Source organism: Misgurnus anguillicaudatus, chromosome 17 (assembly GCF_027580225.2).
Source record: "Misgurnus anguillicaudatus chromosome 17, ASM2758022v2, whole genome shotgun sequence".
NCBI lineage: Eukaryota > Metazoa > Chordata > Actinopteri > Cypriniformes > Cobitidae > Misgurnus > Misgurnus anguillicaudatus.
In genome coordinates this window covers 18,121,730-18,265,908 of record NC_073353.2, presented here as the reverse complement: position 1 = coordinate 18,265,908, position 144,179 = coordinate 18,121,730, and the positions used below count along the sequence as shown (strand labels likewise).

General features: G+C 39.3%; 4 protein-coding genes and 1 long non-coding RNA gene across 7 annotated transcripts; all 5 read right to left on the bottom strand.

Moving 5' to 3' along the window:
* Positions 1-26,850: 26,850 nt before the first annotated feature.
* Positions 26,851-27,585, bottom strand: LOC141350198 (uncharacterized). Its single transcript, XR_012358184.1, has 2 exons — positions 27,517-27,585; positions 26,851-27,442 (listed from the first exon to the last, which is right to left on the bottom strand). It is a non-coding gene; the product is annotated as an uncharacterized lncRNA (long non-coding RNA).
* A 44,995-nt stretch (positions 27,586-72,580) lies between these two features.
* Positions 72,581-87,370, bottom strand: LOC129452314 (protein mono-ADP-ribosyltransferase PARP4). 3 transcript variants are annotated; one of them, XM_073855077.1, is made up of 35 exons: positions 87,250-87,370; positions 86,616-86,760; positions 86,119-86,320; positions 85,064-85,163; positions 84,856-84,931; positions 84,569-84,667; positions 84,289-84,447; positions 82,946-83,083; positions 82,703-82,861; positions 82,414-82,565; positions 82,185-82,316; positions 81,781-81,879; positions 81,519-81,702; positions 81,292-81,433; positions 80,997-81,139; positions 80,727-80,858; positions 80,538-80,624; positions 80,264-80,428; positions 80,133-80,176; positions 79,975-80,053; positions 79,735-79,872; positions 79,025-79,220; positions 78,420-78,490; positions 77,766-77,953; positions 77,535-77,634; positions 77,217-77,387; positions 76,840-76,920; positions 76,639-76,719; positions 76,440-76,535; positions 75,304-75,414; positions 74,065-75,130; positions 73,837-73,973; positions 73,639-73,741; positions 73,244-73,376; positions 72,581-73,164 (listed from the first exon to the last, which is right to left on the bottom strand). In XM_073855077.1, the coding sequence occupies exons 2-35, from the start codon at positions 86,739-86,741 to the stop codon at positions 72,963-72,965; spliced, it is 5,292 nt and encodes a 1,763-aa protein (XP_073711178.1). In that variant the 5' UTR covers positions 86,742-86,760; positions 87,250-87,370; the 3' UTR covers positions 72,581-72,962. The 3 variants fall into 3 exon arrangements, with proteins under 3 accessions (XP_073711178.1, XP_073711179.1, XP_073711180.1); XM_073855078.1 differs by having other exon boundaries at positions 84,289-84,444; XM_073855079.1 differs by having other exon boundaries at positions 85,064-85,154.
* A 232-nt stretch (positions 87,371-87,602) lies between these two features.
* Positions 87,603-101,250, bottom strand: LOC129452088 (protein mono-ADP-ribosyltransferase PARP4-like). Its single transcript, XM_073855080.1, has 34 exons — positions 101,108-101,250; positions 100,539-100,740; positions 99,956-100,046; positions 99,749-99,824; positions 99,413-99,511; positions 99,089-99,247; positions 98,638-98,775; positions 98,393-98,551; positions 98,108-98,259; positions 97,855-97,986; positions 97,226-97,324; positions 96,940-97,123; positions 96,709-96,850; positions 96,431-96,573; positions 95,029-95,160; positions 94,838-94,924; positions 94,564-94,728; positions 94,406-94,449; positions 94,253-94,331; positions 94,014-94,151; positions 93,367-93,562; positions 93,205-93,275; positions 92,686-92,873; positions 92,446-92,545; positions 92,123-92,293; positions 91,823-91,903; positions 91,631-91,711; positions 91,431-91,526; positions 90,914-91,024; positions 89,597-90,740; positions 89,387-89,502; positions 89,194-89,296; positions 88,796-88,928; positions 87,603-88,713 (listed from the first exon to the last, which is right to left on the bottom strand). The coding sequence occupies exons 1-34, from the start codon at positions 101,231-101,233 to the stop codon at positions 88,512-88,514; spliced, it is 5,340 nt and encodes a 1,779-aa protein (XP_073711181.1). The 5' UTR covers positions 101,234-101,250; the 3' UTR covers positions 87,603-88,511.
* Positions 101,251-102,295: 1,045 nt separating this feature from the next.
* Positions 102,296-137,399, bottom strand: LOC129452316 (protein mono-ADP-ribosyltransferase PARP4). Its single transcript, XM_073854828.1, has 34 exons — positions 137,232-137,399; positions 134,240-134,441; positions 133,924-134,023; positions 118,986-119,061; positions 118,619-118,717; positions 118,384-118,542; positions 116,631-116,768; positions 116,388-116,546; positions 115,804-115,955; positions 115,575-115,709; positions 115,063-115,161; positions 114,777-114,960; positions 114,550-114,691; positions 114,255-114,397; positions 112,310-112,441; positions 112,126-112,212; positions 111,852-112,016; positions 111,700-111,743; positions 111,543-111,621; positions 111,303-111,440; positions 110,744-110,939; positions 109,940-110,010; positions 107,753-107,940; positions 107,513-107,612; positions 107,216-107,386; positions 106,891-106,971; positions 106,718-106,798; positions 106,518-106,613; positions 105,771-105,875; positions 105,127-105,670; positions 104,928-105,040; positions 104,737-104,839; positions 104,140-104,272; positions 102,296-104,059 (listed from the first exon to the last, which is right to left on the bottom strand). The coding sequence occupies exons 1-34, from the start codon at positions 137,355-137,357 to the stop codon at positions 103,849-103,851; spliced, it is 4,752 nt and encodes a 1,583-aa protein (XP_073710929.1). The 5' UTR covers positions 137,358-137,399; the 3' UTR covers positions 102,296-103,848.
* Positions 121,109-131,054, bottom strand: LOC141349093 (protein mono-ADP-ribosyltransferase PARP4-like). The gene is made up of 28 exons (XM_073854816.1): positions 130,989-131,054; positions 130,746-130,904; positions 130,456-130,607; positions 130,212-130,343; positions 129,632-129,730; positions 129,346-129,529; positions 129,115-129,256; positions 128,842-128,984; positions 128,482-128,613; positions 128,300-128,386; positions 127,945-128,109; positions 127,793-127,836; positions 127,423-127,501; positions 127,183-127,320; positions 126,568-126,763; positions 125,863-125,933; positions 125,253-125,440; positions 125,013-125,112; positions 124,692-124,862; positions 124,298-124,378; positions 124,125-124,205; positions 123,925-124,020; positions 123,136-123,240; positions 122,677-122,989; positions 122,478-122,593; positions 122,284-122,386; positions 121,901-122,033; positions 121,109-121,827 (listed from the first exon to the last, which is right to left on the bottom strand). The coding sequence occupies exons 1-28, from the start codon at positions 131,052-131,054 to the stop codon at positions 121,626-121,628; spliced, it is 3,678 nt and encodes a 1,225-aa protein (XP_073710917.1). The 3' UTR covers positions 121,109-121,625.
* Positions 137,400-144,179: the final 6,780 nt, after the last annotated feature.

Here is a 144,179-nt window from a genome sequence, read left to right as displayed (position 1 = left end):
AACATATTCACTATTGTTTTTGCCTAAATAATGGAATATACACACTAGAGATCAGTGTTGGGAGTAACGCATTACAAAATATAATATATTACAGTAATATATTTGTTTTTGCTGTAACGCAGTAATATAATGCATTACTGATAAAAAATTGGTAATATTTTACTCGTTACAGTCTTAGTAACGAGCCCGTTACAACAATGCATTTCAAAAATGTGTTATTTTTATTTTTGACCAATGCGCGCGACCAGCATCCACACAGGAAAAAGCTGCGGGTAAAATAACGTTCGTATTTCTGTTTCCGCACAGTAAAAAGTGTTTCTGTGCCTTAGTTGATTTTAAAAAAATGAATTGAGTAAACTGTATTAAAAAATTTTAATTCTTGTTTTTTTAATCAAAATATGAGTTAAAATAAAATATGGAATAAATTGATTAATTCTAAATGAACACATTATTGAGTAAATTCAACTTAATTTTATTATGTATAATCAATTTCAATTTGTAAGAAAGAAATTAACTTAATAATTTTGTGTTAAAACTACATGAATTATTTTAGTAAACACAACTAACTAGGCAGTGGACTTGCAGTTCCCAGCATGCTTTGCATGGGACTGCATTTGGAGAGGGAAATTTGAATTGAAACTTTTTTTGTTTTGTTTTTAACTAAAAAGAAAGACTTGTTAGTGTTTAATGTTCATTTATCTTCAATATTTGGAAGAGTTTCTGTTTCTTCTTTGAGTTTTGTAGTTACCATTGTTCAGAAGACTGGTGCTTGTGCATAGACTGCATACTGAAGTATGTTGCGCTTTACAGCTGCCCAAAACTAAACTGAGTGAGTGTGTTGTTTGAATAAACGTTTCTAGCCCTCATCTCACAGCATAAAAAAACAACTAACCATAGATGTTACCTGTACCAAGAAAAATAGGTTTATCTAACTGAGTAATACTAGTACAATTAGTTAACTCAACTCAATTTTATTGCATTCATATTAAGTAATGTTAGTGTGTTCAATATACTTAAAAAAGGTTGCAAGTTGACTCAACCTAAAACTTCCCATGCAGTCACTTGCCTCACTTTTTATAAGTTAGATCTAGGTATTACTTTTTACAGTGCGGGTGCTGTCTGCAGCATGTTCATTTTTACTTTAATTTTGTATTTGAACTGCGATTTGGACGCGGTGCGCGTCAGATATAGACGCGTTTCTTAAAAAAAAGCCGAATCTGGGAAGTCCGCGGCTTTATAAACATTGACTAAAGTGGTCGCAATCAGGTCCGGTAGCGCCGCCCACGCATAAGTCTACGAATGAGAGCACTAAGTAAAAGCAACAGAAAGTTTCGGTAACACTTTACAATAAGGGTGCACTATAATCATGAATTCATGCTTAACTAATGCACAGATAATACTGAATTAATGTATTACTAATGATTATCTAAGCTATTCATAGCTATTCATTAATGATTGCCTCATTAGCAACTAATGAAGAGTCAGTCTGACTAATATATTAGTTCATATATGAATTGCTATTAACCAAACATGCAATTGCTGATCAATTCCATCATCACTTCTTTTATGAACTAATAGTGTTAATTCATTTGTTAATTACCACAATGATCCAAATCCTTATAATACAGGTAAACTAATATGCATTAATACATTATTAATTACAGCATTAGTAGTGTTGTAATTACAGTTTTTTACAATCACTTTGCTACTATTTTCAGAACCTTGATGTCATTTTTCACAACTCTAGATACAAAACTCAAAACGGTAATCACTTGTAACACAGGCTGTCTAGTGTTCAAAACATTGCATTGTGCATTCACATCTTTAAAGACATCTTGCACTTGCACAATCATTGTTTCAAAACACAAATTTACTGTGAAATACCATGGAAACATAATCACCCACACACAAGCAACTGATAGTTTCACTAAGTCATTGTTTGTACAATCATGAAATATTGTAGAACAAAATTGGTGATACAGATTTCATTATGGTACATGTAGAGCAAATACATATCTGTAAAAGTACTGCAGTAGTAGAGAGAATACGACAGACACATTGGAATCATTGAACAAAGTTTGTAATGTATTGATGAAAACACTACAGTACAATCACAACATACAGTAGGTCACATCATTTCACAATCTGCACTCAATCATCAGTAACAAGTTGGCAGAATTGGACAAGCAATTACAAGGGCCTGCATCTATACAGTACAGTGATAATTGGTTCATGCTCCATGCTTATTGGTTACAATGAACCTCATTATCTTGAAACTTTCATGATTTTCAGTAAACATGGAAGATTCTTTGTCTGTTTCCATACAACTATTACGAATAATGCAACAGTTACTTATCATTTTGGGCAGTTGTATTGATTGTTAGTTAGATCATTGTAAGAAAATGAATAGACACTTATTTGAAATGTGATGTGTGAATAGCCTTTTGAAACAGTAGTACTTTGATGTTAAGTTGTGTCATATTGAACATGTGATTTTGGTTGAATGAACAAATGATCCAAGTTTTATGTGTATTGTATCCAAGCAATTGAGAAAAGAGTTAAGAGTTTTGAAAAATGTGCATTTTGATCTTTGGTTGTGAGTTTTGTGTCTAGAGTTGTGAAAAATGACATCAATGTTCTGAAAATAGTAGCAAAGTGATTGTAAAAAACTGTAATACTATTACTAAATAATGAGTTAATAATGATGTGCCTCAACAAGTAAAGTCACAACATAATGATATATTTGCAAACCATTAGCTAATGATTTATTAATAATTAATGACCATCACTAGAGTTTATAAAAGCTATTTATTAAACACTGCCAAAACATTGCCAAAAACACATTTTCATAACACACTACATTTAAACACAACATTAAAACATAAAAAATAATAAAATGAAATAATACAAAAAGAAGACTGATCAAAATGAAACAACACGTTCAGATACCTCTCAGTTATTCGTATTAATCTGGCACCCGTGCTAATACATAACACAAATGTAAATTTTTAAGTCCAACCGTTTCAGTCTGTCAGTCATACAAGTGAATGGTAACAAACTCTGATTGACAAAAAAAAAAACATGCACAGACAAATCCAAATTAAATCCTGCGGCTCGGGACGACACATCAATGTCCTAAGACAGTGGTTTTCAAACTGGGGGCCGGGGCCCCCAGGGGGGCCACGAGATGGTGCCAGGGGGGCCCCAGTTTTATGACATTTTATGAAATACATTAATTTATCATGAATTCTGTGTAGTTTAATTAAAAAAAAATAGGGCTACTAACCAAAAGCACTACTTTTTTGTATAATTTAATATATATATAGTTTTTTTATTAACATTTTGAGTTTTAGAACAGTTTTTTGTCACAAATTTCTTATTCATCTAATGTTTAATGGCGGGTTGCGAAACAACTTCATAGGTGCATACCGTCCCCTACTGTATCGGGTGCACGGCATGAGGGCGCTTATAAACTATACGGGGCTTCCGATACTGTAGGTGGCAGTATGCACCTTTATAAAACGGTTAGTTCCAATCCTTGATTCTGATTGGTCAATAGGTGTGCTTTATTCACGATAAAACACTGCTATGACCGTTTCACTCAACAGTTCTATTTAATATCACTGCGCCCTTAGCAACACCCTTAGCAACACATAAACATATAATGAGACAAAGTCTGAGAACAGTTTGTTGTTTTTATTTAAGCTTTCATGTTGTTGTTCGCAGTCAGGGACTATTTTTTCTAGCGGAAGGAATGCTTTTATTGATTTAACTTCATGAAAGTTGCACTAATATTTTTTTTTACTTTAATATTGTGTGGTAACCGTTTTATAAAAGCAATAAGGTACTCGAGGCAAGTGCTGTATCTTGAATAAGTAACGGCTGAAGGGGTTGCAGGCACTAACAACACCCTTCAGCCGTTACTTATTCACGATACAGCACAGCCTCTCGTACCTTATTGCTTACATAAAGTTGTTTTTGCAACCCGCCATTAAACATTAGATGAATAAGACGGTGATGTGAAAAATAAACAAAACGGTGATGTGAACGCACGTGTTGTTCTGGGGTTAGTGTTGTATTTGAGGTAAAAAAATTATATAAATACTGTTCGGTTTTTCACACAAACCGATCGTTTAGTGTCTTAGGACATTGATGTGTCATCACGAGCCGCAGGATTTAATTTGGATTTGTCTGTTCATGTTTTTTTTCTCTATCAGAGTTTGTTACCATCCAATTTTTACGACTGACAGACTGAAACGGTTGAACTTAAAAATGTACATTTGTGTTATGTATTAGCACGGGTGTCAGATTAACACAGATATCTGTGAGGTATCTGAACGTGTTGTCTAATTTTGATCAGTCTTCTTTTTATATTATTTCATTTTTGTATTATTTTTTATGTTTTAATGTTGTGTTTAAATGTAGTTTATTGTGGAAATGTGTTTTGGCAATGTTTTTGGAAACAGTGTTTAATAAATAGCTTTTATAAACTCTAGTGATGGTCATTAATTATTAATAAATCATTAGCTAATGGTTTGCAAATATATCATTATGTTGTGACTTTACTTGTTGAGGCACATCATTATTAACTCATTATTTAGTAATAGTATTAATTAACACACTACTAATGCTGTAATTAATAGTGTATTAATGCATATTAGTTTACCTGTATTATAAGGATTTGGATCATTGTGGTAATTAACAAATGAATTAACACTATTAGTTCATAAAAGAAGTGATGATGGAATTAATCCACAATTGCATATTTGGTTAATAGCAATTCATATATGAACTAATATATTGATCATACTCTTCATTGGTTGCTGGTGAGGCAATCGTTGATTAGTGGATGATTAATAGCTTGGATAATCATTAGTAATACATTAATTCAGTATTATCTGTGCATTAGTTAAGCATGAATTCATGATTATTAGTGCACCCTTATTGTAAAGTGTTACCAAAGTTTCTATCGGTCTCATGTGCTGCTTGAACCTCTGAGGTAAAGAGACTTTTAAAAAGCTTGCCAGTAAAATCAATATTAACAACAGCATTACAAGGTAAGCTAACGTTGCTAAGGTTACAGGCCATATACATAATAGATTGCTAGGCTATTCCTATGCTATCTACAGTTTTATTACAAACAGCAACCTAAACTACAACGTAACATTAGTGTAGACTTAAACATGGTTTTCTAAATGGTAGATTTAAACATCACTGTTTAAAGTTTTTACCAGCCTTTGTATGGGAACCTATATTCGTTGTTTGGCAAAAAGCAGTGTTCCTCTGTTTGTCTGTGTTTTATGTATAAGCAATAAGGTACGAGAGGCTGTGCTGTATCGTGAATAAGTAACGGCTGAAGGGCGTTGTTAGGCACGACGCGAAGCGGAGTGCCTGCAACCCCTTCAGCCGTTACTTATTCACGATACAGCACTTGCCTCGAGTACCTTATTGCTTTTATAAAACGGTTACCACACAATATTAAAGTAAAAAAAATATTAGTGCAACTTTCATGAAGTTAAATCAATAAAAGCATTCCTTCCGCTAGAAAAAATAGTCCCTGACTGACTGCGAACAACAACATAAGCTCAAATAAAAACAACAAAAGACTTGTCTCATTATATGTTTATGTGTTGCTAAGGGTGTTGCTAAGGGCGCAGTGATATTAAATAGTAGTGTTTTATTGTGAATAAAGCACACCTATTGACCAATCAGAATCAGGGATTGGAACTAACCGTTTTATAATAAGCAATTATATGTCAGCCTACATGGACTCTTTATATTGTACTGAAATGAGCTGTATTCCTTGAGGTCTGATCCTCCTATAGCACTTTTTGATAAGTTGTGTGAACCCAGTGCATGTCAGGTTTGTGCTGTGAATCTGAATTAAAAGTGAATTAAAGAAAATAAATCAAAAGAGGTTGCGTGTCTTGCCATGTTATTAGGCTATAGGTTGCATTATAGGGCTCTAGCTCTATTGTGTTTGGTACACTGAAAAAAATGATTCATTAAATTTAATACATTTTTTTAAGGTAAGTGGTTGCAATCAATTTATTTAAGCTACATTTAAACAAAAGTTTTATATTTCATTTTATGTTACTAATCTTTTTTGTTTAAATGTAGCTTAAATAAGTTGATTGCAACCACTTACCTTAAAAAAAAAAGATTAAATTCAATGAATCATTTTTTTCAGTGTATGTGTAGCCTACCATAATTTACCAGACTTTTACCAGATAATTTGTCTATGTTTATGATTCTGACAGATTGTTACTGTATTTTGCCATAAGTCTTCACTGTGCCAATTCAAAGCTCGAGGGCCAACACATAACTTCTAGATTTATAAGCAGCAATAAACTACATTTTAACATTTTATAATGCCAAGTCATACTTCTGTTATTTTGATGAAAATTAACTCAAAAGTAACGCAAAAGTAGTGTAACTCATTACAGTTCAGAGACAGTAATATTGTAATATAACTAATTACTTTCAAATGACAGTAATTTGTTATATATAATGTATTACACTTTGGAAGTAACTTTCCCAACACTGCTAGAGATGCACCTATAAATAAGCCAATAACAGCAATTTTTACACTATTGGCCAATTTATCCCGTCAATCAAAAGAGGAAGAGGAAATGAATTTAAGCTCTCTGTATAGAAACTGTAAATAAACATTACTAGTTAATGTTCAGTATTAATGGTCATTATATGAATAAATAACGCTTTTTAAATCGACGAGTTTTGTACAAAACTGTGCGTTTCAGGAAGAGGGGAAAATCTGAAGCTACAAAAAAGTATGGTATTTGAAAAATTATGTGTTTTTTTAACCATAAACCACGCAAACACATTGTATTACCAAATACACAAAATAATGTTGTTTTAGCAATGAAATGGGTGCCCTTTAATATATCCACCAAACTATCGGCATCGGTATTGTCAGATATCAGTCTGAATAATCAGCTAACAGTGCAAAAATTATATATCATATGCATTTCTAATACAGTATATACTGTACCTTGCAAGCAGATATGTTTCAGTGAAAAATTTCATTGACATTTTTTGTTTGCAGGCAATCGGCATATTGGTGATAGCTGTTGGTATCTTTGGATGGTGGCTGATATCAAAGATTACCAGTGCTGGCATTCACTGTGATTGTTTTGGCAAGAGATCTTTTAGAGACTACTGTTGCATGTTTTTGGACATAAAGCCATACTACAAGAAACAATATGAGATCATACTCTCTCAAGAAACAAATAAATATTTGGTCAAAAATTTGGAAAAAATAGCCAAAAACAAAGCAGAAAAGCTGTGTAAACAGCACATTGAAGATATTAAACAGCATGAACTTCATAAAGATGGAAGATCAGAAGTAGATATAGAGAAAGCTTGGACTACAGTATCTGAATCACATTTTTTTTTGTCAGAGCTTCCTAAACATGACAAATGTCTCATCCTTTAGAAGAACAAAGATTACAGCTATTTAAGTACTTATTATCACGCGTGTTATTACAAGAATTGGAAGAATAAAGAGTTGAATAAAATTACTTAAAACATCCATTAATATAGAATCACAAATGTCTGACAATCTGTGATGAATCTTCTGTCTCATAAACACACAAAGGCTATCAATTCGAACATTGTATTAAACAGATTTAAAAATAAACCTTTTGGGATAACTGTAAAATGTCCACATATATATATAATTTTCATATCCGAGTGATGCTGTACATACATTTACAGCTGTAATAAATCATAAAACTAAACTATTTGGTGTGAAAAGTCAAGCAATGTCTGTTCTTTAATAAAAAGGTCTAAAGATAAACCAAAATGATAAGTATACGTACAAATACCTGTACTTTTTATTAGATATCGGTGTGTTCTGCTCAGTATCAGATCATCACATGAGTACACTACACAAAGCCGTACACGAGTGACAGTCACTGAAGAGAGCGTGAAGCTGTGAGGGGGCCTGAACAGGAGGGGGCGCTGTGGGATTAAATTGCTGCCATTTCACTGCCACTGATCTGCAGCCGGGAGACTCCACCCGCTGAACCTGAGCACGCACCTGAAATTGACAAGCCCAGTTTAAAATTAACCTAGTTTGTCTAAGTTCATCCGACTCTATATTTTTTGCCGTCTCTAGCATTGACGTAATGTGTGTGACTTTTAGTGACGTCTGAGCCTCTCTATGCTGGAGCTCAAATTATGCTATCAGATAAGTGTGAAAAGACTATTGTGGTGACTGGGATACTCGGTAATTTTTCTTGAACAAAATGTATTTAAAGTGGCACTATGTAAGACTGACTTACATCTCCCCCGTGTGGTTTAAAAGCACAATTGTCTGTTACCAGTGTTGTAAAAACTGTTGTTGTAGCCTTGTCGTGGCCAAGACAATACACATGAGTTTTATTGACTGAACCGGAATGCAGAAAGTCATTTGGAAACCGTAGCCGTTTCTCAATATGCGTTCTTGTCTGTACTTGCGTTCTTGTGGACTTGTGAAACGTCATCAGTCGCGGCCCAAGTACTGTTCCAATTCAAAGTTCGCATCAAGCCCAAGTTCACATAAAATCCCCGGATGTGTTCTTGATCCGCCCATTTTATCGAGGATGCATCAGAGGAGACTTGTGTGGACTTATGACAGCGAAGTTTCCAAGAATGCATTTCGCGTCAGAAGTTCGTTCTTCCGAGTCTGAACTTGCAAGTTCGAACTACGAAGGACACAAGTCCGAGTTTGGCGTACTTGGTATTGAGAAACGGCTCGTGTCAACCGAGCAGGTAAGGTAGCACATGGGGCTGCAAGTAGCGGTGCACCAGTTGTAGCCGTTAGTAGGCTGCTTATGTTGCAGTAATAGGATTTATCCAGTTAAAGGGATAGTTCGGCCAAAAATGATATCAAACCCATGATTCACCCACCCCCAAGCCGTCCGAGTTGCACACGTCCATCGTTTATCAGACACACACATTTTCAGTTATTTAAAAAAATGTTTTAGATCTTTCAGTTAATTAAATGTGAAGTTACGGGGCCCACGACCCTCAAGCCCAAAAAAAGTGCGTCCATCCCTCACAAAACAAATCCAAACGGCTCCAGGATGATAAATAAAGGTCTTCTGAGGGTAATCCGCATGGTGCTGTTGTAGAAATATCCATATTTAAAACTTTATAAACCAAAATAACTATCTTCCGGCAGCGCCGCCATCCTAGACTCCTCTGTATCCAGGAGAGAGTATTAGCGTAGTGTACGCACTTTTCTTAGTGACGTATGACAAATTCGGAGGGCGGGGGCACAGAGCAACAGCAGAGTAACCTCCGTATGCTGCGTACGCTCTCATCCTGAATGCGGATAAATAACAACAGAATTCAATGATAAACTGTATCAATAAATTAAGCAAATTTCACTCAATAATGCAACCCATATGTTTCATTGTCAGGTATGCACCTTGGCTCCGTGAGTGTTTGATGTTTTTTATAGCCTAATAATTTGAAAATTGTACATATGTACATACTTGGCAAGTAAATTGTTATGTTTGGATTTATTTTGCATCACTCTGAATTATTGACTACAAGTACATTTGATGTATCCTATTGTAAGGACATTTTCCTGAATAAAGATAGCCCCTCCCCGGGGAGCACAGCATAAGTTCACCATGCAGACCCGGGAAAACAACTTTCTACGATTCATAGTGGACTCCCTACCGAGACACATTTGGTTTTCAAAGATCACACCTTTAGGGTACCATACATATGTATTCTCATTCTCTCAAAGCAAACTGTATATGAAATGCTACATGCACAAAGAATCTTAAACTGATCTTATTTGTTTTCACTCAATGCAAGTGGTTAATGGTCTCACATAATAACAGAATTCAATGTTAAAGTATAAGTAAAACTTCATTCAATGTTGATAGACACCTCCCATCCTAAACATAAACCAATCACCTACTGTATGCAAATTAAGGACAGCCCTGAGTTTTACAACAACAACCAATCAGTACCAAATTCCTACATGCTTTGTCTCTCTGGATATTTAAGGAAATGATGTAAAATGGTTCAGCGGGTCTTTCTGTACTTGAAAATTCACCCCATGATGCTGTATCTTTGATATAGCATGATGTATTTTATTTTATTTTGGGGGATTTTCGGTATTTAGAAATGAACCCCATGATGTTGTGTCTTGGCACAGCATCATGTATTTTTATTTTGTTTTTGAGGAATCTGTAATCAGATCTTCATCTTTACCATGTCACAATGAAAGAGAGGAAGCAAATGCAAGTTAAGATGTTTATTGAAAACACTGGAGAGTTAGATGTGATGGCAGCAGAATGGGTGACACAGGATCCAGAGATGGCCAGTGTGAAGAGACAGGTGAAGTTGGTCGGTGATATAATCCACATAAATAGCCAAGGAACACGAACACGAGAGCAGGAACACACCAGACTGGAACACACAGCACAAGACTCCACGAACGATCTGACAAAGGACATGAGAACTGGGTGAGTATATATAGGCAAGTAAATGAGCTGCAGCTGGAGCGAGTTAATGACAATCAGGCGGCTGGAGGTAAGTGCCAAACACGCCCACTACACACACACACATACACAACACAGCCATGTGAATCAGGAAGGAAACAATGCATTCATAAACCGTGACATACCAGGTATGCAATGGTTTTCATTTGATTGTGTTATAGTTTAATTGAACTGTGAATTGGCTTTGAATTGTGATTTCTTACCTGGTTAATAAAATGGGTCGCACTTTATTTTATGGTATCACTGTTAGAGTGTAATTATACATATAAGCTAAGTAATAATTATTAACAGCATGTTTACTATAGGGTTAGCATTAGGGTTTGGTTTAGGGTTAGTTGCATGTAATAGTGCATAGTTAACTGTTATTACTAAATAATTACATGTAGCATGTGTAACAAAGACAACGTAAAATTAATTGTTACCATAAATTGTTATGCTTGATTTTATTCTGTGTTGCTCGGTAAATGTTGACACTGCAAGGCTGACAAAGTCAATGTAGAGTAGCCTTATACATATTTGCATTGAATTAATTTTTACCATTTAATCATGTATACGTTTAATTGCAGTTTTCCCAAGTGTGGCCCTCCACTTTGCAAAAGTAACTGTGGCCCTCAGGGGTGTTGCCCACCCCTGCTCTACACTGAGGGGAGGAGTGAATTGAGAGGACGTGCCCTGTCTGTGGGTTATAAATACAAAACATTTTGAGTGATCAAATCAATTTAGGCTGCAAGTTTCTGTCAACATGCCAGAGCATCTAAACGTTGAATCCACTCTCCTGAGGAATCTCACCTCTCCTGGAAGTGCATTTGCAATTACTTTTTTATTTCTTGTTTTTCAGTACACTTTCAAACTGGACTTTCAATGTCCATGTGATTCTTTTTACAATAAGATTTTTTGTGGGATGTATTTTTTTTTCCCATTTTTAATAATTTTATTAATACTAACTTTAACCACCAAAACAGCTACAACTTTTTGTTTGGGGACTTGGAAATATAGCTGCCGTAGTTGCTGTTGTTGCTCTTGCTCTCGTTCTGGCTGCTACCTCTTTAAACACATTATGAGGAACATCATTCTTTCTTCTCTATGGATGATTACAGTTTTAATTGATGGAGACGTCTATGCTTGTTTCTTTCTAACAAAAGCTAACGCTACATCACGGCATGATCAGATTCCATGTATAGCAGAGAAACGTAATCCTGAGGAATCTATGACCTACAGAAACCATCAGACAACATCACAGGTATGTTTTTATTCATACAATGAAGTAGACAAAACGATCATTTAAACTGTAGTGAAAAGATGTTTTCCCCAAAAATAGATACATTATTTTAGCATTCACAATTTTTGTAGCAAAATGTTTTTAAAATACTGTATTGACATAAATATGACAAAAAGCATTATATTTCTATAACTTTATTATATTGCTTAAAATTTTATGTAATTCTATAGTATGTGTATTTATGAAAGTATTATTATTTAATAGATAATTGGATTGATTCTCCTCCTGTCTATACCAGTGATTTGGTTCATTAATACTATATGTCAAAGCCTTTGGAAGAACCCCTACAAGTATCAATATGAAAACCTATATGAAGATCATGCAATAATAATAGCAGAGGAGAAACTGCTAAAGAAGGCAGAAAAAAATGCTGAAAATAATTATAACAGAACTGAGGAATTCACATCTTCTGATGAATGGAATGCATACTCTAAAGGAATGATAAGTCTTGTAAACGAAACCTCCCAAACACCCTCACCCCCCTCCCCAGCACCTTCCGCAGACTCCCAAACAACCTCAGCCCCCTTCCCAGCAACTTCTGCAGCCTCCCCAACAACCTCAGCCCCTTTCCCAGCAACTTCCGCAGCCTCCCGAACAACCTCAGCCCCCTTCCCAGCAACTTCTGCAGCCTCCCCAACAAACCCCAGCCCTCTCCCCAGCAACTTCCGCAGCCTCCCTAACAACCTCAGCTCCCTCCCCAACAACTTTGGCAGCCTCCCAAACAACCTTAGCCCCCTCCCCAGCAACTTCTGCAGCCTCACAAACATCCTCAGCCCCCTTCCCAGCAACTTCTGCAGCCTCCCTAAAAACCTCAGCCTCCTCCCCAACAACTTCTGCAGCCTCCCTAAAAACCTCAGCCTCCTCCCCAACAACTTCCGCAGCCTCCCGAACAACCTCAGCCCCCTTCCCAGCAACTTCTGCAGCCTCCCTAAAAACCTCAGCCGCCTCCCCAGCAACTACTGCAGCCTCCCTAAAAACCTCAGCCTCCTCTCCAACAACTTCTGCAGCCTCTCCAAGAACCTCAGCCCCCTTCCCAGCAACTTCCGCAGCCTCCCTTAAAACCTCAGCCCCCTTCCCAGCAACTTCCGCAGCCTCCCCAACAACCTCAGCCCCCTTCCCAGCAACTTCTGCAGCCTCCCCAACAACCTCAACCCCCTCCCCAGCAACTTCTGCAGCCTCCCTTACAACCTTAGCCCCCTTCACAGCACTTTTGCAGCCTCACAAACAACCTCAGCCTCCTCCCCAGCAACTTCCGCAGCCTCCCTAAAAACCTCAGCCTCCTCCCCAACAACTTCCACAGCCTCCCCAACAACCTCAGCCCCCTTCCCAGCAACTTCCGCAGCCTCCCCAACAAACTCAGCCCCCTCCCCAGCAACTTCTGCAGCCTCTCTAACAACCTCAGCTCCCTCCCCAGCAACTTCTGCAGCCTCCCAAATAACCTTAGCCCCCTCCCCAGCAACTTCTGCAGCCTCTCTAACAACCTCAGCTCCCTCCCCAGCAACTTCCGCAGTCTCCCGAACAACTTCAGTCCTCTCCCCAGCAACTTCTGCAGCCTCCCGAACAACCTCAGCACCCTCCACAGCAACATCTGCAGCCTCCCAAACAACCACAGATCCCTCCCCAACTACTTCCGCAGCCTCCTGAACAACCTCAGCCCCCTCCCCAGCCACTTCCGCGGCGTCCCGAACCACCTCAGCCCCCTTCCCAGTAACTTCTGTAACTTCCCAGACAATCTCAGGCCCCTTCCCAGCAACTTCTGCAGCCTCCCGAACCACCACAGTCCTCTCCCCATCAACCTCCGCAGCCTCCTGAAGATCCTCAGCCCCCTCCCCAGCAACTTCTGCCGCCGCCCGAACCACCTCAACCCCCTTCCGAGCAACTTCACAAAGCCTCCCGAACAACCACAGTCCTCTGCCCATCAACTTCCGCAGCCTCCTGAAGGACCTCAGCCCCCTCCCCGGCAACTTCTGCGGTCTCCCTCACAACCTCAGCACTGGCTTCAATCACCTTAAAATTCACCATTGTCACCTCAGACAACCTTCTCAATCATCTCAGCACCCTCCATAATCACCTCAGCACCCTCCTTTACAACCTCAGCATTTGAATCAATCACCTCACAACTTGATTCAATTAATACTGAACTATCCACAGTCACATCAGCAACCTCCTAAACAACCACTGAATTGACCAAAGTTGCCTCCAAAATTTCAGGGATCACTATAAAACTCCACTTAATCAGTCAAGGCCTTCCTCAACAACCTTCTTAAGTATTGTACTCAAGAACCTCAGCCCCTTCCTTAAGAACCTCAGCAACTTTCTCAACAGTATCAGAAAGCTCCTCGACAACCTCAACGTCCTCTTCAAAAACATCAACCCCATCCTCAATCACATTAGCACCCTTGTCAACAACCTCTGGATTTACCCTTAACAACCTCAAAACTTTCATCAATCGAGGGGCCTCCCTCGATTATAATAAACTATATTTATAATAATTGCATTAACATGTACATAACATTGATACTAGCTAGAAAATGTTAAGATATTTCTTGCCAGTGGGTGTAAGCATTATTTTTGTGTTGCATAAGCGCTTGCTACCTAAGCCCAACCAAATTTGAATGGCAAGTAAATAAAATAAATGTAACAATCTCTCTAACAACAATCTGCTCAGCAGCGCATACGGAAGTAGTACATCATGATGTTGTTTCAGTTAAGCAACTCTGTGGGCTTATTAAACCTTTGTTTAAAGCATAAGAGCTTTTGTAGCCTGCCTTTAATAAAATTTTATATTTATTTAATGCAGGAACTGTGAAGTGTTTTATTTTTATTTGATTATTCTTAAAAAAAAACACACACACACAAAAAACTCTGAAACTCTTTTAACGAAACAAGTTGCAGTTTTTGTTGCCGTTTATCGGTATAAGCATTGGGTAATCCAATATTGTGTATCTAATGTTTAGTGAACTGTTTTTTTATGTGTAAATGTGTTAAATTCCAACCAAGGAGAAAGAGCGTATAGATGAGGAGAGTAAATCCCCCCCCCAAAAAAAATTTTGTAAAACAAACCAGAATTTTGGGTTGAAACAACCAAGCACATGGACCCCGTACCGGGTCCAAAATTACTTATTATGACTTAATATAAAATATTCCTTTAATTTGTAATGGTCTGTCATGGAACCCAGTACCACATATGAGATACTGTTTGAAAGCTTAGAACTCTACTAAAAATTTGCACCCACTGACTTGTAAAATCAAAGCTATAGTTTCTTCATGCAGCCATGCAAGTCTTCTTGTCTATTTTGGAGCTTCAAAGTCACAGTTATCCTTAGTGGTGCTTGCATGAATACAAAGGATCACTTAGCTGTGCCCCAAATAATACTATGTACTTAAACTATGTATTATGAATTTTAGAAGAGTAGTATAGTCCCAAATAGAAAGTTTTTTACTAACCGGAAATACAAGTGGTTTCCCTGACAAGGACAAATTACACAAAAACTGCTTGTGTCTCAAAAGAGAGCATACTGACTTCTGAGCATAATGTGTGTGATTTGCCAGCTGCAGAGTGGCAGAGAGAAATGTGCTCTAGAGGATTGTCACCACTACCTAGAAAAAAAGCAATACATGCATTAAATATTTTATAATGTGCATTACTCTACCAAATAATTCCCAATATGCAATAACACTGAACAAAAACACTGTGCTAAACAATTCACAATGTAAGATACTGCACTAAACATATTCATAATGTGAAACATTGTGCTAAATAATTATAAAAAATGAGAAGCTCTGAATTGGTCATCGGCACAAAGTTTTATATCCAAACCAGTCAAAAGACTAAATTACTAAATCTTAATATATTTTTAATATAATATAATAATATATATTTGCATTCAATGTAGGTTCAGTGTAGGCATGTTGAAGTAGACATGAGCAATAAAATACATAAATAATCAAATAGATTTTCGGTAACATAATAATTTCAGATTACAGCTATTGCATAATTACATAAAAATTTTTATAAATTATATAAAAAAACTGCTTCTTCAGTCTTTTCCCACGATCAGAATTGTGCAAAGAAATGTGTGTGTGGGTAACAGACTGAATGTTTTAAATTAAAAGTGTAATTGCAGTACGCATCATTTTTGCAGCGAGAGATCCAGAAGTGACTTTGTTGCATCAGAGGTGTTATGTAAATTATTTCTTTACAATGATCATATTGTGCTTAAGGTCAAATATCATCATTATCTGTATGAGTTTAAAATAAACAGGATGTTTGTTGAACCACAGCCCGGATGTAATATGTTTGCAAGGCGAGATAGAAATGGGCAGATGTTCACTGATATTCAACTGTACCCTCTGCTAAAACCTGAGAATAAATGATCTGTGACTGATAGGTAACTGTTGATTTATATCCAACAATTAACTGTCATGGTTTACAAATGCATTGTTTCCTTCTCGTCTAGTGTTTGTGTTGTGACATGTGCGTGTGTGTTTGTGGGCGTGTGTGTCAGCCACGCTGTCATCAGCTTACCAGCCACAGCTGATTCCACTCATCATCACCACCTGCAGCCGATCAACTCTTCCTTCATGAGCTCACTAATTTTTCATCTCTATTGTCAGATCGTTGTGTTGGTGTCTCCGTGGGTGAGCTGAGGCTGTGTTTCCCGTTCGGTGTTGGATTCCTTTGTGTCGTGTTCCGGCTCATTGTTCTGTGGATATTTCACCGTCTGGCTGTTTTCATCTCTTCACTGCTGACCATTGAAGCCCCTGCACCATCAGCCTGATTATTGACTTTCATTTTCATTCATTTTGTGTTAAAACAACTATCATTACTCGCACTTGCTTCCGCTTGTGTTTTCATGACAGAACGATCTGACCGTGTCATGGAAGCAGCGAGTAATCAACCGTCTTCATTGGAGGAATTCCTTCGCAGCAATATTCAACGTATGGACTCTCAGGAGAGAAATCTCAGCGAGACGGGTCGCGCTGTGCAGGCTTTGGTGGTGCAGGTGTCTGAGCTCACCCAGCAATTACAACTTCTGCTAACTCCCGCTGCGCCGCCCGCGCCCACGGTTCCTCCCACACCACCGGAAGTCATTTCCCAGTTCGGACCTCGTCTGCCTGTGGCCGAGTCATATTCTGGTGAGCAAAATTTCTGCAGAGCTTTCCTGACGCGATGTTCTATGCATTTCTCTTTGCAGCCCAGGACATTCAACACGGATCAGTCCAAAGTGGCTTTTGTATTGACTCTGTTAACTGGGAAAGCGGCACTCTGGGGAACAGCGGTGTGGGAGAACCAGGATCCATGCTGCGCGTCGTTCCAGACACTCTCCACCGAGATGAGATGTGTGTTCGATCGTGCCGCGGCGGGTAGAGAAGCGGCTCGACTACTGGCCGAACTAAAGCAAGGAGACGGATCTGTGTCGGACTACTCTATTCAGTTTCGGACCCTGGGGGCAGAGTGTCAGTGGAACGAGGAGGCACAATGGGACATGTTCCTGCATGGGTTGGCTGACCGTGTTCATCAGGAAATCTACGCCATGGATCTTCCGACTTCTCTGAATGGGCTGATCGAACTGGCACTACACGTTGATGCACGATTGGCCCGAGTGGAGAGACGAGTCATGTCCGCTCACGCGGTGGTGGGAGTGGAGGGTCCACGCACCAACGGTGGAGACACGGTAAGCCCCACTCACGACCACGAACCCATGCAGCTCAGCTTTCCCGGGAGGAGAAGGAGAGGCTGAGATCCCAGGGCCTTTGCCTGTACTGTGGGAAGGCTGGCCACTTCGCTTACAACTGCCCGGTAAAAGGCCAAGCCGATAATAAGCATGAGGCTACTATCGGGTTAGTCTCAGCCTCAGACGTCACGCCCACAAACTGTTGGCTGAACGTCTGATGTTTTTTGTACACTTTTCTGGAAACCCTGTGAAAATGTTAAAGTCGTCTTTGATTGGTTGGAAAAAAACGGATTTCCAGGAGACGCGAGTGTCGCGATTAGTTTCAGTCCCTGGAAAACAAAGCTCTGACGTTCCATTGAGGAAGAGAATCAGTCGTGTTCACGTGGATAATAATGAGCAGTTATCATGATCAGCTAAACATTGGATTCTCAAAAATATGCACAGTTCGCGGCATCGACTCTCTAAAAGGCGTCCAAGAGTTTTCTTTAAGGCAGTTAGCGGAGTTTAAAAGTTTGGTTCTCCTGAATTGCTTGTATGTGTTAAAAAGTGGAGAGATATGCTTCAAACAGATGTTTAACAGGATCGTCTCATTGGTGTGGCTGTTGATGAAGTGCTCAACGTTGTCCTATGGTGAGTAATGTTGTTTAGATACTATTTGGTTGCGGCTGGTTATTTCAATAACTGACTTGTTGCCAGCCGGCTCGTTATTGTGGGGAGTCCGAAACGTGACGCTAGATGAAACAAACTGTGATTGGTTGTTTGACATGTCGGTCAAACAGCTCGTGGGCGGGCTTTGTCCAGAAAAAGCAGCGAAAAACACCAGACCTTCAGTATTGAAGGTCTGGCTACGCGAGACTACTATCGGGTGGGATTTCCGCCGAAAAGACCTCATCCAATGCTACGCTCCTTCCGGTAAGGCTGAAATGGTCAGTTCACAACCATGACTGCAAAGCACTGTTGGACTCCGGGGCCGAAGGTAACTTCATGGATCAGTCACTAGCCCACAGACTTCAGATTTCCCTCAGACCACTCACACATAAGATCGCAGTGCATGCACTTAATGGCCAGGAACTACCCAACATCTCACTCAACACTGAAAAGATCACACTCGTCACATCTGGCAACCACTCCGAGAACATCTCATTCTACATCATGGACTCACCCCTCACACCCATAGTTCTCGGACACCCTTGGTTTACCCATAACAACCCTGAAGTGGACTGGCGCCATAAGACTGTTCTGTCATGGAGTGATGAATGTTATAAGTCTTGTCTTGTGTCTGCCTGTTCTTCTGTGTCTCAGTCTGTGTTTCAGGAGGGGGCAGTGGATTTGTCTAACGTGCCTGGGGTGTATCACGACCTGAAGGAAGCGTTCAGTAAGTCTCGTGCTGCTCCTCTCCCTCCGATCGTCCCTATGACTGTGCAATAGAGTTAATGTCAGGTAAGACTCCACCTAAAGGCAAGTTATATTCGCTTTCTGCTCCAGAAAGGGAGGCTATGGAGAAATATATTTCTGATTCTCTAGCAACGGGGTTCATCCGTCCTTCCTCTTCTCCAGCGGGGGCAGGGTTCTTTTTTGTAGGGAAGAAGGACGGATCGCTGGGACCTTGTATTGACTACCGGGGACTGAACAGCATCACGGTAAAGAATACTTATCCTTTGCCGTTGATGCCTTCAGCCTTCGACAGGTTGCAGGGACCGTCCGTCTTCACCAAATTGGATTTACGTAATGCTTATCCAGTGTTGGCAACGTTACTTTAAAAAAGTAATTAGTTATAGTTACTAGTTACTTCTCAAAAATAGTAACTGAGTTAGTAACTGCGTTACATTATTATAAAAGTAACTAATTACCAGGCAAAGTAACTATTGCGTTACTTTAAAAAAGTTCAAATATTTCAAATAACTTGGATGCCCCCAATATAACATTTGTTAAATGAATGAATTAGACACTAAAGAGAAACCACTAATTTTGTCCCTTACGAAAATTAACCATTGTTTTGCTACAGTTAAAACCAAAAAACATGGTTACTGCAGTAAAACCATGGTTACTCCAAAATAACCATGGTTTTGACAACAAACCATAATTCACCATGGTTACTGTAGTAAAACCATGGTTTTACTGATAGCAATCAATACGCCAAAAAAAAAGGTTACTGCACTTTTACCACAAAAACCCCTGGTTAATTTTCGCAAGGGGTGGCAGAATGTGATGTGGGGTGCTTTATTAGATCAGAATTACAGACGTGAAGAGGCTCTTTCTTACTCTGCATAAGTTGCACATTACATAACCATTCTTGCGTTTCACCTCAACGATGGAAAAGTAGTGCTTATTATACTTTGTGTTGGCAACTGCTACCTTTGAGTTTGTTGTACTTGTCATCGTGCTGGCGGGTGTGAGGAACTCGGACAGACTGCAGCGCAGCACGAGGACCAGGCTGCCGGTGAGTGTCTAGCAGCATCAGCCGCTGCTCGTTGAGAAGAGAGAGCGATACATGCTCTCGCGTCAGTCTCCGACCAACATGATCTCACAAAGTTCCGTGGGATAGTCACGGAATTTTTTGCTCATTTTTCCGTGACATTCTCACGGATCTCCGCATATTTCCGTGGCCCTGCCATGGACTTTCTTTTCCATGGCATTCTCACGGATTGGTTACTCAACTGCTTTTTCCTATTTTCAAACCATTGTCGCTTCGGTTTAGGGTTAGATTTGGTGCTTGCGTTACTTTGTCACTGTAAGTATTGGTTTATACAATTTTTTCTGATGTATACTTTTATATTTTCTAAACTTTAATCAATTGTCACCTGGCATTGGGGTTAGAGTTGGGTTTGGGTAGGGATGTCATTTTATGTAAATCTAACCCTAAACCGAAGCGACAATGGTAAGAAAATAGGACAAAACAGTTGAGTAACCAATCCGTGAGAATGCCACGGAAAAGAAAGTCCGTGGCAGGGCCACGGAAATATGCGGAGATCCGTGAGAATGTCACGGAAAAATTAGCAAAAAATTCTGTGACTATGCCACGGAAATTCGTGAGATCAGGTTGCTCCGACCACGCCAGAAAAGATCACTCAATTTGTCCTAGTCGCTTTTAGTAAATAAAGTCGCTAAAGGGGTTTATAAAGTTGCTAAACCTAGTAACAAAGTCACCAAGTTGGCAACACTGCAGTGAACTTCTCGGACTGCGCAGGTGTTTGTGTATGATCTCTGCCTGCCTCTGGTTGGCTAGCGATGGAAATTAAGCCAATCATCACCGCTTATGTGGTTGTCCCACCCCCTCTAACACACACACACCAATCGGCATCAGTTATGTGTCTCTCAGCCCCCAACACACCTACACACTAGAGACAAACATTGCCTGTCTGCATGAGAGAACCTACTCTGGTGAAAATCGCATTAGTGAGATTATTTATAGTAACGCGCAGCATTTATTGTCAATAACGGTAACGGCGTTATAACGGGGGAAACAGTAATTTATTTGATTACTCGTTACTGAAAAAAATAACGCTGTTAGTAACGCCGTTTATTTATAACGCCGTTAGTACCATCACTGTGCTTATCATTTGGTCTACATCAGGGAGGGGGTGCATGGAAAACTGCTTTTAACACCCCTAGAGGCCATTTTGAGTACTGCGTCATGCCTTCCGGATTATCTAACTCGCCGGCAGTTTTCCAAGCACTCGTCAATGATGTGCTGCGAGATATGGTTGACCAGTTCATATATGTCTACCTGGATGATTTTTTCTTCATCTCTCCAGGAACATGTGCAGCATGTCAGACGAGTGCATCAGAGGTTGCTAGAGAATGGGCTTTTTGTCAAGGTGGAGCAATGCGGTTTTCACACACAGTCGATCCCTTTTTGGGGTACATCATTTCGACTGAGGGGGTGCGTATGGATCCTGAAAGGGTTAAGGCTGTGGTAGATCGGCCAAGTCCAGATTCTCGTAAGTCCCTACAGAGGTTTCTGGGATTTGCCAATTTTACCGACCTTTAATTCGTAATTTCAGCCAACTAGCCGCGCCTCTGACCGCCTTGACCTCTCCCAAGACTGCGTTCAGGTTGTCAGACACAGCTGAGGCTGTGTTTACCAAACTGACAGGCTGCTTTGTTTCAGCCCCCATCCTAATCGCCCCTTATCTTTCATGTCAGTTCGTGGTGGAGGTCGACGCTGTAAGTTTAAAAATATAGGAATGTATTACTTGGTCACAACCCCCAAAGACTATTGTCACAGCTGTTTATCCAATACAGTGGGGGTTAAAGATGGTCTTCTGATTGGTCAGTTTGAATGTATTATGTTGGGTTTGGTCAAGTAAAGTGGGGGTTAAAGGTGATCTTCTGATTGGTCAATTTGAATGTATCAAGTTAGGGTTAGTCACATGGTCAAGAGATAGAGGATGAAGGTCAATGTTTTTATGAGCTCTGGGCTTTTGCATGTTGGCTTTTGCCTTTGCATTTGACTTTTCCCTTTCCTTTCTTTCTTCACCTAAGTTCTGGGGTTCGGGCCATTAGGCCTAGATTTCAGTTCTCAAGTGTGAATCTCTTTCTTCTAAACTTTCTTTTCTCTGTTCTCTATCTTATCAGGTAATATCTCACATACATTGGAAACAGTCAATTGTTTGTATTATTTACCATTTCATGCATTTATAGTGTAACCATTTCAACTGTAACTTTAAGTCAGTACTGTAATTAAACCTTTTCATTTACAAGTCTGTTGTTTAGTTTTGATTTAGTGTTAATACTTAAACGCTCCATATTGCAATACAATATATTCGTACTCTAGCAACGCTCTCAGACATATTGTGTCTGAAACCGGGGAACGATTGCAGTTTTGTTTTCCTTCCGAAACCTGAGATCCCTTACAGTTTGGTGGCCCGTACGGGGATCCCTTGCGGTGAGTTTTCTGAGTTTTACTTTGATTGATCAACTGAATAAGGACTTTATCACGGTTAATCCTGTGAATGTGTTAAAGGCCTTCTGACCACACAGTGGGTAAGTCTGTTTTCATTGTTTCATGGCATGGTTAGTTAAATCTCCATTTGCATGAATTGTATGAAACAGAAATTAGAAGGACCTTAAATAGTCCTAACATTGTTGTACAGTTAGCGATTATTTCAGATTATCTCCTCGGGGATGGAAGGGAATAACTCCAGTAATGATATATTGTTTGATTTATGGAGCGAGAAAGTTGAACCTACACTTTCTAAATTATATAGAAAGGGTCTTGATTACTACGCTACCACTGATGATATTCTCACATGGTGGCACATGGTTGGTAGTGAACAAAGAAAATCCAAACATGCTGAAATCATTGAGGCTTTGAATTACACGAAGTGCTTGGAGCTACATAAAATGGCTGGACAGGTTAAAGGTATAGCGGAAGATTTCCGTTTTCCGGGTGGATCATCAAGACTATTGGTCATCCCAGATGTCAATCATTCTGATTATATGTTGACGTATAACCGTCCTAGGTGCTCGCCTCTAGGTTCGCTTGCTGCACATGTGCACTTTCACATGTATGTGTGTTGTGCTACGGTTTCAACCATTCATTGAAGCTCACGTTCTCGCTGTGTTTTTTTTCTAAATGTCTGAGGGTCGCAAGAGAAAAAGTGTCAACGAATTGTATGACAAGAAGAGAAAGGACTATAAAGAAAGAAACAAGACCAGAATATTTATGGGAGACTATTTCACACGCTGGCGTGAGCTAATAGGACAGGTTGGGCTTCCCACGCGAAGTTTCTACTGGAAAGGTACATTTTGTCATGCTTGGAGAATCCATTTAAAATCACTGCTAAAAGTTGATGTAAGCTATGATTAGCGATGCTAGCCCTGGCACAAGTCACGAACCGCACAGACACGGTAAACATGCCGACAGAAACTTGTAAACAGAGCGAAGAGAAGAACTGAGCTCCTGCATGCTCTCTCTCTCGCTCTCTCGCTCTCTCTCTCTCTCTCTCTCTCTCTCTCTCTCTCTCTCTCTCTCTCTCTCTCTGTCTCTCTGTCTCTGTCTCGTGCACGCGTTTAACAGGCGTTCCCTCTCGGGAGGAGGGAGGGAGAGTGATGCGTGTATATCGAGGGGCGGTTCTTTTAAATAATTCGGGAAAATCTTCCGCTATACCTTTAAGTCTATCCTGAATTCTAAGTGTATTGAATTGAATATCAAAAATTCTGAATTACAAAAGTCAGAGGCAAAGATCCAAAATCTTCAAACTCAGATAGATCAACAATCATCTGAGCAGTTAGCCCTGGCTAAACAGTGTGAGAAGTATAAAGACATTATTGCAGATGTAAGGGCTAAACTAATTGTGCGAGACACTAGGTCTCCCCAAACGCTTAACAGCGATGGGACTAAAAAAGACGCTACTTGTACTAAAGAGAATGTTTATTCCAGAACCCAGAAAAGTGTTCCTATCTGATTGGGGTGATGCATCAACATGCTGGAACAGAACCGCATGATGTGAAAGAAGCATTAGAGAGTCACAGACCTCCTGAAGCTCCAGTAGAACCAAGCTACAGACCCGGTGGCAAAATGAACAGGCTTTGTAGTTCCTGTCATAAAATAGGCCATACAGAGGAGAAATGCTGGTCACTGGGCAGGGGTAGACCTCCACCTTATTATTTGAAATGTAGGAAATCACTTTCTAATGACAGATGTAAGCAATCTGGTTTTGCAGGTAAAACTCTTACTGAGTTGACTGCATTGTTCATGCAAGGACTCCAGCTGTTAACCTCGCTTGCTAGTGGCTTAGCAGCCAGTTAGCATCTGTTTAACATTCTCATAGATGATCCTGTTTGCATTTCCTGATTTGTAATTGTTCGTAATCTATTGTTGTTTCTATAGAACACAAATTCTAGTTGTTTGTTGTACTACATGTACACATAGGCTAATGAAGTTAATTTCTTGTAACACTTGACTGTTTCCACTGTAAGTGTTAGACAAAACATTTAAGTGAGAGGTTGTTGAAGCTACATGTATTCTAGACCAGTTGTCTTGTGTTAAGGGAATAACTTTTGCTCTTGAAATTCTCTACCAGTTTCAAGTTGTATGTGTTTCTATGTTGAAAGATTTGTCTCCTAAGTGGTAAACTCTGCTATTCCTTGTATAGCTGCAGTAAGACCCTAAAGAGGAGCACAAAAATGCCATGTGGCTACATTGTGTTATATAATTGCATTAATGAAAATGTTTTACCTCACAACAGGATCCAGTAGCACTTTTACCATGCTTAACTAAAAACATGGGTGTGAGAAGATTTACAGAGCCAGATTACAATCTCATAATTATAATATCAAAATGGCTCCCTGTTTAACAACAGGACCAAATTTGCATCACAATCTTAACTTCCTCACCTTTGTTGCAGCATGGTATTCACACATAGCCTCAGTTAAATTCAATCACATAGCAAACACAATTTGCCTCACTTTAGTCATTATTTCAAACGGTCTGATTTTAAGCATCTGTTTTGGTTTCTTTTCAAAAAGTTTGATTAGTTTTATGTCTCAAATACTAAAATCTTGATAAATAGTTATTTTCTATGTGTAATAATTTCATTAATTTTGCTATTATGTTTTACACTTCATTTGCTCTTTATGCAAGACATTTAAAACTATCATGTTCTTTGTTTTCATTTTGTTCATTTAATTTATAATGGTTATATTGGAAAATTAAGATTTTTAAATACCATACATTTGGTTACACTATATTGTTGTTGTTGCTCCTACTGACAAACTGGGTTGTTAAAACTAACATTTGCTAAGTTTTAAAAGAAGCATTTCATTTACATACTTCCAAAACCACTGTGAGAGCTTTTATTTTTTATTTTTTTATTCTCACCTTGACCATGTTTTAATGTATTTGACAGGGATTTAAGGCTGAAGACCAATCTGACCATTTAAAACTTCAGTGACAAATGCCATATGCTTTGCTGTTTGTTGTGCCATTTGCTTGAATCACAGGATTCCTGCTGTTTCACATCTTGGGTGTTGCCTCAAAGAGAAGGACAAACGTGAAACTCCCTTCAGGGCCTGTTCTTGTGAAAGTGTGAAGTATCGATGGAAATCTGCATGACTATGAAAGGTGCAATTCCATTCGATGAAGCCTTTCATGCAGGGCTGCAAGGAGAAGGACGTCTTCAAATCTCATCAGCAACCAGTTTGGACAATAAGTCTGAAGATGACCACTGCACACAACTGAAAGCATAATCTTATGAACTGTGTCACCATGGGTCTTCTTACGTGTGGCCCACGCTGCCAAAGGACGGATTTGTAGGAGTAAAAATATAGGAATTTATTACTTCGTCACAACCCCCATTTCCATACTCTACCATCTGCATTCCTGTGCTTACTGATAGTGATCAAAGACTATTGTCACAGCTGTTTATTCAATACAGTGGGGATTAAAGGTGTGGTCTTCTGATTGGTCAGGTTGAATGTATGATGTTATGTTTATGTAGCGGAGCGGTGCGCTGCCAAACACAATGTAAACACTCCACTGCGGCCGGCCTAAACCCAAAAGGGTAATAGAGCGGTCGAGTGGGCAGCGAATACGTCTATCAAAAGGTTAACGATGTAAATAGCCAGACCCCGAAGGGCCAAATTGTGACTACGCCACCCCTGACTGTCAGGGGAACAATCCAAAGGACACAGGTTCGTTACCGAGAGGGGAGCAAGGAACGAAGGCACCAGAATAATAGCAAAATATATACTTTTATTTATAATTAAAATCTTTGGCACAACACAGAGTAAAAGGTCGCTATTAAAGTGGCCACATTAACACTCACTGGAAATGGATCAATATTCAAATGGAACGGGAGATAACCCCTCGCTGCACACATACAATTTGTAAACCCAAGGTCATGCACACGGCACACAGGTGAAAATCATCAAGTAAGCAAAGCACACAGTGTCAGAAACCCACACAAAGAAAATAATAAGTTGTTACCTCCCTCCAAAATGGATGACCCACCCCACACAAAATAACCCGAAACAAAATAACAATAACACTGAAGACACTCAACCTTTAAAGAAAAGTACACTCTTAAATGACAAACCTCAAATGAAAAAATAACAAAACCCTTGAATCAAAAGAACTCAAAAGAAGTCCCGTTACCACGGGGATGAACCCAATGCTTAAAGCGGAAGTACAGGTATTTGTGTTCTCGTAAAGAGACAATACACTCACTACTGCTCATGGACACAATACCCCATTAATAAGGGTCTTACGGGGCCAACACTCTGCCTCCGTACACTCGTAGCAATGTTAGTTTGTAGCAAAAATAACTAAGCAGAAGTGTGTTTACATAGTTGGTCAACCCACCATCATATACGGATATACAATGGTGGTTCACAATAGACAAGGGCTATACGAGAGGTACGGTTCAGATCGTAGGTAAACTCAGAATGATGGCTATACAAAAAGGTGCGGTTCAAGCAGTAGTTAGAATGAACTAATACTGGTCATAACAGTAACAATCACCGGTGGTAAGAGAATAAATAAAAATAACGAAAACAAACCAAAAACAAAGAAATAAATCAGAAACGAAAATACATAACACACATAAAACACAGCATCACGGGACTCAATGTAATACACAAAATCAGGGACAATTCACGTCGACAACATTAGTAAAATGAAACCCGATACCTCGAGCTGAAGTCACGGTGGCCCAAAGGGCTTTCCCCTGAGGCGGGTAACGGTAAATTTGTCCGTAAACGAGCAGCACGTAAAGTCTTCATTAATAAAAGCTCACACTGACAAGAGTTGTAGAAGCTAACCTGCCGTAGGCAAAGCGGCAATTAAATCGCCCTTGGCAATACGGTAAACAGCTTGCCGTCGACGACCGAACTGGCAAGTGGTGGTGAGCAAAACACTCATAAAATTTCCCCACAGGCAAAACAGCAGCGCCATCACACACTCGGGCCAAATACCCTCTCTGTTCCTGGACGGTAATCAGAAAGGCCAGATCAACCTGTCGAGCACATAGCAGCGTATTAATAAAATAAATAAGAAACTGACGCATGACGCAACTAAAACAATACGTACCGAAAGCTTGCGGGAATGACCCCTAACAAGAACGTCCTCGCAGTGGCTCGTTCAGTTCAAACGAACGCCCTCTCCTGGCTCTGCTACATTAAGTCACATGGTCAAGGGATAGAGAATAAAGGTCTTGATTTTCATGAGCTCTGGGCTTTTTGCCTTTTGGCATTGGCCTTTTGCTTTCTGCTCTCTGCTTTTCTTCTTTACCTGAGTTCTTGGGTTTAGGCCTTTAGGCCTAGATTCCAGTTCTTAATGGTGATTCTCTTTCTTCTAAACTTTCTTTCTTTCTTTCTTTCTTTCTTTCTTTCTCTATCTTATCAGGTAATATCTCACATACATTGGAAACAGTTAAATTATTGTATTAAGTACCATTTTATGCATTTATAGTGTAACCATTTCAATTGTAACTTTAAGTCAGTGCTGTTATTAAACCTTTTCATTTACCAATCTGTTGTTTAGTTTTGATTTAGTGTTAATACTTAAACGCCACATATTGCAATTCAATATATTTATATTCTAGCAATGCTCTCCCACATATTTTGCTATTATAACTGCACTTATTTCTGTCGTTGGTATAGGTTGCAGAAGGGTGATAATTGACCATTTTGCTGTTAACATTTCTCAGTCATTTCGGCGTTCCTACAGACTGAACCACTGTAGTGAATCCACCCTTACAACAACGACAATTGGTGAGGAATAAGGGGACACAGATTCTTGTATGACTCCTGCATCGAGCAACTCCTGTAGATGTTTCTTTACAGCTTCCATATCCTCTGGATGTATAGGCCTGGCCCGATGTTTAAAAGGGGTCTCGTCCGTAAGGTTGATTTTATGTTTAACTTTGTCAGTGCACCCCGAAATCTTGAGAATGTAAATGTCACCACCAGGGGCTGGCTGTGCTTTAACTAAAGCCACGCCCCTTCTCAACTTCCACCTCGAGGAGGTCCCCAAAGCCAACCCAATGACCAGACAACAACGAGGACAGGTAAGTATTAAAACAATCTTTATTTAAATATTTAAAATATACTGGGGAAATGGGGAAAGGGGATTAAAACTAATATCGGGCTCTGCCCTCCAGGGGGCCATGGCCAAGTGAGTGACCAGGGGGGGGTAACGTCGAGGAACAGGCTCCCGACTCTGGTTCCTTCTGCCCGTGGCGCCCTCCTCTTCCTTCCTGGAGGCAGAACAAAAGTACAATGAGTGTTGGTATTGATTTTTTTCCTGTCTGCGTACCTGTATTGTACTCGCGGCACTCCACCGCTTGAATTCGCACAACTCCTTGTCGTCGACCCACTCTCCTTTCCTTCTCTCTCCACAGGCAGTGACTGGGACACCGAGGACCCGCTTAATCTGACTGGATGGCTCTCACCTCTTTACTGGCTACAACCCCTGTTGAATGCAGTTTCTCTCACGACTCGTTCTCTTAATGCTCACTCCTGTTCTCTCTCTCTCCACAAACGACAGCTGGGACACAAGGACACAGTGAATCTGACTCAAAAGGCTCTCTCACCTCTTCGCTGGCTACAGCTCTTGGTAAGTGCAGGTTTTCTTCACAGCTCGTTCTCTTAGCGCTCACGCTGGTTTTCTCCCTCTCCACAGACGGCAGCTGGGACACAAGGACACAGTGAATCGATCTCAAATGGCTCTCTCACCTCTTCGCTGGCTACAGCTCTTGGTAAGTGTAGGTTCCTCCACAGCTCGTTTCCTTAGCGCTCACGCTTGGTTTCTCTCTCTCCACAGACGGCAGCTGGGACACAAAGGACACAGTGAATCGATCTCAATTGGCTCTCTCACCTCTTCGCTGGCTACAGCTCTTGGTAAGTGTAGGTTCCTCCACAGCTCGTTTCCTTTGCGCTCACGCTTGTTTTCTCTCTCTCCACAGACGACAGCTGGGACACAAGGACACAGTGAATCGATCTCAAATGGCTCTCTCACCTCTTCGCTGGCTACAGCTCTTGGTAAGTGTAGGTTTCCTTCACAGCTCGTTTCCTTAGAGCTCACGCTTGTTATTGTCACGGCAAGGGGCTGGCTGTTAATGGCTAAAGCCACGCCCCTTCTCAACTTCCACCTCGAGGAGGTCCCCAAAGCCAAACCCAATGACCAGACAACACGAGAACAGGTAAGTATTAAAACAAACTTTATTTAAATATTTAAAATAACTTGGGAAATGGGGAAGGGGCAATTAAAACTAAGCTTCCTCTCGGCCTTCCAGGCAGACCACGACACAGAGAGGTGGCAAGAAGGGGAAGAGGGCAACGGGGGCTCCAGGGGGACTGGTGACCAAAGGTAATGGGGGGGGAGACGGGAACACAAGCTCCGTCCTTTTTCGCCTCTCCTGGCATTCACTCTTGTTCTCTTTTCCTCCGCAGGCAGCAGCTGGGACACAAAGACACGGTTTAATTTGGACTTGGGTGGTGCTCACCTCTCCGCTGCTTACAGCTCTGGGTATGTATGACTGTCCACAGTTCGTTCTCCTGACGTTCACTCTCGTTCTCTCTTTCTCCACAGGCAGCTTGGGCACAACAACACGGTTAATTCAACTTGAATGCTTCTCACCTCTCCGCTGTTTACAGCTCTGGGTACGTATGACTGTCCGCAGTTCGATCTCCTGACGTTCACTCTTGTTCTCTCTTTCTCCACAGGAAGCTTGGGCACAACAACAAGGTTAATTCAACTTGAATGCTTCTCACCTCTCCGCTGTATACAGCTCCTAGTAAGTGCAGCTTTCCCTTAGCTCGCTGTACGGCGTTCGGATCGACAATGTACGGGGGCGGGCTTACAACGGCTGGCCTACACAGAAGGTCGAACGGGCGATGATTTCCCCAGAAGGCGCCGGGGGCAAAACCCTCTCGGCGAGTTCGCTGGTCAGCAGGGGGGTGGGATGTCACACCGTCTCGCCGGGCCGAGCGCTGCCCTATCCCCAATGCCCGTAGGGCGATCGAAGACCAGACAGGGGCGCCCTTTTGTAGAGACCACGGGGCGGTGGAACTCCTTCGCCTCTCACTCTGCAACAAGGGAAAACACACGGTAAAATAGCAATGCAAAGGCCCGTAGTTGTACTCACACACCGCCAGCTTCCGAGTCTTCACCGCCGCGCTCCGAAACCTGTCGACCTACAGACGGGGGCGGCTTCCGGAGGCCCACACCGTCACTTCTCACTCAAACCGCACACAGCGTATAATAGATGATATTCCTTGCGACCGTTAGCCTCTCCGTCTCTTCCTCAGTAAAATGGATGATGCGGGGACGTCTGACAAGACACACAGCACTTGCACAGCAACCCACAGCAAATACACAGCACCACTTCAACGTGAAAGGTTTTCAAAATACATGGACTCACCCACCACACTACAGGTGTACACAAGAGACACCCGACGTCCTCCACTTCGCTGAGGTCGGATGGGGGCGATGACAATACGGCCGGGATGTTTAATTATGCTGCTGTGGCTGCTGAGTCCAAATATTCCCGCGGCTCACCTACCGCGCTGTATCAGGGGTAGGGCCGCCCTCCTCTTCCTGGAGGTATTCGGTAAATGCACAGGTTAGTTGTTAAACTTCGTTTTAATCCAGAAGCTAATACTCACAGCGGTCCTCTTGGTTAACGTTTTGCAAAACCGTTACGTTTCCTTCTTCCTTTGTTCCTCTAAATGTGTCACTTATACCGATGTTTCTTCCACCCACAGGGTTTTCTCTTACTCCAGCATCCACTGCGAACTACGACAGAGAGAGAGAGAGAAAGTATAGCCAGCCACCAATGCGTACCGGATGAGCACAGCTCCGCACCTCAACACACACACTAAGCACCAAAAGCACCCTCGTGGTGCAGTGCTCCTTTAACTCACAGCCCCGTCCTTTTTGCCTCTCTTAGCTGCCGCACTCTTTCCTCTCGCTATAAGCGCTCCGTGGATCAGCGGCGCCCTCCGGCTCTTCCAAGGACGAGGCATGTGCTTTAGTCTGCCCTAGGCGGTAAAAGGAGCTCGTGCCCGAAACAACTCTTTTGTTTGTGCTTTCCTTGGACCTTTTATGGGTCGTGTGTCTCTTCTCTCCTCCAATCACGAGTTGCCAGCTTAATCTGGAACACCTGTGGCTCATCTGCCCGTGATCTGTGTTGCCAGGGAGACCAGGAAGTAAAATGTGCAGTTAAAAATCGGGCCCGGGCGGAAACCATCCTCAGGCGGAACCTTTCTCCGCCACTTTCGGTTCCGCCCCATCACAGTCACCCGGTGACATTCTCTCTCTCTCTCCACAGACGGCAGCTGGGACACAAGGACTATCTCAAAGGGCTCTCTCACCTCTTCGCGTCGTACTGTAAGCACGTGGTCTTCAATGGTGGCTCCTCTCAGGTCGATATACACGGCACACTCTTCGTCTCTGTTGATCGACAGACTTAGCAGGTTAGTATACACTTTACAGGGTCCACAGTGTGTCAGCTGGACAATGGTTCCTATATGACGCCGGGGACAAACCCTCTCGGCGAGCTCGTTGGTCTGCAGAGGGGCGAGAACGTCACACCGTCACACCGGGTCGAGCGCTGTCCTTTCCTCGGTACCCGTTGGGCGATCGAACACTGGACAGGGGCGCCCTTTTGTAGAGACCTCGGGGCGGCGGATCTCCTTCGCCTCCAGCTCTGCGACGATGAAATCACACAGGTAAGGTAGCAATATTATTGGTAATACTCACACACCGCCAACTCTACAGTTCTTCACCGCCACTCCAAAAAAAGTCCGCCAAGCGTTCGGCTGCGAAATCACTCCAAGATGCCACTCTGTTTATTCAAAACTGAAGCACACTCACAGCATAATTATTTACAAGTTTGCTCTAGGACCGCTTGCCTCTTCGTCTTCCCTTAACGAATGAGTGGAGGCGGGGATACGTCTGACAAGACACAGCAATTTCACTGCAATACACAGCATTACACGGCACCACTTCAAAGTGAAAATTTCTACATCCAAAGACTCACCCACCACGCTCAGTGCACACAAATAAGACGCCCGTCTTCCTCCACTTCGCTCTGGGCGGAATACGGCGATGATAACACGGCCTAGTGTTTGTTTCGTCACTGTAGCTGCTTCATAAAAGGATCCTTCGGCTCACCCACCACGCTGACCAAGGGTAGGGCCACCCTCCCTCTCTTGGAGGCACTCGAAAGATTTACAAGTCAGGCATATACAATTTGTTCCAATAAAAATGAGTTTGGTTACTCACGGCTGCCGTACTTCCCTCGTCCCACGCTCCTCTAAGTTAATCCACGCCGTAAACATTTCAGATACGCTGGCAGGGCGGTTTTCAGTCGCCAAAAACACACTTTTCCACGGGTGTTTACTCACAGCAATACGTGTCTTCTTCCTTTGTTTCTCTTCTCCAGATGTCAGCGTTCGTTCGTTCTTCAACCTACAAGGTTTTCCATATCTCCATCAACATACATCCATACACAAGACGAGAGAGAGACAAGTACAGCGATCGATCAGCGTATTAGGCGAGCACAACTCACCACTTCAATACACACCAACAACGAACAAAAGCTTCAACTGCTCGGGGTGCTCCTTAAAAGATCCACAGCTTGCCTTCCTTTCGCCTCCTGTGGCTCTGTCCTCTTTCCGCTCGCTTCAGCGATCCCCGGATCAACAGAGCCTTCGGGCTCTTCAAAAGGTGCGTGTCTTTGTTCTGCCTTTGGCAAAGGAGCCTTCCCCGTGTCAATCGCTCTCGTGTCAGTCGTTTTTTTTTTACTTGTGTTCCTGTAGAGCTATTTATGTGTCTCATCAACCCCCAGCCTCCAATCACAGTTTGCTTCATTGATGCTTCACACCTGTGGCTCGTAAAGCCCTGATAGCGTTGCCCTGGAAACCAGGAAGTAAACTGGTGCATTAAAAAAAATGTCTGGGCGGAACCTCTCCACTCCATTTTTGGTTCCGCCCGAAGTCACCCTGTGACATAAAGAAAAGACTTCTGGCATTTCCCTTAACCGACTGGTAAGCCTGTCTTTCCATTCTGGCGGAATGGACGAATCTCCAAAATTGAATTCAAGAGAAGACTTCAGAGTGGGTTCTGTATCAACCTCACTGGCCGACTGTTTACTAGGATTCACAGACTGAACAGCCTTTAGTTTAGCCACAATACATCTGGAAGGAATGGTGATGTCATGAGTGGTGGGATTGGAAATCACCACAGGTTGGGTGTTCAACAACTACCCATTTGTCAGGGTACACTCTTTGAACAGAGGCTGCACCGCAAAGAACTGTGCTTTGACCAGCTGGAATTACTTGGGGTTGCTTCTCAGGTAAACGCACAAGCCAGACATTTCCTTCCACAGCCTGGTTTTGGCGCAACTCCAGGATTTTAAGAACTTGCTTGTACCCATAAGAGGGTGAAAAGTAACTAGGTTTTTGATGTGAAAAGTCCTTATATAGCTCATCCAAGGTATTTGTGCCAATCAATACAGATGGCTGAAAGGCAGATGGAAGATCAGGGATAACAAGAGAGCTAAGGTAGGTACATCCATGTTGACTCCAACAAGTTCTCTAGGAAAGGTGATGGTGAGTTCGACGTAACCAAGGAAGGGGACATTTTGACCGTTGGCACTCTCAACCTCAAGTAAATTACCTAAAGAATGAATTTGTTGGTCACTTTTGGTTTCTATTGTAGAAAGACTGCGTGATGGTGGTAACTTGTAAACCAGTATCGAGCAAACAGTCACACGTTACTCCTGATATGTTCACTTGGGTGGTGCATCTGGCTCCAATTAATCCTCTGGGTAACATTGGTTGTCGTAAATTCATCTGTGCTCGAGCTATCAACACTTTTTTTGATTTGGTTCCAGTTCCTGTTTGTCCCGCAGCAGGAACTGCTTTTAATTTGACTGCGGCTTAAGGTTGCCATACTGCAAATCCCAATTGCTTTGCCGCTTTTTGAGTTGTTCTCTTTTTTCTGCTACAAACATGGGATTAGGATCATTTGAGCAGGAGCTGGCAATATGCCCCTCCTCTCCACACCTAAAGCAGTAACCTGGCTTAGGCCTAGCTTGCTGTGATTTGTCTGAAATTTTGTCTTTTCTCTTAGAACTACAAGTGTCCTGACTACTCTCAGGTTTGACAGCACACATCTTTGGGTTTTGCTTCACTTTGGACTGTTTTGAAGTTAGCACTGCGAGCTGCTTTTGGAGCTGTGTTATTTGGCTTGCTAACTGAGCAGTAACGGAATGTAACTGGGTCACATCATCACTAATGGCTGTTTGAGAATTTACTACAACACGCGGCTTAGAATTACCTAAGTGTTGTTTCATCCGTACATTTTTTGAAGCTTGTTTGCTCTCCTCAGTACGTAACATTGTCATCAGCTCAGCAAAGGACGGAGGTGACGACTTTTTCTGCTCTAATTGCAACTCTAGAAGCAAAGAGCTTAACCAACATCCCCTGCAAAACTGTTTAAGTAGATGCTTGTCGACCTCTGAACTAAGTACTCCACCACGTCGCATGGTGGTCTGCAATGCCACATGCAGTCGTTGTAAGTACGCAGATGGCTTTTCACCTGGGTTCTGGAATGTATTTAGGAATTTGGCGAATAATTAATCACCATCCTCAATAGGAGCAAAAGCAGAGTCAAGTAGCTGAATGTAAGCTGAAGGCGTCGCTGTGGGACTAAGAGATTTCACAATGTCCGATGCTGGGCACAAAAGACTTTCACAGATTCTACGAACTCTGTGGAAATCAGATACTGTTGGGTCTTGAAAGAGAAGTTCAACACTGGTGCGCCAAGTTTCATAATCAACCTCATTGGGTGGGTGGGGAACTCGCCCGGAGAAAGCACGGAGCCGCAATGGTGAATTCCCAGACATTGCAAAGTCACTTGTGCGTACAAGGTGCTCCACTACAACTTTTTGCACTGCAGGTGGGTTTAAGTCACTTACAGTGAATGATGGGGACCTTGGGCTTGCAGCTGCAGATGCTGGTGGAACAGTGTGATGTTGTGCAGCATCTGTTGGCACTTGAGACTGCTTAAAGGTGAACTCAGTTTGGGGCGGATCTGCTGAATAAACAGGTAATATCTTGTCAGCTCCCACAAGGGTAGGTTCAAGACATGGCTTTTGGATAATTGTCTCCTGAATTTGATCTAGCATGCCCTTCAGAACATCCTCAAAGCTTTCCCCACTACGACTCGCTAATTCTTTCAGATCATTGAGATAACTTTGGGTTGTGGTTTTTCCCAGCTTCTGAATATAAGTGTCTGATAGAGCTGTTACATGAAAAGAGATGTCAGGATTATCTTCTGCTTGCCAAACATAGGGAAGCATTTCCTGGAGGGTTTGAACTGCTAGTCCAGAGCTGAATTCAAATATTAAAGACTTCTTTGACTCTAAGCTAGGATCAATCACCGGGATGGATCTATCAATTCTATTTTGTCTATTTTGGCCCCGCCTTGCTCGCGCAGCGGCGAGCTCGTCGCTTGTCGCTGGCAAATGGCCACTTCCATTGAAAATGAATGGGAGCCTGTCGCTCTGTCTCTGTCGCTTGTAGCTAATGTGACTGGGGGGTTATGCCGCTAATTAAAACAGCATTTGGAACTTTCACGCCCTCTTTCTCTACAACCTCCATTTGTTTTTTTGTTTTTTCACTACTTCTACAACTGTTTTCAAAATGGTTAACTCCCTCCCAAAAATGGGAACTTTAAACAATCATTAGTAAGTGTGTGTGTGTTTTCCTTTGCCTCCTGGCTGGCTCGCCACGAATATGTAGCCCCTACTAGGCTTCTTAGGGATGACTACTCACTGAAATGTAACAATGTATTAGGCCAGATAGATCAGAAGACAATATGGTTCGTAGGAGGCAATGGCACACGCACACACACACGCACACGCACACACACACACACACACACACACACACACACACACACAAATATATATATGTGGCATGTAAGAGTACTTAACCAATACCAAATATGGCAGTAAATTGACTACGCCACCCCGGAAGTACCAAAAGCACACAAATACGCAGTGGCTGAGACAGATATCAGACAACAGGAAATATTTGAAACAATTTATTCAAAACACATGGAAAATACATAATTCATTTAAATATGCAAAAAGTTAAGAGTACAATAAGTCACGACATCATTCATCCATGCACACTTGTTTTACCACTTCAGAACTGGGGGAGTTTGTACTGCCTTTTAGTTAAACACAGCAAGCACTCGTGTTCTCTCACAACACCACACACCAAATTGTGATCACTGCAAGTTGACAGCTGTCCCACCACCACACACCGCAGACACTGGCTCGCACTGGTACCCCAATTCTGAAGGGAGAAGAACAAAATTAGACAAACACACAACCAACACGCATAAGAGCAATACACTATGATTTATAAAAGAACCCCGCTGCCAAATAGGAGCTTCAAAACCACAACAAAATTAAAGAAAAGAAAATCAAACAAAAGAATAACACACAGGTGACAATACAGAGACATACGATTTAAATACCCCACCTTAGTCAAACCCTTAAGTAATCAACACGGCTAAATTTAGCTGCGCTCTCACTGGCCGGGAACGCTATCAGTCCAGCCACAAAGGCAATTCTCCCTTCGTGGAGATATGATATTCGGTTAATTCATCTTACATGCATCCGTTAAGAGGCAGTGAAGAGCGGGTCAAGCCTGGACCAACAGGAAGAAATAAACGCCAAAATCTTTATAATAGTGCTGCTTTTCATGCGTTCATTACTGCAGCTACTCAGTAGTCAGTATTGATTGTCCAGAAAGGACGCAAGGCTCAAGAGCGCCCGAAAAGCCTGCTGCAACACCTCCGTGACACTAATAAAGTCTACAAGATTTTAGATTGAAAATAAGGGATGCGCCTCGCTACACATAAGTGAAACTGATCACATACCTGCCAAATAGGGCTCACACCGCTCCGCACAGTTGACGTGTATCAGTGAAAAGCTGACAAAGTGTCACTCGACACATCCACAATATTCCTCAGCCACACACGGCAAATTTAAACGAATCACAAATTACCCTGTTTGACAGAAAAAGTTCAGAATGCAGCTACTGGTGATAGCGCTTACCTCGTAGACATAAACACGACCCACAGGAAGTTACATCACTTCCGAAACCCCAGATGACGCGTTTGGTGACGTGCGCTTGGTTGCCTGTCAATCTCATCCCCTTTTATACCCGTGGAACATACCATTTGCACACAAATAATCAACTGGTCGATCGCATTACCACATATATATATATATAGTTTGAATGTAATTATTTATGTATGTTGTGTTTATAATTGTTACCAAAGAAAAGCAAATTTGAGTATGCCAATATCACAACATAAAACAAACTATAACAAAAGGAATAGAAAATAATGTAAACCAACTCTAAAAATAGAGTAACAATTTGTATGATTAACAAAATGAACTCAAGTACCAAGAAACTCCTTAGAGTGTATAGTTCAACAAGGCACAAAATTCAAGTATATCAGTATATCAATGAGTCTTATAATTCTCTTTCTTCAGTTCCTTAGAATGAATGTTCCAGTGCTTCAATAATCAAACCTTCAATAATCCAGTGAAACGATTTGTAGAAATTGCAACGCAGATATCAACAGAAGAAAAGTAGGTGTCTCATGGTGGCTCGCCATCTCACACTATGCACATTTGAAGTTCCAGATTAATGCAGTCCACAGTAAAGAGATCCAGAATCTGATTTCTCAGATAACAAAACTGGCCTGTGCACAACACACAGGATACACACTTAATCAATGTATACATCACATGCATCTCTCATTATACATACACTTTAAACTTTTATACATATCTACTTCAATATAATACACACATTTATTCAATATAACCTCTTAAACCCTGCAGACCCTGTCCCGGGGCCAAAATTTCGTATTTTGACTTAATATAAAATATTCTTTTAATCTTTAATGGTCAGTCATGGACCCCAGTAACACATATGAGATACTGTTTAAAAGCTTAGAGTCTCTACTTTATGCATCACTTTGACATATCTTTTACTGTAAGAAAGTTATTTACACTTAATTTACACTATCACCCCCCCCCCACAATTTTTTTATATGATTTAATATTCACATATTTCATATTTTTCAAATATGACAAACATGGGCGAGTCTTATATCAAATGAAAGCTCTCACTCTCAGGAATAAGGGGGCGTGCACACCAACGCTTTTACGCCCGCAGCCGGCGCATGTTTTCAATTGTTTTCAATGGAAACTCAGCGTTTTTCAAATAAGCCAGCAGCGGTTTTCTTCCGCGCCGAAAACCAGCGCCCGGCGGTTTTTCCGCGCTCAGCGCTGAGCACCGAGAGGTGAGAAATGTTCAACTTTGGAAGAAAAGCTCCGCTCGTCAATGTCAGGAGGGGCGGGACATTACCACAGCAACCAACCGGCTCGCAGCTGAAGTATCACAGCTACCAACGCGCTCAGCTGAAGGAAGCTGGCACTCAGCTGAGAAACAGCTGGCATTCGGCGTCCTCAAGGCGTTTTCAGCCGCGTTTAAAAGTTTTGGTGTGTCCAGCCCCTAAGGCTACATCGTTATTTTTGTTCTATTATCATACACCTATCCAACAATCGTTGAATGAATGATAAGGTAAAAAGTGGTCTTTTGTAAATTTATGTGAAACTTGAGCGTGAGCTGCCTCAGATAGCACAGATACCCACAAATGATACACCATCTTTTATTTTATGTCCTACTCTAAAAAATGAGTCCATTCACAGCATTTTCTTTGGTTGTGTGCATGAATAATCCCTTGCTATTTATTATATGTGCAAAACAAAAAAAATTATATTTATATGAAAAATGTATTTTCGGACCCTTCAGTAAAATAAGAATAACTTTTGAATGCGACATGCTAAAGAGTTCTTTCTTTTTTTGGGTGTTCACTGTCTGCAGTCTGCTAGAGCACACAGAACCAGAGCAATTCACTTTCAAAGACAGTGTTTACAACATAAAAAAGACAATTTGGTGTTTCATCATATGAAAAACAACATAAGAAACAATATTTGTCACAAACAGCAGCTTTTTCTGTAACTTCAAAGGGTTTTCTGTAAAATGATATAAAGAAATTGCATTTATTCCACTGTATGTGGTAATGGGGACACTTCAAATGTTTTTAGGCAGACATTGTATACAAAAAGGGTATTATTCCTCCCTTCAGTTGGAGTAAAATAACTTTTGATTAGATTTTGATAGAGAAAAAATTCCCTTTTCCTCTGTAAGCTGGCAATTGCTGGAATAAAACAAAACGTTAGGTAGCTGAGGCACTCAGGGCCAGAGTTATACACTTTCAAATAAAAACTTTAGAAAAAAAAAACATCAAAAAGCGCCTATTTATTTTTGTGTTTATTAGAGGACTGACATCACATACAACCATGTTTAGCACTTCAACAGTGTTTTATGTAATTTCAAAGGGTTACCTGTAAAATGATATCAAACTTTTGTATGTAAACCTCTGCATGTGGGTATGGGAAGCTTTTAAAATTGGGTAGGCCAATTCAAGGCGAAAATCCCCAAAATAGCTTCACGGTGTAAGAATATAAACAGAACATTTATCCTTTAACCCATGAACGTCTCGGTTACGTATGTAACCCTCGTTCCCTGAAGGAAGGGAACGGAGACGTCAAGTCGTGACCGACGAATTGGGAACCGCTTCGCGGGTGACCTATCTACTTCGAGAACGATCAGAAACGCCAATGAACTTGGCATGCAGGTATTTGCATAATGCCGGCGCCGCCCCGCCAGGTGCGTATATAAGCCGCAGGTGCATAATACCAAATCAGCTATATTATTGCTGAGAAGCCGAGCAACAGTGCCCGGCCTTAAAACAGCAATGGAACAGCAAACTGTGGCGACGGGACGTGACGTCTCCGTTCCCTTCCTTCAGGAAACGAGGGTTACATACGTAACCGAGACGTTCCCTTTCAGTCGGTCACTACGCAGTCACGTCGTGACCAACAAATTGGGAATCCCTACCAAAACGCCACTGCAGCTGAACCCTTCCAGTGCCTGCAAAAGCCCTCCGCCCTCCACATAAAGGGGCGGAACCTAAGGCGAAATGCAGAAGGCCGGTCACTACCTGTTCCTTAACCCACGATAGTGAAGCAGCGAACTGGGGAAGCGTCTAAACTGAGCGGAGCTAGAACACTGCGGAAGCCATCCCCTAAGAAGGTTAATGGATGACATAAAAATATATGAAACAACCGACAGGTTGCTCAAAAAAGTCTCTGAACAATACATGGTATGTCGAGAGATGCAGAGCAGGCTCTGCTAAGGAAAAACGTGGAGGATTAGAACCCCACGGACTATACACACAAATGAACCCCACGTAGGGGACAAATGTGGACGCCTAGCCTACACAGGTTTACAGAGAATACATCAGTGATAGGTTGACAGCGGATGCTCCGCAACACCAGCTATCAGGGCGGTGGAGGAGAAGCAAAAACAGTTTTTGTGACGTTTTTGCCCCGATGGCCTTCCATATTGGTGCAAATGTACAGCACCAAAATAGAGGCTCCAAGCCGACACACGAGCCGACCCTCGGCATTCTTAACTAATTAGTAGAAAGAACCCGAGTGGAAATCGGTTCGACACGAATCTTGTGAACGTATTAGGTGTCGCCCAGCCTGCAGCTCTACAAATATCTGTTAGCGAGGAATCGCGAGCCAGTGCCCAAGATGATGCCACACTGCGTGTAGAGTGAGCACGTAAATTAAATGGACAAGGCACATTCTGCTTTTGATATGCAAGGGCTATAGTATCCACAATCCAATGGGACATCCTCTGCTTGGTGACAGCTTTTCCTTTCTGCTGACCACCGTAACAAACAGAGAGCTGATCTGAGGTCCTAAAACTTTGCGTCCTGTCTATATACACACGTAGTGCACGAAGAGGGCATAACAAAGCCATGGCTGGGTCTGCTTCCTCCAAAGGCAGCGCTTGCAGATTCACCACTTGATCTCTGAAAGGAGTGGTGGGAACTTTGGGCACAGAGGGCGCTGCTCAGCAGGCGACCTGGGCAACAGGTAACAGGTACAGGTAGCTGCTCAATTGAGTTGAAAGGAGTTTTTTTTTGCGACTTTTCGAATTATTGGAACTGTTTAATTTGAGGATTGGAAGATGACTGCAACCATGCGTGTCCTTTTGATGGGAATTGTTTTGGTTTCCCTTGTTACGGGTACAATGTTGGCGCCACATGGACATGAAGAGGACGCCATCTCCTATACCAGAGAGGCGCTTATGGCATTGCGCTTCACTGGTACGAATTTTGAATCTCCCGCAAATCTGCCAAACTTACCCGAAGAGCTGCGGAGACGACCGCAACAGCGGCTACTTGCTTCGCCGCGAGCTAGAGGCATTGTTAGGCGCAGAGGTAAACGGGGAGGTGTACGACAGCGTTTGAGGAGGAGAGGAAACCGTCCAGCCCTGCCTTCAATAATCTTGCTTAATGCCCGATCTTTACGAAATAAAATGGATGAACTTCGGATTAATTCTATTTTTCGTCATGAGTACCGAGACGCATGCATCTGGGCTGTGACTGAGACGTGGCTTCAACCTGACGTCCCTGATGCCTATGTTCAGGTGGATGGCTTCACACTGGTGCGTGCGGACAGAGACCTGGGCAGCTCAGGTAAATCCTGCGGAGGTGGGGTTTGTGTTTATATAAATGATCGGTGGTGTAGCTGCATTACTACAAGGGAGATAATCAGTGACAGAGACTTGGAACTGCTGTGCATTAGTTTACGACCTTTTTATTTGCCACGTGAGTTTGGTAATGTTGTCATCTGCGTTATTTATGTGCCACCGGATGGAAACGCAGCAAAAGCTGCGACGCAGGTTTCTGAGTGCGTGCAACAGCAGCTCCAACGTACACCAAATGCCCCTCTGTTTGTTTTGGGAGATATGAATCATTGTCATCTTGACAGATTTCTTCCTGGTTTTCAACAATATGTTACATCAAATACAAGGGGTGTTAATATTTTGGACAAGTGTTATGGGAATATATCAAATGCATATACTGTGAAAATTAATCCACCGTTAGCAAACTCGGACCATAATGCTGTGTATCTTATTCCTGTTTACCGTACATTGTTGAAGTCAAATAAGCCTAGCAACAGGGTGGTGAGACTTTGGTCTCCGGAAAGAGTGGAGATATTGAAAGGCTGCTTTTTAGGAACCAACTGGGAGGTGCTGTATGATCCAGATATCGACAGGCATAATGAAATCAGGTCTGCATATGTTAAATTCTGCATAGACTCTGTGATTCCAGTCAAACAAGTTAGACATTTTTCAAATAACAAGCCTTACATCACCAAGGAGGTCAAAGAGTGTATAAATCTGAAACATTTGGCTTTTAAACAATGTGACCCTCAGCTTTTAAGATTGGCACAGAAAAAGCTTAATCATAAAATAAGAGAAACTCGTAGGACTTATAGAGATTCAATTGAAAGTGATCTGAGTAATAATCCAAGGAAGATGTGGTCTAAGTTAAGGTGTATGACTAATATAATACCTAATAGGATAAGCAGGCAGGGTGAAAATGATGAGATACTGGCAAATGAATTAAATGATTTTTTTTGTAGGTTCAATGTTGATTCTTATGATTGTAGTGATGTACTGGTGGATATAGGGATTGAGGATTCTGTATCTAAACCTCAAATGAGATTGATGGATGTGGTCAAGGTTTTTAAAGGTCTTGACAATAAGAAGGCAACGGGGCCGGATGGTCTTTCTGCATTTATCTTGAAAACCTTTGCAGAGGAACTAGCACCTGCATGGCTGGACATTTTTCAGAGGTCTATTGATTTACATATCATCCCAGATATTTGGAAGAAATCAATTATTATTCCAGTCCCAAAAAAACCCAGTCCTCAAGAGCACAATGACTATCGCCCGGTTGCTTTAACCTGTGTTGTGATGAAATGTTTGGAGAGGATGATGGTGTGGAAGCTTAAGGAAGAGGTTAAGGACCTTCTTGATCCTTATCAGTTCGCCTATCAAACAAATAGAGGCACTGACGATGCTATCCTTACTGTGGTGCATCATGTTTTAAAACATCTGGAGGATCCTAAGGCGTATGCCAGGTTGTTCTTTCTTGATCTAAGTTCTGCTTTTAATACTGTGCAGCCACACCTCATGCTTTCCAAACTAAGTAGTATGGCTGTAAACCCATATAGTATTAAATGGTTTCATGCATTTCTTACTGGTAGGACTCAGCAAGTTAAAATCAAGCAGACCCTCTCTGAGTGTAGGTCCATCAGTATTGGTTTACCCCAGGGATGTGTATGTTCACCACTCTTATTTACATTGTATACTAATGATTACAGGAGTCACCATCCTAGGAATATTGTTGTAAAATTTTCAGATGATACTGTCATTCTTGGTCTTCTGTATGAAAATGAGGACATTTACCATTATACTACTGAGATAGCGAAGTTTGTTGTATGGGGTACAGAACACAGTCTTGTAATTAATGTGGGAAAAACACAAGAAATGATTATTGATTTCAGATCAGTTGGCAATCACTCACCTATTATGATTAACAATGAGCCTATTAGACATGTTGCTTCATACAAATACTTAGGCTTGCTTATCGATGATAAACTTTCATGGGATGTGCATGTGGATAATCTGTGTCGAAGGGTGCAACAAAAAATGTACTTTCTACGGAGACTCAGACTCTTTGGTGTCACTCAAAGGGTTCTGGTGTTGTTTTATCATGCCTGCATTGAATCCATCTTACTGTATGGCATAACCGCCTGGTTTGGTAATCTGACAGTTACCTTGAGAGCACAGTTGACTCGGCTGGTGCGTATGGCAATGAAGGTGGTTGGTTTGGGGGTTTACCCCAATCTTCAAACTTATTCGATAGAACTGCTTTTAAACAGGCAAGGAAAATGACTCTGGATCCATCTCATGTTCTTCATCCTGAATTTGAATTATTACCATCTGGTCGACGGTTCCGCACGGCAAGGTTCAGATACAACCGCTATAGGAATTCTTTTGTTCCTCTGGCTATAAGGCTGTTAAATTCAAATTCAAAGGACATTACTGTATAATTGTGAAAGCGATGTTGATGAAGGTGTTTTTCTGTTGTGCAGCCCTACTTTACCTTTACCTGTACTGCCCAAGACAAATTTCCCTTAACAGGGACAAATAAAGTAATAAGTAAGTATAAGTAAGTAAAGCCGGGCCGGGGTCTCAGTGTTACGCTGGATGCAGCCGGCCCGAACTGAAGGCACGAATCATCGACCGAAAATGCATGAATATCCCCTATCCTCTTAACAGAAGCCAAAGCAAGGAGAGTTAATGCTTCATAGTAAGAAATTTAACACTCACACTATGCAGAGGCTCAAATGGGGCTTCCTGGAGTGATTTCAGCACCAAGGACAGGTCCCAAGGAGGAATAGAGGGAGGACGCGAAGGATTCAGTCTTCGAGCGCCTCTGAGAAATCTAATGACCAGGTCGTGCTGACCCACTGTCCTACCGTTTACGGGTGAATGGTGAGTTGATATCGCAGCGATATCGACCTTAATAGTGGATGGTGACAGCCTATTCTCCAAACAACGCTGGAGATATAAAAGCACAACACTAATCGGGCATTCTCGGGGGTTTTCACTTTGGGAAGAACACCATTCGACAAACAGGTTCCATTTAAGCGCGTAAGCCTGTCTCGTAGACGGCGCTCGCGCAGCAGCAATAGTGTTAGATACCTCTTGCGGTAAATCACTCACATCCTCTGTGCCCCGTCCAGAGACCACACATGGAGGTTCCACAGGTCGGGGCGCGGGTGCCATAATGTGCCCTCTTGTTGAGAAAGAAGGTCCTTCCTCAGGGGAATCTTCCACGGAGGTGCTGTCGCGAGGAGAGAGAGTTCTGGAAACCAACTCCTGGTTGTCCAATACGGTGCCACCAACAGCACGCTCTCCTCATCCTCCCGGATTTTGCATAAGGTTTGCGCAATGAGGCTGACCGGAGGGAACGCGTATTTGCGCATGTTTCGCGGCCAGCTGTGTGCCAATGCATCCACGCCGAGCGAGTCGTCGGCTAGTGAATAGAACAGGCGACAATGGGTCGTCTCTGGGGAAGCAAACAGATCTATCTGCGCTTTGCCGAAACGTCTCCAAATCTGCTGAACCACAATGGGGTGGAGCCGCCATTCGCCGGGACGCGCAGCCCGAGAGAGCGCATCCGCCTCTACATTGAGCGAGCCCGGAATGTAAATGGCACGAAGAGACCTCAAATTTTTTCTGACTCCAAATAAGGAGGTGACGGGCGAGATGCGACAGGTGACGCGAGCGTAAACCGCCTTGCCGATTGATGTACGCCACGGTCGCATTGTTGTCTGTTCGAACTAATACATCTTTGCCCCGTAACTCGTTGCTGAAACGGACGAGCGCAAGATATACAGCCCACATTTCCCGGCAGTTTATGTGCCAATGCAGCTGGAGTGTCGTCCAGACCCCCGAAGCCGCAAGCCCATCGTACGTGGCCCCCCACCCCGTGTCTGAAGCATCTGTGCATACTATCGCATGCCTGGAGACCTGTCTCAGAGGCACACCGGCTTGGAGAAACGCAAAAAAGTGCGACGACACGCAGGTGTAATGATAACACGGTGAATGCCGTGCAGCCACGCTCTCCTCGGGACTCGATCGTAAAGCCAATGCTGAAGCGGTCGCATATGAAGCAGTCCGAGCGGAGTTACAGCTGCAGCTGCTGCCATATGCCCCAGGAGCTTCTGAAATTGTTTCAGCGGGACCGCGCTCTTGCTCTTGAATGTATTCAGGCAAGTCAGAATCGACTGTACACGCGCTTCTGTTAGACGAGCTGTCAAATCGATCGAGTCCAGTTCCATCCCGAGAAAAAAGATTCTCTGCACGGGGCAAAGCTTGCTCTTTTCCCAGTTGACCCGAAGACCCAAACGAGCGAGGTGTTTTAAAATTAAATCTCTGTGATCGCACAGCGTCTGACGTGTTTGAGCTATTATTAGCCAATTGTCCAGATACGCGAGAATGCGCACACCTTTCTCTCTCAGGGGTTTTAAAGCCCCCTCCACTACTTTGGTGAATACACGGGGCGACAGAGAGAGCCCGAATGGGAGGACTTTGTACTGGTATGCTCGCCCCTCGAACGCAAAGCGGAGAAACGGCCTGTGCCGGGGGAGAATCGATACGTGGAAGTACGCGTCCTTCAGGTCGATAGATGCGAACCAATCGTTTGGACGAATGCATGGAAATATGCGTTTGGGCGTCAGCATTTTGAACGGCATTCTGTGAAGTGCACGGTTCAGCGAACGCAGGTCCAGGATCGGTCGCAAGCCGCCGCTTTTCTTGGGTACAATAAAGTAAGGGCTGTAAAACCCCGACCTCATCTCGGCTGGAGGGACCGGCTCAATCGCGTCCTTCGCTAATAAGACAGCGCTCTCCGCACGGAGGACATGCGCATCAGCAGCTCTCACTGCAGTGAAGCGAACGCCGGAGAATTTGGGTGGACGCCGGGCAAATTGGATCGCATAGCCGAGACGAATCGTGCGTAAAAGCCAACGTGACGGGCTGGGAAGCTGTTCCCACGCCCCCAGATACCGTGCAAGGGGGACTAAAGGCACGATCGGTGTACCCGCGGCGGGCGTAACGGAGGTGATCACCGGTGTGTGCGTAATGGCCGCACCGACAGCAGTGTTGTGTGTGATAACACTCACCTGAGTCCGTTGCTGGGTGTGTGAGTAAAGGAGGCTCTGCTGAAGACACCTCACACCACTCGATGCACCCTCTGGCGAAGGAGGAGGAAGACGATGGGTTATGAGCCCGAAACTGTCTCCTACCACCTGAGAAGTTGGAGAGCGCGGAAGGGTTATGAGCCCGTGCGTCGCTCTCGTACTCCTCTGATGAATCGGAGAACGAGGGGGGGTTATGAGCCCGCTCGTGTCTCCGGTGCTCATCTGAAGACCTAGAGATGAAAGTGGAATTCGCTCTTTCTGTGAATTTGTGGGTGCCGACTGAAAAGTCGGCAGAACAGAAAAATGAAACAAAAGATTCCCCCATTCTCCGGTGGTGGGAGTGGTGCCTTCACCATCTCCCGAAGAGCGATCCCCTCCATCTCTAGGTCGCCCGTCTCAGGGCCGCTTTGATCTTCTTTTTCCACCCTTTGAAGCGGGCTGAGCGGGCGGGGCGGGCTGCTGACGACCGGTTCCTCGCTTCTTAGAAGAGCCCCGGGGAGGAACAGAGGAGGCCGCCGCAGGACGCCCTCGGCGAGGAGCAGGCTGAGGCGCCGACGTGGACGGGGCAGGCGCAGGACGCTTCCGACGCGGCATGATTTGAGCGATGGCCTCAGTCTGCTTCTTGGCCGCGGAGAATTGCTGCGCAAACTCCTCGACCGTCTCGCCGAACAGGCCGGTCTGGGAAACCGGAACATTCAGGAGCCGGGTCTTATCAGCATCCTTCATGTCCGTCAGACACAGCCAGAGATGGCGTTCCTGGACTACCAGGGTAGACATCGCACAACCGATGGCGCGTGCGGTGACCTTGGTCGCACGAAGCGCCAGATCCGTAGCCGCACGCAGTTCAGAGAACTCCGCCGAGTCGTTACCTCCCGCGTAAACGGGGTTTTCCACGACCGCATCAGCTCTTCATGCACCTCGGGGAAGAAAGGCACCGGGGGCGAGGACTGAGAAGCCCTGGCACCCCCGAAAAACCAATCATCGAGGCGGGACGGTTCGGGTGGGGGAGGTTTAGTCCACTCCAAGCCGACCGCCTCCGCCGCCCGAGCGAGCATGGCTGCCATCTCGGGGTCGAACGCAGAACCCGCAACCTGGCCCGAAGGCGGGAGCGAATCCGGATCGACGTCCGAGGCTGACAACCCCCCCTCCGACGTTACGGTGGACATCGCGTCAAGTGGAGGCTCGACAGAGCGCGAGGACACCGTAGAACACGGGCCGCTCGTCTCCATCGGGACCTCCGCTGGCAACGGATCAGGGCGCTGGGAGCTACTGGATGAACCAGCAGACCGACCCAGCGAAAGACAACGCTCGTGGCCATCCCGGAGGGCGATGAACACACCGCATCCAGAAACAGCGCACGGACGGAAATCCATCTTTAAAAAGACGACCCCGACCGTGACACGAATGAGTGGCTGTCTTTAAAAAGACACAAGGCTCAAACGTGCTGCTCTTTTAGGGAAATCACTCTTTTGTGCGAGCTTGTGAAACACACAGGGAGAGGCAAACGCACTCACTCGAACTCAAGTCCTAAAAAAAGAGACAGAGAGAGAGAGAGAGAAAAGGTTGGAGAAAACACTGCGAGCCTCCGCTGAGGTGTCTTTGCCCAACCAACTTCAGCAAGCTGAGATTTTTTCTTTTCCCTCTTTAGAGACAGGATCTACGAAGATCAGTTTAAACAGCTTCTCGAGAGCAGATGTCTGCCGGCTTCGAAGCAATAAAGCTGATTTGGTATTATGCACCTGCGGCTTTTATACGCACGACTGAAAGGGAACATAGTATTAAATCATACATTTTCACATATATACTCAAAATAATCACACAAAACTCACCGATTCCCTCATTTAACAACAATATCTTTTTATACTCTTTCAGATTTTCCCCGGATGATGACCGGATGGCCTACATCATAGGATTTCAACACGAAAACAGCACGTGGATACAAAAACAAAAGGTAAGTTCTACTAAGATCTGTTACATTTTATTTCTCAACAAAATAATGACAAAATAACTTATAGTTTTATCTTCCAAGTGTATTTCTCAAATAAACCTTTCAAAAACTCCAAACTTTATCTAAGATTTGAGCAACATGTGGCTCATGCTTCAGTTCTGATGCTCTCTATCTTTCCCCTTTCCAGCAGCTTCTGCCTAGGGCGGAGTCAGCGTGACCTACTTGCACGCAACTGGCTGCCCAGTTGTGTAGTGCAGATCAATAGCTCAAATCAGAATAAAGTTTACTGCAAAAACTTTTTCTTTAGTTTTTTTCCCTTTAGTGCTATATATTTTATGTTTTATTTATTTATATTGTAAATAAATCATCTTTGATAGAAAATGTTATCTTCATTTTTTCATTTAGAAATGTCTTCATGTTCATTTATTGTTTTGTAAAATTGCATTTATTTTATCACTACCTCAGACTACGAATGTTTTTGAGTCTGGGTTACAGATTTCTAAATGTCTAGTGACATATCAGGGCCATTTTATGATTAATTGATATAATTTTTTTACATACTGTTCCTTTAAGGACACTTATGTTTTTAGACATCATCAGACAATATCACAGCTAGGTATGTTTTAAAATGAATAATAAAAAATAGTGCAGTATGATAAATGTATTCTAAAATATTGTATTGAAAAAATCTTTCTAAAAATAGTAGATAATAATATTACCATTACATACATGGTTTTGTAACAAAAATGTTTTAATTATGTATTTTTAATAATGTATAATTTTGGCATGGGGGACGTTTTAATAAATCAGTGCTGTCCATTAGGCTAGCTGCTTACATTGCATTCAATTCTCGACAGTAAAAACAGTATGCTCGATCATTGCGTATATGTATCTGCTGTATCTGTCATGTTTGTGATGTCATATGGATATGTAGTTTGACCAAGGATGTACCGCAGAGCTCACAGTTCTTTTTATTTCTCTACTTTTATTCTTTACATATATGAATGGCCCTTATGTGGAGCTTTCTGTCAATTTTAAAGTTCACAGCCCCAGTTACCATTTATCTAAATATGCTAAATGTATAACACATCAGAATCAGAAGAGCTTTTATTGCCAGGTATGTTTGCACATAAGAGGAATTTGTTTTGGTGACAGAAGCTGCACAGCACAAACAGAATGACAGTGATAAGGCGCAGATAATACGGAAAAAATTAGGATATAAAAAACAAAAGTTGTAAAAATAAAAAAATACACAATAGACAGTATATGTACAAGCATTTTATATACAATGGAAAAAATGTAAGAATGCATGTCACATGCAGAATCTCTTAATGTGTTTTGATTCCAGATTCTTTACAAGCTCAAGCGTGTGCGACAGAGAATAAATATTTTGTGTTTTTTACAGTTTCTTGTTCCCTGTATCTTTGACATAATGTTTTTTTTGGACTTATCTATTTATTCTTTGGGGATGTTTGTTTGTCTGTTTAGACTGAAACATGTTTGTAATCTTTTTATCAGCCATTCTCTGTGTGGTTGTAATTGTTTCCTCTAACATTATATTTTCCATTCCTCAAGACCTTGCAAAACATACCTAAGAAGGTTCAATAGTCCTTCAGTTCTTTGATTCTTTTGATTAGGTGTCAGATAAAATTACCTAAATTACCGAACTGAGCAAAAAATTTAAATTATTAAAGTACCCTCTAATAGTGGTAAAATAATCTCTTCATACATGCTCCCATACCCACCATTTTCCCAATATTTAATTTACAAAATTTGCTTTTACATTTATGCATTTGACAGATGCTTAAGCGGCTTAAAGTGCATTTAAAGCATACTTTCCATCCCTGGGGTGAAACCTGTGCCCTGCGAATGTGAAACTTTACCAACTGAAGTACTGTATGTTCTGAGTTCTGACTTCCATTCAGATGAAACACACAGCATCAAGGTATACAGTACATTTCTGTGGCATCGCCCGCTGCTGGACTGTTTGCTGTTCTGCTAGAGCCTGCCATTGTCTCTTTTCCCCATTGGAGTTGTTGTAGGTTTGTCATTGTTTATGTAAAATTGTAAGTGTAAAACAAATGTACATGAGAAGTAAATTTTGAGATGTAAAACAAGTAAAACAACAGAGATAACATGCAAAAAGTGAAAGCACAGCTCAGTTATGACATCCAGGTGTTGGCCCTGCCATAAACTAATAAAAGAAACGTATGTAAACCAGCACCAAACCTGACAGAAAAGTGGTCAAAATACACTGAATAAAATGTCATTCAATTTATTTAAGCTACATTTAAACAAAAAAATTAGAAAAACAAAACAAAAAACGTTTATTTAAATGTAGCTTAAATAAATTGATTGCAAACACTTACCTTAAAAAAAATTAGTAAATTGAATGAATCATTTTTTCAGTGTAATTACATGCACACACACACACACACACACACACACACACACACACACACACACACACACACACACACACATTCTGGTTTCCATGTTTTGTGGGGACATTCCATAGACGTAATGCATTTTATACCATAGAAACTGTATATTCACAGAAAACGTTCTTGTACCTTAGATTTTTAATAAACATCATTCTGTTTGATTTATAAGCTTGTTTCCTCATGAGGACATCAAAATGTCCCCACAAGGTCACAAAAATACTGGTATTCCTATCTTTGTGGGGACAATTGGTCCCCACAACGTGATAATTACCAGGTGCACATGCACACACACGCACACACACACACACAGAGACACTTTAAACAGACTGTACAGAATTAAATGTCTTGATATACTCTACACTGAGGGGAGGAGTGAATTGAGAGGAAGTGCCCTGTCTGTGGGTTATAAATACAGAACATTTCCAGTGATCAAATGAATCTGGGCTGCAAGTTTCTGTCAACATGCCAGAGCATCTAAACATTGAATCCACTTTCCTGAGGAATCTCACCTCTCCTGGAAGTGCATTTGCACTTACTTTTTTATTTCTTGTTTTTCAGTATGCATTTAAACTGGACTTCCAATGTCCATGTGATCCTTTATACAATACGATTTTTTGTATTATGTATTTTGTTTTCCCATTTTTAATAATTTTGTTAATACTAACCTTAACCACTTATACAGCTACAACTTTTTGTTGTGGGACTTGGAAATATAGCTGCCTTAGAAGTAACTGTTGTTGTTGCTCTCGCTCCCGTTCTGGCTGCTACATCTTCAAACATATTATGAGAAACACAATTCTTTCTTCTCTATGGATGATTACAGTTTTAATTGATGGAGACGTCTTGGCTTGTTTTCTTCTAACAGAAGCTAACGCTACATCACGGCATGATCAGATTCCATGTACAGAAAAGCAGAAACTTACTTGTGAGGAATCTATTACCTATAGACACTATCAGACAATATCACAGGTAAGTTTTTATTTATTCAATAAAATAAACAAAATGATAATTTAAACTGTAGTAAAAAGGTGTTTTCCAAAAAAAAGATACATTATTTTAGCATTCACAGTTTTTGCAAAGTTTTTCAAAATACTGTATTGACATGAATATGATTAATTTTCACATAAGACATGAACAACAAAATAGCATTTTATTTCTAAAACTTCTAATTTTATATTTCTTATAATTTAATGTAATTCTGTGTGTATTTATGGAAGTATTGTTATTTGACAGATAATTGGATTGGCATTCCTCTTCGCTATACCAGTGATTTTGGGCTTTTATACTCTTTATCAATGCTTTGGAAATGATAAGAATCCCTACAAGTATCAATATTAAAACCTATATGAAGATCATGCAATATCCATAGCAGAGAAGGGACTGCGAGAGAAGGCAGAAAAAATTGCTGAAAATAATTATAACATAATGAAAGAATCCAGATATTCTAATGACTGGAATGCATACTCTAATGGAATGATAAGACTTGTAAACGAAACAACATCAATCTCACCATTTTGTTTAATCAACTCAGAACTTTACTTAATCACCTTAAATCTCTCCTCAATCACCTCAGAACTTTCTGCCTCAACAAATGTATCACTCACTTTAAATTTTGACTCACTTAACCCAAAACTTACCCAAATCAACTTAGCTCTCTCTTCAATCACCTCAGCACACTCCCCTGCAACTTCAACAGTCCCTTTAGAACCACCACTGGCCTCAATCACCTTGAGACTCACCCTTGTCACCTCAGCACTCTTCTCAATCACCTCAGCACCCTCCTTAATCACCTCAGCAACCTCCTGCACAACCTCAGCATTCGAATCAATCACCTCAGAACTTGATTCAATAAATACTAATCTATCCAGTCTCACATCAGCAACCTCCTCAACAACCATGGAATTGAAATTAGCTGCCTCCAAAATTTCCTCATTTATCTCAGAACTTTTAAAGATCACTATAAAACTCCACTCAATCAGCTGTCCTCAACAACCTTCTTAAGTATTGTACTCAAGAACCTCAGCACCCTCCTATGGACCTCAGCAACTTCCTCGACAAGATCAATAACAATTATCATGTGCCTTCTTACTTGTCTGAAATTATAAATATTGCCTTATAATAAACTACATTTATAATACACATAACACTAACACTAGAAAATGTTAAGGTATTACTTGCCAGTGATTTTTTTTTTGGTTGCATGAGCGCTTACTACCTATAAATCATCTACACTCTAAAAATGCTGGGTTATTTTCAACCCAGCGATGGGTCCAAAAAGGTTGAGCCTAGCTGTTGGGTAAATTAACCCAGTAAATGCTCATATATGACCCAACAACATGTTAAAACAACCCAGCATTTTGGATTGAAACAACCCAGCTTAAGCTAAAGTCCCGTTAAAGTCAGATATTACAGTTTTTCTGTTGCTTGGTACATTTCTCAAATCAGAATTAAAAGTCTTAAAACTACATATTCAATCTTCACATCATTGTGTCACTTGTGCAGTTTCTCATTTTTTTGAAGCAGTTGCAAATGCTTTGGTACCTCCATGCAAATGATTATGTACAATTCTCTGCTTTTTCCTACATTATCAATTGCTTATGTCATGTTAATTAAAATCTATTATTACACGGCTCTCTGGAATGCTTGATTCTGATTGGTCAGTTGAGACATTTGCAGGTTCGTTCTTTTCAAATAATAACCGCTCCAAATTAATAACGCATAGCCGGACTACTTGCACGAGTGAAATCGCTCCGCGCCAATAAAGATCAATAAAGATTACTGTCTGTTTGGCGTCATCTTGTGACAAACACTCGACAACCACGACAAGAGACAGACAGCTTACTGAGACTGAACTTGACAAAATAGAGCATGACAGCTACGAAGCCAACACACACAAAAATACAGAATGGGGATTAAAACTTCTCAAAGACTGGCTAAAAGAGAAGAAATGGAGACAGACAAGTATGAAGCAGAGGATCTTAATAAGGTATTACGATCATTTTATGCTGTGCAAAGTTTCGCGGAAGGATAACAATGTTAATTTAAAACAAATATGCCAATAAAATGTTTCAAATTCATATTCATGTCCAGTTTTTTTTCTTATGTGGCAAGTAGCCGTGTAATAAGCGGGATAATGTAGAGGCAGCCGGTAGTTATTGGGAAATAAGCCCCTTCAGTGTGATACAAGACCCTCCGCTTCGCGTCGGGTCCTGATCACACTGTCGGGGCTTATTTCCCAATAACTACCGGCTGCCTCTACATTATCCCTTACTTATAATGGGTCTCTGTTGAATAGTCTCACCCCCCACAACATTTAGGCATTAGTTCAGAGCATAAGTCTTTACATGCAAAACAGTTGAACAAGTTGTCATAATACAGGGTTTGGTCAAACTTATTTTTTCTATACATTTCCATTAGACTTTTTTTCTAAATCTGTCCTGAATTGGTAAATTGCTCCCAGGTGAATCTTGACTTTCTTTAACAGACAGAAGTGTTGGAAGACTGCACTGTAATTCCTAAAGCAATGCATGTTTTCCCTAAGGAAATTGTCCTATGTTCACATTTCTACTTTTGTTTTTCTTTCTGTATGGCAGTGACATTGTCTGTCAACAATTTACAATACAAACAGTAAAAGCCTAAATGTAAATCTTGTCTGGTCTCTTGCAATCTAACTCGCACATAACTTACACTAAGGTGTAACCTACAATTTACAATACAGTTTTTCTCAATTGCTTTGGCTCTTTTTTGAAACAGAAATACACATTTAAAACAATAACGACATTCCTCGAAACCACTTGGCAATTGTTCACAACAAAATTGAATTTCTCATTCATTTCATCAAATTGCAAATGTCTAAGTACAGGTAGCCTACATTTAGTAATTTTCAAGTGAATAGATCTTGTTGATCTAAACTGATTGTTGATTCTAAGTCGAATGGTTGTTCGCTCCAAAACGTGTCAGAGTCATTTCATTGTATAAGTCATCAGGTGCACAAAAGTCTGTTCAATTGTCAAAATTAGTCAAGAACATAATACCATGAATACCATATATGAATCATTTGATACATCTATTATAGCAATTGACAGTCAGGTAGAACTAGAACTTGACTAACGAAGGACTAACTCGTTATTTGTGGATGAAGCTGGCTTCAACCTGGCCAAGGGCCGAAGACGTGGCCATAATATTATTGGCCACCGGGCCACGGTGGATGTCCCAGTATATAACTATGTGTGCTGCCATATCTGAGAATGATGTGGCCACTCACATCCCAGTCTTACACAGAAGCTCCTCATCTTCTAGAAGCGCCTTCATTTTGATTTGATCCCTAAAAATGAGAAAGGTCTCGTAGGGCCTCACCTACCACAAAAAGTCAATGAATGGGACAATGTGAATTCCCACTGTGGCCCGCTCATCAGGGCCTGGTTCACTACTCATCCAAAGATGGTCATGGTGTTCCTACCACCTTACTCTCCTTTCCTTATTCCTATCGGAGTGTTTTTCTCCCCATGGAGGTGATGAGTGTATGAGCATCAGGCTCAAGATCAGAGGTCCCTGCTACATGCAATGAACGCTGTGTGTGAGGATATTACAGGAGATCATAGGGGATGGTTGCAACATGCATGGAGTTTCTTCCCTCGCTGCATCACAAGGTAAAATAAATGCTGTGATGTGGACAACAATCTGTGGCCAGATAGACAGCAGCGTGTGGATGGCCAGTAGGGTGAGGACGGTGGCCAGGAGAGGGAGGGTGAGGACAGCGACCAGTGAAGACCCTTACGAAAAAGAAGTACACTTAGAAGTTATTTTTTAATTTTATTAAGTATACTTAAGTAATGTCGGAGTATAGTTTTAAGTATACTTTATAGTAATTATACTCACATTTATGTTCTAGTAATATAAGTGTACTGCTTGAATACCACTTGGGACTAAATTGTCCCACTTTTAGTATATAAAAGTATACTTCTAAGTGTACTATAAGTGTAATAGTCAACTTTAAGTGTACAACTAGTGCACAATTAGTTCTTCATTTGTACTGCAAGTGAACTCATGAGTATACTAGTAGTTTTCTAGACTTATACTTCAAGTGTACATGCAAATGTTCTGTTAGATTACTCTTAGTAAACTAGAAGGTTACTAATTTTGTGCTGCAGATAGACTTCCAAATGTTCTTTTAATATACTTTTAGTTAACTAGTAGTTTACTAGTCATATACTGAAAGTGTACATGCAAGTGTTCTGTTAATGTACTCTTACTAAACTAGAAGGTTACTTATTGTGTGCTGCAGGTATACTTCCAAGTGTTCTTTTAATATACTTTTAGTTAACTAGTAGTTTACTAGTCATATACTGAAAGTGTCCAGGCAAGTGTTCTGTTAGTGTACTCTTAGTAAACTAGTAGGTTACTTATTGTATACTGCTTGTGTAACAAAGCACTTTGACACTGAGGATCCATCTGCAGGTTTTTATTAAACACACTCATATTCCAACAGGCAAGGTCAAACAACAGCAAACACAACAATGTAGGGCAGGCAAATCTCGTAGTCATGAAACAGGCAAAAGGGTCAGGGCAGTCAACAAACATACTCATAAACCGGGTAAAACAGATAAAGATCAATAAATACAGATAGATATGCAGGCAGGCAAACCGCTCATCAATGACAGCCGGTACAAATCAAGACTTTGCACTGCCTGAATGTTTCCAGAGAGTTTATATAGGCTGTCCAATGAGTTTCAGGTGGCAGGATTATGGGAAATGGAGTCCAGAATGAAAGTTAATATTCAGGGGATTCAGCCATATATATAGATATATATACAACCTCAAATCAGAAAAAGTTGGGACACTGCAGAAATTGTGAGTAAAAAAGGAATGGAATAATTTACAAATCTTATAAACTTATGTTTTATTCATAGTAGAATATACACTGAAAAAAATGATTAATTGAATTTAATCAATTTTTTTAAGGTAAGTGGTTGCAATCAGAGCCGGATTAACCCAAAGGCAAACTAGGCACGTGCCTAGCGCCCGATTGGCGGGATGGGGCCCAGACAGAGGGGGAATTTTTTTTTTTTTTTACAAATGTCCCATCTACAATTTCGCCGCTGTCGGGCGGGATCCCCGTATCTCCAAAACCATTATTTTTCAGGAAATTAAAAAAACGCCGTATTTTTTAAGTTATTAAACATTATTTCAATTAAAGACGAGCTTTATGGCTCGGGAGCAGAGAGATACGAACTTTTATGCTCTCATTGATAAAAGGGTACGGACAGACGTCGCCGCTGCCAGCAGTGTTCAACAAATACTGCGGTCACATTGAGCCTTAAAGACGATGCTTCAACAATAGTTAACCAAAGCTGACTGTAGTAAACATCTTACTAAACTCGATTTTAAAGGTTTACGATCTTTAAGTGATGCAATACAAAACACGATGAGCGGACTGCTGTCTAATAAGTGGAAATGAATCTGCTCGCAAACTTACCTTCGTGGCTAACGGGCTTCCTTCTGCACAGAAGCATTACAGCTATCGAGTTTTAATAAATGTACTTAAACCTAACTATTTTCACTTGTTAGTGCCTAACAAACAGAAGTATTATATTAATTAAACAGCCATTTTATCTCCAATAAATAAAACATTTACTTGTGTTTAACATTCACAAAATAATTTAATGGTGGTATGCAAAACATTCAATTTAATTCAAAATTGAATTCAATAAAAACGTTGCTACTTGTGTTTTACATGCACAAAATAATTTAATGGTGGTATCCAAAACATTCAATTTAATTACAGTATATATTAGATACATTTTAAAACTTCAATGCATGTATGAGCCTAGTAATACGTAAATATTTAAAATACATCAATAACTGATATCATAGGTTAACACAGATAAAATCATAGTTAAGTCTTTCTTTATTAAGCCCATTACTGAGTGTATTTGTGTTTGTGAGTTTATGACTGTTGTTGTCTGAGGACTGAGGTGGTGACTCGGATGGGGACGCCAGTCATCAGAATGGTTGATTTTCAAGTTCATAGTTCTAATCTGTAAGGACACAGACATGGTTGCTGCAAAAAATAAATAAATAAAGGACAAACGATCATTTCCCTACGTTATATAAGGCATGTTTGCGTATAATAACGAGGCAAAAAAAAACAGTTCCTTGCATAATAATTCATGACTGCAATGGCAGAACTAGCGGGGTCAAGATTTTTTTTCTTTAAGCCCCACAAAAATCACGTTAGATACCAAACATGATAACAAAACCAATGGATAATGGCTAACTAAGTCAAATGCAAGCAATATGTGCTTTAAATTCACTTCACAAACGTGAATAGCGTAAAGAAAAATCTAGCAGCCTCAGAAACGATACATTAGAGTTTAGCACTACCATTACTTCGAGATAAAACTGTTATACATAATATAAAAACTGTTATTATATAATTCATATAACTGAAACATAAATAACCAGTGTTTTGAGGACATTTACCTCAGTGGACGTGTTCGACGAGGATTTCGTTGCGATTCTCAATCTTGAAGAGAAATATGCAGCGAAGCTCTCCCGCGGATTACTGACACCTATTGGTTATTTACTGGTACTACTGCCTTAATAATGACACTCCCAATGGATAAGGTGAGGATAATTTAATAGCATGTAATAGAGCCGTGTAATGACGTATAAATAATAAATTTAGCAAAAAATTGTCTGATAGACTGGTTAATATACAACACATGACTTAATTTGGTATACAAACAACCAATTTGTAAGCAAAGACTAGGCTATGTAAAATGTGAATTCACTTTTATTAGTAACTTAAGTTTCAGATTTCAATTCATAAATAACCTAGATGGGGGGGCCCAAAAAATGCAGCCTGCCTAGTGTAGTCCATTTATTTAATCCGGCTCTGGTTGCAATCAATTTATTTAAGCTACATTTACAGTTTTTTTCAATCGCTAACAAGCGCTTACCCATACTTTTTCTAAACACGTAACACAGACTCACACCTACAAAACACAATTGGCCAAATGGTAAATTTTCTTCTCAAAAACACATTTAGTTAAATATATACTAACTCTTCATTTCAAAACAGAACACATCTTTCTCTGCACATAATAACTTTACCAAAACACTGGAAATCTGACTCAAAATGAAATTATTCTTTCAAAGAATAACACTTATTTTCACGTCACAAGGTACATGCAATCAATTAAAGTTCACCAGGTTTCAAAATACTGGCTATTGTTGACATTACAAAACTGCATAGACTTTTATGTTTCAGTTTTACAGGTATTGGCTTGCAAAACATTCAATCCACCGTTTTTACACTAAATGTCTTAGTTGGGAACTGTATGTCCACATGTACAGCAATGTTCACATTCAAAAGCATTTCAGTAAAACACAGTTTTTCCCTGACTACAGGAGGTAACGTTTCTATGTTCTATATGATAGAACAGAAAAAGTTTACAGTATTGATCTTGATCATTTTTGTGGAGCTTTTCTCTTCCCCCAGACGGTGGAAGACGTTGCAATCTTTAGAGGGACAAAAAAATTCTACATATGCATATACTGTATGAACTTAAAGTATTGACAGGTCAAGTGAGAATAGAAACAATTCATGTAAAAAGCAACCAGTTGGTTTGTTGAAAGATGCGTATAATGGAGGCAACTGTTGACCACCTCCAATTGAGCTGCACTCTTTCACCAGCCTCTCTTAGTGAAATCAGTCAATTTCATCACTGACTACTGTTCTTGCAGCCCTTGGAGTGCCACCACCATGCATTCTCTACATTGCCCTCTCCTTGGGCCTGCTCTTCTCCCTGGCCCTCCTCCCCTCACTGCTCCTGCACCTCTCACTGTACCTCTCACTGTCATGCACCTCTCACTGTACCTCTCACTGTCATGCATCTCTCACTGCATCTCTCACTGCTCCAGCACCTCTCACTGTACCTCTCACTGTCATGCACCTCTCACTGCACCTCTCACTGTATTTCTCACTGTCCTGCACCTCTCACTGCATCTCTCACTGCATCTCTCACTATCATGCACCTCTCACTGTACCTCTCACTGTCATGCATCTCTCACTGCATCTCTCACTGCTCCTGCACCTCTCACTGCTCCTGCAGTCCTTAAAGTCCTCCTTTTAGTGTCAATGTAATAGGAATAACCCCTGCCACTGAGTCTAAGCCAGACTGGAATCAGCTGTGGTTGGCCCAATTTACCCAACGTAAATCAGTTGTGTGACAATTATACAATTTTCTGTTTATTATCAGCTACACTGAAAAAAATGATTCATTGAATTTAATCATTTTTTTTACAGTTTTTTCCAATTGCTAACACACTAAAATGACATGAACAGCACAACTATTTAAACTGACACACAGGGAGCAACACCTCTTCTCAAGTCTCCAAAAGTCTAAACACATTTTCTGCTTTACACACATTTTGCAATTCATAATGGCACTTTTTAAATGCACTGAACACGGTTCTCTGCACAAGACACAACAATCTGACATAAAGTCACATGTTTGCCTTTTCAAAACACTACCATTCAAAATGACACTACGCGAGCTAAATGGCCAATATATGTGCCACCTGCCCAACCACCTGAGTGGTTAATTGTTAACACTTCAATCAGGATGTAAGCACTAAAAAAAGCCAACGGGAACGTCATTGGCCACAGAGCCATTATAGATGTTCCTGGCTAACGTGGTGGGAACATCACAATGGCCCTCATTTATCATTCTTGCGTAGAAACGGGCGTATATGTTGGCGTAAGATTATGCTTACACTCCTCTCACCGCCTGATTTATGAAACTGTGCGTACCGTTGATATTTAGGTGTACGCAATATCTGCCCTTCATAAATGCCGCGGCTGAAAACGATCGTCATTAGAATAACACGCCCATATAAATTCAAGTCTCCACCTCCCCCACGCCCTCATTTTACGACATTAACACATGGAAGATGGCAAAGAAGACAAACCAGGGAAGTGGAAAGAAACTAAATTGTTTTATTTGGGAGTTTAAAGAGCGGGATTAAAGACATTAATAATTGCATTACATTTTGTAATATTTGTATTATTATTTTTTATTATTAATGACGCTTAATTGATATTTAGAAGAATAATTATTTATTATTATTATTATTATCATTATTATTTACTGTTGCCTACATCTAAATTATATGTCTGCTTAATGGTTCGGTTAAGTTTTTTTTAATAATATTTTAAAATGATGTAGTAACTTTTGTAGTGTGTTTTTCTGTATTTACATACAGTTGTTTGTTAGCTAAGATCCAGTTTGATACGGAGCTCCGGATATAATTCAAATTAACAATTTGTTTCAACGACATCCACATGTTTTACTAGGCTAATTCATAATTTGAAGTAATAATACTTGTAATAGTAATTGCAAAATATTATAGTAATTAATTCCAAGGAACAAACTGTTGAATATTGGGAACATATTTTATATTATAAATAAGAAAAGGAAGTGTCCATAATGTAGCATAAAAGATAATTCGTGGCCATGATTTTGTCCGCATGTCATCATGATCGGATTTATGGCTTCAACACAAGCATTTCACATTACCTATTCATGTGTAGCTATTTATTTATCATCGAATGGTATGTAACTAGCTTACCTTTTGATGCATTATTGTTTTCGTAGCAGATCCTTGTGCTTTCTTGCAATGTGCCGCTTCAGATTCCAGGATTGCTAAACTTTTACAGTCTCTCCGCAGTCCCTTTCAATGTTTTCTTCCTGTTCAATCTTAACTTTGATTTTTATTTACATTTATGTATAAGGCTTGAATTCCATAACTTATTGCTAGACGTTTCTACAGATTCTCGAACTAGCAAATTATCAAAGGGCGTTCTGGGTTCAACGAGCGGTCCTGAGCGAGCGGAGTTTTCGGAAAAAGGCGCTCTGATGGTATTACCGCACCGCTCAACGCTCCAATCCGCTCACGTGCTCTGCCCTGAAACGGCTCGCAACTTAAGGAATACATATGCATACAAATCGAATGCTTTGGTGAAGTCACACAAATTAAACATTGAAGTTCATGTTGCATAAAAATAAACACTGAAGTTTATAAGTACTATGTTTTAGTTTTTTTACAGTGGGTCATAATATATTCATATATTTATTTTATATTTTGCGTTTTGTGGTGTTAGGAAGTGTTTGCGCATTTCTGCACTAACTCAAAATGTGCGTACACCACATCCTGAGCTGGCGTAGGATTTGAGCGTGCCATACGCCAACGTCCATATTGATTAATCTCAAAGTCACCGTGGTTTTGGGTGTACGCCAGGTGTAAGCTGGAAATTTGGTGTACGCACTTTTGATAAATGAGGGCCATTGTGTGCTGCCATCTCCAATATGGATGGTGTCCTCCACCGTCATGCCAACCTTGGACCATACAACACAGCCCATATTCTCACATTTCTAGAAAGACTCCACAACATTCTCATACCATCAGAGTGTATGAATGATGCAGACCAAAGAAACTGGTATGTTGTAGTATGGCACAACGTGAGCTTTCATCGTGCAGCCCCAGTCCAAAACTGGTTTGCTGACTACCAAACATTTATCGTGCAATACCTCCCACCATACTCGCCATTTTTGAACCCCATAGAAGAGTTATATGAAAGGTATATGACCAGCAGCCCTTTGTGCGCATGCCTCTTTTGCAGGCTATGGAAGAGGCATGTGATGGGATTGATGTTGGTGCAATTTAGGGATGGATAAGGCGCTCAAGTTGCTTCTTCGCTCAATGTCTGGCAAGGGAATATATTGCCTGTGATGTGGCGTTGTGACTTGTTTGGTGAAAAAAAAAATCAACAGCATGTGTGTGTATCTGCAAATATTTTTGTGCATGTGAACAATCTAATACATATTTTAGTATTATGGCAAAGCATACAAAAGAAAAGTGCACTTTTCATTATGCCCAACTGTGTGTAGTTGGTTAGACAAAAATCTGGTAATATGAATGAAGTGTGTTCCAATTTGTGTCAAAGTTTGATTTTGATAATGTTATATGTAGTTTAGGTTGGAGTGCTTCATTTTGCAGGATATATGTGGTATTTTGCTATTTGGGTGTGTGGTTTTGTAAATTGTGTTAAGTTTTTTGATAAAACCACACTAGTTTGCAAAATTGTGTGTTAGCAATTGGAAAAAACTGTAAGGTAAGTGGTTGCAATCAATTTATTTAAGCTACATTTAAACAAAAGTTTTATATTTAATTTTACGTTACTAATCTTTTTTGTTTAAATGTAGCTTAAATAAATTGATTGCAACCGCTTACCTTAAAAAAATTAATTAAATTCAATGAATAATTTTTTTCAGTGTAAGTAAATGTGTTCACTGACTCCATATTGTGTGAAAACGACATGAAATGTGTGAATGGTATGGCCACAAAAAAACGATGCTGTGCTAATGGTGTTTAGAGTTTTGAAAATGTGACAACTGTTTGGACAAACGCTTGTTAGCGACTGAAAAAAAAACTGTAAACAAAAAAGATTAGTAAAGTAAAATAAAATATAAAACTTTTGTTTAAATGTAGCTTAAATAAATTGATTGCAACCACTTACCTTAAAAAAATTGATTAAATTCAATGAATCATTTTTTTCATAACCTATCAAATGTTGAAAGTGAGTATATAATATATGAAGAGTTTTGTTGCAAAACGAGATAACCACCATTTTTTAAATTGTTCAGAAATCGCGTTTTTTGGTTGTGCATTCCAATTAATTTTAATGCAACTGCAGTTGGTTTGTTTTGATTTAAAACCTTCATAACTTAAAGGAACAGTATGTAAGAAAATTATATCAATTAATCATAAAATGGCCCTGATATGTCACTAGACATTAAGAAATCATTTTCTTTTCAAATACTTATATCACTGACAACAGTGGTATGGCCAGGATATTGTCATTTAAAAAGTGGAGTTGCAGCCCTCAACTGATGTTTATGTTTTCATTTTGTGTATTGGCCACCAGGGGGGTATTGCACAAAAGTAGAATTAAGAAAGCCAGGATAACAGAAAAGACCCAGCTTGACCTACCGTGTGTCTCAATTCGTTCCCTAGCTCCCGAGGTCGTGAATCAGTATATCGTGTACACAGGTTCGGGCACTTGTAAGGACCCTAGCTCACTTCACATTGGGACGATGTTCACTTATTTTTCTGTCACGGCTGCTTAAGCGCGTTGTAATCACTCACAGCTGTTACTCATCAACAACCGGCAAAACCAACATCTCTCTGACTTAATTTTAAAAACAGTACATTGTGAAAAATGCTGTCATTATTCTCTTACATATCTGTGCATAAAATTGGAGGCATATAATTACATTTTACATGTAATAAATATATTTACAATTTTAAATAAATATTATTCTTTTAAATATTGAGTAGATTGTGGTCCCTTACTGTGTAGCAATGTGTGTTTATATTTACAACTAAAACAAACGTTTGTCTTTATAAAGGTTCTGTAACATTTCATAAAGTTTATTGAGTTGGATCACGTGATGTTCGGTTGGCGAGCGTCAGAAAAGGTCACGTGATTTCCGGTTAGGGAACATAGGGAACATCGATGCTCACTGGTTTTTGCGTTGCATTGTGGGAATTTTTAGGGAACGAACGTTCCAGTGCACTGAACGGATTTTGCGATTGAGACAGCCCTTAAAATGGCCGACTCCCTGATCAGTGCCCTGACTACTGAACAAGGGAGCTGATTGAGACACACGGCTAGTTTAATCAGCCCATCCTGGCTAAGTCTGTTGCACGATTGCTAAGCCAGGATGAGAACGTGCAGCTATGTCAAGCCAGGTGTAGCTAGCTAGGATAAGTGCACGTTCACGGAATTCTTAAACAGACCACGAGATCAATCACAGAATCACTGATGCAAAAATTGATAAAACTCATAAAAATTCATCATGAAACTGCAAACACTTAACTACTACTATGTGTATCTGTTGTGGCAAAAAGTCTTAGCTTGAATCTTCATAAGAAAAATACTCAGGAGACAAAGGTTCCAGGTGCCAAACAAAAATTACTTTATTCGCTCGAGCCAACAAAGTGAGACAATCAATACCCCTCATAGAGGTGCTCAAAGATCATCTGCCCTCCCAACATCTGACTCCATTTTTATACAGTAAGATCAAACACTTCTTATCTGAGATGGCGTATATTCTTCTCATTGGTCTCGGTCTGCCACAATTAATTTTATTTGTTTTGATGTAGCAAAAGGCAGCTGCATCCTGCCTCATATCTAAAATGATATATTCTGTTTATTGGTTTTCATGGCCTTGGCCTAGCTTGCACAGATACCTTATTGTTAATGTAGCGAAGTACAGCTGGACGAAATCTCTAATCTAAAATGACGTACTCTTGTTTATCAATTGTTTCGACCTTGCTTCTCAAGATAATCGTGGCGAGAACAATCGGGGTATAGTCGCAGGATCGCACTCTTTTAATTAGGACTCTTTTAATTAGGAAACGAAAGTTAACTGAGAAAACGAAAGTTTAACTGGGTGTCTTATAGCCTTGTGTAGAAAGAACAGGCCTTAGGCCTAATATAATATTAATACAGCATATGATCAGTAATTTACCCAACAAAAACTACTATATATCTACAGTATTTGATGCAAAAAAGTGTGCATTATCTTAAAAAAGCCATTTATTTCCTATAACAATTTATATTTGGTGGAACTAAACAGAAATCATTTAATTATTATAAGATTTATGTACAGGATTTGACCATATGAAGAATTTTTTAAGGAAAATATTAGGAAAAGGCAACAATAAAAATGCCACTGCTAAAAAGGAAACATGCTGGTGTCTCTGTAATACCAAGAAGCCCTCAATATGGGATCCTTCAGTGCATACAAGTGGATTTCAACCCCACCCCCAAACTAAAGCTTCCAAAAATATTACATTTACTGTGAGCTTCATAAAGTTTTCAAACAGTTGTATTCATTGACATGCTATAAAACACTCAATAGTATATTCTGGATTGTTGGTGAATAGCCACCATGTTCAAACAAGGCTGGTTTGGACTGGAATATTGGGAAGTAAGATAGTAGGTCCCTTGAGGGGGCCAAAAGGACATCTGGAAGATATGTAGAGTACCTTAAAGATGGGCATGGGAAAAAATGAATCATGTCTTCTGATATTAATTTACTTTCATGCAGAATAATACAGCATGCTGCAAAAAAGCAACACTGACTATTTTAATATGGCCATGAAATAAGAAAAAAATTAAGGTACAGTATGAATACTATCTGCTGACCTCTTTATGGAGAATCATTATATGAAAGATCTGTGAGGTGGACAGCACTATAATTCATATTCAAACATCAACTCTGGGATGCAATACTAGCATCTTCAAGTGAAGTAAAGACAGAAACTGTAGACTTACAAGTTTAATAAATTCATAAAAAATCTGTCTATGCAGCACATTTGACAGATATCTGTTTTGTGGATTATTTTAACACACTGAATTTTAATTAAAGTGCATTTTGCATAATAATTTGGAAAAGCATAATTGGCATATTTTTTAAGTAATAAAGTATCTTTTGAGATTTTAAATACGTCAAATTATGTATTTAAATAGAATAACATGCACAATGTCATATAACTATTGAGATTAAAATACAATTTGTAAAATTACTGACTTTATTTTAAAAAACAAACAAAAATAGCATGTGCATAATAATTTGGACCATCCATCACTTTCAGAAAATCAAGAACAAGAACATTCTGTATGCTGATGACTTGATTGCAGAAATACATCTACACATAAGGTAGTCTCTGCTGACATATTTTATTGTCTGTACTAAGTTTAACATAAAAAAGTCTCATATTTCTGGCACAGGGGTGGGTGCAGTCCACTGCATCCATTGACAATAGGGAAAGCTGTTTCACAAAATAATGCCTGTTCTACTGTGACTGCCCTGTAAAACTTTATGGAGTAATCTGTTCCTGTTACTTGCAATCTTGTAGAAGTGATTTCAGTGCTAGACTGACATTTCTTACATCACATGAGAATCTGTATCTCTCAGTCAGATATTTCTCATGCCTTAATGCTAATCTACATACTTCATTTCAACCGCCTTTCAACTTCATCAGCCATTTCTTACAACTGCGTTAATAAATGTATTCATCAAACCCCTGACAGAAGTCTTAATAATAAGACTAAATAAATTACAGTATATCTAGTATTTTTATGCAAGACCATGAAGTGACTAAAACACATGAATATCTAGGATTCAGAGAAACTAGCCGATTAATCTGAAATGGTATAGTCTGCTATACCATGCTGTGGATGTTTTATGAGTCTGTGGTGTCTGTGGGTCTGTTGGGTGAGGTATGAAAGTGGCGGACAGAAATAAACTGGACAAATTCATTAGAGGCGCTGGCTCTGTACTTGGTATGGAGCTGAACTCTGTTCACTCTGTTCTGTTGTGGCTGAGAAAAGAATACTGTCAAAACTATATTCAATACTGAGCAATCCCTTTCACCCACTACATAGGGTGCTGGCCGAACAGAAAAGTACATTTAGTCAGAGACTGATCACTGCTAAGTGTTCTACTGAGCGTTTTAGCAGATCCTTTATACCTGTGGTCATTAGGCTGTTTAACTCCACTTTGTAATTCCTGGGACAATGCACTATTGAAGTAAATTACCTTTTTTTTATATGGGAAAAGTTATAGTTTTTTTATTTATTTCTTATCTATTAATGTTTAAATCATGGATGGGCAGTTATGTTTTTATTTCTTTTTTCTTTAATTTCTTTATTTTCTATAATTGTAACATTAATTCCCCCTGGGATTAATAAAGTTCTTTGAATTAAATTAATCACTAGGATTAATCTTAGCCTGGTTGTTAGCCTGCTCTGGAGCAGGCTAGCTGCAAAGAGTAAATCTCCATAGTAACTTCATCTAGATTAATTTAGCCTCCCTTCATGCAACCGAGTCAGGGCTAAATTCAGCCAGGATAACTGGAAAATCCCAGCTTAATCCCTTATCTTGCTTTTGTGCAATACCCCTCAGTTGTGTGACTGCAGTACCAGTTTTAGCCACAAGTTTTGTGATTGCAATACCAGTTTTGGCCACAATCCCACATACTGTTCCTTTAAAAAATACAGCTAAGTAGCACCATAAAACAAAATAATAAACATGTTTTGACAAAATTGTTAAAAATGGATTTATCTCGTTTTGCAACAAAACTCTTCATATATAATTTTTTTATTTATTATTTTTTTTGATTAGCTCACTGATTTAGCTTCAAATTGAAAGTACAATTAAAAGGTATATGTCAAGTATAAAAATTAATACACAGGAACATGTATTGTACTTTAAGTGCAATATATATGTCAGGACTCTGCCTTGAAGTCTTATGTTATATTTGTATTTTGTCATGTGGCAGAGTTCTGGCAGTCCCATGCCTTATGTGGAGGTTCATGCCTTGTTTTTTGTGTGGCATGTGCCTCCGGTGTCTTGTGACCCCCCCCCCCCTCGTTCTCCTGCTTATTAGTAATCATTGGTTTTCTTCCATCACCTGTTCCCGCTCGTTATCTTGTTTGGTTTCTTCTATTTAATGTCAGTGTATCTTTAGTTCTGTGCGGGTTCATTGTGTGCTGTTTCTCGTGTTGCGTGTACATTTATAGTCTAGTTACCAAGTCAAGTATTAGTGTTATCTGTGAGAGTTATATGTTTCATGTTGTGTACCCCCTCGTGGGTGGTTTGTTTCTTGTCAGTTAATAAAGTGTTTTGTGTTTTTCCCCCGACATCGTTTGCATCTGGGTTCATTCGTACTCTAATCCTGACAATATATATATTTATAGTATGATGTTAAGTTCACTTAAAGTAAAGTTGAGTAGTAAACTACTAGTTAACTAAAAGTATAGTAAAAGAATACTTACAAGTATACCTGCAGCACACAATTAGTAACTTACTAGTTTACTAAGAGTACACTAACAGAACACTTGCATGTACACTTTCAGTATGAGTACACTAGTTAACTTAAAGAATACTTGCAAGTATACCTGCAGCACAAAATTAATAACCTACTAGTTTACTAACACTAAAGATTCTCCATAAAGACAATATACATTTGTACACTACATATAGTTTCAAAATTTACTAAAAATATACTGTTTCTAAAGGGTGCTAAATCATGTATTTTATAAATATGCTGTCAGTGCATTATTATAATGATAACTTTAACAGATAAAGTATAGTTAAAAAAAACTTTAAAATAAGTTCAATTAGTATACTTTAAAAATTGCACAGAACTTTTACTCCAAGTATATATTTTTTTAAAGAATATTTTTTGAAAATATACTAAATTATAATTATTTTGAAATATGTTAAAAGTTTACTTGTAAGCAAATATGTTGTAAGCATACTTTCAATATATTCAAAGATGGTACATTTCTTTCTAAGTATATTTGTAATGTACTATTGCAAAGTTAAATATACTTGAAATACAATAAAGTATATTTATTTTTCACCAGGGCTTATCATATGGCTTTTTGCAGCTTTCTTGATGTAGCTTTCATTGTTGCATTTTTACTTTATACTTTTAAGTATATGTCAGTAAACAAGTATAGGCCAAATATACTTAGACATTTCGGTCAGTATAGGTCAAGTATACTTTAGTACAATTTAAGTATATTTCTGAGAAGTACCTAAAGTACATTTAAGAGAAGTACATAAAAAGTTAACTGAAAGTATACTTTATTATTTTAAGTTTAAAAGAAGTATACTTATAGCACACTTGAATAAACTTCTTTTTTTGTAAGGGGAACTGTTAGTTGTGAAACTCCAACTTTACTTACAGCACTGTAGGATGCATATACTTTTCATTGTTTTTGTTTGTGTGTTTATATTACAGTATATTATGCTGTATACATTTTCTTTTTACTCTAATGTATGGAAGTTACTTTATGTGTGTGAATGATAATGGTTACAATTTCCTTGGCAGTATGAGTGCAATGTGTGATGTCAAACCTTGGAGGCTACTCTTACCCTAAAATCCTATTTCTTTTTTTAGTTTTATACACAATTGTATTTTGTTAGCTAGACAAAAAACAGTACAGTAACCATTGTCAATGAAGGACTGGGCTAAGACTGAAAGGTGGACATGAGGAATATTTCAATGGTCCTCTGCCATAGTGACAAAACATCTAAACATATAGATTTGCAGTGCTTACACAATGTCAAAGAGACAAAGCATTTTGGGGGAACTGACTGTTTAAATGAGAAGGATATTTAGTTTTGACACATGAGTGAACTGTTTTGGGAGAGGTATGAGCTTTTGCAATTGAGCTATAGCGTTGTGCTGAACTGTAAGACTGTTTTGCCAAATAATCTTAAGAGTTTTGAAAATGTAATTTCTGTTTCAAGAAATTTGCCAAAGCAATTGAGAAATAATACTTATGATAAAAAATAATATTTGTTCTTATAATTTTCATTTATGCTTATGCAAATTTATGAAGCCTCAAAGTTTTGCAGGTTGGGGTCAGTCAGGTTAAACATTGTACACATTTCTCTAATAACCAATCCTGACACAATTGCAGTGACACAAGTATTGAACTTAACACAAGCACAAATAAGATTGGAAGTTAATCTTTGGCCTGGTTTCACAGACAAGGCTTAGCTAAAGCTTAGTTGAATTAAGAATTTTAAGCATTTTTATATTTTTAATACATGCATTAGAAAAAATACTGGTTACTGGTGTTTATCTTGAGATAAAGCAAAGGCACTGGAATATTTTAAGATATGTATTTTGAAGTTATTTTCAGTTGAAAACGCTCAAACATGTGTTTTAGTCTATGACCAGCTTTAAGCCTTGTCTGTGAAGCCGGGGGTGAATGTTTTTAATGAAAATCTGAATTTAATTTAAGCATACTTTTAGCAGCAAGAGGTACAGGGGAGTTGTTGCATTACATGTATGCTATGGCAGTTTTTTTATTATCTATTAAAGGCGCTGTATGTAATTTACAGCGGCCTCTAGTGGTGATGTTTCAGATTGCAACCAATGAGTTTACAAGCGCGTGCTCGAACTCATAAGCGACGGCCAGACTGAGATGTAACACACCGGAGAAAGCATCACACAAAATGCTGGAAACTCAGGTAAACTCCCACTGCAACGTTCAATTGACTGCATTTAGTCTATGTAATGTGGTGTTACGTAGGTAAATTTACGTTAAGATAACAAAAACGGTTAGTGAACTACACTGAACAATTTCAGTATAACAGTAAAGCCCGGTATACACTGTGCTATTTTAAATAGTCCTTTAGGCTTGATGCTTGCTGCACTGTGCGATCAATATCGTAGTTAAGTCCATGTCACACTGTATAATCTCAGTTTCCATCAATGTCAGACTGTACGACTTTTAAAAAGCGGACGCACGCAAACAAACGCGCCCGCAGTTTTACGTCATCGATCGACGACGGCTGGGCGAACACACGCTAAAGCGAAGGCTAGCAACCCAAAACAACATCTACAAAACTAAAGCACATAATCGAAATATATTTGACATGCTTTGTAGTAATGTTGGCTTACCTGTCCAAAAGGATGAAAGCCAACTCCGGATCCGTTTTTATACCCAAAACAAAACGGAGGTTTCTCCATAATTCAAATGCCCTGCCAGTGTTAATCCGTTTTTTTTTTAAATCCGAAGTTGATCCGATTCACGCTTGGCCTTACGAGCTTCAGCAGATAACTTTTTTCTTCACAATATGTGGAGTTTGTGTTGGAGTCTGTGTTGTGCTGGGAGCAGGTCGTTTCAGTCTGTTATCAGACAGTGTCGTCGCTGTTGAGCGCAAAGTCAGTAGACGAGGCAAGAGGCTCGGGAATGCGCATGCGGGTGACGTCACTGGATTTCGCGCCAAATCCGACCCGGTACTTTCCCATAAAAATTATAATATTTTTTTTCAGAGGTAATAGCCAAACCTGCAAAGTTGATCATTTTAATGTGAGATTACAACCCATTCGCAGACAGGCAATTGAAAAGGGATTAGTTTCAGTAGAAACGTTACGTACAGCACCTTTAAATTTTCTCTTGGGGATTAACAGATAGGAGAACAGACTAGGAACCTGACAGTTCCTCACACAAACCTATGATATGACTTCACAATATTTGACATTTATAGTTTTTTTAAGCTTTCTTGTCCATTTTGGAGCTTAAAAGCAAGTCATATGCAATTGAAATGAAATTAGCGTAAAAGTGAGTGTGTTTAGGCTCTATGAAATTATAAACATGTTGCAGACACCACTATAGACTTAACAATTCTGCAATTAAAACAACAAATATAAACAAAGAGTCCAGGTCCAGTTACTAAATGACCCATAATCCCACACGCCTCTCCAGAACAGATACGAGTGGAGAGTATGGAAGTGGTGAATCACAGCCCAGTAACTGGCGTGTGGATGATTCCCAATCCCAGCCGAACTCCAGTCTGCTGCACACACATGGATATTGTTTATCTGCCCAGCAAGCCCAGTCCACTGCTTTCTTCACAGCCTCCCAGTGCATTGGCCTGCATAAAGGAAATTTTATGAATCTAATAAAGAAAAACTATGGCACATGATAATGTGTGTGTGTGTGTGTGCTCTTACCTGGGACCCTCAGAGTCTTTCAGAGAGAAGAGAGACTGAAGCAGCTTCCCCTCGGCTGACTTCTTTACTCGAATCAGCTGCAGCACCAACAGAGTGGCCACCAATCTCAAAATATCTGCATGAGCCTTTGCACCTGACAGACAAAACATCTGCTTTACCAACTACTATTTCACTTTCACTAGTTAAAGCGCTCTCATCCAGGATTAGGCCAAAACCTCAAATTTACACAAAAGAGCCACGTTAAGCAACATGGCATATTACTAAGAACTGTTAATATCATAAACTGTGTATGCTGATTTAACTTTTAGAAACATCACAACAGTCATAGATGTCTATATATTACTGTCACATTCTATAATTTTTTTACAATTTTATACAATATAAAATCTTCTTACCCAGTGAACAAATGCCTTTCTCTTTAAGGAAGACATTGGCAAAGAAGTCTACGTCCAGTTTGAGGAAGTTACTCAGACTCCCAGTGCATTCCCAGTATCCATCCTATATCCAAACAGAACGCATACTGTACATTTACATTCATTTAAATACCACATTCGTTTTCTGTGTAATATTTATTGCATTATATATGCAAGTACCTCATGTTGAAGCTGAAACAGCTCATCCCAGGCCACTGTGTCTTCAAGTGATCCGCGTCTTAGTTGCAGGGCTGACCCTAACATTAATCCTTCTTTAAGGGGTACTGATTTCCTTTTTTTTATAGCTCTGGCTGAAGCTTAATAAGAATTGAGACACAAGATTAACAGTTGTTTTAAATCCAGTTTTCAACAGATCTTAATAAGACTCTCATCAAATGTGAGACTTACCGGGTGCAGAAGAGATGATGCTTTTTCTTAAGCAGCTCTCAGATGAAGGTCTGATTTCAGGGCTTGATAAATCCCATGGCTGTTCAGAGACAGCAGCTGACATTCTCTTGCTACTGTAACATGGTACTGATTGAAAGGAATGAGGAGGAGGAGGAGGAGAAGCAGCAGAACGCATGATAGGAGGTGGAGGAAGAGGCCTTTCTTGTTGGGAGAAATGTATCATTGCACCAACCAGTGGAGAATCTGCAAACAGATGAGCTGGAGGAAAAGAACTGGCAAGAGAAGCCAGAGGAGGAGCTCCTAAAGGTGCTGGAGGTGAAGCCCCAAATGGAGGAGGCGGAAGAGAAGCCCCACTATAAATAACTGGAAGAGAAGCCTTAGCAAGATGAGCTGGAGGAAAAGCCCTAGCAAGAGAAACTGGAGGAGAAGAAGCTCCAAAAGAAGAAGCTGGAGGTGAAGCCCCAAGTTGAGGAGGTGCTGTAAAAAAAGCTAGAGGAGAAGCCTTAGCAAGACGAGCTGGAGGAGAAACCCCAAATGGAGGAGGCAGAGGAGAAGTGGGAGCATAACAAGCTGGTGGAGAAGCCTCCGCGAGAGGAGCTGGAGGTGAACCACCAACATCAAAAGATGAAGCAAAAGCCCCAAAGACAGGAGCCTGAGGTAAAGCATCAAAAGTCATGGAGTTTGGCACAGATCTTCTGGCTTTTTCACACATAATAAATGGGGCATCCAGAAGAAGAGGTGAGGGAGGAGGCAGAGAGGACAGGCAATCTCCTCGACGGGCAATACGGGAACTCTTTTTCTCCATTAAGAGAAGAGAGTCATCAATGAAATTTTCAGTTATGTCTTCATAGATATCCGCTGAGTGTGAGAGACTTTCATATATACCGCCTTCCTCGAGTGAAATGAATTCCTGGGGAGAACCTTCATAATCGCTTGAGTCGGATCTTGACATAATACCACAATAACTGTCAAACTCATCACTTTCAAATGGCATGTCCTCGCACTGTTCCTCAAAAATAGCACATTTAAAATAGGACTTGTCACTGAGGCTCTCCTCAATATCTACCTAAAAAAACAAGACAAAACACAAAACTTTTATGGCATTGTGGTAAAAGTAGAGTATGCTATACTGAGTGTTCAGATTTGATTTCGACATTTACATTATACAACAATAAAATACACAATCACATTTACTGACATTGTTATTCAGTCTGATTGTTAATAATACTTAATCCAAACCTCTTTAGTCAGCTTCTCCTCAGTCCAGCCCATATAAGGCAGAATATCCACATCCTCTTCTGCAATTAGTTTAGGAATATCTGTGAATCCAGTGTCAAGCTGATTCTGGTCCTACACAGAGAAAATTAGGTCATGAAGGCAAGTGGTTGACCAATATTGGAAAAGTTAAGAAACTAAGTAATATTTGGTATCAGCATTAGTAATCAGTAAAAAGCCATCAAGCAATAAAGCTGAGGATTCGTGTTGTATGAACTACAAGTGAACAGGAAGTAAACACATTTACCAGGTTAGTAAAGTATGTGAACTTTGTTGACTTTTTCAATTAATTTTATGTATAAACACATTATTACAATCCAACTATTAGACAAAACAAGAAGCAGCAGTTAACTACCATAAAAATATTTATTTTTTTTACAATTATTTTGTCATTTTTATTTTTATAACTATTTTTGGAAATATTATGTAATAGTTTTCTTTTAATTTCAGTAAAGATGTGTACGTATACATATCTGCAAGGCTGAGAAAGGTTGAAATTCCTTGGGACATAGGCGCTGATCCCTAAAACTAAAACAAATACTGAATTAATTTTAATAAAAAAAGTTTCAATGTCTGGAGTTTCTTGGTTGTTCTTCTTGTGTACTGTAATATCTACAATGATTTGATGAATAAGCTGAGTAAAAGGCTCTACACATTTTGCGTCTAAAACTACAGTATGCACGGGGGGTGGTAGTATACGCTTAGTTGGTGGGAAGTCATAGGATTTAAAATATAAAATGTTTTCATAAGTATTTAAGTCACACAAACTTTTAACAATTTAATACATTTGTCCTCAGGTTAAAGAAAAATTTGATATTTAGTTAATAGATATTTTAAAGAGGATCCATATAATTCCATTCAATTTAACCATTTCAAATATTCTAACCAGTTTGAGGTGGAACTCCGTTCCCCATCAAAATTTACTTACTGGACTCTGCCCCCCGTGTAAAACCCAAATCTGTTCACTTAACATAAGCAGCAAATTTATATTCATGAGGGCAGAAATATTAGCTTTAATATATTTTGTTAGCATTAATTGTGAAGGTGTGATTTTTTAATGTGATCTAAGCACAATATCTTGAGGTCAGTAGTAATTTTACCCTCTCTTCAATGGCCACAAAGCTGGTGAACTGAGACAAGACGGAGAACTCTTTACTGAGTTCAGTGATGTAAGACTTCAGCTCTGCTTTCTTTCCCTGATAAACAGATAAAAACATCAAGTCAACTTCATCTGACAAACGCATGTATGCATGTCATAGTCTGATGATTTTACATGAACATATTAAAGAAATATTGTACCTCATGTTCTGCCTCACTGTTTCCGAGTATGCCATCTTCATAATCTCTGATGATCGCTCTGGCTGTTAACTTGTGAAGGAACTACACACACAAACACGCACACGCAAACACATAGACAAACACACATCCAAATTCAAAATAAAAATTTGACCGTCTATGATATTGATGATTATGTGAAATATTTAAGATGCTGGCACTCACAGTTCCTTTCGTCTTTTGAAGTTCTGTGGTCGACACCATTGTTTTTATCTCCTGTCCACTCAGATCACCAAACAGCATGGCCTGAAGAAGTCAACAACATCATAACAATCAAAACAATAAATGCATAACAACTCAAGTTGTGTAAATAATATATATCAAGATATTTCAGACTTCAGTTTGTATTTTGGATTAATTATATGACCAGGACTTTTTGAGTTTTTGCCATCTTACCACCCTAATACAAGGATGAAGTGTAAGAAGAGTCATGATATAGACAGAACAGTGCATTCATAATCACCCTACTAGTTAATGAAAAACACAAACTACTACATGAACCAAACGGATTCACCTGCACAGCATCAGATCATCAGTCCTACCTGAGTACAGTGTGGCACAAAGCCATAGACGAGTGTATGACAGTCACTGAAGAGAGCGTGAAGCTGTGAGGGGGCCTGAACAGGAGGGGGCGCTGTGGGATTAAATTGTTGCCATTTCACAGCCACTGATCTGCAGCCGGGAGACTCCACCCGCTGAACCTGAGCACGCACCTGAAATCACCAATTCATTTAGTTAAACACAATCATCAGAGTAGCTGTGAGACTCATATTACTGTATGTGAGACCCTGATCTACTGTAACACTCTCACTTATTAAATAAAAGAAGAAAATTTGATAGATATTTAGTGTATGATTTACCTTCTCTGCCCATGTGTGTTTCATCTTTGTGTCAAAAAATTCATACGTCCCACCGCCTGCTTGAGCCAAAGCTCTGAGCATATGACGATTAGCTGTCAGGCTACACAAAGACAAACATGAGTCACACTGTAGATTCATAAGTGTAATACATGTTAATTGACAGACATTATGAGGGAAAAAGAAAGGAAACATTAACATTCATTTAAACTAAAAACCTCTTTAAAGACAGACCTGAGGCCGCAGGTGAAGACTCGTGTGTGGCAGGAGTTTTCTCGGACCAGCTGAAGAGTCGGCGCCTGGTTCTGTACGTGTCCATCAGAGATCAGCAGGATGTTTCTCATGCCATGTGATGGAGGTATCAGGCTCAGGCTACGGAGAGGCCTCCACAACTCAGTGCTGCCACCCGTTTCATTACACGACTGTTGATAAAGACGTCATTAATGCAATGATACACAGAGAAACTGAGATTTGTGACCCTGTTTGTAAAAATCTAGAATAAAGTTTTAATCTAATTACAAATCAAAGTTTGATATCAATAATTGATTTTACATTGATTCAATCTTTGAATCTTTGGCCTTATCCAGTCAACACTAAATACATCAAGCTTATATTTTCACAGGATGATGAAAAGAAAATCACTTTAGCAGGGTTATCACAGACTGGGTCACATTTTAGTGATTAAACAAAGAGGTCAAGCTCTGGCTGGCATGGTTCGCTCCCTGCTGGTCGATGTTGTAACTACACATTTGTGGGGCAAAGGCCACAAGAAGGTATGAATATGTACGCATAGATAAAATATATATTCTGATGATATACTGTATAGTTTTGCCAACAAAACATTAATTGCAGAAACACCAATCTTTAACCATTTTAACAGCTACTCACCATAATGAATTTTCTGGCTGATTCAAAGGTTTCATCTAAGAGCACTGGTGCAGGAAACGCTTCCTTGTAATCTACAACAGACAGATTACAAATTACACTTAAGTTAACATCTCAGTATGAATTTTTAATAAAGTGAAGATTCACTGTGTTGTTCCTCACCAGTAATTGAGGAACAAATTACAGACAGTGAAATAGACTTTGTTTACACCGTCAGTCTAAATCTGATTTTGGTGTATAACAGATTGGAATATTGGTTTAAGAACTACGTGAAATCTGTTTTTTTCTAATCCATTTAAGGCTACATCCAGACCAGAGGTGGTTTAAAATTCCTTTTCAAATCGCATTTCCGGAAATCCAATTCAGTCTGACCGCTCTGATTGCATTTGTGTAGCTTTGCATACTGTCGCGTCACGTAAATCGTAAACACGTCAGACGTTGAAGCAGATTGTCGTGCCAGCATGACGTCATTGCCATAGAAACAGTGCAGATAATCTGGCATAAAACAGCAGAACACTGCAGGACACACAGATCGGATCTGAACAGTTAACAGAGTTAACCCAAACTATAGCAATATAAATCTCAACAGCAGGTTCATGAGCACTAACCAGTGCCAAAAGAGATGATGTTGATCTTTAGTGAGCGGTCTAAAGAGTTAAGGACTTGAAGAGCAATCCTGCGAGCGTTTAGCATGGCGTCTCCCCGCATTGACTCTGAAGTGTCCAACAGGATGATGACATCACTCACACTGGATGGACCTTCAGAGTTGGACTTAAAGTCTGGATAAAACACCAACATGCAGGCCTGGAGAGATCATTGTGAGATGAAAGCAAGGGTGATGATACAGATAACCAAAAGAGACAATTAAAATCACATAAGAATGACTCAATTTATAGCCGTTATTCTTGTCTCAATCAAGTGAAAAGTGCTAAAATATTTTGTGTTTTAAACTCTAAAATCACACAGCAAATCGCATCGCATCATAATGCTAATCTGTACTACATTACAATACTGTAGCTTTTTAACAGTAATAAACTTACACTGCAAAAATACAGTTTAATGAAGGAATATGTGACTGCCAGTAGTTTACTGTAATTTAACAGGGAAGTTTTTACAGTGATGAGTCCTGGATGATAGAAAGGACCGCCTACTCACCTGTCAATCATTATCTGCACTAAAATAAAGGGATTAAAGTTTGCCTTAACAATAAAAGATGATCAATGGTAGTAAACAGTTTGTCTCACTTTAGAATACTTCATATTATCTACTTAAAAAAAAATCAATTTTAATAGCAGGTGTAAACTGATGGTTTCTGTACCTGACTCTCTTTGTCTGGATGCTTCTCCACCCACATTCTGGGCATGTGTATGTTAGAAAGACTGAAGGTCACCTGGAGCCCATCAGATCCAAGAGTTTGTCCTGGCAAAGTACTGATCACAGCCTTACAGTCTGTCCTCTGAGTGGGAAAGATAAAGATAAATACTGTTAATATCCCTTCTTATTTAATGCATTTTAATGCTTATTTACAGAAACAGTTAAGCATTTTGTGATAAATAACCTTGATTTTGATCAGGTGTGAAGACTCTAAGTTGATGATCTCATACGGCATTTCAATGGACATACACAGAGAGAACTCCCTAAAGAAAGAGATGCAAGAAGTTTTTTAAATAATATTTAGTAGGTACGATTTATTCATTAGTGAATTTAGATTCGTACCCCTCTGACTGAAGCTCTGTCACAGAGATCTTCTCAACAGTTCCCTGAAATACAACACAACTTCATTCCTCTACACAGTTTTGCATACAGTATTAAAGTTCAGCTGTGACAAAAGGCCGACTGTGTCATACCTGAGTTTTCTGATTGAGAGCGGCGCTCTGCTGCCACGGTGCTACACTGCCGGGCAGAGAGAAGATGATGGAGCCTCCTCTCACAACCAGCTCAGTGATGAAGGTCACCTTGATCAAAACTGTGGCTCCTGGAGGCAGGTTCCCAACGCTGATAGTAAATACATCCTGTTTCACATAAACATACAGACTTATAAATACTGATGCTAAATGGTCACTTTGGTCTGTCTGCTGTAATAAATACATCTATAAAGAAACAGAAATTGGAAAAACTCACAGGTGCATCCTGGTCCATTAGATACGCTCCGTGACCCTTCTCTATTGCTTGTCTGTATTCTTTACGAGCCTGTTCTTTTTCCTTTACCTGCCGGAGGAAGAAAGAAAATAAATGAGAAACCAAACATAAAGGTTGAAATTAAAAGCAGAGCTGCTCAGCTGCATTTGACAAATTGTGAATGATAACCACCTTTCCAATGACATGCTTTCCATTGATAAAGGCCTCAAATCCACACACCGCTGCTGTTTCCTCCAGTGGAAAGACATATTTCGCTTCAATGGGAACTTCACTCTGGTTTGTGTAAGTCTGAAAAATGATGACCTGGTGAAGAGAAGAGAAAGTACTCTTGAAATTATAATGCAATGCTCTGTAACAGGGATTCTCAAACTTTTTGTGGTCAGGGACCACTTGTAGGGGAGAAACATTTCCAACAGTTATAAGAAAACTGGAGTTACTGACCTGACAAAGCAAGTCCATCAACTTGCACCTCACATGGACAGCCTTCAGAGGAAGTGTCTTGCCACTGCTGTCCAGGAGACCCGCGGTCATCTCCTCTAGAGGATTCTTAGTGGACTCCAGACCTTCACTGTCATCAATGGGCACTGGACAAACACAGTAACACAAAATCACTAATAAAGTTGTGGATGCATTTAGCTTGACAGAACATCAAATGTGGCATGATCTGTAACTCCACCGCATCAAACTCTAATACTCTTAAAAGATGGACATGTCTTGATCAGTGGAAGTCACTCACAGGTTCTTTCGGTGGGCTGTGCGAGCTCCTCAGAAGTGTCGATTTGAGGATGAAACTCTGTCAGCTGGTCTTCCTCTAAAGTGTACTGCACTACATACTTGAGTTTGATCTGATCTGTGTTATATACAACATACTCATCATCCTGTAAAACATACACAAATTAATGTAAAGGTTTGTATCAAATACACACAATCAGATTATTCAAGTACATGGACAAGGAAAAGCACCTGAAACTCTGAGGTAGTTTTTGGAGTTCGGCGGACTCCATGTACACTGTGATAGCCCTCGGGGGCGCAGGTCAAAGTGGTGTCTCTTTTCAGCAGTTTCTTGCACTGGCCCAGAGCCACGTCACACACCAACAGCAGTCGAGAGCCATCGGCTACGCTGGGCTTGGAGTATTTCACACTAGTCCTGTGATAAAGAATACAGTATGAAAAATGACATATGGCTAAATAAATGATGACAACATTTTCTAAATCGATCACTGACGTCAGAGAATCACTGAAGTAGATGCCTCCTCCAAGATTCCCGATATCTGTCCTCTCAATTCCGTGTTGTTCCACTCCGACCCTGGGCAGCAGCAAACCTCTGATAGAAATAAACACGCATACAGTGTCGGATTACCATATAGTTATAAAGTGTTCAATACAGCTCAGCAAGTTTATGTATGTGATGAAGAACACATGCTCAGTGACATATTCTTACAAAAAGAACAGAGGCTTGTAACATCTTGTGATCTATTACAATGAGTACCAAATTATTAAAATAATTAAAAATATAAGAAATTATTAAAAATCAGAAATAATATATTCACAAATATCTAATCTCTAATATAAATTGTTTTGTGAGGTGAATGTGTGTGCTATAGTTATGTACATATAATGTGCTCTTACCGTGAAAGTATTCCAACAAAACTGTTGGTGCCAGTCGAGTGGAGGAGGGGCTTAATGTTGCCTAGCTCCTCCCTAAACATCTGAAGCTCCACCCCCCTGCTCACACGTAAAATCTTCTGAATCTGAATAGGCCTGTTGTAGATGCAAAATTAACCAAATCATTTAAAGAAAAACTCTAAAAGGTAAATATCAACCGAATATCCAAATATCAAATATGATGTGACTATACTTGTCTTGAAGCATTTGAGAGATAACAGTGAACTCAGGGTTTTCTGATGGGACCACATCGATGCTGCACCTCAGGGCACGATACTTTCCCAAAGAGGAGGGTAAGGGGCTTCTCATAGTGGCCTCACTCACATTCAGAATATCTCGGATCAGCTAGAGAAATCAAAGCAGATAAACATTTAAGGACCTCATTATATTCCTTAACATTACAACACATTAGCATTATTGAATTACTAGCGTGAATCTAAGCTAAAGGACTGCTTAATTTGGCAATGTCAACAATGTGTTACCTGACAAAGGTCTAGTTTCTGAGACACAAGCTTGTGTTTGGAAGGAGGGTCGGCTATTTGAAGGGGTAGAAGAGTGTTGACCTCCTCTAGCAGGGTCTTGACTTTATCCTCATCTTGAGTCTTTTGTGCCTGCAGCAGCAATCCCTCCACCCTGCTCACCTGCAACATCACAGAGCTATTAAATACAACAATCAAGATATGAAATATATCAGTGTTCACGTGGTTATCTAAGCTCACTCTTACATCATTAAGGCTAATGCTGGAAACAGGGACCGTGAGGATTTTACTAAGAGAACCAAGAGCTTCAGTCCAAACCAGCTCCACGAAGACGCCCACTTCCTGTGATAGTGTGCTGCAGTTCAGCTTCTCCTCCAAAAGAAGCTGCCAATCAAAAGGGCAAATGTTAATTTATTATGAAAACTGATTACAATCTAAACATGGCAAAAATGACCGAGTAAATATTGTATACACATGATCATAATAAACAACATTTCAGCTATAAACATTACTGACCTCTTGTCCTCTCATTTTATTTTTGGAGATGTGTTAAGATCATATTTAATATTACATTGAAAAGGACTCCAAAATTATAATTTGTTGTCATTTACACCCTCTTAAATAGCTTTCATATTATATTTCAATATGAATATTTACAGAATTGAAGCAACTTATAAGTACTTAATATTTTGTGTCTTATTTTATAGTAAAATCATGTTGAAAATGTGTGCATCCAATATGATACAGCATAGGATGTTATCTGTAAATTCCCAAATCATCATTGTAATTAATTTCATGATGTAATCTGCATTATGCCAAACCCATTGCTAAATTAAACTAAACAAGGGTTAAAGGTGTAGTGTGTAATTTTTAGAAGGATTTCTTAACAGAAATGCAAAATAATCTACAAAACTATATTATCAGGGAAGTATAAAGACCTTTCATAATGAACCATTATGTGTTTATTACCTTAGAATGAGACATTTTTATCTACATACACTGAGGGTCCCCTTACATGGAAGTCACCATTTTGTTCCACCATGTTTCTACAAAAGCCCTTAACGGACAAACTTTTTTTTACTAAGTTGTCTCCGACGATTACATGTTTGTCCGGTGACGGCTACCGTAGCTTCTCTGTGTGTTTCAAAAGCGAGAGGTGAGCATTAGACTGAGACGTTGGTTGCAATTCATAACGTCACCACTAGATGCCGCTAAAATTTACACACTGCACCTTTAATGTCATGGTAACATATATTTAGAGTGTAAATTTGTTTTTGTTATTTTATTCTATATTGCCAAACGTTTTGGGACAACCCTCCAAATCATTGAATTCAGGTGTTTGAATCACTTTCATGGCCTCAGGTGTATAAAATCAATCATCTAAGCATGCAGACAGCTTTTACAAACATTTGTGAAAGTATGTGTCATTCTCAGGAGCTCAGTGAATTCAAGCGTGGTACAGTGATAGGTTGCCATCTGTGCATTTGTGAAATTTTCTCACTATTGAATATTTCACAGTCGACTGTTAGTATTATAACAACATGGAAACATAGTTGTTAGAAACATAAGGAGGTTTCTGTCCATCAAACCTGTTTTAAGCTGTAGGATGCCATGTGCTCAGCGTCAGGGGGAAGTGTAAAAATCTGCGTGAATCCTTTATCTTTCTCTTCTTTCATCAGCATCACATACGCTTCCAAAGCATCTTCAGAGGTGCTGCAGTACACAAGCTTGTCCCATACCACTTTCTTCTAGAGAGAAAAAGAGAGACTAAATCAGCATCACCACAAAACAATATCAATGTTTCCGACTGTACTTCCTATTGTTGCAATACAGACACCATACAATAGGGGCAATTATAAATGATTAAACCTCTGATTCATGCAAGATTGAACACAAGACACGATACTGTTGACCAGCTCTTCCTTTGGCACTCTGTAGCTCCAAAACTGATAAAGTCTTCGAGTTATTCTGCAATACACAATCAAGCAGATGTGAAAACACAAAAAAGTAAGTCTGGAGCCCTGCATGTGGCCACCCTAGGAGGACACTTCATTGTGTTAATCCCAGCCTTATTCATCACAAATCTGTGATTGTACGGCTAAAGCAGTTAAGAGTCTTTGGAAATATCTGTTCAAATGTATGTTGCATTAACTTACCTTCTTAAAAAAGCAATACTTGGCCACTTGAAAATGTGAAGGAAATTCAGGCAGATCATGGTCACCTTTGTAAATTCTGCAGTAGGAAAATGTAAAGTTATGGCAGTCAGCTAGTATAAAGTATAATAATGGATTTGAACGTAGTAAAGCACAGGTGACATTAATTTCAATACAGGTCAAACATCTACAGTATAGAATAAGAGATCACCTAAACTTCCCGGGATGGGGTCCGCCCTTCTCAAGAATCTCAGTCCGAGTTTGACTTATGACACTCCCTTTTACTGGTATCTGAGTCAACACTTTTAACTCTAAGGGTGGGAAACAGCATTATTTCAAGTACTGTGGAGAAGTCTAAGGCCACCACCAGCTTTGTTGTTTTAGCAAAATGTTATCCATATTTATTTTCCCTCTCTCTAAAGACCCCTTCACGGTTCACGTCACAGGCGGTTCCCACTGCGCATGTTAGGGTCAGAAAAGCCATTACAGCAGATTGAGTTGCGTATTATTCGGTATCGTCAAAAATGCCTACTTACGTCGTGGGTTGTGAAAATCGCACCAGGTCTTCCGTTAAGTTTTCGCGATTCATGCAGAATCTCAAAAACAAAAAAACAACATCTGCGGATGCAAGCAATTTAAGTGCAGACTGGAACAATGCAAATATCAAAGAGGCTTGCGTTTGTAGCGCTCACTTCATTTGAGGTAAGTCATCATTTTTCAGCCCTGTAAGATTAAATTACAGTATAAAGCCTGGATGGTATGAACATTGATAGTCATTCAATGTTTACAAACCTTGAAGGGGTCTATTAAGATACAGGAAAACCGAAAATATAGGAAATATGCACACAAGGGTTTCATTTCATTTTGGTTTACGAGAGCCTGCAGGTTCCTGCTATTGCTCAAGTGTAATAGATTTATATATGGTCACTATACCATTGCAAAAACAACATTATCTAAGGTTGTGGCATAACACTTTTGCACAATACATACAGTATAATCATGCAGAACAATAAGGGGCGGTTTCCCGGACCAGGATTAGCTTAATCGAGGACTAGGCCTTAGTTCAACCAGGAAATACAACCAGTTTTAACAAACATGCCCCACCAAAAACACTACCCGTGTGCATCCTGAGGTAAAACAAAGGGCACCGATGTATTTTAAGATATGTAAGTGCAAGTTGTTTTCAGTTTGGAGAGCTCTTAAAATTATTTAAGTCTAGGACTAGTCTAATCCCTGTCGGGGAAACCGCCCCTACGTGTTTAATACCTGGATTATGTAGAGAGCTGTGTTCAGAACTGAGGTGTGTCAGCTGTGGGGTCAAAACATGCTCTGCAAAAGGCAGGAGATGACCTTTATCCAGACAACTCCATACATACTGCATCCCAACCACAGGGATCTGAAACTTGTGAATGCTCTTCTGTCTGTTACTGCTCAGATCATCCACACTGCTGGTCACCACAAAAGAGCACTGAACAAATGATATAAAGTACAGATCAATTAAACTCATATATAATACAAATTCTAATGGTTTCTATTATACATACAGCTAAAGTCCTTTATGTCTTATTTCGGTTGGATTTAATATTGTTTTATTGGTTCTCATCTGTCAAATGACAGATTACCAGTAAAGATCATTAGTTTCCATTTCCAACTTCATCTGAATCACAGCTCTGCAATGAATCATTAGCTTTGTCTTAAAGAGTAAATCTCTTAATTTTGACACTTTTTTAATAGATGTCTGAACTATTAAACAGAAGACAGACCTGTTTGTTGACTACATAAGTGATGTTTCCTCCATTATCCAGAAGAGCTGACCTCAGCTTCTTCTTCTCTTTAAAAGGTAAAGTCTTCACATCTAACAGCACGTTACAGTTGGCAAACACCGCCATAATGACCGCCGATATTAAAATGCAGAGATAAACAAAGAAGTGATAAATATTAAACAGATGATGGCCTTGCAAAAGTATTCATACCCACTGAACTTTTCCACATTTTGAAATGTTACAACCACAAAGAAAAATGTATTTTATTGGGATTTTATGAAATTGACCGAAACAAAGTGGCACATAATTGTGAAGTGAAAGAAAATGATAAGTTAAATGGTGTCCAAATGTTTTTTTGCAAATAAACGTGGTCGTCCACATAAACTGACAGGCTGTGTTAGGAGAACATTAATCATTAAGTAATATATTGACATGTTTTACAAACATCAACAATGTCCAATACAGTGTTAAATATTGAAATATAGCTTAAAAGCACACACGTAAACTCATACATAACATGGCCAGATTACGGACTAATTTAGGTTCATCTCTTCCTACACGATGAGAGCCTCGGTATAAACACTGACGCAGAAACTTTATTGTCATGAGATTAATAAAACGAATGAGTACTTACCGTGAGTAAATTTAGAGTCGGGTGATAAATTTAGTTTGAAAACTATACATATAATCCAACCTGACTGTGTAAAGTGCAGTAAATGTCAGTACTGTACTTCCTCACATACGGTAAGGACACGCCCCATCATGCTGTACAAACATAAGACGAGCGTCATCAAGTGGTCGAAGACAGTCATTACAAAAATACCAAAATGATCTTGCCTTAGTGATCCTGCAGTTAGCTGTAAGAACTAATTTGTATCATTAAATAGGTATTTTAAAGCAGGATCATTGTGTCACAGTTATGACATTACATAATCTTTCCCTTTTTCATATAGCCGACTTGTCCTTCTTAAAGGGACAGCTCAATAATCCAAAGGAGTAAAAGTTTTTATTGACTGTAGTACAGTGGACTATCAAAAGATATCTAGGCAAACAAGTCACACATCATTATTTATAGCTACAGATATACACAGAAATGCAAACAGTTCAAACAGAAGTCTTTGAGCACTTTTGCTATTTTGTACAAAATTTAGATTATTCTTCAATTTACACTTACTAAGTTCATAAGGTTTACCGTAATTATAATTAAACTTCTGTCTGCTTGTCTGTCTGGCATTATTCTTCGCTATATATATTAACACTGTTCCATAAACGCTTTAATTTGACTCAAAGGGGTGGTTTCTCAGACTCTTACGCCAAGACTAGCCCTTAGTTTACTTAGGACAATAACTACTTTTATCAGACATGTCTTACTAAAAACATTACTTTTTTGAGACAAAACAAAGGGCACTGATGTATTTTAAAATGTGCTGTTTTCAGTTTGGACAACTCCTACATTTATTTTAGTCTAGGACTAGTCGAATCCCTGTCCGAGAAATCGCCCCATTATCAAATAAATAAAAAAATCTATCATATTCTTATCATTTTCTTTCATGCTCGTGCAAATACGTAAAGCCTCACAAAGTGTTGCACCAGGTTCATCAGTCGGGTTAAACATTAGTACATACACATTTGAAAAGCCCCAGTTATTATTATTCATTTCTATTGTATGGAATTGAAAATAAATCACAACATTTGTGTTACACTAAAATAGTCATAAGCAATTAAAACAACATCAAAGTTGACATAAGTTTTATTGTTTGAGTAAATTATTCTTTAATATAGTGTTTGAGGCTCTACTGAATTATACAGTACAGTAGACATGTTATTGACGTTGTTACAGAGTTTAGAGGTCAAAAATTGAAACAACAAATGTCAATGAAAAGTTCTGTCCAGTTACTAAATGACCCATACACCCACACGCCTCTCCAGAACAGATACGAGTGGAGAGTATGGAAGTGGTGAATCACAGCCCAGTAACTGGCGTGTGGATGATTCCCAATCCCAGCCGAACTCCAGTCTGCTGCACACACATGGATATTGTTTATCTGCCCAGCAAGCCCAGTCTACTGCTTTCTTCACAGCCTCCCAGTGCATTGGCCTGCATGAAGGAAACATTATGAATCTAATAAAGAGAAACCATGGCACATGATAATGTGTGTGTGTGTGTTGTGTGGTCTTACCTGGGACCCTCAGAGTCTTTCAGAGAGAAGAGAGACTGAAGCAGCTTCCCCTCGGCTGACTTCTTTACTCGAATCAGCTGCAGCACCAACAGAGTGGCCACTAATCTCAAAATATCTGCATGAGCCTTTGCACCTGACAGACAAAACATCTAAGTTACTAACTACTGTTTCACTTTCATTGGTTAAAGCGCTTTCATCCAGGATTAGGCCAAAAACTCAGATTTACACAAAAGTGCCACGTTAAGCAACATGGCATATTACTAAGAACTGTTAATATCATAAACTGTGTATGCTGATTTAACTTTTAGAAACATCACAACAGTCATAGATGTCTATATATTACTGTCACATTCTATTATTTTTACAATTTTATACAATATTACATTAAATCTTCTTACCCAGTGAACAAATGCCTTTCTCTTTAAGGAAGACATTGGCAAAGAAGTCTACGTCCAGTTTGAGGAAGTTACTCAGACTCCCAGTGCATTCCCAGTATCCATCCTATGTCCAAACAGAACGCATAAATGTACATTCATTTAAATACCACATTCGTTTTATGTGTAATATTTATTGCATTATATATGTAAGAACCTCATGTTGAAGCTGAAACAGCTCATCCCAGGCCACAGTGTCTTCAAATGATCTGCGTCTTCGTTGCAGGGCTGACATTAATCTTTCTGATTTCATTTTCATAGCTCTGCCTGAAGCTTAATAAGTATTGAGACACAAGATTAATAGTTGTTTTAAATCCAGTTTTTAACAGATCTTGAAAAGACTCTCAACAAATGTGAGTCAACTTACTGGGTGCAGAAGAGATGATGCTTTTTCTTAAGCAGCTCTCAGATGAAGGTCTGTTTTCAGGGCTTGATAGATCCCATGGCTGTCCAGAGACAGCGGCTGACATTCTCTTGCTACTGTAACATGGTACTGAACGATAGGAAGCAGAAGGAGGAGGAGGAGGAGGAGGAGGAAGAGAAGCAGCAAAATGCATGATAGGAGGTGGAGGAAGGGGCCTTTCTTTTAGGGAGGCACCAACCGGAGAAGACGCCCCAACAAAAGAAGATGGTGGAGAATCTGCAAACAGAGAAGAAGAAGCTCCGAAACAAGGAGCTGGAGGTGAAGCCACAAATTGAGGAGGCGGAAGAGAAGCCCCACTATAAATAACTGGAAGAGAAGCCTTAGCAAGATGAGCTGGAAGAAAAGCCCTAGCAGGAGAAGCTGGATGAGAAGAAGCTCCAAAAGAAAAATCTGGACCTGAAGCCCCACCTTGAGGATGCGGAAGAGAAGCCCCAGTAGCAAAAGCTGGAAGAGAAACCTTAGCAAGAGGAGATGGAGGAAAAGGCCTCAAAGAAGCAGACTTAGCAAAATCCTCATATAGAGAAAGCTCAGCAAAACAAGCTGGAGGAGAAGGCTCGGCGAAAGGAGCTGGACGAGAAGCCCCAACACCAAAAGATGAAAGAGAAGCCCCAGAGGCACGAGCCTGAGGTAAATCATCAAAAGTCATGCTCTTCGACATAGTTCTTTTGCGTTCCCGACACTCAACAGGAGGGGCTTCACATAGAGGACGAGGTGGAGGAGGAGGCAGAGAGGAGCTAAGCGGGACCATAGGTGGAGGGAGAAAAGCTCTTCGGGGGGCAGAACGGGAAGGTGATTTTTTCTTCATAAAGACAAGAGAGTCGGCACATACATCTTCTGCACAGTATTGCATTGATTGTGTGTGCATTTCATATGAAACATCTGCTCCGCGAAGTGTAGAAAGAGGCACTGCCGTTTCAAAAGCATAACTAATATCCTGGGCAGAACTTTCATAATTGCTTGACTCCAATCCTAACATATCATCATAACACTCATATTCATCCTCTTCAAATGTCATGTCAACGGAAGGTTCATCAGAAAGATCACAGCTCATAAAGCACATGCCTACGAGGCTCTCCTCATAATCTACCTGGAAAACAAGACAAAACACAAAACTTTTATGGCATTGTGGTAAAAGTAGAATATGCTACACTGAGTGTTCAGATTTGATTTTGACATTCACAACAATAAAACAATAAAATACACAATCACATTTACTGATGTTATTATTCAGTCTGATTGTTAATAATACTTAATCCAAACCTCTTTAGTCTGCTTCTCCTCAGTCCAGCCCATATAAGGCAGAATATCCACATCCTCTTCTGAAATTAGTTTAGGAATATCTGTGAATCCAGTGTCAAGCTGATTCTGATCCTACACAGAGAAAATCAGGTCATGAACGCAAAAATGATTTTCATGAATCACACAAGTGGTTGACCAATATTGGAAAAGTTAAAAAACGGATTAATATTTGGTATCAGCATTAGTAATCAGTAAAAAGCAGTATTTTTTCAATATTTTACTATATTTATTTATTCTGTAGTCCTAGATGCCATAGTCTGTGTACTGTAGGTAAAAAATATTTTGCTTTTCTGTGAGAAAAATCTGATTCTCAGTGTGCATACATTTACCAGGTTAGTACAGTATGTGAACTTTGTTGACTTTTTAAATTAATTTTATGTATAAACACATTATTACAATTCAACTATTAGACAAAACAAGAAGAAACCCAGTAAAAAAGGCCAAATGTTCTCAATTAATTTTAATTTAGTAATTTTACCCTCTCTTCAATGGCCACAAAGCTGGTGAACTGAGACAAGACGGAGAACTCTTTACTGAGTTCAGTAATGTAAGACTTCAGCTCTGCTTTCTTTCCCTGATAAACAGATAAAAACATCAAGTCAACTTCATCTGACAAAACGCATGTATGCATGTCATAGTCTGATGATTTTCAATGAACATATTAAAGAAATATTGTACCTCATGTTCTGCCTCACTGTTTCCGAGTATGCCATCTTCATAATCTCTGATGATCGCTCTGGCTGTTAACTTGTGAAGGAACTACACACGCAAACACACACAAACACACACACACAATCTCAATAACATAACTGATAACAACAATCAATGATATTGATGATTATGTGAAATATTTAAGATGCTGGCACTCACAGTTCCTTTCGTCTTTTGAAGTTCTGTGGTTGACACCATTGTTTTTATCTCCTGTCCACTCAGATCACCAAACAGCATGGCCTGAAGAAGTCAACAACATCATACCATTCAAAACAATAAATGCATGACAACTCAAGCTGTGTAAATAATATATCTAAAGATCCTACCACCCTAATATAAGGAAGAAGAGTCATGATGCAGACAGAACAGTGCATTCATAATCACACTGCTAGTTAACGAACAAACACAAACTACTACATGAACCAAACTGATTCACCTGTATCAGATCATCAGTCCTACCTGAGTACAGTGTGGCACAAAGCCGTACACGAGTGTATGACAGTCACTGAAGAGAGCGTGAAGCTGTGAGGGGGCCTGGACAGGAGGGGGCGCTGTAGGATTAAATTGCTGCCATTTCACTGCCACTGATCTGCAGCCAGGAGACTCCACCCGCTGAACCTGAGCACGCACCTGAAATCACCAATTAATTTATTTACACACAATCCTCAGAGGAGCTGTGAGACTCATATTACTGTATGTGAGACCCTGGTCTACTGTAACGCTCTCACTTATTAAATAAAAGAAAAAAAAAACTGATAGATGGTTAGTTAGGTATGATTTACCTTCTCTGTCCATGTGTGTTTCATCTTTGTGTCAAAAAATTCATACGTCCCACCGCCTGCTTGAGCCAAAGCTCTGAGCATATGACGATTAGCTGTCAGGCTACACAAAGACAAACATGAGTCACACTGTAGATTCATAAGTGTAATACATTTTAATTGAGAGACATTATAAGGAAGGAAAAAAGCATCATTAACATTCACCTCCATTGATTTAAACTAAAAACCTCTTTAAAGACAGACCTGAGGCCGCAGGTGAAGACTCGCGTGTGGCAGGAGTTTTCTCGGACCAGCTGAAGAGTCAGCGCCTGATTCTGTACGTGTCCATCAGAGATCAGCAGGATGTTTCTCATGCCATGTGATGGAGGTATCAGGCTCAGGCTACGGATTGGCCTCCACAACTCAGTGCTGCCACCCGTTTCATTACACGACTGTTGATAAAGACGTCATTAATGCAATGATACACAGAGAAACTGAGATTTGTGACCCTGTTTGTGAAATCTAGACTAAAGTTTTAATCTAATTACAAATCAAACCTCAATCATTGATTTTACAATGATTCAATCTTTGAATCTTTGGCCTTATCCAGTCAACACTAAAGACATCAAGCTTATATTTTCATACAGTAGGGTGATTTTATGTAAATACAGTAAATCAAAAGAAAATCACTTTAGCAGGGTTATCAGAGACTGGGTCACAGTTCAGTGATTAAACAAAGAGGTCAAGCTTTGGCTGGCAAAGGCCATTTTAACTGCTACTTACCATAATGAATTTTCTGGCTGATTCAAAGGTTTCATCTAAGAGCACTGGTGCAGGAAACGCTTCCTTGTAATCTACAACAACACCCACATTAGAAATTACACTTAAGTATGAATTTTTATTGAAGTGAAGAAAAATCTCAACAGCAGGTTGATGAGCACTAACCAGTGCCAAAAGAGATGATGTTGATTTTTAGTGAGCGGTCTAAAGAGTTAAGGACTTGAAGAGCAATCCTGCGAGCGTTTAGCATGGCGTCTCCCCGCATTGACTCTGAGGTGTCCAACAGGATGATGACATCACTCACACTGGATGGACCTTCAGAGTTGGACTTGAAGTCTGGATAAAACACCAACATGCAGGCCTGGAGAGATCATTGTGAAATGAAAGCAAGGTTCAATCCAAAGCCCAAATGAACACAAAAGAAGATATTTTGATAATTGATGATGAGCACACAGCTGTCGGCATCCATTGACTTCCACAGTACGAAAAACAAATTCAATGGAAGTATTGTGATAAATGATGAAGAAGATATTTTGATAATTGATGGTACCCAAATTGCATTGCATTGTATTTGTTTTCTCTACTATGGAAGTCAATGGGTACCAGCAGCCATGTGCTTACCATCGTTTAAAAAATATCTTCTTTTGTGTTCATCAGAAAAAAATCATACAGTCTAGAACAACATCAGGGTGAGTAAATGATTCATTTTGGGTGAACTATCACTTTAGGGCCATCAATGACAGTTTGTTTCACTTCAGAATACTTTATATTATCTAGTTTTAATAGCAGGTGTAAACTGATGGTTTCTGTACCTGACTCTCTTTGTCTGGATGTTTCTCCACCCACATTCTGGGCATGTGGATCTTAGAAAGACTGAAGGTCACCTGGAGCCCATCAGATCCAAGAGTTTGTCCTGGCAAAGTACTGATCACAGCCTTACAGTCTGTCCTCTGAGTGGGGAAGATAAAGATAAATACTGTTAATATCCCTTCTTGTTTAATGCATTTTAATGCTTATTTACAAAACAGTTAAGCATTTAGTGATAAACAACCTTGATTTTGATGAGGTGTGAAGACTCTAAGTTGATGATCTCATAAGGCATTTCAATGGACATACACAGAGAGAACTCCCTAAAGAAAAAGATGCAAGAAGTTTTTAAAATAATATTTAGTAGGTGCGATTCAATCGAAGTTTAGATTCGTACCCCTCTGACTGAAGCTCGGTCACAGAGATCTTCTCAACAGTTCCCTGAAATACAACACAACTTTATTTCTCTACAGAACAGACTGAAACATCCTAACAGTATTGCATACAGTGTTTGAATTAAAGTTCAGCCGTGACAAAAGGCCGACTGTGTCATACCTGAGTTTTCTGATTGAGAGCGGCGCTCTGCTGCCACGGTGCTACACTGCCGGGCAGAGAGAAGATGATGGAGCCTCCTCTCACAACCAGCTCAGTGATGAAGGTCACCTTGATCAAAACTGTGGCTCCTGGAGGAAGGTTCCCAACGCTGATAGTAAATACATCCTGTTTCACATAAACATACAGACTTATAAATTCTGATGCTAAATGGTCACTTTGGTCTGTCTGCTGTAATAAATACATTTATAAAGAAACAGAAATTGGAAAAACTCACAGGTGCATCCTGGTCCATTAGATACGCTCCGTGACCCTTCTCTATTGCTTGTCTGTATTCTTTACGAGCCTGCTCTTTTTCTTTTACCTGCGGGAGGAATAAAGAAAATGGATGTTATAAGTCAAACATAAAGGTTTAAATTAAAAGTAGAGCTGCTCAGCTGCATTTGACAAATTGTGAATGATAACCACCTTTCCAATGACATGCTTTCCATTGATAAAGGCCTCAAATCCACACACCGCTGCCGTTTCCTCCAGTGGAAAGACATATTTCGCTTCAATGGGAACTTCACTTTGGTTTGTGTAAGTCTGAAAAATGATGACCTGGTGAAGAGAAGAGAAAGTACAATTGAAATTAAATGCAATGCTCTGTAACAGGGATTCTCAAACTTTTTGGGGCCAGGGACCACTTATAGTGGAGAAACATTTCCAAGAACTCCCTTTAACAGTTTTAAGGCATACTGTACCTGCAGGCTTTCCACAATGTACTCTCATGTGCTATTAAACAATTATGGATATTGTAAATTTTTCAAACCTAAATACTTTAGGTTTTAGGTAATACCTGTTTCATAGCTTCATTAAATTAACAGTAACATTAACAGTTTTTATTTTAAATGAACTTCCATTGACACAAGATCCTGTCCAACAGGACTACCTCAAGGGTCCATATTAGGACCCCTACTTTTTAGTTTGTACTTGAATGACTTTCCAGATGTTTATCCTGAAGCATTTATTCAAATGTACGCAGACGATACTGTGATTTATGTACACAATAAAACAACGGGTATCACAAAAATTATCTGATGTTATGATCAAAATCTCAGACTGGTTAAATCAGTGTTCTTTATCGCTAAATGTTCAGAAACCTGCTTGTATGTACTTTAAGATTAGAAAGATGGTGAGGCTTTACAAGAGATATTAGTAAATGGTGACAAATGGTTATATTAGACACCCATCTAACATTTGAAAAGCATGTTAAAAAATAGTCTGTACAGTTATACCCCAACTTAGACATTTTTAATTTATACAGAGTCAACTGTCAGTAGAAGCTGCAAAAATATTCTTGCACTCATTGATCTTCTCTCACTTTTCATACTGCATCACTTCATGGCCACAAGCAGGAAAATCTAACTCTTAGACCTTTACATAGTTTATATAAACGTGCTATAAAAGTGTTTGATAAGAAACCTGTTAGACATCATCATTGTCTTATAATTTAAAAGCATCATTTATTTACTTTTACCAATTTTGTCATATTTCATAATTGCAGTATAATGTACAAAACTGTACAGTAAATGATCTTGCATCTCCACTATTAAAGACATTTGTTTTTGTTGCGTACTGCTAATATAAGACAGGCGAGAGCCTCGTTGAGAGGTGATAAAATAAATAACTGAGCTGTTTATGACAATTTGTTGTGATATGTCACAATCATTAGATGTTCCCCATATGCTCTTTTTAATAATACAGCACACATTTATAATTCATATCAAATTTTTCGGACCCCTGGCTATGGATTGGAGACCACCAGGGGTGCTCCTGCTCTGTATGTATTGTGCTCTAACCAAACGTGATGCCCACTGAAGTTACTAACCTGACAAAGCAAGTCCATTAATTTGCACCTCACATGGACAGCCTTCAGAGGAAGTGTCTTGCCACTGCTGTCCAGGAGACCCGCGGTCATCTCCTCTAGAGGATTCTTAGTGGACTCCAGACCTTCACTGTCATCAATGGGCACTGGACAAACACATTAACACAAAAAGTTGCAGATGCATTTGACAGAACATCAAATGTGGCATGATCTGTAACTCCATGGCATTAAACTCTAATACTCTTAAGATGGACATGTCTTGATCAGTGGAAGTCACTCACAGATTCTTTCGGTGGGCTGTGCGAGCTCCTCAGAAGTGTCGATTTGAGGATGAAACTCTGTCAGCTGGTCTTCCTCTAAAGTGTACTGCACAACATACTTGAGTTTGATCTGATCTGTGTTATATACAACATACTCATCATCCTGTAAAACATACACAAATGAATGTAAAGGTTACACTGTATCACATACACACAAGAAGATTATTCAAGTACATGGACAAGGAAAAGCACCTGAAACTCTGAGGTAGTTTTTGGAGTTTGGCGGACTCCATGTACACTGTGATAGCCCTCGGGGGCGCAGGTCAAAGTGGTGTCTCTTTTCAGCAGTTTCTTGCACTGGCCCAAAGCCACGTCACACACCAACAGCAGTCGAGAGCCATCGGCTACGCTGGGCTTGGAGTATTTCACACTAGTCCTGTGATACAGAATAAAGGGTTACAATAACCTACATTACAGCTATTTAAAATGACATATGGATAAATAAATGATGACAACATTTACTAAATCCATCACTGACGTCAGAGAATCACTGAAGTAGATGCCTCCTCCAAGATTCCCGATATCTGTCCTCTCAATTCCGTGTTGTTCCACTCCGACCCTGGGCAGCAGCAAACCTCTGATAGAAATAAACATGCATACAGTGTCGGTTTTAACATATAGTTATAAAGTGTTTAATACAGCTCAGCATGTTTATGTATGTGATGAAAAACACATGCTCAAAACGTATTATTACAAACTGATAGGTAATAATAACAAATAAAGTTAACCTGTGTGGTAGGGGAAGCTGTGTAAAATGGATGATCTATTTAGGCTTATGCCTCATAACAACAGTACTGTTGCCCATGTTGTATTATGAGGGGACTGTATCCATTTTTTGCATCCTTTCACAGTGACTAATTTGATTTCAGACAACAGCAAATCATGATTTTCAGCTTAATAAGAGACTTATTTTAGAAAATATTACATTCTTAAGGCTAGTGTTGTCTTGTGATCCATGACAAAATTATTAAAATAATAAAATTAACAATTTAAAAAATCAGAGATTATATATTTACAAATATATATATATATATATATATATATATATATATATATATATATATATATATATATATATATATATATATATGAAGAATGTGTTCTTACCGTGAAAGTATTCCAACAAAACTGTTGGTGCCAGTCGAGTGGAGGAGGGGCTTAATGTTGCCAAGCTCCTCCCTAAACATCTGAAGCTCCACCCCCCTGCTCACACGTAAAATCTTCTGAATCTGAATAGGCCTGTTGTAGATGCAAAATTAACCAAATAAATAATTTAAAGACATACCGGTACTCTAAAATAATAAATATTAAACTGTTTTAGAATGTCAGAACATAAACATTGAATATAATGTGACTATACTTGTCTTGAAGCATTTGAGAGATAACAGTGAACTCAGGGTTTTCTGATGGGACCACATCAATGCTGCACCTCAGGGCACGATACTTTCCCAAAGAGGAGGGTAAGGGGCTTCTCATAGTGGCCTCACTCACATTCAAAATATCTCGGATCAGCTAGAGAAATCAAAACAACGTTTAAGGACCTCATATATTCCTTGACATTACAAACATTAGCAGCATTATTGAATCACTACCATGAATCTAAGCTAAAGGACTGTTTAATTTGGCAATCTCAACAATGTGTTACCTGACAAAGGTCTAGTTTCTGAGACACAAGCTTGTGTTTGGAAGGAGGGTCGGCTATTTGAAGGGGTAGAAGAGTGTTGACCTCCTCCAGCAGGGTCTTGACTTTATTCTCATCTTGAGTCTTTTGTGCCTGCAGCAGCAATCCCTCCACCCTGCTCACCTGCAACATTAAATAGAGCTATTAAATACAACAATCAAGATATGAAATATATCAGTGTTCACGTGGTTATCTAAGCTCACTCTTACATCATTAAGGCTGATGCTGGAAACAGGGACCGTGAGGATTTTACTAAGAGAACCAAGAGCTTCGGTCCAAACCAGCTCCACGAAGACGCCAACTTCCTGTGATAGTGTGCTGCAGTTCAGCTTCTCCTCCAAAAGAAGCTGCCAATCAAAAGGGCAGATGTTAATTTTGCACCCAATTTTTTTTATCAAATATCAAATATGATACACACATACACACATGCAATCTGTATTATGCCAACCACAATGCCAAATTAAACTAAACAAGGGTTAATATGTCATATATAACATATATTTATAAATCCACCAGTCACTAACTGTCTAACATGAATGTGGGTAAATGATGACAGGATTTTCATTTTTAGGTATAATATCCCTTTAACCACTGCTTCAGTTTTGGTGACATCTTCAGTAAATGTTTTTAGAAACATAAAGAGATTTCTGTCCATCAAACCTGTTTTAAGCTGTAGGATGCCATGTGCTCAGCCTCAGGGGGAAGTGTAAAAATCTGTATGAATCCTTTATTTTTCTCTTCTTTAATCAGCATCACATACGCTTCCAAAGCATCTTCAGAGGTGCTGCAGTACACAAGCTTGTCACATAACACTTTCTTCTAGAGAGAGAGAGAGAGAGAGAGAGACTAAATCAGCATGACCACAAAACAATATCAATGTTTCCAACTGTACTTCCTATGGTTGCAATACAGACACCGTACAACAGAGTAATTATAAAGTTGACAAAATCGATCAATCTTTCACTATGATGGAAATGATCAAACCTCTGATTCATGCAAGATTGAACACAAGACACGATACTGTTGACCAGCTCTTCCTTTGGCACTCTGTAACTCCAAAACTGATAAAGTCTTCGAGTTATTCTGCAATACACAATTAAAAATGTGCAGATGTGACAACAAACACACAAAAACAATAGTGATAGGGCTATGGTGCTCCTAGTAAAAAAGTTAGTCTGGAGCCCTGCAATGACTAGACCTTTAGTTTTATGGGGGGGGGGGGGGTGCATTGTGTTAATCCAGGCCTTATTGGTGATCGTATGGCTAAAGCAGTTAAGAGTCTTTGGAAAATCTGTTCATCTGTATGTTGCATTAACTTACCTTCTTAAAAAAGGAATACTTGGCCACTTGAAAATGTGAAGGAAATTCAGGCAGATCATGATCACCTTTGTAAATTCTGCAGTAGAAAAATGTAAAGTTATGGGAGTCAGCTAGTATAAAGTGTAATAATGGATTTAAAGTAGCAAAGCACAGGTGACATTCATTTCAATACAGGTCAAACATCTACAGTATAGAATAAGAGTTCACCTAAACTTCCCAGGATGAGGTCCGCCCTTCTCAAGAATCTCAGTCCGAGTTTGACTTATGACGCTCCCTTTTACTGGTATCTTAGTCAACACTTTTATGTGGGAAACAAGATTATTTCAACAGCAGTTCTCAAATGCACTTTAAACACAATACAAATAGTATGTTAAATACATCAGATTATACAATACTGTGGAGAAGTCTCAGGTCACCACCAGCTTTGTTGTTTAACAAGATACAGGAAAACAGAAAATACAGGAAATATGCACACAAAATGTAAACAAAGGCACAATTTTCTGAACAAATTGGCTTCTTCAGACAAAAGTTAGTATTTAGTGTGACCTCCTTTGAACTCTTTTGAGGAGACATAAAGGTTTCATTTGATTTTGGTTTACGAGAGCCTGCAGGTTGTAAAAGGAGGGCACACTCAACACTTTTAAAACAATAACTATTTGAATGTATTGTATTTTCTGGTTGTATTCTAATAAAGAGACTGAGAAAACAACAAATCTAAGATTGTGACATAAGACATTTGCACATTACTGTACATACAGTATACTCATGCAGAACAATAAGTGTTTAATACCTGGATTATGTAGGGAGCTGTGTTCAGAACTGGGGTGTGTCAGTTGTGGGGTCAAAACATGCTCTGCAAAAGGCAGGAGATGACCTTTATCCAGACAACTCCATATATACTGCATCCCAACCACAGGGATCTGAAACTTGTGAATGCTCTTCTGTCTGTTACTGCTCAGATCATCCACACTGCTGGTCACCACAAAAGAGCACTGAACAAATGATATAAAGTACAGATCAATTAAACTCATATATAATACAAATTCTAATGGTTTCCATTATAAATACAGATAAAGTCCTATATGTCTTATTTCAGTTGGATTTAATATTGTTTTATTGGTTCTTATCTTTAAAATAACCCAACAGATTACCAGTACAGATCATTATAGTTTCCATTAAAACCAATACACTTCTCTTCTTATTATATTTTTTATTTCAACAGGGTTTAGAAAATTTTGTAAACTTCATCACAACTCTGCAAACAACCATTAGCTTTGTCTTAAAGAGTAAACCTCTTAATTTTGACACTTTGTTAATAGATGTCAGAACAAAGAAGAGTCTATTAAACAGAAGGCAGACCTGTTTGTTGACTACATAAGTGATGTTTCCTCCATTATCCAGAAGAGCTGACCTCAGCTTCTTCTTCTCTTTAAAAGGTAAAGTCTTCACATCTAACAGGACGTTACAGTTGGCAAACACCGCCATAATGACCGCCGATATTAAAATGCAGAGATAAACAAAGAAGTGCTAAATATTAAACAGATGATGACACCGATAAAAGTAGTCTGTAGTTTCAATTCTTCCGCCCATGTCTTGACCATTAAACATTAATATACTGACATGGTTTACAAAACATCAACAATGTCCAATACAGTGTGACATATTGAAATCTATCTTAAAAGCGCACACAGAAGCTTATACATGGCCAGCTTTTTAACTTAAGTTAATATCTTCCTACACGATGAGATACATGAGAGCGTTCGGTATAAACACTGACGCAGTAACTATTTTATTGTCATAAAATTAATAAACCGAATGAGTACTTACCGTGAGTAAATTTAGAGTCGGGTGATAAATTTAGTTTGAAAATTATACATATAATCCAACCTGACTGTGTAAAGTGCAAGTCAGTACTGTACTTCCTCACATACGGTAAGGACACGCCCCCATCATGCTGTACAAACATAGAACGAGCGTCATCAAGTGGTCGAAGACAGTCATTACAAAAATACCAAAATGATCTTGCCTTAGTGATCCTGCAGTTAGTTGTAAGAACAAATTTGTATAATTGAATAGGCATTTCAAAGCTAGATCATTGTCTCACAGTTAGTGCACAACATTGTGACATTACATAATCTTTCCCATTTTTACATATAGCCGACTTGTCCTTCTAAAAGAGACAGCTCAATAATCCAAAGGAGTAAAGGTTTATATTGACTGTAACACACTGAACTATCAAAAGGTCTCTAGGCAAACAAGTCACACATTATTTATAGTTACAGATATACACAGAAATGCAAACAGAAGTCTTTGAGCCTTTTTACTATTTTATGCCAAATTAAGATTATTCTTCAATTTACACTTACTAAGTTCATAAGTTTTACCGTACATTATGATTAAACTTCTGTCTGCTTGTGCTTTTGGCATTCATTTTTATTTATATAAGCTATATATTTAGACTGTTAAAAATTATGCTTTATTTTGACTCAAAATCAAATAAATAAATAAAGTACACAAGATTTCATAATTGATTTTACAGTCCTTAAGTGACTTTTCATTGTTTTCTTGGGTTTGAAAAGCCCCAGTTATCATTCATTTCTATTGTATGGAAAGGAAAATAAATCACAACATTTTGTGTTACACTAAAAAAGTCATAAGCAATTAAAACAACATTAAAGTAAGTTCAAAATTCAAGTTTCATTGTTTGAGTAATTTATTCTTTAATATATTGTTTGAGACTACAGAATTATGAAATGTTATTGACATTGTTATAAAGTTTTGAGGTCAGAAATTGAAACAAAAAATGTAAACGAAAAGTTCTGCCCAATTACTAAATAACCGATAAACCCATGGCAGGACTTACCGGGGTGTGGTCCCCTAGCTTGAGTACATTTTGGGCCCTTCACTCTAAGAATAAAAAGTACAAAAGCTGTCACTGGGGTGGTACCCTTTAAATGGGTCCTAATATTTACCATTTAGGTACAGATATGGGTACATTTGTACTCATTATATGCACTGTATAGCTACAAAGGTGTACTATTTGAAAGGGTATTTAAGAGTGCACATACAGTAAACAACCTAAAATAGAAAATATATCATATAGGGCAGTTTCCCGGAGAAGGTTTAGACAGGACTAGGCCTTAGTTATATTAGGACATTTAAGTAGTTTTTACAAACAAACCTTACAAAAAACAATACTGGTGTGCGTCTTGAGACAAGACAGTGGTAAGATATATATTAAGATATGTCAGTGCAAGATGTTTTTAAATGAAGGCAGCTCAAACATGCATTTTATTCTGGGAGTAGGATAAGACCGGTCTAGTAAACTGCCCCTATATCTCTGAAGCAGAACATAAGCCAAGTCTAAAATTAAATGATGTATTTTTAGTACTGTCAATAATCAAATTAACTGCATGATGTGTAAATTAATTCAAATTAATAATGTGTATTTGGTTTAATACAATGTGTTCGCATGGTTTATGGTAAAAAACACATTATTTTCAACATACTGTACATTTTTGTAGCTCCAGATTTTCCTTGCTTTATAAAACGCACTGATTTTGTACAAAACACATCGATATGAAAAGCTCTGTGTCCCTGATTGGCCAGCTAGTCTGTACGTTATAATTGGCCTGAATACCTCTGACGTCAGCTGGAAATGTCAATTCCTTACCATGTTTGAAAGATTTGGTCACTGTGCAATGCTAACAGGAGTTAAAGGCAGGGTGCATGATTTTTGAAAAACAATCATGTCAGGCCGAGAACCAAAACACACTTGTAGCCAATCAGCAGTAAGGGGCGTGTCTACTAACTGACATCATTGCCTGGGTTGTGTATGTGTGGGCGGTTCTATCAAAAGAAGGTCCAGATTCTATTGGGGTAGGGGCGTGTTTGTTAAGGTGATTTCAAATATCAACATTGGCTTTCAGAAAACATGCACCCCGCCTTTAACAAATTTACTGCACTATTTCTTACAAAGTTTAGGTCTAGTTAACCACACTAGACCAACCAAAAGGCTGTAAAAGAAAATGAAAACAACGTTCATATTACTGAACAAATCAAATGAACGCAAGCACGGGGGCCCCTGGGCTCAAGCCCAATCAATCCCAATGGTAAGTCCGGCCATGCACACGCCTGTCCAGAACAGGTATGAGTGGAGAGTATGGAAGTGCTGAATCATAGCCCAGTAACTGGCGTGTGGATGATTCCCAATCCCAGCCGAACTCCAGTCTGCTGCACACACATGGATATTGTTTATCTGCCCAGCAAGCCCAGTCCACTGCTTTCTTCACAGCCTCCCAGTGCATTGGCCTGCATGAAGGAAACATTATGAATCTAATAAAGAGAAACTATGGCACATGATAATGTGTGTGTGTGCTATGTGCTCTTACCTGGGACCCTCAGAGTCTTTCAGAGAGAAGAGAGACTGAAGCAGCTTCCCCTCGGCTGACTTCTTTACTCGAATCAGCTGCAGCACCAACAGAGTGGCCACCAGTCTCAAAATATCTGCATGAGCCTTTGCACCTGACAGACAAAACATCTGGGTTATCAACTACTTATTCACTTTTACTTTCCAGGATTAGGCCAAAAACATGAACCAACATGGCATATTGTTAACTATTTGGTGTCGCACAAAGTAGCCCCACCCACAGTAAAATTTATTTTGACTTTAATACTACTAATATGTTATTGTATGTTAAACATGAAATATCTTCTAATATCTATTTCATTGGCTGTCACTGTGTCATTATTACTCACAGAAAGTTAATATTCAATGTGGACGGACTGAAAACTGATTATCACTTATATGTAATTTAAATTACAACAGAATGTAATGGATATCTTGACGTTTTTTAACTTTGTTTACATGAGACAGAGCCTGGAAAATGTGCCCCTCATAAATTGTAAGATACTGACATAACTGTAAAGCATCACAACAATCATAGATGTCACTGATGTTTCACCGATTTGACAAACAAAAATCTTACCCAGTGAACAAATGCCTTTCTCTTTAAGGAAGACATTAGCAAAAAAGTCTATGTCCAGGCTGAGAAAGCTACCGAGCCTCCCAGTGCATTCCCAGTATCCATCCTATGTCGGAACAGAATGGGTAAATGTATATACATTTAAAAAACACATTGATCTGTGTAGTATGTAGTGCATTAAATATGTACAGTACCTCATGCTGAAGCTGAAATAGCTCATCCCATGCCACTATGGTACGTCTGTATGTTTCTTGCCTGCCTGACCTCGGTTGTTTATATCTTATTTGTTCCCTTTCTCTAAATAAAGCTTAATAAGAAATAAGACATATGATTAACAGGTTTTTTAAATACAGTCTCTCTCAAAGAGATCCTCGTCAATGCAAGTCAACTTACCAGGTGCTTCTGATGAACGTCTTCTTTCTCGGAAGTCATCACAACCCCTACGCAAACCTCCAGATCTCTTGGCACCAAAGACAGGAGAAGGGGGCCCAGTAGGAGCCGGAGGATACAGTGGGCTTCTTTTACTTTTTCTAAGCTCAACTTGAGGGGCACCAGGAGGAGGTGAATGACATATAGGAGTCATATAGAAGTTCATCTTGGTCCTACGTGGAAAGGGAGCTCTTTCCCTCAAGGGGAATCTTCTGGCTAAACGATGGCTAAATTCCTCTTCATATTCTGTGTAATCAGCGTCAAAGATTTCTTTTGATTGTGAAAACATTTCAGCTTCAACATCAGTCATTTGCAAAGCCTGCAAATTTAAATTTGACATCAGTTCATCCTGAGACTCTGAGCTACAACGTTTGGAAACATATTGGAGAGGAGATTCATAACTTTTAATGCAGCTATCCAACTCAAAATCCTCTCTCAACATATCAAAAACTCCGCCATTTACAGCAGCACTGTCCAAATCCAAGGCCATGCATCTGAAGGAGTCTATCTGGAAAACAAAACAAAATGTTTTGCATGGTGGTAAACTTATAGTTTTTACATTTAATTGCTATACTTACATTATAAAACAACCAGATTTTTACTAATACCTCTTTTTTATCCTCAGTCCAGCCTATATAAGGCAGAATATCCACATCCTCTTCTGCGATTAGTTTAGGAATATCTGTGAATCCAGTGTCAAGCTGATTCTGGTCCTATAAAGAGAAAATTAGGTTATAAACGTAATTCTTATTTTTAGGTATCTCACATTAGCAGTGGTTGAACAATACTGGCAATACTAATGAAACTGGTTATTATTTGGTATATCAGCATCAGTAATCAGTTATCAGTAAAAATCTGACAATAATGGTGGAAGCTGAGGATTTGTGTAGTGTGAACTAGAAGTGGACAGGAGATCTCTGCTATTGTTGTGCATGCACACATTAGAGTATAATTTCTTATATTTTACAATAATTATTTATTCCTATATCACTGAATACTATGAAGTCACCTGTGTACTGTATGTATAATTGGTTTAATTTTGCCTTTCTGTGAGAAAATATGATTCCCAGTGTGCAAACATTTACCACATTAGTATGTGAACCTTATATTATGTGAAACTTATATTATGTTATAATGATCATTAATTTTAAAATAAATTTAATTTCAGTACAATAGCATGCATATACATATCTGTCACACTGCTCTCCAGTTATTGGTATTGATAATTGTAAAACCCAAATCAGTTCACTTAACATGAGAATGTAAATATATAGATTTGCCTTAATTGTAATTCTTTAATGTGTTTTAGCATCAATGATCTAAGCAGAAAATCTTGAGGTCAGTAGTAATTTTACCCTCTCTTCAATGGCCACAAAGCTGGTGAACTGAGACAAGACGGAGAACTCTTTACTGAGTTCAGTGATGTAAGACTTCAGCTCTGCTTTCTTTCCCTGATAAACAGATAAAAACATCAAGTCAACTTCATCTGCCAAAACGCATGTATGCATGTCATAGTCTGATGATTTTCAATGAACATATTAAAGAAATATTGTACCTCATGTTCTGCCTCACTGTTTCCGAGTATGCCATCTTCATAATCTCTGATGATCGCTCTGGCTGTTAACTTGTGAAGGAACTACACACACAAACACAGAACCAAATTCAATAACATTTTAACAAACAATGATATCAATGATTATGTGAAATATTTAAGATGCTGGCACTCACAGTTCCTTTCGTCTTTTGAAGTTCTGTGGTCGACACCATTGTTTTTATCTCCTGTCCACTCAGATCACCAAACAGCATGGCCTGAAGAAGTCAACATCATCATACCATTCAAAACTATATATATATATATATATATATATATATATATATATATATATATATATATATATATATATATATATATATTGCTATGTGGAGACTTCACTTCAGTTTGTAATTTTAGATCAATTATAATGTTATTGTTCAATATATCACCTAGTCCTAACAAAAACTACTACATGAACCAAATCGATTTACCTGCACAGCATCAGATCATCAGTCCTACCTGAGTACAGTGTGGCACAAAGCCGTACACGAGTGTATGACAGTCACTGAAGAGAGCGTGAAGCTGTGAGGGGGCCTGAACAGGAGGGGGCGCTGTGGGATTAAATTGCTGCCATTTCACTGCCACTGATCTGCAGCCGGGAGACTCCACCCGCTGAACCTGAGCACGCACCTGAAATCACCAATTCATTTATTTACACACAATCCTTAGAGGAGCTGTGAGACCCTGGTCTACTGTAACGCTCTCACTTATTAAATAATAGAAAAAAACCTGATAGATGGTTAGTGTATGATTTACCTTCTCTGTCCATGTGTGTTTCATCTTTGTGTCAAAAAATTCATACGTCCCACCGCCTGCTTGAGCCAAAGCTCTGAGCATATGACGATTAGCTGTCAGGCTACACAAAGACAAACATGAGTCACACTGTAGATTCATAAGTGTAATACATGTTAATTGAGAGACATTATAAGGAAGGAAAAAAGCAACATTAACATTTACCTCAATTGATTTAACCTAAAAACCTCTTTAAAGACAGACCTGAGGCCGCAGGTGAAGACTCGCGTGTGGCAGGAGTTTTCTCGGACCAGCTGAAGAGTCAGCGCCTGGTTCTGTACGTGTCCATCAGAGATCAGCAGGATGTTTCTCATGCCATGTGATGGAGGTATCAGGCTCAGGCTACGGAGAGGCCTCCACAACTCAGTGCTGCCACCCGTTTCATTACACGACTGTTGATAAAGACGTCATTAATGCAATGATACACAGAGAAACTGAGATTTGTGACCCTGTTTGTGAAATCTAGACTAAAGTTTGAATCTAATTAAAAATCAAAGATTGACCTCAATCATTGATTTTACATTGATTCAATCTTTGAATCTTTGGCCTTATCCAGTCAACACCAAAGACATCAAGCTTATATTTTCACAGGATGATTTTATGGAAATACAGAAAATCACAAAAAAATCATTTTAGCAGGGTTATCACAGACTTAATGTGGCGGCTCGTGACTCCTCATCCGAGGGGGCGCAAAATCAAAATAAGTGTTCGGAGTATCGTGTGTGGTTCCCTTTTCTAAAATATGTGTCCTGCGTGTCGAGAGATCATGTGTGCTTCACGTATTTTGTCAAAATAAGTGCCTGCTGCACAAGCGTCAAAACCGTTTATGATAAAAGAGATGCTCATGTTCACAAAATACACGCTAGACACTCCATTAAAGGGGGGGTTAAATGGTATTTCAAGCATTCTGACTTATTAACACAGCTATAGAGTTGTTTCCTCATGCTAAACGTAGGCAAAGTGTCAAAAATGCAGTTGGGCGTGTTTCAGAGTATTTCTGTGCCGAATGCACTTCGCCAGGGTTCGTACAAGTTTCGGCTAGTTTTTTTCGATTACGGTTCTAAATGACGTTTCAGGGGTTTTTGATACGTATCACTTCTTTATATGGGCTTCCGCCGGAAAACTTCCCCCAGAAAACCCCGCCCAGCCGTCAGTCAGCGGAAGACGCTAGAGCTTGCTAACAACTTATCACGCCACTCAGCTTTGTTTAATTTCAAAAGTCAACAATGGCACAACAAGAAGTGTGTTTTTGGATGTAAGGAGAAGACATCCAGCCTTATGGAAACAATGGATATAGTTTATTATCCGGATTAGCAGCAGAGTTTTGCGTGTGTGTTTGATGCAGTGGATTTTCAGAACCGGGTCATGACGAGTTACACGTGGTAAGTAAGACTTCTGTCTTATGTTGGAAATAGGCGCGTGTATATTATATAAATGACACGAACATGTAGTGAATCATAAGTTAAAACAGTGTTGTATAGTGTTGCATGACTCGTACTCGCTCCTCCCGTGTTATAACTCCTCCTTCTTCATTTTTTCGTACGTTATCGGAAAGATTCGGTAAAGCTAATCTTTCTTTTATAAATATGATTAAACTAAAGACTCTTCAGAGATATAAAGGATGTTATACTACTCTATAGGTACTCCAGATTAATATCAGAAATGCAGAAACAGCGTGTGTTACGCGAGCTTTAACAGTAAACTCTTTATGAGATTATGCGAGTATCTGGCAAACGTGAGCGTCTCTTTTATCATAAACCCTTTAGTCGCGTCTGCAGCAGGCACTTATTTTGGCAGGACACGCGATGCATACACGATCTCTCAAAGCGCAGAACACATATTTTGAAAAAAGAACCACACACATGACGGGCTACATACATGATGTGACGAACTTCGCATCAAGCGCCCTCGAAAAAAGAAGTCACCAGCCGCCACTAAGCAAAGAGGTCAAGCTCTGGCTGGCATGGTTCGCTCCCTGCTGGTCGATGTTGTAACTACACAAATGTGGGATCAAAGGCCACAAGCAGGCATGAATACATATTAATACTGTGTATGTTCTGATAAAATACAGTTTTGCAAACAACACATAAATTGCACATATTTTAGCACATAATAATATAGAAATGTTTTGCCAGCGCGCTATTTTTGCCCAGTCTGCTTCTCTCACTGGTGAGTCTAAAATCCACACCAGCATTTCTTTTTTATTTGGTAATTGTTGTCTTGGTAAAATGATTTGGTAATAGCTTGGTTATGCGTTTCAATGTGCATTCAAGTTAAGTGATTGTCTCCTAATAGAAAACGTACTGTATAAAACATTTTCTCTTTCTTTGCCTTCTTCCCAAGCCAGCTGTAAAGAAACACCAATCTTCAACCATTTTATCTGCTACTCACCATAATGAATTTTCTGGCTGATTCAAAGGTTTCATCTAAGAGCACTGGTGCAGGAAACGCTTCCTTGTAATCTACAACAACACACATATTAGAAATTACACTTAGAGACTTTTTACACCTGGTTTTAAGATGCATTTTGGTCAATCGGATCACAAGTGGATGATACTGTACAGGTGTAAAGCACTTTCAGCTGGCCAATCTTTCGACCACATTCAAAGGTGTAGACGCTCAGGTGCAGCCACAAAAGGCTATCTACTCTCCGCCTTTTAATCTAATGTGTCATGTAATGAGCACAATGTTTTTATATCAGTCCTGACGTGAACCCACAAGCACAGCATAATCTGGTAAGTTGCACAAACTTACTTCATCAATTGATCTGAAATATCAGGGAAAGCCCTTACATATACAACACATTGTGCAGCATGTTTACTTACAACACAAGCAGCGGTACTCTGACATAATATTAGTGTGTTCAACTAAAACCCATTATTTATTCTGCTTGTGTTTTGACGACTCGCCCATAGACCATCCCCTCGAAGTAATCAGGACAAAAGCGAACAAAAGATTGACACCAGGTGTAAAGAGGAATGTGTCGCTCTCAATCACTTGTGATCTGATTAAACAAAACGTAGTAATACCAGTTGTAAACAAAGCCTTAGATTAACACTAAGTATTGAAGTGAAGATCCACCATGTTGTTCCTCACCAGAACCTCTTTACTGCGATGAACAAATAACAGACAAATAGGGAAGTTAACCTCAAAAATAACAATATAAATCTCAACAGCAGGTTCATGAGCACTTACCAGTGCCAAAAGAGATGATGTTGATCTTTAGTGAGCGGTCTAAAGAGTTAAGGACTTGAAGAGCAATCCTGCGAGCGTTTAGCATGGCGTCTCCCCGCATTGACTCTGAGGTGTCCAACAAGATGATGACATCACTCACACTGGATGGACCTTCAGAGTTGGACTTAAAGTCTGGATAAAACACCAACATACAGGCCTGGAGAGATCATTGTGAAATGAAAAAAAAAGCTTAAATCCAAATTCTTCTTCGTCATTGACTTGAAATGATGAAGAAGATATTTTGATAAGTGATTTCCCGCATTGAATTTCATTGTATTTGTTTTCTCTACTATGGAAGTCAGCAATTACTGGCAGCTGTGTGTTTACCATTGTTTATCCAAATATCTTCTTTTGTGTTCATCAGAAAAAAATCATACATGTCTAGAACAACATCAGGGTGAGTAAATGATTCATTTTGGATGAACTATCCCTTTAGTGCCATCAATGACAGTTTGTTTCACTTCAGAATACTTTATATTATCTAGTTTTAATAGCAGGTGTAAAATGATGGTTTCTGTACCTGACTCTCTTTGTCTGGATGTTTCTCCACCCACATTCTGGGCATGTGGATCTCAGAAAGGCTGAAGGTCACCTGGAGCCCATCAGATCCAAGAGTTTGTCCTGGCAAAGTACTGATCACAGCCTTACAGTCTGTCCTCTGAGTGGGGAAAATAAAGATAAATACTGTTAATATCCCTTCTTGTTTAATGCATTTTAATGCTTATTTACAGAAACAGTTAAACATTTAGTGATAAATAACCTTGATTTTGATGAGGTGTGAAGACTCTAAGTTGATGATCTCATAAGGCATTTCAATGGACATACACAGAGAGAACTCCCTAAAGAAAGAGATGCAAGAAGTTTTTTAAATAATATTTAGTAGGTGCAATTCAATCTTAGTGAATTTAGATTCGTACCCCTTTGACTGAAGCTCTGTCACAGAGATCTTCTCAACAGTTCCCTGAAATATAAAACAACTTCATTCCTCTACAGAACAGACTGAAACATCCTAACAGTATTGCATACAGTGTTAAAGTTCAGCCGTGACAAAAGGCCGTCTGTGTCGTACCTGAGTTTTCTGATTGAGAGCGGCGCTCTGCTGCCACGGTGCTACACTGCCGGGCAGAGAGAAGATGATGGAGCCTCCTCTCACAACCAGCTCAGTGATGAAGGTCACCTTGATCAAAACTGTGGCTCCTGGAGGCAGGTTCCCAACGCTGATAGTAAATACATCCTGTTTCACATAAACATACGGACTTAAACATACAGACGCTGCATGATGACTTTGGTCTGTCTGCTGTAATAAATACATCTATGAAGAAACAGTAATATGAAAAACTCACAGGTGCATCCTGGTCCATTAGATACGCTCCGTGGCCCCTCTCTATTGCTTGTCTGTATTCTTTACGAGCCTGTTCTTTTTCCTTCACCTGCCGGAGGAAGAAAGAAAATGGATGAGAAACCAAACACAAAGGTTTAAATTGAAAGCTGATCAGCTGCATTTGACAAATTGTGAATGATAACCACCTTTCCAATGACATGCTTTCCATTGATAAAAGCCTCAAATCCACACACCGCTGCAGTTTCCTCTAAAGGAAAAACGTATTTCGCTTCAATGGGAACTTCACTTTGGTTTGTGTAAGTCTGAAAAATTATGACCTGGTGAAGAAAAAGTACAGTTGAAATTATAATGCAATGCTCTGTAACAGGAATTCAAAACTTTTTGGGGCCAGGAAGCACTTATAGGGGACAAACGTTTCCAAGGACGCTCTTTAAAAGTTATAAGTCATACTGTACCTGCAGGCTTTCCACAATGTACTCTCATGTACTATAAAACTATTTGTATTGTTAATTTTTCAAACATAAACACTTTAGGTTTTAGGTAATACCTGTTTCATAGCTTTCATAAAATTAACAGTAGCAAGACTGGCAAATACATTTACATTTGTTATTTAGCAGACGCTTCTGTCCAAAGCGACTTACAAATTAGGTAAACAATAAAAGCAATTATAGCAACACAAGAACAGCAATACATAAGTGCACTGGAAAATCATCAAGTCCAACACAGTATAAATAGCCAAGGGTTGGTTAGTAATTTCTTTTTTTAAGAAATGTACAAATAAAGAGAAAGGAAGAATAGAGAAAGATAGTAAGTCCTATATTAGGAAGTAAGGTAATTGCAAAAGAGATCTTAAAGACAGCTACACAGTCAGCAGATCGTGTCATGGCCGGCAGATCATTCCACAGTTGTGGAACAGTTCCTGAGAAGTTATGCGCTAATGTTTTTTCCCTTTTGGCACCACAAGCCGTCACTCGGTGGCAGAGCACAGGGATCGAGAGGGTACATAAGGCTGTATAAGTAAGTGAAGGTAAGGGGGTGCTGACTCAGTGGTGGTTTTAAAGGCCAGAAGCAGAGCTTTAAATTTAATGCAAGCTGCTATAGGAAGCCAGTGTAACTTGACAAAGAGAGGAGTGAGGTGCACCCTCTTTGGCTCATTGAAGACAACTCTTGCTGCTGTGTTCTGAATCATCTGTAGGGGTTTGGTTGTGCAGGCTGGAAGTCCAGCCAGTAGGGCATTGCAGTAGTCCAGCCTGGACAGGAAAAGGGCTTGGACTAGGACCTGCGTAGCGTGCTAATTTAGAAAGGTCTAATTTTCCTAATATTGTAGAGGATGAATCTACAAGAGCGAGCTAAGCTGATCATCAATGACCACTCCCAGGACAGAAACATCATCAGGGTGGAACGACAGGTAGAGTTGAGTGTCGTCCACATAGCATTGGTAGGAAAAGCCATGTTTTCAAATGACAGAGCCCAGGGATGTCATGTATATCGAAAAGAGCAGCGGTCCAAGCACAGAGCCTTAAGGCACCCCGGTATCGAGCCGTTGGGGTTCGGAGACGTCACCTCTCCAGGATACCCGAAATGACCTACCTGAGAGGTATGACTTGAACCATAGAAGCACTGTACCATAGAAGCGCTGTGTCATAGACACCCGTAGCCATGAGGGTCGACAGGAGGATGTGGTGATTGACCACATCCTCCTGTAAAACCCAAACAATAAAATGACTAGTTTAAAGTTAATTTAATTGCATCAATATTCTCAATAAAACCAAACTAAATATACAGTCCCTGAATTTTCTAAATTTAGATAGTTTAGGCTTATCTTTACTTGTGAAACAAATTTTTTTCCCATATTCACAAGGTAGCAAGAACTGTTCATTGCACTCTGAGTGAACAGAGACTTTTCTTTTAGGTGCACGGAGCTGTTTAAGACAATTTGTTGTGATATGTCACAATCATCAGATGTTCCCTATATGCTCTTTTTATTAATTCAGCACACTTTTAAAATTCATAGCAAATTATTTCTTGGACCCCTGGCTATGGACTGCAGACCACCAGACCCCACTTTGAAAACTCCTGTTTGTAATGTATTGTATCTAACCAAACGTGATGCCCACTGGAGTTACTGACCTGACAAAGCAAGTCCATCAACTTGCACCTCACATGGACAGCCTTCAGAGGAAGTGTCTTGCCACTGCTGTCCAGGAGACCCGCGGTCATCTCCTCTAGAGGATTCTTAGTGGACTCCAGACCTTCACTGTCATCAATGGGCACTGGACAAACACATTCCCACAAAGTCACTAATAAAGTTGTGGATGCATTTAGCTTGACAGAACATCAACTGTGGCATGATCTGTAACTCCACTCCATCAAACTCCAATACTCTTAAAAGATGAACATGTCTTGATCAGTGGAAGTCACTCACAGATTGTTTCGGTGGGCTGTGCGAGCTCCTCAGAAGTGTCGATTTGAGGATGAAACTCTGTCAGCTGGTCTTCCTCTAAAGTGTACTGCACTACATACTTGAGTTTGATCTGATCTGTGTTATATACAACATACTCATCATCCTGTAAAACATACACAAATTAATGTAAAGGTTTGTATCACATACACACAAGCAGGTTATTCAAGTACATGGACTTGGAAAAGCACCTGAAACTCTGAGGTAGTTTTTGGAGTTCGGCGGACTCCATGTACACTGTGATAGCCCTCGGGGGCGCAGGTCAAAGTGGTGTCTCTTTTCAGCAGGCTCTTGCACTGGCCCAGAGCCACATCACACACCAACAGCAATCGAGAGCCATCGGCTACACTGGGCTTGGAGTATTTCACACTAGTCCTGTGATACAGAATAAAGGGTTATAACAACCTACATTACAGCTATTTAAAATGACATATGGATAAATAAATGATGACAACATTTACTAAATCCATCACTGACGTCAGAGAATCACTGAAGTAGATGCCTCCTCCAAGATTCCCGATATCTGTCCTCTCAATTCCATGTTGTTCCACTCCGACCCTGGGCAGCAGCAAACCTCTGATAGAAATAAACATGCAAACAAAGTCGGTTTTAACACATTGTTATAAAGTGCTCAATACAGTTCATATTTTTGATTAAGATAAAGAACACATGCTCAAAACTTTATTATTATTAACTATCAGTTTGTAATAATAATAAAGTTAACCTGGGTGGTACTCTACACTGGTAACATAGATTGACAGTAACAGGATTGACAGTGACTAGTTCTTACAAAGACTTCTTACAGAGGCTTGTAACATCTTGTGATCTATTACAATGAGTACCAAATTATGAAAATAATTAAAAATATAAGAAATTATTAAAAATCAGAAATTATATATTCACAAATATCTAATTACTAATATAAATTGTTTTGTGGTGTGAATGTGTGTGCTATGGTTATGTATATAAGAGCAAGAATGTGCTCTTACCGTGAAAGAATGCCAACAAAACTGTTGGTGCCAGTCGAGTGGAGGAGGGGCTTTATGTTGCCTAGCTCCTCCCTAAACATCTGAAGCTCCACCCCCCTGCTTACACGTAAAATCTTCTGAATCTGAATAGGCCTGCTGTAGATGCAAAATGAACCACATAATTTAAATACAAACTCAAAAATGTAAATATCAAACAAATATCAACACATTGAATATGATGTGACTATACTTGTCTTGAAGCATTTGAGAGATAACAGTGAACTCAGGGTTTTCTGATGGGACCACATCAATGCTGCACCTCAGGGCACGATACTTTCCCAAAGAGGAGGGTAAGGGGCTTCTCATAGTGGCCTCACTCACATTCAAAATATCTCGGATCAGCTAGAGAAATCAGAACAAAAAAAACATTCAAGGACCTCATATATTCATTATATGCATAATAGATCCATAATAATCCTGTATGTGAAGGTACAACTTTTTACTAAATATTAAGTCTTTCTTATCAAATAAATAATGGCAACTAATATCCTTATGTTGTGAGAAAAAATGCAATATGAAGCAGATCTGAGAAAGTTATTTATTATTATAATGTGCGTTTGCTTTACATGTTACATGCCATTTTACAATTGCAGTCTGTTTTTATGTATCACAATAAATGGCTAAATAAATTTTATTCTGTCATGAGTAATACTAGTGGGCAGGAGGAAGTACCTTACTACATTACCATTATTGAATTACTAGCATGAATCTAAGCCATAAAAATAATTGCTTAATTTAAGTCGAGTTGTACTGACAATGTCAACAATGTGTTACCTGACAAAGGTCTAGTTTCTGAGACACAAGCTTGTGTTTGGAAGGAGGGTCGGCTATTTGAAGGGGTAGAAGTGTGTTGACCTCCTCTAGAAGGGTCTTGACTTTATTCTCATCTTGAGTCTTTTGTGCCTGCAGCAGCAATCCCTCCACCCTGCTCACCTGCAACATCACAGAGCTATTAAATACAACAATCAAGATATGAAATATATCAGTGTTCACGTGGTTATCTAAGCTCACTCTCACATCATTAAGGCTGATGCTGGAAACAGGGACCGTGAGGATTTTACTAAGAGAACCAAGAGCTTCAGTCCAAACCAGCTCCACGAAGACGCCCACTTCCTGTGATAGTGTGCTGCAGTTCAGCTTCTCCTCCAAAAGAAGCTGCCAATCAAAAGGGCAGATGTTAATTTTGCACCCATTTATTATGAAAACAGATGACAATCTAAAATAATTTGTTGTCGTTTACACCCACTTAAATAACTTTCATATTGTTACATATATTTCAATATGGATATTTACTGAATTAAAGCAACGTATAAGTACTTAATATTTTGTGTATTATTTTATAGTAAATAAAATCATGAAAATGTGTGCATCAAATATGATAACCCACAGGAGGTATTTAAGTTATCTGTAAATTCCCAAATCATCATTTAAATTAATTTTAAGATGCAATCTGCATTATGCCAAACCCAATGCCAAATTAAATTAAACAAGGGTTAATATGTCATCATAACATATATTTAGAGTGTAAATGTAATATTTTTATATTATATTATATGTATTTCTATGACTTTTTATATACTATAATACTAATCCCTTGCTAAACATTTGAATTAGGGCTGTAACGATTATTAAATTTGTCTAATAAATTGTACCGACTATGATGATTAAATGACTTTGATTATTATGATTATTAAATGTCTGTTTTATTGCATTGACATTTAATTCTCATAATTTTTTGTTTGTTTATTAAATAATTTTTACACATTGTTGTGATTATTTAAATATTTTGCCAGGTTTATCTAAATAGAGGCCAAAAATAAGGTCAGAGAGTAAGGTCATATTAGTACGGGACCACATGTCTGTGGTGGCTGCAGAAAATAAATTCCTTACAAATCCTTAAGAATAGCATCCTTCACTTCCCTAAATTTGGAAATACTGTTTTGGAAATGTATGTTTTATCTGACAGTTCATACTGCTTATCAAAGTTTTGCAGCATTTCTTTAAATGCTATTTTTCCACTGTGTTGAAAGGCTTTGCAATGTAAAGTATTGCGTTACACTGCCAGTTAAAAAGCGCCATTTGATAGGTTCCGTTTATACACGTGCTGCAGCTCCCTCTTGTGTTTTTTTAAAGAGATGTGCAATCATTGTGGTGATCTGAAATCATCGCAATGAGGTCAAACTATCCAAATGAAACGATTATTTAATCGTTGTGACAGCCCTAGTTTGAATATTGCAATAAAAGCAATTCTTAAGTAACTGTGCGTACATTTAGATTGAAAAAAGTTTGGTGTTGAAGATTTTATTAGCATGATTATGGATGGAAATTCAAATGACTTAGGTAGATGAAGATGAGGATGATGATAACGAGAAATGGACATCTAATGAAGTGATTACTGAGGACAGCTCATATAGTAGTAATGAGAAAATGTTGTATATGCCATGAAAATATTAGTTTTTATTTCTGAAATAAACATTTCTGAAAACTGTGTTCGTTTGTAAAACGAAAACAACAAATGTTATGAATTCTTGAGGGGATATTGTCAAAAGGTTAACACTTAAATAAAAAAAACCACACAATTATTTCACGTGTCAAGCTTTACAGGGTTAAAGAATGAGTCCATCAGTCACTGTCTACCTAACATGAATGTGGGTAAATGATGACAGGATTTTCATTTTTAGGTGTAATATCCCTTTAACCACTGCTTCAGTTTTGGTGACATCTTCAGTAAATGTTTTTAGAAACATAAAGAGGTTTCTGTCCATCAAACCTGTTTTAAGCTGTAGGATGCCAAGCGCTCAGCCTCAGGGGGAAGTGTAAAAATCTGCGTGAATCCTTTATCTTTCTCTTCTTTCATCAGCATCACATACGCTTCCAAAGCATCTTCAGAGGTGCTGCAGTACACAAGCTTGTCCCATAACACTTTCTTCTAGAGAGAGAGAGAGACTAAATCAGCATGACCACAAAACACACTTAATCTTTCACTATGATGGAAATGATCAAACCTCTGATTCATGCAAGATTGAACACAAGATGCGATACTGTTGACCAGCTCTTCCTTTGGCACTCTGTAGCTCCAAAACTGATAAAGTCTTCGAGTTACTCTGCAATACACAATTAATAATGTGCAGATGTGACAACAAACACACATTAAAACAAATCCAATAGTGATAGGGCTATGGTGCTCCTAGTAAAAAAGTTAGTATTGAGCCCTGCAATGATTAAACCTTTAAATTATGGTGGGGGGGGTACTTTTAATATGGTCACACACACAATGCATTGTGTTAAACCAGGCCTTATTCGTGATCGTATGGCTAAAGCAGTTAAGAGTCCTTGGAAATATCTGTTCATCTGTATGTTGCATTAACTTACCTTCTTAAAAAAGGAATACTTGGCCACTTGAAAATGTGAAGGAAATTCAGGCAGATCATGGTCACCTTTGTAAATTCTGCAGTAGAAAAATGTAAAGTTATGGCAGTCAGCTAGTATAAAGTATAATAATGGATTTGAACGTAGTAAAGCACAGGTGACATTCTGTCTTTGTCTATACAGGACAAACATCCACAGTATAGTATAAGAGTTTACCTAAACTTCTCAAGATGGGGTCCGCCCTTCTCAAGAATCTCAGTCCGAGTTTGACTTATGACGCTCCCTTTTACTGGTATCTGAGTCAACACTTTTATGTGGGAAACAAGATTATTTTAACAGCAGTTCTCAAATGCACTTAAAACGCAATACAAATAGTATGTTAAATACATCAGATTATACAATACTGTGGAGAAGTCTCAGGTCACCACCAGCTTTGTTGTTTAACAAAATGTTATCCATTTTTATTTTTTCCTCTCTCTATTAAGATACAGGAAAACAGAAAATATAGGAAATATGCACACAAAATGTAAACAAAGGCACAATTTTCTGAACAAACTGGCTTCAAACAAAAGTTAGTATTTAGTGTGACCTCCTTTGGGGAGACTGAAGTCCTGCAGTCATTAGATTAGACATAAAGGTTTCATTTGATTTTGGTTTACAAATCCTGCAGGTTTCTGCTTTTTCTCAAGTGTACGGGGAGGTCACACTAAACACTTTTAACTTTATTTTAATGTATTTTCTGGTTGTATTCTAATAAAGAGACTAAGAAAACAACAAATCTAAGATTGTGACATAAGACCTTTGCACAGTACTGTATAGTATACTTATGCAGAACAATAAGTGTTTAATACCTGGATTATGTAGAGAGCTGTGTTCAGAACTGAGGTGTGTCAGTTGTGGGGTCAAAACATGCTCTGCAAAAGGCAGGAGATGACCTTTATCCAGACAACTCCATACATACTGCATCCCAACCACAGGGATCTGAAACTTGTGAATGCTCTTCTGTCTGTTACTGCTCAGATCATCTACACTGCTGGTCACCACAAAAGAGCACTGAACAAATTATATAAAGTACAGATCAATTAAACTCATATATAATACAAATTCTAATGATGTCTAAATACAAAGTCCTATTTGTCTTATTTCTATTGGATTTAATTGTTTTATTAGTTCTCATCTGCCAATAACCCAACAGATTACCAGTAACGTTACAGACCATTATAGTTTCCGAAGAATAAATAACAACAAAGTCATTTTAAAGTAGTTTATTTATATAACGAGCAAAATAAACAACACGTAGATTAGGTTACATAGGAACCCAAACATTTGTTATTTTCGACGAGGTATTTGTTTAAGAGTTCAGTTTCAGCAACTAGCCAGACAATTAAACAAACAGAAACCGAAAGTAAAGTTCGGACCAGACGCTTATCGCGTCACAGCACGTGCGCCCGATGAAACGCAAGAACAAAGAAGTGTCTATTAAACAGAAGACAGACCTGTTTGTTGACTACATAAGTGATGCTTCCTCCATTATCCAGAAGAGCTGACCTCAGCTTCTTCTTCTCTTTAAAAGGCAAAGTTTTCACATCTAACAGCACGTTACAGTTAACAAACACCGCCATAATGACCCCCCGATATTAAACTGCAGAGATAAACAAAAGCTCGGAATGATGGAGTGCTAAATATTAAACAGTAACTCTTTTATTGTCATGAGATTAATAGTAATAGAGTACTTACTGTTAGTAAAGTTAGAGTCAGGAGTTACATTTAGTTTGAAAACTGTACATATAATCCAACCTGACTGTGTAAACTTACATGCAGAAAATATCAGTACTGTACTTCCTGACATACGGTCAGGACGCCCACATGCTGTACAAACATAAGACGAACGCCATCATGTGGTCGAAAAACGCCATTACAAAAATACCAAAATTATTTCAAGTGATCCCGCAATTACTTGCAAGAACTCATTTGTATCATTAAATAGGTATTTTAAAGCAACATTATTGTATTACAGTGCACAGCATTATGACATTACATAATCTTTCCTATTTTGTTCTTCTGACAGCTCAATAATCCAAAGGAGTAAAGGTTTATATTGACTGTAACACACTGAACTATCAAAAGGTCTCTAGGCAAACATTTCACACAACATTATAATTACACATATACACAGAAATGCAAACAGAAGTCTTTGAGCATTTTTACTATTTTGTGCAGAATGAAGATTATTATTCAATTTACACTTACTAAGTCCATAAGTTTTACAGTACATTATGATTAAACTTCTGTCTGCTTGTGCTTTTGGCATTCATTTTTATTTATATAAGCTATATATTTACACTGTTACAAATTATGCTTTATTTTGACTCAAAATCAAATAAATAAATAAAGTACACAAGATTTCACAATTGATTTTACAGTCATAAAATGACTTTTCATTGTTTTCTTGGGTTTGAAAAGCCCCAGTTATCATTCATTTCTATTGTATGGAAAGGAAAATAAATCACAACATTTTGTGTTACACTAAAAAAGTCAAAAGCAAGACTCCACTGAATTATAAAAAATGTTATTGACATTGTTATAAAGTTTAAAGTTCAGAAATTGAATCAACAAATGTAAGTGAAAAGCTCTGTCCAGTTACTAAATAACTGATAAACCCACACGCCTGTCCAGAGCAGGTATGAGTGGAGAGTATGGAAGTGGTGAATCACAGCCCAGTAACTGGCGTGTGGATGATTCCCAATCCCAGCCGAACTCCAGTCTGCTGCACACACATGGATATTGTTTATCTGCCCAGCAAGCCCAGTCTACTGCTTTCTTCACAGCCTCCCAGTGCATTGGCCTGGATGAAGGAAACTTTATGAATCTAATAAAGAGAAACTATGGCACATGATAATGTGTGTGTGTGCTCTTACCTGGGACCCTCAGAGTCTTTCAGAGAGAAGAGAGACTGAAGCAGCTTCCCCTCGGCTGACTTCTTTACTCGAATCAGCTGCAGCACCAACAGAGTGGCCACCAATCTCAAAATATCTGAATGAGCCTTTGCACCTGACAGACAAAACATCTGGTTTACCAACTACTATTTCACTTTCAACCACTGGTTAAATAGATACACGCACTAGGATCTCATTCCCTTAGAAGTTAACCTTCTTTTACATGACAGATGATGAGATGCTGAGAGATGCTGATACAGTATAACTATTAGAAGCATCACAACAAATATAGATGTATATCTCTCAACACTGTGTTATCTCTATTATTTAAAAAATGTTCACCAATTTGACAACAAAAATCTTACCCAGTGAACAAATGCCTTTCTCTTTAAGGAAGACATTAGCAAAAAAGTCTATGTCCAGGCTAAGGAAGCTACCGAGCCTCCCAGTGCATTCCCAGTATCCATCCTATGTCCAAACAGAATGGGTAAATGTATATTAATTTAAAAAACACATTGATTTTCTGTGTAGTATGTAGTGCATTAAATATGTACAGTACCTCATGCTGAAGCTGAAATAGCTCACCCCATGCCACTATGTCACGTCTGTGTGTTTCTTGCCAGCCTGACCTCTGTTTTTGATATAATATTATTTGTTTCCTTTCTCTAAATAAAACTTAAGAAATAAGACATATGATTAACAGTTGTTTTAAATACAGTCTCTCTCAAAAAGATCCTCGTCAATGCAAGTCAACTTACCAGGTGCAGAAGACACGCTTCTATCTTGTACGCTGCACTTAAATAAATCAATATCTGATGAAGGTCTGGTTCGAGGGCCTGATAAACCGAAGTGCTGCACAGAGAGAGCTGAGCTTTCTTGGGAACCAAAACCTCTTAAAGATTTACCAGGTAAAGAAAGCGAGGGCATGGGCCCGGCCTGCATGATACAGCGTGAAGACCCAGCAAAACCTCCAGATCTCATGGCACCAAAGACAGGAGGCGGAGGAGGGGGCCCAGTAGGGCTTTCCCACAAATCCAAGGCCATGCATTCAAAGGAGTCTCTTGAGTCTACCTGAAAAACAAAACAAAATGTTTGGCATGGTGGTATAAGCTAAATGTGGTATACTTATAGTTTAATAGCTATAGTTACATTATAAAACAACCAATTACAAAATCATGTTTACTTATGTTGTTTTACAACCAGAATTTAACTAATACCTTTACTTTATCCTCAGTCCAGCCTATATAAGGCAGAATATCCACATCCTCTTCTGCGATTAGTTTAGGAATATCTGTGAATCCAGTGTCAAGCTGATTCTGGTCCTATAAAGAGAGAATTAGGTCAAAAACGTAATTCTTATTTTTAGGTATCTCACATTAGCAGTGGTTGAACAATACTGGCAATACTAATGAAACTGGTTATTATTTGGTATATCAGCATCAGTAATCAGTTATCAGTAAAAATCTGACAATAATGGTGGAAGCTGAGGATGTGTGTGGTATGAACTAGAAGTGGACAGGAGATCTCGGCTATTGTTGTGCATGCACACAGAGTATAATTTCCAATATTTTATTTATTCCTATATACTGTAGCTGAATACTCTGAAGTCACTTGTGTACTGTTTTTATAACTGGTTTAATTTTGCCTTTTTGTGAGAAAATATGACTCCCAGTGTGGAAACATTTACCACATTAGTATGTGAACCTTTTTTAACTTTTTTCCTTAGATTTTTTTATACATATTATCTTATAGTGATCATTAATTTGAAAATAAATTTAATTTCAGGAGAATTGCATGCATATACATATCTGTCACTCTGCTCTCCAGTTATTTATACTGGTTATTGTAAAACCCAAATCTGTTCACTAAACATGAGCACCTAATTTTACATCCATGAGAATGTAAATATGAGCTTAAATATATAGATTTGCCTTAATTGTAATTCTTTAATGTGTTTTAGCATCAATGATCTAAGCAGAAAATCTTGAGGTCAGTAGTAATTTTACCCTCTCTTCAATGGCCACAAAGCTGGTGAACTGAGACAAGACGGAGAACTCTTTACTGAGTTCAGTGATGTAAGACTTCAGCTCTGCTTTCTTTCCCTGATAAGCAGATAAAAACATCAAGTCAACTTCATCTGCCAAAACGCATGTATGCATGTCATAGTCTGATGATTTTACATGAACATATTAAAGAAATATTGTACCTCATGTTCTGCCTCACTGTTTCCGAGTATGCCATCTTCATAATCTCTGATGATCGCTCTGGCTGTTAACTTGTGAAGGAACTACACACACAAACACAGACACAAATTCAATAACATTTTAACAAACGATGATATTGATGATTATGTGAAATATTTAAGATGCTGGCACTCACAGTTCCTTTCGTCTTTTGAAGTTCTGTGGTCGACACCATTGTTTTTATCTCCTGTCCACTCAGATCACCAAACAGCATGGCCTGAAGAAGCCAACAACATACCATTCAAAATAATAAATGCATAACAACTCAAGTTGAGTAAATAATACATATCAAGATATTTCAGACTTCAGTTTGTATTTTGGATTAATTATATGAACAGGACTTTTTGAGTTTTTGCCATCTTACCGCCCTAATACAAGGATGAAAAGGATGAAGTGTAAAAAAAGTCATGATACAGACAGAACTGTGCATTCAAATTATTGCCATAATCACACTGCTAGTTAACAAAAAACAAAAACCACTACATGAACCGAACTGATTTACCTGCACAGTATCAGATCATCAATCCTACCTGAGTACAGTGTGGCACAAAGCCGTACACGAGTGTATGACAGTCACTGAAGAGAGCGTGAAGCTGTGAGGGGGCCTGAACAGGAGGGGGCGCTGTGGGATTAAATTGCTGCCATTTCACTGCCACTGATCTACAGCCGGGAGACTCCACCCGCTGAACCTGAGCACGCACCTGAAATCACCAATTCATTTAGTTAAACACAATCATCAGAGCAGCTGTGAGACTCATATTACTGTATGTGAGACCCTGGTCTAGTGTAACGCTCTCACTTATTAAATAAAAGAAAAAAAACTGATAGATGGTTAGTCAGGTATGATTTACCTTCTCTGTCCATGTGTGTTTCATCTTTGTGTCAAAAAATTCATACGTCCCACCGCCTGCTTGAGCCAAAGCTCTGAGCATATGACGATTAGCTGTCAGGCTACACAAAGACAAACATGAGTCACACTGTAGATTCATAAGTGTAATACATGTTAATTGACAGACATTATAAGGAAGGAGAAAGGCAACATTAGCATTCACCTCCATTGATTTAACCTAAAAACCTCTTTAAAGACAGACCTGAGGCCGCAGGTGAAGACTCGCGTGTGGCAGGAGTTTTCTCGGACCAGCTGAAGAGTCGGCGCCTGGTTCTGTACGTGTCCATCAGAGATCAGCAGGATGTTTCTCATGCCATGTGATGGAGGTATCAGGCTCAGGCTACGGAGAGGCCTCCACAACTCAGTGCTGCCACCCGATTCATTACACGACTGTTGATAAAGACGTCATTAATGCAATGATACACAGAGAAACTGAGATTTGTGACCCTGTTTGTGAAATCTAGACTAAAGTTTGAATCTAATTACAAATCAAAGATTGACCTCAATCATTGATTTTACATTGATTCAATCTTTGAATCTTTGGCCTTAAAGACATCAAGGTTATATATTTTCACAGGATTCTTTTATGTAAGTACAGTAAATCACAAAAAAATCACTTTAGCAGGGTTATCACAGACTGGGTCACAGTTAAGTGATTAAACAATTATTTGGTAATAATTTAGTTATACGTTTTCATGCGCAGTTAAGTCTCCTAAGAGAAATGTACTGTATAAAACATATTCTCTCTATGCATTCTTCCCAAGCCAGCTGTACAGAAACACCAATCTTTAACCATTTTAACGGCTACTCACCATAATGAATTTTCTGGCTGATTCAAAGGTTTCATCTAAGAGCACTGGTGCAGGAAACGCTTCCTTGTAATCTACAACAGACATATTAGAAATTACACTTAGAGGCTTTTTACACCTGGATGCATTTTGGTCAATCAGATCACAAGTGGATGATGCTAAATATGTGGTTTGAGCAGCCACAAAAGGTCACCTACTCTTTATATTTTAATCTAATGCGTCATGTAATGAGCACAATAGTGGCTGCTTATTTAATCATTACTTTGAAATATAAAAGAAAGCCATTACATATGCATGTACAAAACGTTGTGCAGCATGTTTACTAACAGCAAAAGCAGCGGTACTCTGACATAATATTAGTGCGTGTCAACTTAAGCCCATAATTTCTCCCGCTTGTGTTTTAACGAGTTGCCTATAGACCATCCCCTTGAAGTTATCAGGACAAAAGCAGACAAAGGTGGACACCAGGTGTAAAGGGGAATGTGTCTCTCTCGACCACTTGTGATCCAATTAAACAAAACGTAGTAATACCAGTTGTAAACAGAGCCTTAGGTTAACATTGCAGTGTGAATTTATATTGAAATGAAGATCCATCATGTTGTTCCTCACCGGAACCTCTTTACTGTGAGAAACAAATAACAGACAAATAGGGAAGTTAACCCTAAAAATAGCAATACAAATCTCAACAGCAGGTTGATGAGCACTAACCAGTGCCAAAAGAGATGATGTTGATCTTTAGTGAGCGGTCTAAAGAGTTAAGGACTTGAAGAGCAATCCTGCGAGCGTTTAGCATGGCGTCTCCCCGCATTGACTCTGAGGTGTCCAACAAGATGATGACATCACTCACACTGGATGGACCTTCAGAGTTAGACTTAAAGTCTGGATAAAACACCAACATGCAGGCCTGGAGAGATCATTGCGGGATAAAAGCAAGGTTCAATCCAAAGCCCAAATGAACACAAAAAAATATATTTTGATAAATGATGATGAGCACACAGCTGTCTGCATCCATTCACTTCCATAGTACGAAAAAAAATTCAATGGAAGTATTGTGATAAATGATGAAGAAGATATTTTGATAATTGATGGTACCAACATCGCATTCCATTGTATTTGTTTTTTCTTCTATGGAAGTAAATGGGTACCAGCAGCCATGTGCTTACCATCGTTTATCAAAGTATCTTCTTTTTAAAAAAATCATACAGGTCTAGAACAACATGAAGGTAAGTAAATGAAAAGGTCATGAAAGTTTGCAGTTTGTCACTTCAGATTATCTACTGTAAATCAGTTTTAATAGCAGGTGTAAACTGATGGTTTCTGTACCTGACTCTCTTTGTCTGGATGCTTCTCCACCCACATTCTGGGCATGTGGATCTTAGAAAGACTGAAGGTCACCTGGAGCCCATCAGATCCAAGAGTTTGTCCTGGCAAAGTGCTGATCACAGCCGTACAGTCTGTCCTCTGAGTGGGGAAGATAAAGATAAATACTGTTAATATCCCTTCTTGTTTAATGCATTTTAATGCTTATTTACAGAAACAGATAAGCATTTAGTGATAAATAACCTTGATTTTGATGAGGTGTGAAGACTCTAAGTTGATGATCTCATAAGGCATTTCAATGGACATACGCAGAGAAAACTCCCTAAAGAAAGAGATTGAGGAAGTAATTTAAGAATATTGATATTTAATAAGAGAGACTTTAATAAAATATTGCCCCAGTATAGCACATGGTACTTTAGTAATGCAGTACAGTTCCAGTAACATAAGCAAGGTCATGCTGCATCCTTTACAACCAAACACTGGGTATAAGTAAAGAATTACACTATGAGTTTGTGTTTTCATTGTACCCTGATTTGCATGATTTCTTTAGTTTGAAATCCAAACAGATGCTATTAGTAGGTACAATTTATTCTTAGTGAATTTAGATTCGTACCCCTTTGACTGAAGCTCGGTCACAGAGATCTTCTCAACAGTTCCCTGAAACACAACACAACTTCATTCCTCTACAGAACAGACTGAAACATCCTAACAGTATTGCATACAGTGTTAAAGTTCAGCCGTGACAAAAGACCGACTGTGTCATACCTGAGTTGTCTGATTGAGAGCGGCGCTCTGCTGCCACGGTGCTACACTGCCGGGCAGAGAGAAGATGATGGAGCCTCCTCTCACAACCAGCTCAGTGATGAAGGTCACCTTGATCAAAACTGTGGCTCCTGGAGGAAGGTTCCCAACGCTGATAGTAAATACATCCTGTTTCACATAAACATACAGACTTAAACATACAGACTTAAAGAAACTATCTGAGGACAACTGTCTGATACTCCATTAAACACTAATGTTTTCTCTGTGGAGTCTTAAACATACAGACGCTGCATGATGACTTTGGTCTGACTGCTGTAATCAATATATCTATAAAGAAACAGTAATATTAAAAACTCACAGGTTCATCCTGGTCCATTAGATATGCTCCGTAGCCCTTCCCTATTGCTTCTCTGTATTCCTTACGAGCCTGTTCTTTTTCCTTAACCTGCCGGAGGAAGAAAGAAAATGGATGAGAAACCAAACATAAAGGTTTCAATTAAAAGCAGAGGGTGCATTTGACAAATTGTGAATGATAACCACCTTTCCAATGACATGCTTTCCATTGATAAAAGCCTCAAATCCACACACCACTGCTGTTTCCTCCAGTGGAAAGACGTATTTCGCTTCAATGGGAACTTCACTCTGGTTTAAGTACGTCTGAAAAATTATGACCTGGTGAAGAGAAGAGAAAGTAGACTTATATGCAACGCTCTGTAACAGGGGTTCCGAAACTTTAAGATCTAAATCATTAGATTGTCTTTTAATTCATAGCAAATTATTTTGTGAACCCCCTAACTACAGATTGCAGACCACCTGGGGTCACCGGACAACCATTTGGCACCTCCTGCTTTGTAATGTATTGTGCCCTAACAAAATGTGATGCCCACTAGAGTTACTGACCTCACAAAACAAGTCTATCAATTTGCACCTCACATGGACAGCCTTCAGAGGAAGTGTCTTGCCACTGCTGTCCAGGAGACCCGCGGTCATCTCCTCTAGAGGATTCTTAGTGGACTCCAGACCTTCACTGTCATCAATGGGCACTGGACAAACACAAAATCACTCCTGAATTTGCATACAGAACATCAAATGTGGCATGATCTGTAACTCCACCGCATCAAACTCCAATACTCTTAAAAGATGAACATGTCTTGATCAGTGGAAGTCCCTCACAGATTCTTTCGGTGGCCTGTGCGAGCTCCTCAGAAGTGTCGATTTGAGGATGAAACTCTGTCAGCTGGTCTTCCTCTAAAGTGTACTGCACTACATACTTGAGTTTGATCTGATCTGTGTTATATACAACATACTCATCATCCTGTAAAACATACACAAATGAATGTAAAGGTTACACTGTATCACATACACACAAGCAGATTATTCAAGTACATGGACTAGGAAAAGCACCTGAAACTCTGAGGTAGTTTTTGGAGTTCGGCGGACTCCATGTACACTGTGATAGCCCTCGGGGGCGCAGGTCAAAGTGGTGTCTCTTTTCAGCAGGTTCTTGCACTGGCCCAGAGCCACGTCACACACCAACAGCAGTCGAGAGCCATCGGCTACGCTGGGCTTGGAGTATTTCACACTAGTCCTGTGATACAGAATAAAGGGTTACAATAACCTACATTACAGCTATTTAAAATGACATATGGATAAATAAATGATGACAACTTTTACTAAATCGATCACTGACGTCAGAGAATCACTGAAGTAGATGCCTCCTCCAAGATTTCCGATATCTGTCCTCTCAATTCCGTGTTGTTCCACTCCGACCCTGGGCAGCAGCAAACCTCTGATAGAAATAAACATGCATACAGTGTCGGTTTTAACACATTGATATGATGTGCTTAATACAGTTCATATTTATGTATGTGATGACGAACACGTACTAAAAACTTATTATTACAAACTGATAGGTAATAATAACAAATAAAGTTAAGGTGGGTGGTAGGGGAAGCTGTGTCAAATGGATGATCTATTTAGTCTCATGCTTCATAACAACATTACTGTTGCCCATGTTGTATTATGAGGGGACCTTATCCCTTTTTTGTTTACTGCACTATATCTAGATTGTTTGCATCCTTTCACAGTGACTAATTTGATTTCAGACAACAGCAAATCATGATTTTCAGCTTAATAAGAGACTTCTTATAGAAAATATTACATTCTTATGGCTTGTGTTGTCTTGTGATCCATGACAAAATTATTAAAATAATAAAATATAACCATTTAAAAAAAAATATATATATATATTTTAAAGAATGTGTTCTTACCGTGAAAGTATTCCAACAAAACTGTTGGTACCAGTCGAGTGGAGGAGGGGCCTAATGTTGCCAAGCTCCTCCCTAAACATCTGAAGTTCCACCCCCCTGCTTACACGTAAAATCTGCTGAATCTGAATAGGCCTGTTGTAGATGCAAAAATTAACCAAATAATTTAAAGACATACTCTAAAACAATAAATATTAAACTGTGTTAGAATGTCAGAACATAAACATTGAATATGATGTGATTATACTTGTCTTGAAGCATTTGAGAGATAACAGTGAACTCAGGGTTTTCTGATGGGACCACATCAATGCTGCATCTCAGGGCACGATACTTTCCCAAAGAGGAGGGTAAGGGGCTTCTCATAGTGGCCTCACTCACATTCAGAATATCTCGGATCAGCTAGAGAAATCAAAACAGATAAACGTTTAAGGACCTCATATATTCCTTGACATTACAAACATTAGCAGCATTATTGAATCACTACCATGAATCTAAGCTAAAGGACTGCTTAATTTGGCAATCTCAACAATGTGTTACCTGACAAAGGTCTAGTTTCTGAGACACAAGCTTGTGTTTGGAAGGAGGGTCGGCTATTTGAAGGGGTAGAAGAGTGTTGACCTCCTCCAGCAGGGTCTTGACTTTATTCTCATCTTGAGTCTTTTGTGCCTGCAGCAGCAATCCCTCCACCCTGCTCACCTGCAACATCACAGAGCTATTAAATACAACAATCAAGATATGAAATATATCAGTGTTCACGTGGTTATCTAAGCTCACTCTTACATCATTAAGGCTGATGCTGGAAACAGGGACCGTGAGGATTTTACTAATGGCGCTTTTCCATTGCATGGTGCCCCTCGGTTTGGTTTGGTTTGGGTCGGGTCAGCTCACCTCACTTTGGCCTTGTTAGCTTTTCCATCGAGTTTAGTATCACTTCGCAGTGGGAGGGATTTTAGGCGTGTTGTTATATTTGCGCTGCCCACAGCTGTGACATCATACAAGTGAAAGGAGAGCGTTGTTGTACATTCCCAAACATTTATTTATTTCTCAGTCCGCCACAAAATTAAAATTGGCCACCACAAATAGATGTTTGCACATCGCGTTTATCACTAACTCTGTATCACATGACAGTTTCAAACACCCGCGGCGTCAGCCGACGGCGCTCCGCTGAGTCTCACTGAAGTTGCATTTAAGCACATAATGCTGACGTGCTCGACGCGAATGTTCCGCCACAAACTGCAAGTCTGGAAAAAACTGTTATGGTGTCCCTGATTCTCAACATGTAGATGTTTTTCGTCGCTAAAAGGGAGTTTGGGAACTTATAGCAGAGCACAGACGACAACATGTTTGCTCGAGACAGCGCAAGCTAGCCTAGCACAGGTAAAGCTAGCGATGACGCTGTTAGTGACGTTTCTTTCAGACCAATCAGTGATCTACAGTGTTTTCGTGTCACGTTTGGTATCAGCTCGGGTCGCTTGGAACCCCAACCGAGGTGGTACGAAAAAAAGTATCGGGTACCACGTACTGCACCTAATGGAAAAGCTCCCAAAAGTGAGCTGACCCGACCCAAACTAAACTAAACCGTGGGGTACTATGCAATGGAAAAGCGCCATAAGAGAACCAAGAGCTTCGGTCCAAACCAGCTCCACGAAGACGCCAACTTCCTGTGATAGTGTGCTGCAGTTCAGCTTCTCCTCCAAAAGAAGCTCTCAATCAAAAGGGCAGATGTTAATTTTGCACCCATTTTTTATGAAAACCGATGAAAATCTAAACACGGCAAACATGGCCGAGTAAATATTGTATACACATAATCATAATAAACAACATTTCAGCTATAAACATTACTGACCTTTAATCCTCTTATTTTATTTTTGGAGATGTGTTAAGATCATATTTAATATTATGTTGAAAAGGGCTTCAAATTATAATTCTGGATTCTGTGGATCTTAGAAGCAGCATTGGGCCTTTCACACCGCAGGAACCTTTTCGTACTCAAACTATTTGTGGAACTGCACGTTTTTTTGTCATGTTCAGACCACAGGAACTGGGAAGATTTTAGTACTGGTACTGCCTTTTTCTAGGTCTAAATTAGCTCCTAATCTGGAGTAGGGTCTAACCAGCACAATGCAAACTATTCATGACGTAAGTGTATGCTTATTGGCCAAACGCATGTCATATAAAATACTAGCATTAACACTCTTTTAAAAAGCCTTATGTCTGCCTAACATGAAAGTGTGTAAATGATGACAGGATTTTCATTTTTAGGTGTAATATCCCTTTAACCACTGCTTCAGTTTCGGTGACATCTTCAGTAAATGTTTTTTAGAAACATAAAGAGGTTTCTGTCCATCAAACCTGTTTTAAGCTGTAGGATGCCAAGCGCTCAGCCTCAGGGGGAAGTGTAAAAATCTGTGTGAATCCTTTATCTTTCTCTTCTTTCATCAGCATCACATACGCTTCCAAAGCATCTTCAGAGGTGCTGCAGTACACAAGCTTGTCCCATACCACTTTCTTCTAGAGAGAGAGAGAGAGAGAGAGAGAGAGAGAGAGAGAGAGAGAGAGAGAGAGAGAGAGAGAGAGACTAAATCAGCATGACCACAAAACACTATCAATGTTTCCAACTGTACTTCCAGACACCGTACAACAGAGTAATTATAACGTTGGCAAAATCTAGAGAGAGAGAGAGAGAGAGAGAGAGAGAGAGAGAGAGAGAGAGAGAGAGAGAGAGAGAGACTAAATCAGCATGACCACAAAACACTATCAATGTTTCCAACTGTACTTCCAGACACCGTACAACAGAGTAATTATAACGTTGGCAAAATCTAGAGAGAGAGAGAGAGAGAGAGAGAGAGAGAGAGAGAGAGAGAGAGAGAGAGAGAGAGAGACTAAATCAGCATGACCACAAAACACTATCAATGTTTCCAACTGTACTTCCAGACACCGTACAACAGAGTAATTATAACGTTGGCAAAATCTATCAATCTTTCACTATGATGGGAATGATCAAACCTCTGATTCATGCAAGACTGAACACAAGACGCGATACTGTTGGTCAGCTTCTCCTTTCGCACTCTGTAGCTCCAAAACTGATAAAGTCTTCGAGTTACTCTGCAATACACAATTTAAAAAGTGCAGATGTGAAAACACACATTAAAACAAATCCAATAGTGATAGTTTCAATTAGTTTTGAATTTTACATGAGTTTTCATTACATGTGGAAGCAGGAAGAGTGCACTGCTTGCAAGCAGGTCCCAATAAATATTCATCAGGATATGTGTTAAAAACAAGTTGGTATAGCATTGGTAATCTGTGTTAATAGCTGGTGGCAGTAAGTGCACTATTAAGGGTGTAAACTTTTATGAAAGATTGGATTTTTGCTTGTAGCCTATATGCTGTCAATTAAATTGGAATCTGCGAAAATCTGTGATCGTCCAGCTAAAGCAGTTAAGAGTCTTTGGAAATATCTGTTCATCTGTATGTTGCATTATCTTACCTTCTTAAAAAAGGAATACTTGGCCACTTGAAAATGTGAAGGAAATTCAGGCAGATCATGATTACCTTTGTAAATTCTGCAGTGGGAGAAAAAAATTTACTGTATGGCAGTCAGCTACATCAAATGGAAAAATTATAATAATGGATTTGAACGTAGTAAAGCACAGGTGACATGCTGTCTTTGTCAATAAAGGACAAACATCTACAGTATAGAATAAGAGTTCACCTAAACTTCCCGGGATGGGGTCCGCCCTTCTCAAGAATCTCAGTCCGAGTTTGACCTATGACGCTCCCTTTTACTGGTATCTGAGTCAACACTTTTAACTCTTTAGGGTAGGAAATAAAATTATTTCAACAGCAGTTCTAAAATGCACTTAAAGCACAATTCAATCATAATTTTAAATACATCAGATTATACAATAAAGTAGTTATTTATCAATTCACACACCACAACAAATCATGACTATGCTGCCTGTGTTTAAAATTGTATGTTTCTTTTTGCTCACATGCATGAAGCATATAAAGCAATACTTCATAAATACCTGGATTACGTAGGAAGCTGTGTTGAGAACTGGGGTGTGTCAGTTGTGGGGTCAAAACATGCTCTGCAAAAGGCAGGAGATGACCTTTATCCAGACAACTCCATACATACTGCATCCCAACCACAGGGATCTGAAACTTGTGAATGCTCTTCTGTCTGTTACTGCTCAGATCATCCACACTGCTGGTCACCACAAAAGAGCACTGAACAAATTATATAAAGTACAGATCAATTAAACTCATATATAATACTAATTCTAATGTTATCCATAATAAATACAGACAAAGTCCTATACCTTATAGAATATAGCTAAAATCCTATATGTCGTATGTTTCAGGTATTATTACAACATTAAAATGTATTGGTTCTCATCTGTCAAATAACCCAACAGATCACCAGTACAGAAGATTATAGTTTCCATTACAACCAATACAATTTTCATTATAATTAACCATTTCATCATGTGAAGTCTTTGCTGTCCAGAGATTGTGTATGTGAAGTTTTAGCTCAAAATATCATATGGATAATTTATTATAGCATGTTAAAATTACCACTTTGTAGGTCAGAGCAAAAATGTGCCGTTTTTGGGTGTGTCCTTAAACATGCAAATGAGCTGATAAAATGCAAACACTGATCACAATTAGGGGTGTCCATGGTTAACCGATTAACCGATTAACCGTTAAAAATTGTTTAACCGAGTGAAACATTTTGCTCGGTTAAGTGTCATCAATGGCGTGCATTGAATTTAGTTGTAATACATTTTTGCACCACCAAAATGCACCGCCAAAGCGCTCCCAGACATTTGTAATGTCCACTAAAAGTAGTAATGACCAGTTTTCTAATATAAAGCGGGCAAAGAAAAGCACAGCCTGGGAGCACTTTAAAATCGAGAATGACAGGGCAAAATGCAGGTATTGCAATCCAGTGCTTATATACTTCATGTACAACCTAGGGTTGCTGCGGTGACAGAATTTTCCCACTGGTTAATGCATGCAGACGTGCGCATTTTACTTTCACTTTTGAATTACGCAATTGTTTAAATGCAGCGCTTGCGTAAGCTGCATTAAATCGCGTATGAATTTGCGTGCAATGTGAGTGCAACAGCTGGTTTAATTAAGTGCTTGAGTCAATGTGCGCAGGTAATTCTCGCAGAACTCGTCCAAGCAGTGCAACCGGCTACTTCTCCATAAAGCGCTGCTTAAATGATGGGTTTATTTTTCTTGATGAAAAACACAACAACAAAACGATCTCGCTCATATTAAACATCATATATTATAACAAAAACGAGTAAGCACACGGCTTCTGTCATCATCTGGTCAGTCAGCTCGCCTCGCAAACTCTGACATAATAAATGAAATCTGACACCTGCTGCTCTGTGACGTGACTCGCCTTCAGCTCCGCTGTGAATTCATGCAGCAGACACATTCAGTTATAAGTGTTTGCTCTCTCTAACGAAGCTAAATGATTTAATTACAAGAAAATAATAAAACAACGGTGAAAGACGGTGTCGGGGTGGGCAAGTGATCTAACCGGTGAGAGGCTGAAGCACCGGTAATCACCGTTTCACCGACTATCGCAACAAACCCAGCCAACACCCGGGCATCATAGAGAGGCGGCCGCGGAGCCTGCGAGTACTTTCGCCCAGCCTACCATCCCCGCGAACGCAAAGTCAGTGACATACTGCTCTGTCCTTACCACTGCGTTTTATTTCTATAAATTAATTTCGTTTTAAATGTGGTTATTAAAGGTGTTAAAAAATTAACTACCCCTTTCTCGTGTGTCTGTATCTCTGGGTTGCCTTGCACATAATATGGTTAACCGAGTATTAACCGCTAAGGGTGTCGGTTAACGGTTAATTAAAAACTTGAAAACGTGCAGCCCTAATCACAATGATTGTGGTTTGTTGAAAATGAAACTCAATTGTGCTGTCAATTGTTCCCTCCTCTCTCTTGCTCTCTGCACTAAATGGAAGTGCCGTGGTTAGATAGTGCAGATTAAAGGCGGGGTGCATGATCTCTGAAAGCCAATGTTGATATCTGAAATCACCTTAACAAACACACCTTACCCCAGTAGAATCTGGACCTTCTTTTTATAGACCCACAACACACAAACGCAATGATGTTGTTTAGTAGACACGCCCCTTACTGCTGATTGGCTACAAGTGTGTTTTGGCACTCAGCCCAAATCCCTTTTAAAGTAACGCGAGAGCGTTTCGAGAGTAGCCGGCTGGCTCAGCCCGCAGAGCCTCTCCAGAGTGGCTGCACGGAGTTGTGATGACGACACAGCTCTTCGTGATTGGTCGCCTCACTGAGGACAATGATCACGTGAGTTCCAAGTTTGATCTAACCTTCACTTCCACTAATAAACATTATAAATTCATGTTTTTCTAACAGGTAAAACACGTTAATATGCATACATTAGTAATATTGTGTTGTTTAATAAAATAAAAATTTAAATACCAAACTTCTGATATTTAGGCTCCTCATGAACCTACGTTTAGAACTACATTTGAAAGGTTTGTTTTTAACAAATTCACCATCTAATTCACTTAATTCACGATAGAAATAAAGAAATCACGGCGCAAACGTCACTACGGCAAGCAGTAGGTGTCCGGCTTTACGGCTCCATCTTCAGCTCCTCCCTCGACTGCAAGCGATCGGACAGCCTCGCTGATTGGTCTGACCAGTGCCGCATGAACTCGAACACACCTAAAGTGTTTTTCAAAAATCACGCACCCCGCCTTTAAGGGGCAGTATTATTGTATACTTATGTCACAAAACGTGCAAAATCTGAATGACCTATTTTTTCACATGCTTGCAGAGAATGGGTTACCAAAACTAAGTTACTGTGTTGTTCTTTTTCACATTTTCTAGATTGATAGAATCACCCGGGACCCAATTGTAGCATTTAAACAGGGAAAAAAGTGCGATTTTTACTATGACCCCTTTAATAAACGTCAGAACAAAGAAGAGTCTGTTAAACAGAAGACAGACCTGTTTGTTGACTACATAAGTGATGTTTCCTCCATTATCCAGAAGAGCTGACCTCAGCTTCTTCTTCTCTTTAAAAGGCAAAGTCTTCACATCTAACAGCACGTTACAGTTGACAAACACCGCCATAATGACCGCCGATATTAAGCAGAGATAAACAAAGGCTCGGAATGAAGCACACACAAGCACAAACATGGCCAGATTTCTGACTAAGTTTAACCAAAACACTGACTAGAAAATTGTCATGAGATTAATAAACCGAATGATCTTACCGTGAGTAAAGTTTTGAGTCGGATGATAGATTGTAAAGTACATATAATCCAACTTGAATGTAGTGCAGTAAATGTCAGTCAGTACTGTACTACCTGGCTGACATGCGGTGAGGACACGCCCCAACATGCTGTACAAACATAAGACGAGCGCCATCATGTTGTGAAAAACAGCAATGACAAAATGCAATAAATATCACAGTCATATAATTTGTATAATTTATAAGCCTGGGTTCCCCATGCTGCCTTGCGCGAAAATTTATTCATTTTATCAATTTATTTTATTTTTAAGTCTTGAGGATTTAAAAAAAATATATTTTGTGCAATACAATTCTATAATCTACACTTACTAAGTGAATCGCTATTTCACATGTTTTTGTTGCTTTTATTCAAGAGTTATAAATGCCTCATCAGTCACATGACCTAAACATAGGGGGTCTGAAGACCCCCAAGGGGCCTCCAGAAGGTTCATATAGCAAAAATGTTGTTACAAACATACAGAATTGTTTATTTTATTTTACTTCGGCAATTCTAGAGGAGAGACTTCATGAAAAAGCTGTAGAGAGAGCCAAATATGTCGCTGAGCATTCACTAAGAAACATTCAAAATCAACACGTGAACACAACACAGGGTGATACCCATCATGTTCAGTATCAACAGTTAGGCTTAGGCAATGCTGAAGAGGACTTATGGCACCACATATCAAACCCAGCCTTGCATTTAACAGCATCCACCAATGAGTTCCCATAAATAAAAATGGATGTGACTATTATCTCCAAAGCAATGATATGCCAAATGTTTTCTCAGATAATTATCATACACTCACCTAAAGGATTATTAGGAACACCTGTTCAATTTCTCATTAATGCAATTATCTAATCAACCAATCACATGGAAGTTGCTTCAATGCATCTAGGGGTGTGGTCCTGGTCAAGACAATCTCCTGAACTCAAAACTGAATGTCAGAATGGGAAAGAAAGGTGATTTAAGCAATTTTGAGCGTGGCATGGTTGTTGGTGCCAGACGGGCCAGTCTGAGTATTTCACAATTTGCTCAGTTACTGGGATTTTCAAGCACAACCATTTCTAGGGTTTACAAAGAATGGTGTGAAAAGGGAAAAACAACCAGTATGCGGCAGTCCTGTGGGCCAAAATGCCTTGTTGATGCTAGAGGTCAGAGGAGAATGGGCCGACTAACTCAAGCTGATAGAAGAGCAACTTTGACTGAAATAACCACTCGTTACAACCGAGGTATGCAGCAAAGCATTTGTGAAGCCACAACACGCAACAATCCTACTTTAAGCAGGATAATGCATCATGTCACAAAGCTTGAATCATTTTAAATTGGTTTCTTGAACATGACAATGAGTTCACTGATCTAAAATGGCCCCCACAGTCACCAGATCTCAACCCTATAGAGCATTTTTGGGATGTGGTGAAACGGGAGCTTTGTGCCCTGGATGTGCATCCCACAAATCTCTATCAACTACAAGATCCTATCCTATCAATATGGGCCAACATTTCTAAAGAATGCTTTCAGCACCTTGTTGAATCAATGCCACATTAATGCATTTCTGAAGGCGAAAGAGGGTCAAACACAGTATTAGTATGGTGTTCCTAATAATCCTTTAGGTGAGTGTATATATGCAAAATGAACAGTTGTGATGCTATTTTCATTTGAAGACTGACTGTTTCATTTTGCTTCTGCAATTTTATCACATTTTTAATAAGCAACACAATTGGTGAAAATATTAAGTGGGAAAAACAGGAAGGTGCAGTAGCATTTTGCTTAAGAGGTTTTGCTACAAAACTTTTTTTATATCTAGTACACAAACTAAGAAAGGTAGTACATTATCTGTGTGTATTGAATTTTTGTGCAATCTTTGAGCAACTTAAAGTATAAAAGTAAAGTAGTAATAAACATTAGTTGCAAAGATAATCATTGTGTGCTCCAGGCACATTTCGACATGTTATTTATTGTTTGTTTCAAATATTATATGTTTCAAATGTCTAAAATGCTATTACAGACAGACATTTTTGGAAATGTTGCTTCTTTCCAACTTTGGAATGTTAGAACGTTTTTATACACAAAATACACAAAATGCACTTGTTTGCAATAAAAGACCACTGGTGGATCTTGTTTTTGATTTTGTCTTAATTTTTGATTGGGTCCAACATAACCAATTACACAAGATTGATTTGCTAATGTTATGTTATTTGAAGTATTTCCAAATATTTAAAGTGGGACATCCATTTAGAAATAATGTCAATAAGCTTTTATTTTTTTTAGTGCTTTTATCAATAGCAAAATAAATTAATTTAATCACACTTTCATGCTCTTTATAACAAGTCAACAAAATATTTAAACTAATATTGACTTAATTTTTTAAGTTGGCTAGATATGACAATTTTAACAGTTATCAGAAGAATACTACTCTAATATGTGCCATTGAAAATCACGGCTTCACTGTCTGAGACATGTGAATGTTTTGGTTGGACAAGTAACTTAAAATGCCAGCCACAAAATCAAAACTGACTGCCACAAATAGATTTTTGCACAAATAAACTGTGAATCTGGGAAAACTTTGTTTAGAAAGAACAGAAAACAGGTAGTATGATGTAATCTTGCAGTTTCTACCATCCACCACCAGAGGCCCTCCTTGTCCGGGAAAGCGCCCTTAACAGTTTTAGTATTATTTTTATCAGCAATGCCTGGTCGTCCTGTTAATAATCTGCGATTCTTGTAATCTTGTCTGGTTCAGTTTTTGGTTGTTTAGTGGCTAAAGCTCAAGGCCATATAGCCCTACAAAGAAATGAGCAATCATCTATCACTATAGTGCCTTTAACCCCAGGTTTTAAGGGTTGTCCCTGTAATGAGTGTACTGCAAGTTGTGAATAAAGCATTATTAAATGTACAAATTTTTCCACATATGTGCGTGTTTTGCTCTGCAAAATATGCAGCAGTAAAACAAAGGGCGCTTTCCCAGAGAGGAGTGTAATCCCGGACTAAAATGCATGTTTGAATGGTCTGAACTGAAAACAGCTTGCGATGACCTAGCTTAAAATACATCAGTGCCACGGTTTTTTTCTCACAAGATGCACAGCATTAATGTTTTTGTAAGGTATGTTTGTAAAAACAACTAAGGCATAGTCCGGGATTAATCTAAACCCTGTCTGGGAAACTGGCCCATAGCTTTGCACCCAGGCTAATATTGACAGATAAACCAAGATCTCTTTAACAGAAATAATATTGAAAGCCTCTGTAGGGAGACAAAGTTTTTTTCATGGTAGGATCATGGATCCTGAAGGGTATAGTGTCAGAAAAAATAGTCCCAGTTGTAAATGGGGCAGTAACATTTTAAGAGGTACTTGTGTTGTAGTTCTCGAGACAAGACCACTTTTTAAAGGTCTTGGTCTCGTCTTGGAATCGACCGCATTTTTATTCAGTCTCGTCTCGGTCTAAGACAAAGAGGACTTGGAATTTTATTCCAATGGCACATTGGATGGCACATCACAAATTTATTTTTTATCATTAATTTTATGCAGTATATCCAGGTTTGGCATATGATGTTGGCATTGTTTCTTCCAATGACATTTTTTCTAATTTTATTACTAAAAACACCTGCATTGTGTTAAGTGGATGGCAAGCCATGGAAAGACAGTTCAGAATAAATGGTTAAGTTGATTTCAGCTCTTTGGTGTTTGTTCACTTTTATTTGCTTATAGACAAAGATAAATTCCCACATATCTGCAATGCCTTTGATTATTTTATCAACTTCTCTGATGGCTCACACGCACGCACAAGCACAGACAAGAAGTGCCTAATCATATGCATTCCACATTTTGTCATAAGTGTTTTAATGCAGTGACTTGCAATGGTCTTGGTCTTGGTCTTGACTTGGCCTCGGCCTGTCTTGGTCTTGGTCTTGACTTGGTCTCGACCCTTTAAAGTCTTGGTCTTGTCTCGGTCTCGGCCTGTCATGGTCTTGGTCATGACTTGGTCTCGGTTTAGGTGGTCTTGACTACAACACTAAGAGGTACACATTTGCACATAAAGAAGTCATATTAGTACCTCAGCGAGACAGATTGGTACCAAATGTATAAATGTAACATATTAAGAACTTTTTAAATGGTCGTGCCTCAGTGACAGCCTGAGACGATTTGTAACAGCTTTTTTGACAATGTAGGGGCAAGCATTTATTTTAGAAATGTTAAAAGACATGTTTGGAAATCACTTCAAAAATATGAGCTTCATCCTAAATTTCCATCCTCAATAGTACTGCAAAAATAGCATTTGCTTTATTGGAATACGAGCAAAAACACACTTGTGAATAAAGCTATTACTAAACATAATACAATGTTGTCCCTGTTTGGGTACATTACTGTTACCTAGGGATCTATTATACCTTTGAAGGAGCCGTTAACGTTTTGTACCCCTAAAATTTAACTGGTACAAAATTGTTCCTTAAAAGAACATTTCACCCTAGAAACATTAATCTTTATTGAAAGTGTGTTATATTTTTTTAGGTGAAATTTAACATACATTTAGAATTTGGTGCCTATTTGACCGAGAAAAGGGGTGTTTGTCAGCCTGGGTGCCAGCCGATCTTAGCCCCACCCACAAGATTTTGAGAACGGGAAGATCGGTCTGGGGTTTCTGCGTTGAGGAGCTACTATGCTAGACCCAAAGCTGGTCGAACCAATCAAATTGTCAGGGCGGGCTTTATACGATGATGGACAGATAATCAACAGTAACGTAACCACGTCACCAAAGAGCGCGTGTGTTGAATCTGTTTACAACGAAATGGCTGCCGCTGTAGAATTCAGATGTGTGGATTATGACATTGGGTCTGTTCTAAAAGATATCGACAGAGCATTGATTTTAAAAGAGGAACAGAGAAACGCGAGCAAGGCATTTGTTGATGTTTTTGCCGTCCTTCCTACGGGATTCGGCAAAAGTTGGTTGCAACTGAAATGGGTATCACAGCGATGCAACTCAGCGTGCATGACGAGATGGATATAATTAGCGGTCGTTGCCAGCTTTTTTTCGGAAGCCCGGAATCGTGGTTGCTGTATAAGTGGAAGGACATGCTAGGCTCCAATATTTTCAAGCGAACGTAATGGGTATCGTCGTGGATTAAGTTCACCTAACGTACAAATGGTAAGAGATAGTCTGACTGTATGACTTAGTACTTAATATTGTGATATAAACGAAATGTTGTAAACATAGTAGGTGTTGATGTACATTCGCTAACTCAGACTTAGTATAATCACAATGTTAGTGTCATTGTAGCGAAATAACTAGCAGTTCGGTCAGGCTGCAAAAGACGCAATTTCAACATACGTCTCACACCCCGTTGCTCTGATTGGTCGTAGGTCTGTCCAATTGAGTGCAGAGGCATTTTTCGGTTGAGACACGCCTCATAATTATAGCTCAATGGAGCGGTATTAGACTCAAATTCTGACTAGAATTGAGTATGACAACGTCAGGCTAGGTGTTTGTAGTCTCACTCCCTCAACTAAGATATTGGACTTCCTTCTTTCAATGATGCAAAATGATGATTTTTACATCATTGAAAGAAGGAAGGGCAACACTGAAATCTGTATTTCTCCTGTCTCAGCGGCAACTGAGAAAATTATGCATGATCATTCAAAAACATGTCTGGGGTTCTAACTATACAAAGCTTAATGCAAATGGGTGAAGTGTCCCTTTAAGGAACACAATAGGTCCTTGAGTATAATATTTTAGCCCAAAAGTACAACATTTTAATGTGTTGTATCCACTTTATTATAAGTGATGTGACATATTTCCCTTTTTGTGTGAGACTTCCATTTCAATAGCCGGTCAGTAGAAAACACATAGGCTACAAATACAAAACATGATTCAAACAGTTATTGTAAATATTTACCACACCTGCCATGTATAACCCAGTGGGAGGATGAAATGAAAAAGTGGACTGATCTATAAAGATTTGTGTTGTTGCTCGGGGGGTGAGAGGTCTTTAATACACAACTATAAAACCACAGAAGCATACCTGTATCTGCAGTCAGTCGAGTGTTTTTACATGAAATAGACCAAGAATTGTGTTTTTAACTTTTTATGCACATGTTTAAATGTCACAACTGTCCCCCTGGTGTGATTTTTTTTAAACAGCAATTTTTAATTGACTTGTTTGAGTTTCTATGGCGGCCAACACATCAGCAGCAGTATCTTTCTCATTCAATAGAATGTAAAGTAAGTTATTAGTTAGTTTCTTAATAAACAAGCAAGGTAAAGTGATATAACGTGTTAAACACGTCCAAAACAAGTTCACACAGAACTCTCTTCACACTTCAGATAGTTTGATCCATGCATTGCATGAGCTGAACAGAATAAAGGATATCTTCCCCATGCAGGTATTATTTCTCAGTGATACTGATGTTCTGCTTTGATTGTTCTTAAAAACATCCCTGAACTTGGATTCTCTTGAACTTTCACAAGTGCTGAACCCACAAAGTTCATGTTCGACATGCAGGCGCTACCCACGCACAGTGACAAATAAAAAAAACACAGACAAGCATGAAGTAGAGAAGGCCTTTAACATCAGTTTTTGATGAAGTAAAAACTCATTATGGCTTTACAAGAACAAGCAATGATCAAGTGTTGTCTGTGTGTGTGATCTTTGTGTCTTCAAGACCACACC

Coding starts and splice junctions, on each gene's coding strand:
- LOC129452314 (XM_073855077.1), bottom strand. CDS start 86,741: ATGGCGGTGTTTGCCAACTGTAACGTGCTGTTAGATGTGAAGACTTTA. Junction 81,703..81,780: donor TACTTCAGTGATTCTCTGAC/GTCAGTGATCGA, acceptor TCTTTATCACAG/GACTAGTGTGAAATACTCCA. Junction 73,974..74,064: donor CATCATCTCTTCTGCACCCG/GTAAGTCTCACA, acceptor ATTCTTATTAAG/CTTCAGCCAGAGCTATAAAA.
- LOC129452088 (XM_073855080.1), bottom strand. CDS start 101,233: ATGGCGGTGTTTGCCAACTGTAACGTCCTGTTAGATGTGAAGACTTTA. Junction 94,332..94,405: donor ACCGAGCTTCAGTCAGAGGG/GTACGAATCTAA, acceptor CTTTTTCTTTAG/GGAGTTCTCTCTGTGTATGT. Junction 88,714..88,795: donor AAAGACTCTGAGGGTCCCAG/GTAAGACCACAC, acceptor TCCTTCATGCAG/GCCAATGCACTGGGAGGCTG.
- LOC141349093 (XM_073854816.1), bottom strand. CDS start 131,054: ATGCAATGGAAAAGCGCCATTAGTAAAATCCTCACGGTCCCTGTTTCC. Junction 130,905..130,988: donor CCAGCATCAGCCTTAATGAT/GTAAGAGTGAGC, acceptor GTGATGTTGCAG/GTGAGCAGGGTGGAGGGATT. Junction 124,379..124,691: donor TTGTGCCACACTGTACTCAG/GTAGGATTGATG, acceptor TGGCTTCTTCAG/GCCATGCTGTTTGGTGATCT.
- LOC129452316 (XM_073854828.1), bottom strand. CDS start 137,357: ATGGCGGTGTTTGTCAACTGTAACGTGCTGTTAGATGTGAAGACTTTG. Junction 118,718..118,985: donor AGTATTCCTTTTTTAAGAAG/GTAAGTTAATGC, acceptor TGTGTATTGCAG/AGTAACTCGAAGACTTTATC. Junction 115,956..116,387: donor AGAAACTAGACCTTTGTCAG/GTAACACATTGT, acceptor TGATTTCTCTAG/CTGATCCGAGATATTTTGAA.